Here is a 144,179-nt window from a genome sequence, read left to right as displayed (position 1 = left end):
GTCTGTTTTTACAGTGGAGATACAGGTGGTCAAGCCTATGAAGTATCTGAGATTTTACACCACTTGCAAGCTAACAGGTAGCTTAGCATAGATTCATGGATGCTGCAGAAGACAGGAGACTCTTGGATAAGAGACAAAAGACTTTATTACTCACAGTACTCTGGTAGCCAGAGTGTAAGCATTTGTTCCCTGAGCCCCAGTTCCTACAGGGCAATGTGACAAAGGCTAAATGTCAACTATTGATTGCCTTATAGGAGAGGAGTCCTGAGCTCAGGAAGCCTTTATTATTTATAATGGGTAGTAAATATGTGTCTCTTGTTCCAGAGGGAGACAATAGATCTTCCAAAGGCTGTTCACTCTATGAAGAGATATGCAGAAAGGTGAGAAACCTATGGCAAATCGTCCCCATCAGAGATCAAACTGAGAGGACTATTATAATTAAGTCAATAAGCTGTGTAGTGGCACAGCTTGAATGAGTTTGAACCCTATTAGTAGAATTTTATTACTTATATGACCTAGGGCAAGTTATATAATTGATCTGTGCCACAATTTCACTATCTTAAATGGGATAAGTACTGCCTTGTAGATATTTGTGAGGGTTAAATTAGTTAATATTTGCAAAGTGCTTTGAACAGTACCTAGAATGGAGAAAATACTGTGTTTGTAGAGTAGAATAAGAAATAGAGATTAGTCACTGTATTCCCTGGTGGCCTGTGGCTAGGACCCATGTCCTTTGTGACATTCTCATCAAACTGACTGAAGCCTTTCAGCTAGGAAATGAAGTATGTGAGTCACACAAACTTGGGTAATTTGAATGCATTTCCACTGGATATCATGTGTAATGGGCATCACCAACATGGGAGATTCAATTTTTAAAAATAATTATGTGTCTTGAGACTTCCTCCAACCATAAAAATAAACTACCATAGGATCCAGCAATTCCACTTCTGGGTATTTATCTGAAGGAACCCAAAACATTGACTCAAAAAGGTATCTGTTTCCATGTGTTTGTTGTAGAATTGTTTACAGTAGACAATAAAAACAACCTAAATGTCCAATGATAGGTGAAAGAAGCTATGGTGTATATAATGGCACATTTTTCGGCCATAAAAAAGAAGGAAATCCTGCCATTTGCCCCAACGTGGATGGACCTTGAGGGTATTATGCTAAGTAAAGTAAGTCTGACAGAGGAAGACAAACACTGTATGATCTCACTTATATGTAGACTCTGAAAACGAAAAACAAACTGAACTCCTAGATACAGAGAAGAGATTGGTGGTTGCCTGGGGTGGGGGTAGAGGAAATGCGCGAAAGGGAGTAAAAAAGTATGAACTGCCAGTTACAAGACAAACAAGTGCAAGGGATAGAAAATAGAGCATGCTGACTATAAATATTATATAATATATTTGAAAGTTGCTGTGAGAGTAAATCTTGAAAGATCTTATCACAAGAAAAAGAAATCTGTCACTGTGTGGTGATGGATGTTAACAAGACTTTTTGTAGCGATCATTCTGCATATGAATATCAAATTATTATGTTGTATACCTGAAACTGATATAATATTATAGTTATATGTCAATATACGGTTATATTTCAATTAAAAAGTGATTCTATGTCATGAAAGTTGTCCTCTGTCTATACAGAGGTCACAAAGGAATGGAGCTATCTTATCAGATTAAGTGTGACTTTTTGCCTCAAAATCTTCCTGGCACTCACTCTGAACTTTTCCTATATCCTTTAGGGTGGTGTGTGTGTAGGGGTGTGTGTGTGTGTGTGTATGTGTGTGTGTGTGTGTGTGTGATTACTCCCAGGAGACTCTAGAAGCTTCTGAAGGAGGAGGGCTCCTCTCCTGCTCAGACTGATTTTGTGACATGACAGGTACTAACACTGTGCCTGGCACAGAGTTAGAACAAGGGCTCAGCCACTGTTGACTCCAACTGGAGAAGAGTCAGCCAATCTTCATAGGGTTTTCTTGCCTGGCCCGGGGGCTGCAATTTTCTGGAAGCCAAAGTTATGACATTCAACTCATGGAGGCCCTTAGTATGGGTGTGCCCAAGGGACAGAATGGGAGACTTTTCAAAGACAAGTTGAGTAGGCTGATAGAACCTGGCTAGTTTATTTGTATCCTTTTTCCTTGCTGTGTAATATATGTGGCAAGTCAGGTGACTGAGGGGGACAGAATCAGTCTCTATTACCTCATACCTCAAATCAGAAATAGAGCAAATGGCTCTTGCAGTGCTATCTGGTGAGCAGAGGGTTCTGTTCCTGACAAAGCCAAGTTTGGGGTCAGCATTGAGGGCCATGATCAGAACACAAAACTCAAAATGGATAAAAGACCTCAATGTGAGACAGGAATCCATCAGAATCTTGGAGGAGAACATAGGCAGTAACCTCTTCGATATCAGCCACAGCAACCTCTTTCAAGATATGTCTCCAAAGGCAAAGGAAACAAAAGCGAAAATGAACTTATGGGAATTCATCAAGATCAAAAGCTTCTGCACAGCAAAGGAAACAGTCAACAAAACAAAGAGGCAACCCACGGAATGGGAGAAGATATTTGCAAATGACAGTACAGATAAAAGGTTGATATCCAGGATCTATAAAGAACTTCTCAAACTCAACACACACAAAACAGATAATCATGTCAAAAAATGGGCAGAAGACATGAACAGACACTTCTCCAATGAAGACATACAAATGGCTATCAGACACATGAAAAAAATGTTCATCATCACTAGCCATCAGGGAGATTCAAATTAAAACCACACTGAGATATCACCTTACACCAGTTAGAATGGCCAAAATTAGCAAGACAGGAAACAACGTGTGTTGAAGAGGATGTGGAGAAAGGGGAACCCTCTTACACTGTTGGTGGGAATGCAAGTTGGTGCAGAACACAAAATACAAAGGAGATTTCTACAGCTTGCTGCTGTCTACCCATAACATGTATTTAAGGCAGGACCGAATGAAGATATTTCCTATTAAGCAAAGAAATGCATTACTTGGGGCTCCCTGGGCAGTTTCAAGCACAGTGGTAGCTGGCAGTTAAGTGGCCCAGATCCAGACGGGCCCTGAGTCAGCCAGGAAAGTGGTGAGCAAAGCAGGGAGCTCTCTAATCCCAGGCCTTCCAATGGCCTATGAATTAGGAAGTGTGGGAGTGAAATCCAGGTGGCCACCGACTGTGTGGTCTTGGACAGGTTTCTCCAGTCCAGTTTTTTGGGTCCCCATTTGGAAGTGGAGACAATATCGCTGGGATGCCATAAACCATGATGGCGGCTGGCTCTGAAAGAGCTGGGGGAGGCTTCTATAGAAAGCAAGGCCAGGGGTGAGGGCAGAGGAAGCCGGAGGCCAATGAGGGAGGGGGCGCTGTGGACCTGTGGGGAGAGGAAGTGGCCACTATGGTGACAAAGAGCTGTGGAGGCAATAGATTTTCCAGGAAAGAGCTACTCACAGAGAGGGGGCAGGGGAGAGAGTGAAGAGACACTTCGGTGGGAAAGATGGACAGTACAACAAAGGATGGGGGAAGGGAGGCACAAGGGTTATTTTTGATGCTGAGTGAACATTCTCTTAAGACTCTGCAGAAATGTCTAGATTCTTAGAGATTTTATGTGCAATCTCTTCTTTATGGGGAGTTCAGCAGGAAAATAAAGTTCTCTGATAGAAACTGGATAATCACATAGCTTTCACAAAGTTGGAGGAGGTGTGTAAGGGCTGTAGCAGCTGATAATGGAGGCAGTTAGCTCTATGGTGAGTGAAAGAATCAAGAGAAAGAAGGACAGAAGGCCTGAGTCCTTAGGGTCAGGGCTGCCAACAGGCTCAGGATGGGGGTGGGATGAGGGGATAGAAATAAGAAGATAGAAGCTCCTGAAAATTTGGGGGGTGTCTACTTGGGCCCTGCTAGCGAGCCGAGGCCCGTGCTTCTGTCCTGGCATTGTTAGTGGTACAAAATGAGGCCAGGAGAGCAGGGAAACAATCTAGTTAAAGGAAGACATAGGAAGATAAGTTCCTTCAGGAAGTCAGAGAACATTAGGGCAGACTAAGATGGCAGCAGGGGCAAGTAGAACGTGATCAGGATTGGTCAGATTTGCAATGTGCCTTGGAAGTAGAGAGAGGGGGATTTGTTGATGGATCCCACACAGGGTGTGAGAGAAATACCAGAGTCAACGGTGACAGTGCGGCTTTTGGTCCGCAAGTCTGGGACTGAAATGGTTTGGGGAAGAACCCAGAATATGGTTTAAGACGGGCACCAGGTATACTGGTGGACACATCATGTAGGCATTTGGATAAGAGGGTCTGGAGTTTAGAGGAAAGGCCAGGGCTGGAACTCAGATTTGAGGTTCATTAGTGTATAACTGGTATATAAAATCCAAGAACTAGATGATATCACTTGGTGTAGGGAGAGAGGAAAAGAGCTTGAGGAAAGAGCCCCAGGGCCCTCCACCATTTAAAGACCCAGAAGATGAGGAGATCCAGGAAGAGAGCAGTTCTCTATGTTTTCTTAAGTAGAAATACAGCAGAAGCCCCCTTTTTACTGCTGGTGTTTGTAATTGGGGCTGGTGCCTATTGAGTAGATAAAACCAACTTCAGCTTCTTAGAGTCTGAGAATTTGAAGAAGACCCTGATCACCACAGAGTGGTGATTTTCCACAAGCCAGGTCACTGGTGGTCTGGAAATCAGTTTACTGTGTCCTGACCAGCATTATTTAAAAGATGAACTAGAGGGGCGCCTGGGTGGCTCAGTGGGTTAAAGCCTCTGCCTTCGGCTCAGGTCATGGTTTCACGGTCCTGGGATCGAGCCCCACATCTGGCTCTCTGCTCAGTGGGGAGTCTGTCTATCAAATAAATGAAATCTTAAAAAAAAAAAAGATGAACTAGAATAGAAGACTTCAGAGTATTGAATGTAGGAAGGGTAATTATTGCTATTTCTGAAGCTATTGTTTTGGAGGGAGGTGTGTGTGTGTGTGTGTGTACTAAGTCATCATGCAATCTTTTTTTCCTATTTTTGGTAGTCAAGTGCACCAAACTGGACTAATTCTAATCCTTGGTTTGGGACTCCATATATTGACACATGAATAGTTCTTCTGTATTTTATCTATCATTTTGTATTTATTTTTTAAGATTTTATTTATTTATTTATTTGACAGAGAGAGACCACAAGTAGGCAGAGAGGCAGGCAGAGAGAGAGGAGGAATCCGGCTCCCCGCTGAGCAGAGAGCCTGATTCGGGACTCGATCCCAGGACCCTGAGATCATGACTTGAGCCGAAGGCAGGGTCTTAACCCACTGAGCCACCCAGGCGCCCCTCTATCATTTTGTATTTTAATTTAAAAAATAACATGCAGTCATTCATAACCAAGAACATTTCCAATAATTTCAACTATCTTCTGTCTCCCCTTCCCAAGGCAACTACATTCTTAATTTTGTGTTTATTTTTCCCTTTTCCTTTTTCCCCTTTTTGTATTTTTGGTTCTGTCTTCCTATTTTTCTTTCTATGCATAAGCAATATATTATTTAGATATGCATTTTTTAACCTTTTATTGTGGAAAATGTCAAATATGTAAAAAAAAAAAACAAAGGAAATAGTACAATGAGCCCCATGTATCCATCTCTCATCTTCAATAATGATCCAGTCACAGCCAATCTCATCTCATTTCTACCCCAGTTACCCCATTTTGAAGCAAATTCCAGATAATGTATCATTTTATCTATAAATATTTAAATGTAAGATTTAAAAAAATCTTTATCACATCTAAAAAATTTAATAATAGTTTTAAAATATAAATAAATATTCCTTCATTTCTAGACTCTGAATTGTCGAGGATAATCATATTTATGAAAAATTTAACCTTTGAATACTGACTTGATGATTAAGGATATTAAGAACTGATTATTTTGTCTTAGATGTAAGAAGATGTTATGGTTGGGTTTTGGGTTATTTTTTAAAGTATTGTATATACATATTATATTCATACACATATGCATGTATTCAGTGTGCATGATATGTCTATACTGAAATACTTATGGATAAAGTGTTATGTCTAGGATGTGCTTTGAAATAATACAGGAGTGTCAGTGAGTGGGAGGGATGAGGTGAGATAAGATTGGCCATGAATTGATTATTATTGAAGCTGAGTAATTGGCATGTGGGGATTTATTAAACTTCTCTGTTGGGTGCCTGGATGGCTCAGTCAGTTAAGTGTCTACCTTTACCTCAGGTCATATCTCAGGGTCCTGGGATTGAGCCCCAGATTGGGCTCTCTGCTTGGTAGGTGTTTGCTTCTCCCTCTGCCCCTCCCCCACTATTCTCTCTCTCTCTCTCTCAAATAAATAAATTAAATCTTAAAAAAATAAACCTCTCTGTTACCTTTTGTGTATGTTAGAAATTTCCTATTGAAAAAAATGAGTGGAAAGGATAGAATACTGAAATAAAAATTGGGTGCATAACTCCTTACGCACATATGTGAGTTTCTTCAGGATCAAAACTTAGAAGGGCAGCTTCAGCTCTACTGGCTAGTCCAGAATGAATGGCAGCGTTTCATAGCATCCAGGTAAAGAACTCATATGGCCTCACTTTGAGAACATCTCTGTGTTGGGCCTTCTTTGTCCCTTTGAGGTCTGACTCTGTCCGGGGTGGGGAATAGGAATGGGTTGATCCATTTCCTCCTACTGAAGACAATGAAAGTGTGATAATATGCAGCTGGCTCAGATAAGCTTTTTCTGGAACACGGATGCTTGCCTAAACATGCCTGCTGTTTGTTTTCATGCCTTTGAACCCTTACTTTGGGAATAAGACTCTCCCAGTTTATGAAAACCTATATACATCTGCTGTTTTCATTTTGTTACAAAAAGGATATGTGTTTATTTTAGGAAATTAAGATATTACGAATAAATAAAAGGGAGAAAATAAAATCAGCCTAGCCTAGCATAGCTGTCAGTATTTGGTCTTTACTCATCCAGTTGTTTTTCTTTGCCAATACTCTACATTTATATGTAGAATAAATGTCTGTTTAAGACATTTTTCATATTATTAAGCATTCTTTACCAAAGTAGTTTTGGATGGTGGCTTGGTATTTTGTTGTCTGGAAATGACATGATTCAATTAAATAATTTCCAATTTTGAACTCTTGGACTGTTTCCAATATTTCCCTATTTTTTCAGTTTTCCCCTTATGCTCATTTTGAAGAAGACTCAGCACTTTGACTTGTCTCCAAAAGAACGAGTCCCACTGCAAAGGATCAGACATGAATGTTTCCCGGGGAGACACCCAACACCCAACACACAGTGGGAATACAGGACCATTAGCCATTTGATATTCATGTTTTCTACCCTCCATTCTTTTTTCCAGACAGTAGCCTCTTCCCTCTTCTTTTTCTTCCCCAGACATAGTTTCCAAATGGCCCCTATGATGTCCAGAGTTCAGAGTTATTCATCTCTGCACACTCCCTCAGCAAAGCACAAAGTTCTGCCGTCAGCGGAACTAACCGTCTTGAGAGAGCAATTCGTAGACCATCCATTTTCGCTGAAATATGTCCCTTGAAAGTTTCTCCAAATGATTTATCAAAGTATTAAACAATCCATAACTAAGTCCTTGAGATAAATTCTTAGGGGTGGAATGGCTCTATCAGAGAACATAAAAAATGTGAAGACTTTTGATGACTCTCAGGAATCAGGTGCGTTGATTTGCTCTTCGCCAGTGCTCCGGGGTGCACATTGGCTTGACTGCAGTAATTAAGAAGCACAGATCTGGAGTCCGTTTCTGGGGCTCATCTGTCACTCCGTTCCCCAACTGCTTTCTCAGCAGGTGCACATCAGTTGGAGTGCAGGCAGAACGGAACCACTGTGAGTGGCACAGAAAAAGGGATTTGTGACCAGGATCAGACTTTATGAAATCGTGGAAGAGCTAAGGAAGTCAGGTTCCAGAAGGAGACAGTTTGGAGGACCAGAGAAAAGTCACCAGGCAGGGACTGTGCTGGGGAGCTGTCTACAGGTTGGCCCAAAGTTGCAGTAGGTCAGTAGGGCAGCCAATTGGGAAGAAAAACTAGTTGTGAAGCAGAGAAAAATGGACCAGTGGAACGTATAAGGGCACACTGTATTTGTCTTTTACTGTGTCTCACTCCGTTGATGCTGGGGACCGGTGGAACCAGCTGGTGCTGGTTCGCTCTGGGAGCTGTACACAGGCCTGCCCCAAGACTAGGAGAAGCCAAAGGAGCTGAAAGGAACTGCATACCCTCCCGCTGCCCCAGGCTGAGGAGAAGAGCCCCAGCTCATCAGCCAACGACACCGACCTGCACTCATCTCCCAAGCATAAAGGCTGCCGTTTAACTTGTGGCTTCGAAATCTCATGAATTTCTCTTGTGTGCAATCTTAGCTTGGAACGGCATGGGGAAAGGACTTTTGGGAAGCATAGTTCCAGCTCTGCTAAGTGGACACGGAGTCAAACGACCACAAGTGGTATCTGGAAGTACTCAGTTGGTGCCAGGATAGAAAAGTGAACCTAGGGGAATCTGGTAAACATTGGCTGTCATTGCCACGGAAGCTGAGAGATAAGCTGGGGTAAGGGGTAGCAAAGTAGCATCCATTTTGCGGATGGGTTTTCCTGTAAGATTAAAAAAAAATTTCAAGTTTTCAAAAACAGTATCTGAACAGAGGACAAAATCCTGCAGAGAAATTTTATACTTCTGAGTCCAAAAAGGAATTAGTGAACCAAATAGTCTCAGGTCTGTTGCCAGAGGTATCGAAGAGCCACGCATACGTAGAGAGACCACGTGTTTGTGTCATTACCTTGAAACAAACTTAGTAAGTTCCCCGAACTAATCTATGTGTGGAAATCTGTATCAAAGATATGAAAATATCTCCTACCAATAATTAGAAGTCATTGATGGTACCAAGCTGTTGTATCATGAAGAATTTATACAGTTACAAGAGTTTAACTTGTCTGTAATAGCAGTTACCTACACCCCGTCCCAGAGAACCTGCTGTATTTATTGGCGACATAAGATATTTGTCATTTGCTCCAAACATAAGCAACACAAAGTCAGTTTTATAATATTAAAGAATTCAAAATTATAGTCAACTAAATATTCCTGCCTTAGAAGAGACTCCCAGTGGTAAACAAATATTTTCAGAATTGTCCTGTTCTATGACACTTTTTCCCCCAGTTTTTGCATTGTGTTTTTTTTTTTTTTTTTTTGACAGTGGTATTTGAGGCAACACTTGCCAACAAACATACTCTATTTTCCCCACAAGCTACAACCCTGGTCGACCTTTTAACTAAACTCCACAAAGCAGGAAGAAAGTGAACCTCTGGTCCATCTGGATCTGTCTTTTCTTTAGCCCAGAACCTTTTAGACAATTGAATCTTCTCTCCCTCAGGCAGAGAATAATGACTGAATATTGTCTGACACAGACTGACAGGGAGTAAAACTGCATGACTCGTCTCTAGAGCCAGATCTGTGGTTAGCAGAGCCTGAGGCTCATATAATTTGGGGACTTTCTTGAAGAAAAATAGGACAAAATTACAAATAAAAATTAGTTATCAAAGGGAATACTTAGCATGGGAAATCACAACAACCTACAACTTTTAAAAAGCAGACAAACATCAGAAACTTCACCAAGGGCAGAAAATAGCATAACAGGCTGCTAATTGTGTGCCTGACAAATCTGTAGAATGCTTTCCCCCCAGTGTTTATGGCTAAATAGAAAAGGACATATAAAGGACACATAGCAAAGTCACCAAATTCATTAAACCGAAGCAGCTGTGAGTCTGGGGCTTGCTCATTGTCTGTGCAAACTGCATTTTCCTTTACAATGCCGTCCATCTCCTTCCCTTTCTTTCCTGTATGACTGTGTCCTACTTCTCTAATCACCTTTATCTTTTTTTATTTTAATTTCATCTACATTTTATTGGCTATTGTGATTCCTTTTCCCCCCTACCTTCCCAGTTGTGACCATCAGAAGTTGTCGTTTCCATTATCTTATAATAGCAAGAGAGTTTCTGACGCTTTGAAGTTCTGCTCATTTTCACTTTTTGCTTTACACTGGTGGCTTCTATGAGGATCTTGCCTTCCTACTGTATTTATTTTGGTATAATCAGAAATTCTGAAGCCAAGGCATGAAATCAATCTGAAGATAAGGTCCATATGAGCAATCTGGGTGCAATTTCAGATTGTCACCAAGTTGAATTGTGGTATATAGTCCGGTGATCCAATTAGACTTAAATTACATCCGCATTGACCTACTGAGGAATACGTGGAGGGATTTTTGTCACAGGAGTACTGGCTGCTGTTTCTTCCAGGTTATTTCTGAGCATTGGTGGCCATATTCCTGGCTCTCTCCTTAGGAACCACGAGACTTTGTCAGGATAGGATGGATTTGATATGCAAAGAGGCAGTCTGATACCTTGGCCTATATAAAACATGGGAACTCACAGAGCAACTGTTTATACTGCTATTTTTACCCTATGCACACAGGAAGTTTGATAAGTTCCATTTTGCATAATTTCCAACAACATGAAAAAAATGCTATGGTAGATTTATCATTGGATCTCCTGTGCTGAGTATTCCTAATAAGAGGCATTTTGACCAGGAGTCCTTTGCTTACAGTTTTACACTTTTTTTTTTAACCCCCTGAACCCCACCCCCAAACCCCCGTCACCAATTTTACACTTCTAAGGACTGGAAGAATTTCCCACAGACCGGTTCTGGGGGAATGCATTTCAGTCCCTGTTTTTTCTCTATTATCCTATCTTTATCGTCCCAAGTGCTGTGGGGCCCTTCCATTTCCTGATACAGCCTCTGGTCTGTGGGGTTCATCCTGGAAGCCAACCCTGTGTAGAACAAGTAAGCCATACACAGAGGTGGCCATGAAATATGTAACTATGTCCTGAGCTAAACGCAAGCTATGGGTATTACCAACTCTCCTTTTTTAGTATCCCCAAATACCTGCGACCACTACAAAACTACCCTACTGAAGGGAGGCCTAAAGGAGGAAAAGTCCAAGTGGAAAGAGACTGTGGAATTGACCAATTGAGGTTTAAAATCTTATTTTTGCGATCTTTACAAAACACATGACCTTGTGAACGCATTGTTAGATCTCTTGCCAGGCCTTAGAAGGTTCTGGGCAGTGAGGCCACCAAAGCCCAAGCTTCGTTAGCTTCTTGGTGTCACCCCACTGCTGGTCTCTGTTTTTAGTGTTCTGAGATTTCAATCCTGTTGGAGTTGAAAGAATGAAGGTTCAGGTACAGCTTATCTGAGAACTGAAGTATTTGCAAGTTTGTCAGACCCTGAAATAGGGGGTTAACACTTTCTGGGGTTCATTATTCCCACTGATGAATGTAATCCTTCTTTCTACCTTCAGAGCTCAGTCCTTTTATTGTTGATCTGGCCTCATTTCCAACACAAAAGGAAAGAGTATCAAGTCTATAAAGGGTCTGAGACTAACCTCCTTCCTACCTAATAAGTTAGCCCACCACAGTATCATGGATAGTGGCAGAAGACACAAGCCTCCTGGATCAGAGACAAAGGACATTATTACTCACATCCCAGAAAACAGCATGAGCTGCATCAGTGCCCCTTGCTCCCAAGTCCCATGGGGGTGGCACAGATGATCCCAGATAGATGGCTGCACATGCAGTGTTTGGATTGCAGGAGAGGAGAGGAACCCTGAGCGGAGGGAACACAGATGTTTTCTAAGGGGAAGTAAGCATGCCTGCCCTTTGCTCCAGAGGGAGGTGCTGTCTCTGTCTTCCAAGGCTGTTCACTAGACAGTCATCCCTGAAAAGACAGTCCAGAACAAAAGTGATCAATGCCTTGATCATAAGATGTGCAGAATCATTAAATCATTATCCATGGATAGCCATCTACCAAAGCAGTTAGAAGCCCTTTGTTGGAGAGAGGCAAAACCCAAGATGGTTCTAAATAAAGACAATTATTTTCCTGTTGGCTGAAATCAGTCAACTTATTGTCTAAGAAAAATGTACAATGGAGGCATGACAGATCTCTCTTTAATATCAATGTAGTTTTTGTAATATGATCTCCAGATATTTTAGTGTCCTTTCAATCCTATTTGACCCTACTGTCTCCAGAATGATTTGTTCTTTAATTTTTTTTAAACTTAGGATCAGCTTGAATGACCTTTGTGCTGGTGGAGTCTATAAGTTGTTTCTTGGTTCATGAAGCGGAACTACTTTTTTACATGTTTTCATGAAGAGTGCTGGGTTCAAGTCTTAGTTCTGCCACTGATTCAAAGTTCATTGGCATGAACTGGGATTTCGAAGCTTTTCATTGGCTGAGTTATTGCCTAGAGGGAAAAGGAAAGCATCTCGTTCCCCAGCTGGAATAGTAGAGTAGGATCCACATGCAAGGTTAAGTATAAGGCCAACTCTGTCTCTCCCTTTGAGCCTGCAATTGACTATGAGTGGTAAAGACATAAGAAATCCCCCTGCCCAAACCTCTTGACTCCGTTTTAGTGAGGTTTCCAGTTACTGATTTTCACATCTCCCTGCCCTGGCCTGCCCCTTTTGATAAAGATCTTTCCTTGAAAGCATCACCGATCAATAGGTTCTTTTTATTTAGTGGTTTTTGTCTCTCAGGACCAGGAAGAACCTTTCCTGGTTGCCATGTCTCACGTCTGAAGGAAAGTGCAGAGCATCTGGAAACCAGTCATGCCACATTTGAGTAACAGGGAGGGCTAGAAAGGAGAACTCTTGGGTACTTCCCATGTGAAGTCTACATCTTCTCCAGACTGTGAGCATTGAGCCAACATCACCTTATTGGGTGCATCCTTTCTGCAAAAGAGTGATAGACAACAAGTACATAGTCAAAAGCAATGTGACAATTCCAAACTGTATATATTGGTTCTAAACTAGGACTCTAGCTCTGAAAATACTTACTGGCACTTATTTGGACTAAGGGAAGAAAGGTGTCTCCCTTGGAAGGCAAACCCAGAGTCATGTATGCCTTCTAGAAGTCTCCTTTTAATGTGGTGAAGTACTGTGAGAGGTCACTGCATGAAATAACCGAGTGCATTTGGGAAGATACAGTCCAAGTCTAAACATGAAGCAAGAGTTAATGAGGTTTTTTCCAAGAATAGCAAAACTTCAAAGATGCACTAGAGAAAAAAATATTGTTATCTCAAAAGAACAAATGTTATCAAATAATACAGTCTGTCAAGTTACAAATTCAGAAACCCCGAATTTGCATAAGAATCCAGAGTCAGTTAATAGTTCAGATAAAATAAAGACTTTTGTGAATTCCAAAACTTCTAACCCTTCAGAAATGCTCACGGGATCATGAGGCTGATTCTGAAAAGTTCGTGATCAAAGGAGGTCTCCCCCTTTTGCAAGATCTGGGAAAATGCAGAAAAGGGCATTTTTCTTTCTAGAAAGATATAGAAGTAAAAGTGAGAAAAGGTATATAGGCCTGGGCCGGATGTCTTGGAGCACTATCTCCCCAGATGTTGTCTGTTTTGATTCTGGGAAATCTTCACTCTCAGGATACCAGATGGTATGCAGGTCTAGTCAAGGCTTGGGGCTTTCTTTAGATGCACCATGTGAATCCAAAAGTCTGTTTCCTAGAGTTTGGTGGCACAAGAGTTCATTAGCAGTGCCTTATAAGGGCCTTTCCAGCAAGGTTAAAGAGAGTTTTTCTAGCGGTGCCATTTCCAATAGACAGTATCTCCAGTTTGAGAGGTGTGATGCTTAAGGTCATTGTCTTCTGGGAGCACACTGTGGAAAGATAGCTCTATCAAAGCATGGTTATTGTTGTTATTATTATTATTATTTTAGAGAGAAAGAATGTGTGAATGGGGACGAGCAGGGGCAGAGGGAGAGGAAGAGAGAGAATCCCAAGCAGGTTCCATGCTTAGCACAGAGCCTAAAGTGGGGCTTGATCTTGTGACCCTGAGATCATGATCTGAGCCGAAATCAAGAGTCAGAACCCAACCGACTGAACAATTCAGATCCCCAAAGCATGGTTATTATTATTTTTAAAGACTTTTTGTATTTATTTGAAAGAGAGACAATGAGTTGGGGGATGGGCAGGTGATGAGCGGAAAGCACCCTGAGCATAATTATTTTTAATAGAAGAAACTGGGCCCTTATAATATTGAAGTGTATCCCCTCTTATCAATGTGGGTCAAAAGAGGCAGGGACCAGGCCTACCTGGGTGGCTCAGTCAACTAAGTGTCTTCCCTCAACTCAGGTCATTATCCCAGGGTCCTGTGCTCTAGCCCCTGTCAGGATCCCTGCTCAGTGGGAAGTCTGCTTATCATTCTCCTTCTGTCCCTCCTTCCCTCCCCACACTCCCACTCCTGCTCTCTCTTGCTCAGCCTTGCTCTTGGTTGCTCTCTCTCTTGCTTGCTGTCTCTCAAATCAATAAATAAAATCTTAAAAACAAAAACAAAACCAAAAAGAGGCAGGGACCAAAAGCACTGGATGTCCTCTGACTATCTCCAAGGGTGTCTATGAGTTCTTAAGGGGCTGGATCTGAGATTTATGAGACCGACGCGCTACCTACTGCGCTAACGAGGCACCTTGGATCTGAGATTTAGAGGGATGAATAGCAATGCCTTTAGTCAAGGTACTTGGAGAATCCCTGTGAATTTTGCCAGGTGAGTCTTAAGAGTGCCGGGAGTGCCTGAAGATTGAGGATGGTACACATAATGAAAGTGTTGTCAAACTGGCCAAACAACACAGATTCGTGAAGCACCTGACCAGTAAAATGGGTCCCCTCATCACTTTGTAGTTCAAGAGGGGTTCCCAAGATAGGGATCATCTTTTCTTCTTTTCTAGCAGAAGTTTAGCTATAGAAGTATTGGCCTGTCTACAAGGGAATGCTTTGGTCCAGTGAGAAAACATACAAACTACGATTAAAATGTACTTATATCCGTGAGATGGAAGGGGTGGGGGAGCTGCATGAAATCCATTTGCCAAACTTCAAAAGGTCCATTGGACAATTTACTTATTTATTTATTAGAAGATTTTATTTATTTATTTATTTGTTTAAAGATTTATTTACTTTATTTATTACTTATTACTATATTTATTTATTCATTTATTTAGGAGAGAGTGCTTGAGTATGTATGAGCAGGGAGAGGGGCAGAGGGAGAAGGAGAAACAGATACCCTACTGAGCAGGGAGCCCAATTTGGGGCTCCATCCCAGGACCCTGAGACAATGCTCTGAGCTAAAGGCAGACACTTAACCAACTGAGCCTCCCAGGAGCCCCCAACTGGACAATTTAAAATGCCCAGAGGCAGTATGGACAGGCTTCCCAGGATTATTTTTTGGACAAATGGGACAAGCAAGGTAGGCATTTTTGGCAGCCTTCTTGATAGTTCCCCACCAATATTGGTTCATGAATGCTACTATTTGTCAGTAGACCAATGGTATAATGCATAGACATATGTCAGTGGTGGGAATTTTAGAATTTCTGGTAGAGCCAGATTGTTATTTGGTCCAAACCAGAGTTTTCTCTTCTTACCTATCCAATAACCATTAGATTTTCAATATTTTTTTATCCTTTTCTGGGGCCAATTGTTGGGCATCTCTGGTCAATTTTTCCAAAATTGTTATTTGGGAGGACATCTCTTTGGAATAGGACAGGGGTGTGGCTATCAGTCTCTTGAAAGCTGCATTTTTGGCAGAAAGATGAGCGACGTGGTTTCCCTTGGCTTCCAGGGAGTTGAGTTTGGAATGCCCAGGAACCGTGGTAATGGCTCAAGCCACCAGCAAAAAATATGGCATCTAATAGGTTTTGGACATAGAAGCCATTTTTAATCCCTTTGGAAGTAAGGAAACCTTGTTTCCATAACATTCCAAAGTCATGAGCTACCCCAAAGGCATACTGGCTGTCATTATAAATATTTGTGGTTTTGCCCTTGGCTAAAATACAAGCCTGTGTAAGGCTGTATAATTCAGCTTGCTGGGCTGAAGTGGCCAAAGGTAAAGGTGCTGCCCTAATGACTTCAAAGGGGGTTGTGATAGCTTGATATTTACTATGTTTATCCTTTAAATGAGAAGCATTGGTAAGCCATGAAAAGTTGGCATTGGTTAGAGGAGTTTCTTATAAATTGTCATAGAGGGTCAAAAGGGGCTCTGTCAATTAAGCAGGGAGAAGTGGGTCAGGGTTAAAGCTTTGCAACAAGGAAGAGTTCTATGAGCAGTTAGCAGGAGAGTTTCATTGGAGGTGAGGAGACTGTTTTAGAAGTGTTGAGTGTGATAAAAAGTTAGGAGGGCTTCTACTGCATGGGGGTGCAAGGGTGGTTAAGGGGACCCCATGACTATATCTTCAGGGGGCTTCACTAAGCGGGTCATGGCAGGAATGGCTGAGGCTGAGGGATACACCAGAACTGTAGAGTCTAGGCGTTGGCTATGATACCCTATGAGAAATTTGGAATCCAATTTTGACAATAGCTAGCCAGGTTCAGAAAACTACTTAATCTTAATTAAAAGATTTTAGTTTTAGGTTTTAGAAAATTCAAGATGCCTCAAAGATCCAAATCTAGTCCTTGTTCTGGGATCAGGTGCCTTAAATATTGAAAACCGTGTTTGAGCAAACTGCAGTTTTTCTTTGGAGACTTTATGTCCCTTTAAAGCCAAAAGTTTTGGGGTGCCTGGGTGGCTCAGTTGGTTAGGCGACTGCCTTCGACTCAGGTCATGATCCTGGAGTCTCAGGATCGAGTCCCGAATCAGGCTCCCTGCTCTTCAGGGAGTTTGCTTCTCCTCTGTCTCTCTCATTATCTCTCTCAAATGATAAATAAATAAAATCTTTAAAAAAATCAGAAGTTTTAACAGGAGAATGCCGTCTTAAGTTAATCATCTATGCACTGCAACAAAGTAGAGGCTGCAGGAAACTTTGTGTCATCCAAATCAGCCTTTAGGGTTTGTGAGCAATACTGTGAGCATTACTGTTCAGGTGAATCGCTGTTCTTCCCAAGTAAAGGCAAGAAGATATCGGCTACCCTTAGCAACTGGAATACTAAAAAAATGTACCATGTAAGTCATTTATACTGAAAACTTTGCTTTCACTGGGAATGGATGTCAGTAGTAGATGAGGGTTGGAAATGACAGTGTGCTGAGAGGTAACAATGTTATTCATTACTTGGAGATCCTGGACAAACTTCCAACCTAGGCTGTTGGCTACCCCAACCTCCCCTACCCACAGGTAAAATAGGGATGTTACAGGGATTAATGCAGGGGAGAATGAGGCCTTGAGCCTTATAGTCCTCTATTATGAGGTTGATGCCTGAAAGACTACTTGGTCTATAGCATATTGATTAATTCTAGGGACAGGTTTTGAGGGATCTATTTGAATCCTGAAGGGAGGTGCTCTGTGGGTTCTGCAAACAGCAGTTGAAGATTTTGCCCAGAAAGATGATGGTAGCTGATCCAATAGGAATAAATAATGACTACCCCCAGACACAGCTGTAGTGCCATTGGGGCAGAGCATAGAAAAGATGGCAAAGGGTCATTTATTTCCCCTTGTTCGCTATTTTGGTTGCTACTGTCAAATTCTAGAATTATTTTCTCCATTTGGGAGAAAGAAATTCCAGCATAATATTTTTCTGAGAAACCTCAGCCCAATAAATGAATGGGCCAGAGGAACTAAGGAGAAGAGGGCGAGTATCTCTCAAAGAGCCTAGACAAAAGAGAATAGGTTCAGAGACAGGGACCTGTTGAGGTTCATTAGAGACCTGCACTGGTGGAACTCAGTACTGGGAGGCAGGGGCTGTACTGTAGCAGTGGAGTTAAGCCCTGAGAATGTAGCTCCACGTCAAAAAGGACAGGAAGAGCTTCATTCCCAATCTGGAGGAGTGTAGTTTCTCCAAGCTGATAAAGAGGGAGGAATTGGGAAGAGCCCCTGTAGTTCCTTGGAGCCTTGTCATTGGGAATTGGGAGGACATGGGAAAGTTGGCTAGAGGGCTGGAGGTGCCTGAAAGGCTTACATTTGTAACCATCTTCTTCCCAGTGTCTTGGTTCCTTGTAATAATAGCAGAAATTAGGCTTCCAGTTTTGTTTAGGGGCTTTCATGTAATGGAGTTGAACACTGAAAATTTTAGTGGTCTTCTCTAGGTGACTCATCTAAGTTCTGAGCAAGCTGGTTTGCCAGGATAGTTAAATCTGGCATAGACATAGTTTTCCATCCCATCCTGGTCCTTTTAACTAAAAGGGAAAGATCCTGGATCAGCCCATGAGTAAACATAGAGTTAAATGCTACCCAGGTGGATTAAGTATCTAAAGGAAGACCAGAATTTTCTTTAAGGACAATTTAGAGTCAGTTGTAATAATCATGAACAGATTCATCAGGCTCTTGTGTACAAGCCCGAATTTTGTTCACATCAGCAGGCCATTATAGATCAGAAAAGCCATTATAATTGCTCCATGGAAGTTTCCAACTTCCGTGTTATTTTTAGCGTCTTGCCAAAATCTAAGGGTCTGTTCCTCTAAATCCTGTTTGGGATTTTACCACTGGGCTAGTTTCATCCAGTGTTTGGCCTGGCCCTCAGCAACAAGCATGTGGACCAATTGATATAAATCTGAGAAACCAGGTTGGTACGTTCGAATAACCATGTTAAATTCTTCAGCAAAATAATGGGGGGGAGGTCCCCTTCCTTATGTCAAGAAACTCTTTAACTATGGCTCCCAATTCAGCCATAGTCCAGGGAACATAAGAAACCTGGGTTCTGTTTCAATCCTCAGAAGATTTAACTTTAAAAGGGCAGGTTTTAACAGGTTCAGGAGAGGAAGGGGTGGAGGGAGCTTCAGAGGGGAAGAAGGATTCTGCAAAAGGACTGGAATGAGGGGGCAGAGGAGATGAGGAAGTGCAGAGAGGACAGAGGAAGATGGCACCCAAGGCAAAGCCAGAGCACAAGATGGCTGTCAAGTGTCAGCAGACAGAGAAGGTGGGGGAGGGGCAGAAGAGGCCTCAGAAGCTACTGCCCCTTTTTAAAAAGATTTTATTTATTTATTTATTTGTTTATTTAATGGAGAGAGAGATCATAAATAGGCAGAGAGGCAGGCAGGAGAGAGGAGGAAGCAGGCTGAGCAGAGAACCTGATGCGGGGCTCAATCCCAGGACCCTGAGATCATGACCTGAGTGGAAGGCAGAGGCTTAATCCACTGAGCCACCCAGGCGCCCCCTCCCCCTTTTTAAAATTATTTGTTTGCCTCATTTAGTTTACAAACTGTGATGGAGACAGCCAATTTTAGATTTCTGATGGTATTTGGAAGCTTCCAAATACCAGTTAAAATAGGACTCCCATTCAGTTTTGTCAATTTTAGGACCATGGTTGTCTAATTCAGCTTTGAACAGAAAATTAAATTTGGGGAGATTGAAAGTTCACCATAATAGCCACTGAAATTTTAAATTACTTTTGATTAAGTCAGTCCATTTATTTATAAATGCACATGTGGACAGACTGTAGTTTTTAAACATAAAAATGGCCAGAGTTCCGGTAAGGGAAGGCACACTCAAAGCATTCTGATGATTGGGATCCTATTTCTTAGAGGTTTTTCAGGAACAGTCTGGTTCCAGAAAGAATCAGATCAAAGGTCAGTAGAGTTCCAGGAGGAACTGTCCAGTCCCAAATAGAGCTTGGACTGAAGGCTAGCAAAGTTCTAATAGGAATGGTCTGATTATTTTTTTTTTAAAGATTTTATTTAGTTATTTGACATAGAGAGACACAGTGAGAGAGGGAACAGAAGCAGAGGGCATGGGAGAGGGGGAAACAGGCCTCCCACTGAGTAGGGAGCCCAATTTGGGGCTCTGTCCCAGGGCCCTGGGATCATGACCTGAGCCAAAGGCAGACACTTAATGACTGAGCCACCCAGGCACCTCCCCCCTTTAAAAAAATTTTATTTATTTGAGAGAGAACTTGAGAGACAGAGAGAGAGCACGAGGAGGGGGGTGAGGGGAGGGCAAAGGGGGAGAGAGAAGGAGATGCCGCATTGAACAGGGATCCTACACGGGGCTCGATCCCAGGACCCCAGGATCATGACCTGAGCAGAAGGCAGACACATAACTGATTGAGCCATCCAGGAGGCACCTCAGGAGCATTCTGATTCTGAAAAGGAATTGGACTGAAGGTCAAATAAATATTCTCAAAGATAAGAAAAACTAAGGCCTTACAATAGATCCCCAGTAAGGCCTAGAGAGCTCAGAAACGAAGTGTAGAGGGTGAAATCCAGTAGAAATCTTACTCTTGCATTAGGGTTGGCAAGAAAGCAGTGAGCGCATACAGCTCTGTGGTACTGTGCCTGTTTGCTCCCCAGCCCTGGAGCCGTCAGCCGTCCTCTGGACCCCAACCTGCCACAAGTAATGTTAACCTTAAAAATAAAAACTTCCAGGGTGCCTGGGTTGCCCAGTGGGTTAAGCCTCTGCCTTCAGCTCAAGTCATGATCTCAGAGTCCTGGGATCGAGCCCCATGTCATGCTCTCTGCTCAGCGGGGAGCCTGCTACCCCCCCCCCAACACCGCCTCTCTGCTTGCCTACTGCTGATCTCTATCTGTCAAATAAATAAATAAAATCTTTAAAAAAAAATAAAAACTGCCAGTTATTTTACCCACCAGAGCTGGGTTTATTGTAGAATAAAAGAGAATTGTATCTGGGAAAAACAAACTGGCAAAGCCACAGGCAAGTCCGGGATCAGAGAAGAAGTAAGCTTTTTTAAGGAGAAAAGATGTAAGTTGGGAAGGCTGTTATAAACTAAAAGTTAATTGGGGTGACCTAAGAGTTTGAAGTATGGTGGCTTCTCACTGCTTGAGCTGTTGCCCGTGGGATAAGAAAAATGACCCTTCCTCTGGCTGGAATGGGAGAGTGCTATCCCATGCTAGGCCAAGACCATGTAAGAAGTCTGTCTCTTCCCTTTGTCTGCAACTGACTCTGAATGGTAGGCTGTGAGAACTCCCCCTGCTGAAACCTCTTCACTCCATTTTAGTGAGGTTTCCTTTTACTAATTTTCACAGACCAAAGCTGCATCCTGAGTACTCTGTGGTAGTGAATAAGCGCACACAGCTGCATCCTGAGTACTCTGTGGTAGTGAATAAGCGCACACTTAGAGTTCTCTTTCTAGAACAGTTTTCATACAAATGCAGGAAAGTGAACATTTATCCAAGGACTTATGTGTGTCAGGATTTTTGTGCCCGGGAGCAGGTTCAGCTAAAGAAAGAATACTACCTCTGAAGTCAGAGAGCCCTGGGCTGGGCATCCAGCTCCATCACCACTCGCTGGGTGACCTGAGCAAGTTATTGACCTCATTGGATCCCAGTTTGTCCAACTATAAAATGTATAGGATTATAATAATATTAGCAGATAACAAGGTAGCACTTGTGATGTGCAGATCCTGCTGGAAGCGCTTCCAGTTTATTTATTTAATCATTTAATAATATGTATCATTCACGGTTGTCAGGTGGATTAGCCCTAAGCTGAGTACTTATTGTTCCTGGTTTATTGCATGTTAAAAGAAAATTTTCCACTTCCAGCAGTGCTTGCCCAGGAGATATCAAAATGGAAGGCCATGTGTTATCATAGCTTGTTCTTACAACAGAAGCTGATATATGACCATGAGCCTTCAGTGGCCCGAGGGACCCCAGACACTTCCAGACCTAACTAAAGGCTTTCCTGATGAATAAACAATGAGGCTGCTTAACCAACCAGTGCACAGACCTATGGACTAATGCAGTTCTCCCAAGAGTTCTCAATCCTTTGTTAGCGTAACCACCAGCAAACCTCATTTATGACACTTAAAAATCCCTGACTTTTCCAGTTCTGTGAGTTCCTCAGTTAATTTACTCACTAGTGGGTGATGTCTTCTGCAGCATTTTTTCCCTAGCACTGGCAGTCTTTGTTCTATTCTTTGACATGTAGGGAGTCATTAAGTTGTTTGTTTGTTTGTTTGTTTTTACTGTAAGTGTTATTTATGTATGGGTTTCCCTCCTGGGTGAGTAAGGTGAGGAATGATGTCTGCCAGAGCAGATGACCCCTTCTTTGTGCTTCAGTGCCCTGTAACCACTTCCTCTTGCCGAACAAACAGAACCATGGGACCAGCCACCAGAGGGACAACCAGGTTGCTTGGAACATACATTGTTTTGGGGACTATTAAAAGAAAAGAATTTCTGGGACGCGTCTGCCTTTGGCTCAGGTCATGATCCCAGGGTCTTGGAATCAAGTGCGGCACTGGGCTCCTTGCTCAGTGCGGTGTCTACTTCTCCCTCTGCCGGCGGCTCTGTCTGCCTGCTTGTGCTTTCTCTCTATTTCTGACAAATGAATAAAAATCTTAAAAAAAAAAAAAGAATTTAAAAAATTTTAACAAATTTTTGTTCGCAAACACATATTTAAAGCAAGAAAACAGAACCCAACAAACGAGACGTTTAAAACAGGTGAGAAGGAGCCTGGGTGGGTTAGTCAGTTAAGCATCTGCCTTTGGCTCAGGTCTGGGTCAAGTTCTGTATCCAGCTTCCTTGCTCAGCGGGGAGCCTGGTTCTCCCTCTGCCTGCCGCTCCCCCTGCATGTGTGTGCGTGCCCTTTCTCTCTCTCTGACAAATAAATAAAATCTTAAAAAAAAAAAGTGAGAAATTATAGGCTCCTAATTGGAATGCATATAAAGGATCGCCTTTTTTCACATCATAAGCCTCCAAAGGAGCTTGGGCAAGTGGAGGGCCTGAAGCTTGAGCTTGATTAGCTTCACAATAAATCCCTCTGATGACAACACTCCTGACCTTCCAACCTCGGCTCCCCGCAGCTCAAGGCTTCTGGCTTTCTCTGGGCTTCCAGGAACAAAACATAACTTTGTGAATTGGGGGTGGGGAGTTGCTTATGTATGCAGATGAGTCATTGGTTAGATACCTGGTCCTTTTCCCCGCCCCCGTGGATTAGTACCCTCCTTGGAAATTAACTAACTGCTCTGAGCTTTGCTCTCTTTCTTTGTAAAATGCAATTAGAGGACTTGCTGTCTTGCCACCTGTAATGCTGTAAGAGGGATCAAGTGATGCGAGGGAAGGAGTTTTATATTTCATAGCCACAAGTCCATGAAAACTCATGTGATTGTTGGTTTGCTCGGGCTCTATCCTAGGGAAATCTAATCAACGATACTCTGTAAAAAGTAAAGTAACTAACAGGTAATTTTAGATATGGAAATTTATGCTATGTGCCTACAGACAAGTAATAATAAATGGCTTTAAGTGATAATAAACAGCCTTTCTTCATGGAGGATGGGAGTGGTCTCTGATGGCTGTTCTCCAGATGCTTCCAGACACCTACCTTGAGGGAAAGTTCTGCAATCTCCCATTGTCTAGCATTTTAATGGGCCCATAGCAGGCTCTATAAATATTTGATGAATAAACCTATGTATTACAAAAGAATCCCATTTTATAGAACGGCTATCTAAAAAATCACTCTTCCAGTGCATCTAAACTGATCCTATTCTCTCTTCTCTTTCCTGCCTTTCTTAAATATAAACAAACTTTTTCCAATTCTTGGGTCTGGGAATCTGCCCCCTGGGATAAACAAATCCCTTCTCACTGCCAATTAAGCCCCTTTATTAAAGACAAGCAAGCGAATAAAGGCTTTGTATTTCCAGGATCCAGAAAACAGGCTGGCCCCAGGGTGGGATTGGATTTCAGGACCTGGAGAGGAGAAAGCTCAGGAGTGAGTGGCCAGTCCTGCAGAGCCCTGAGCCCAGGTCCCAAGACGCAGCACCTGGGGCTCCTGGGAGTGTTTTGGAGTGGGCTGGCTGAGCTGGGAACCAGCAGACAGTTTTGCAGGCCTGCTCCGGAAAACCTGTTCCTGGCGAACAATGAGGGTGGCCAAATGGCAGACCACTTGCTTTCTGCAAGGAGCAAGGGCAGGCAGGAAACCAGATGCCCGGAGATTCCTCACCACGTCTGGATTCTGTAAGCCCATGTTGACTAGGGGGAAGGAAGTGCAATTAGAAAAGAGACAGACAGATTTGGACCTCCTACCAGGTCAGGAGAGTGGGCACCTGAAAGGGATTGCACTTGAGTTATGCAATCAAAGGCATGTGACACCATTCACAGCCCTCCTGCACAGAGCCCCAGGGACAGGGGACAGAGTGGATAGGTGGGCACTTCCTAATCAGGGGAGGCTGGTTGGAAGCTGCTGTGTAGTTGGGCAAATGGGAGCTTGGAAAGCAATCTCAGCGGTGGTGGAGGAGGCTGGTTAATGGAGAGTTGAGTCACCAGGCTGAAGCCTCGGGCACCCCCTGGCAGGTAAGAAGGACCAGGGGATGGAGGCAGAGTGAATGCAGGCAGGACTTGGGGAAAGGTTCTGATCAGTGCCTGTCAGAATGTGGGCACTAAGGAAGACAAGTTCAGGGGCTGGGTGCGGCCTTCAGGAAGCACCAGGTTATTCTGGAGTCTGTTATTATACCTAATGCCATAAAACATTTGGGCTCTTCTGGTGCCTTTGGGGGCTCCTCAGAACCTACCTTCATCGGGGGATTCTGCAGGTTGGTTATCATTAAGAACATCTGGGGATAACTCGCCTGAAAGCGTTAGAGAATCTGCTTCAGGCTCAGTCCAGCCACTTCTCAGACCTTTATCCCAAGGTACTCTATGATCAGTGCTCTTGAGTTTTGGGCAGACTTTCTAGAGACACTGGAAGCCATACGCCTCTACTCCAGGCAGTCTCATGGCCTTGGAAGGCACCTCGGATTTCAGGGCCATTCTAAGAGTTTTCCCCAAACTTGGACCAAGTGGTTATGTGGCAATCTGGGGAGCACGCCAAGAGGACCCAGAAATCTGCATTCTGTTTTTGAACAGGAATCTGTGTGCCCCTCGAGGCCCCTCCTGGGGGCTGGGACTTCTGTAGTAGACACACGTGCCTTCTCTTTGTTTTGAGAGCGGAAGATTTCTCTCCTGGAGTGTGCGATGGGGTGTCAGGCAGTCAGGGAGCTTTGTCCTAGTGCTCTGCAGCTGTGATTCATGTAACATTTCATTTTGAGAAATGGCATTTCTTGTAGACCCTGAGTAAATTGAGATGAAATGATAATGTGTTTTTAAAGTACTTAAAGAGAGGCAGGGACTCAAGTGAGGTCATGCGTGTTAAATGTTACGTGGAGCTGTTGACAGGCAGAGTTAAGGTTTTTGGCATTTAAGTAAATTACCAGTGAGGGAAGAGGGTTCCATCAAGCCACCTTCTGACATGAAACTCTGCACAGTCCTCTGTGTTAACAGCCGGGTCTCCAGCCTAGAAACGGAGCCCGGTGCATTTAAGGGGCCTCTTGGTTTTTTTCCTTAGATTCATTGTCTGGGCATGGGGAACTGTTTCAGAGAAAAGACCATTACTTTACTATCTTCTCTCTCCCTTCTTTCTTGGAATTATACATTGAGTAAAAGACAGCCCAGAGTTCATCTCCATTTTCTGTTCTAGCATTTACCATCACATTGAGCAGTCTCTAGGTGACAAAGGATTTCCAGTCCTCAGCCTGTGGCCATTCATTTGGAGTAACATTTGATGAGAGTCCCATTACAACAAAACATGTGAAATAAATTCTTTTTTTTTTTTAAGAGTTTATTTATTTGACAGACAGAGATCACAAATAGGCAGAGAGGCAGGCAGAGAGTGAGAGGGAAGCAGACTCCCTGCTCAGCAGAGAGCCCTATGCGGGGCTTGATCTCAAGACCCTGAGATCATGACCTGAGCTGAAGGCAGAGGCTATAACCCCCTGAGCCACCCAGGCGCCCCGTGAAATAAATTCTTGTGGAATGTGTCATGTTAGGTTTTTGGGTCACTAAGAAAAATCAAATTATCATATGATACAGGGACATTTTGCTTTTCCAATCCTCTTCTTTTATTAATTAATTTTCCTCTCGTAAGTTCTTTCTTTTCTTTTTTTTTTGTTATTATTTTTTTTCCCAATTTATTTATTTTCAGAAAAATAGTATTCATTATTTTTTCACCACACCCAGTGCTCTATGCAAGCTGTGCCCTCTATAATACCCACCACCTGGTACCCCAACCTCCCACCCCCCCGCCACTTCAAACCCCTCAGACTGTTTTTCAGAGTCCATAGTCTCTCATGGTTCACCTCCCCTTCCAATTTACCCAAATTCCCTACTCCTCTCTAACGCCCCTTGTCCTCCATGCTATTAGTTATGCTCCACAAATGAGTGAAACCATATGATAATTGACTCTCTCTGCTTGACTTATTTCACTCAGCATAATCTCTTCCAGTCCCGTCCATGTTGCTACAAAAGTTGGATATTCGTCCTTTCTGATGGAGGCATAATACTCCATAGTGTATATGGACCACATCTTCCTTATCCATTCATCCGTTGAAGGGCATCTTGGTTCTTTCCATAGTTTGGCGACTGTGGCCATTGCTGCTATAAACATTGGGGTACAGATGGCCCTTCTTTTCACGACATCTGTGTCTTTGGGGTAAATACCCAGGAGTGCAATTGCAGTTCTTTCTTTTCTAATTAAATTTCCAGTTTTATCAAAGCAGTATCTGAATCTGGTTTTAAAACCCAAATATATTGCCAAAGTTCTTAAAAAAAAAACTCCCTTACACTTTTTTCTGATTAGAAATCAGTGAATTTTAATTGAAGAAAATTATCAAAATTCAAAAAAGTTTAAAGGAAAAAACCTACACCTAACATGACTCTCATAATATCCAAATGATAAATTCATCTCTAATTTTAAACTCAAGAAGAAGCAAAAAAGCCACAGGCTGTAAGTATATGGATTTGCATGATGTATTTATATGAAATAAAAGGTTTTAAATGATTATATATGTTTTAAACTTCTTAAATGTCTTGTATTTAATATCCCATACTCCATATTATACCGTCTTTGCAAAAAATCATTAATATATCTGAATTCTCTCCCAGGTCAGACCCCATACATTTAGGTTAACATCTTTTTCCATACTTCTTGTTAGTCATCTCTTTCTTTGTATATAATTTAAATGTAATAATAAAATTTGATTACTGATTCATATTTTGAAAGATGAATTTAGAAAATTAGGTAGTATTAAAATTTTCCACCCTTTCTCACCTTGTGTCCCACTTCCCAAAGGCAAAAATACTTTTAACCATTTATTCCCATATTTGCTGCTGGTTAACTGAAGAATATACTTATACCATTTCTTGATTGATTGATTTTAGACATTTTTCTCTCATTTCCCTGTTTGGCTAACAAAGATTTAGATTTCTTACACCGTGTCCCACTCTCCTGCCTCTTACCACACATACTTTATTCCTTTTTCCATTTTATTTTAATACCAAAACATATTTTTTACAAAATCAAGTCAGTGTTCACATCACTATGTCCTAGCTGTAGAGACAAGTAGCGTGAATATATCCCACCACATCTGTCAAACACTGATCAATGTCATTTTCCAGATAGTCAAAATATCAGATCATTTATCAACTCATTCCTCCCCTCGCAGAATTCCCTGCCAGAGTTCTCCACCCCATTCTTGAGCTCCACACTAGACCAGCTGTGCTCCATACCAGTTCACCAGTGGGCATGTTGGGGCTGCCATTTGTACAATCCTGAGTTTCTCTGTGCCATTGTCTTGATTGATCCCTTTTTTCTGGGTCCCTTGCCTTCTTTCTCAGTTCATTCTTTCTCCACGATTGATGAGCTCTGAGGTTTTAAGCAAATCACCTAACTTCTCTGTGTGTAGTTTCCTTTTGGGAAAATGGAATATGGTAAGGAGTAAACTAATTAATATATGTAAAGAACTTCCAATAGTGCCTGGTGCAGAAAGTGCTTTATACTTATACAGCTATTATTTTGTTAGAATATATCCTTCGCAAGCTTCCTTAAAAAGGGTTCAGGGGAAGTACGTTTTGAGAACCTTTCTAAAAATATAATTTCCTCCATTTTCCTTGATTGATCATTTGACTGGGTAGAGTGGTAGGTGGAAGATAATTTTCATTTAGAATTTAGAAGGCATCATTCTATCTTCCATCTAAAAGTTGACGTTATTCTCATGGTCAGTTCTTTGTACAAGAGTCATTCGTTTTCTCTTAAGATTAGCTTTTGAAATTTCCTTTTCATGAGTCCTTTTTCATTCACCAGGCTGAGAATTTTCAATCTGAAATGTATTACTTGTATTGTCCTGATTATTTATAATTTCATTTTCTCCACTTTGTCCATTCTTTTACTAGAACTTCTCTTCATTGGATCTTGGACCTCTTGGGTCAGACTTCCGTTGAATACTTATCTCCCTCCTCTTATAGTACTCTTTTTTTTTGGGGGGGGGGTCTTTCTTTCTGGTTCTCTCTGGATAATTTTCTCTCTTTTTTTTATTATTATTTGATTTGGTATTTAATAACAATTATAAGTACAATGGCAAACATTGAAAGAGAACCCTTAGTAGAAAAGAAAAAAAGACAGTTTAAAATCAGGTTTTGTTAAAGGGTGTTATAAGTGCAACTTTATCCATAAGCATTCCTTTTAAGGCATTTTCATTGTCCAAATATCTCAACATGTACATCAAGGTTTATATCACAAAATGGGCTCCTTTTGTATTACTCATTCAAGGCTTAAAGGATAATTTTCTTTACTCCAAATTGTAAGATATCTGATAAGTTTTATGTTTTGGTCTTGCCAGCAGCCAAGTCCTGTGGCAGGCACGCCCTGAGTGCCCTGGGGCCTCACTTCTCCCTTAGACTGCTTATGGCTTGCTCGTTTACTATGACGGGGATAATCTGTGCAAGATTTGCTTGGTTTCTTTTTCTCTACTACTCTTTAGATTTTTTTCTTTTTGTTTTTAGGTTGCAATTACATAAGTATTAAGAATCCTCTGTGTGTTTTATTTAACAACTGAAGTCATTATATATAATTAATTTAAGTGCTAAGACCTAGGGGAATATTGTCACAAAATACGTTAGAATCTGTGTAGGAGGGTACAACTGTGAGACCAACTGTACAATAAACAGCTCTGGCATTCCACAGTCACTTCTTCACAGAGGTAGCTCGAGGCAGTGGAAAGAAGACCTTACCTTCCGATTTGCTTACACACCCACATACAGGCATGCATATGGCCCACCAGGAGCAGTGCTGGAACAGAGGATAGAGGGTGTGAGGAGGTGGGTCTGGAATCCCCTCCTCTACCTCAAACATCTTCAAAGACTGGGACTTTGAACTAACTGATCACCGATAATTACACTTCTGAGTTTCACTGAGTGTTACCTAGAGAGAAAGGTGAAACTGGAGGAGATATCACCATTATGGAACGATTGAGTTTAACTGGTTGAACTGCATTCCATCTTCCTTATGCGGAATGGTGGGGGGAGGGAGCCCCATCAAACAATAGTAAAGCCAGCTTCTCCCTTGTTCTTCACGGAACCGAGACTATTCAACCAATCCTGTTGCCCAGAGAACCCCTGAAGAGGTATTTATCAAAGAGTTAATAGTGCTTAGCTAGGGGGACAAGTCTGAGCGAATTGTAGGAGACACACATTTTCCCCATATGGATTACTATAATGATTTCTATGTATAACGTGTGCGATTTTTATAATTTATAAAATTTTATAATTTATAAGGACAACAACAAAAACAATTTATAAAATTTTATAATTTATAAGGACAACAACAAAGTATAATTTAAAAATCCAGAAGTTGGTTAGCTTACAGATGATCAATTTTCAGTGGCCGGTGGAGGTGGACAGGCCAGTCAGCTGTGCTTGCTGCTCGAAGCCAAATCGTAAGGAGGACTGAGAAAGAAAGGCCAGGGGGCGGGGTGCACAGATGAATTCAAACCTATTACTATCACTAGCACCTGGATGGGAGGTTCCCCTTGCCTAATGATGAGTGAGCGGCACCATTTTTCACAACAATGTATTAATAGGACACACATTTAATGTATCGTTCATACCAGGATATTTTGAGAATGAGTGGGAATTCTAGGAATAATTCTGCGGGAGCATTAGTGTAAACCAGGACTGCCCTGTAAACAGGGGCATATGGCCACCCTAAGCGCAGGACATTCATAGAACCTTAAGTCTATGCCATGTGGCTGTGTTCTAGGAGTAGAGGTCACCTCAGAGCTTTACCCCATGCCCTGGAGAGGATCTCAGCCCCTGAGACTGGTCTGTAGAGTGAACATCAGTGATTTGAAGGCCCTAGAGCAGCACTGTCCTATAAAAATGCCATGAGATCCACATACATGATTTAAAATTTTTCCAGCGGACACATTAAAAAGATGAAAAGAAACTGACAAAATTGATTTTAAGAATAGATTGTGTTTAATCTAACATATCCATGTGGTAGGCAGAATAATGGCACCAAAGCTGTCCATGCCCTCATTTTTGCAACCTGGGTTATGTTACCTTACATGACAAAAGGGTCTTTGCAGGTATGATTAAATTAAGAGATGGAGAGATAGTTCTGGATTATTCTGGATTATCAGGGCCTGATCTAATTACACGGATCCTTAAAAGCTAAAAGCCTATCCTGGCTGTGGTCAGAGGGAGACGTTACTACATGAGAAGGTCAGACAGGTGGAACATTGCCTATCGGTGTGAAGATGGAGAAAGGGGGCTGTGAGCTGACTAATGTGGGTGGTCAAGTCAAGGAAACAAGGTTTTCCCCTAGAGTCTCCAGAAGGGAGACTGCCCTGCACACTTTGATTTTAGTTTCTGAGACCCATTTTGGACTTTGACCTCCCAGACCGTAAGATAATAAATTTGTGTTGTTTTAACCCACTACATTTAGTAGCAATTTGTCACACTAACAATAAGAAACTAATACAATTCAACACGTTCTTGTGTCAACATTTGATCATGCAAAGATTATTCACGACATATTCTACATTCGTTGTTTTCCATGCTAAGTCCTCTAAGTTTTAAAAGCCCAGCTCAGATCTCAGTTCAGATCTCGTGCCATGTCAAGTGCCCTGCTCACGTAACTAGTGGCTATCACACTGAAGAGCAGAGTTCTAGACCCTTTGCCCCAGGACTCGGAAATCTGAGGGCTCCGGGATGGAGGCCTGTGCCGAGCATCCCTCGGTGGAGACCTCTTTCCAGCCCTTCCAGCCAGTGGCAGTTTGCATATGTGTGAGTGTGTGTGTGTGTATGTCTGCCCCCATGTGTGTGTATTTGTAGGTTACTTTTGTGAGGGTTTATGCTACCTGAAGGAGGGGGTCATGGCCAGCAGCCTTGGCAGATATCCCAGGTACCCCAGAGGAAAAAAGGGACTGGTTTTTGCAGGTCTTGCAGGTCTCTCCAGCAAGAATCAGCTTGCAAATTGATCTCCTGCTAAAGATTCCCTATCCCCTGCCTCAGTCCTGCCAATCTTGGCCAGAAGCTAATTCTGTGTCTCCACAGAGGCCAGCATTAACTTGTGGAGGGTGCACATTTCATTTTATAAAAAAACATTTTGTATTCGTATCAGATAATGGATTTTTAAAAAGATTTTGTTTAATTTATTTGACAGAGAGAGATACAGCAAGAGAGGGAACACAAGCAGGGGGAGTGGGAGAGGGAGAAGCAGGCTTCCTGCTGAGCAAGGAGCCTGGCTCGATCCCATTATGACCTGAGCTAAAGTCAGACGCTTAATGACTGAGCCATCCAGGTGCCCCGATAATGGATTTTTAAAAAAGATTTTATTTATTTATTTGAGAGATGGTGGAGCACAAGCAGGGGGAGCAGCAGAGGGAGAGGGAGATGCAGGGTCCTCACTGAGCAGGGAGCCCGATGCGGGGCTTGTTCCCAGGACCCCGGGATCATGACCTGAGCTGTAGGCAGAGGCTTAAAAAACTGAGGCACCAGGTACCCCATATTCCATTTTTTAATTAAAAATTTTTATTCCAGTTTTATTGAGATATAATCAACATAAAACATTGTATAAGTTTAAGGGGTACAATGATCTCCCGCATGTGTATATTGTGAATGTTTATCACAGTAAGGTTAGTTGACACATCCTTTGCTTCACATGATTACCATTTTGGTGCCGTTGCCATTATGGTGAGAACATGGAAGCTTTGCTCTCAGAGCCGTTTCGAGTATCTAAGACAATACTGTGAACTGTAACCCCACATTCCGCTTTCGTCCACCTGCACTTGCACCTGCGATGGCCCGGCCCCAGGACGGCCGCACCACGATGGTGACAACACAAGAATGGGAATGGAAGAGGTATGACAAACGGCTCTGTTTCCCAGAGGCAGAGCAGGGAGTATCTTTCCCCTATCTTCATTGGGTCGGGTTGATGCTGAAGAGTTGTTTTCTGCCTGTTCTTCATGAGGTTGTGGGGAAACATCACAGTGTAGCGAAACTCTGGCAGAAAGATAAGGTTGCTGGAAAGCTTGATTGAAGGCTATGTCAGGGCACGTTCATATAGAGGGGACGCGAGCATTCAGATCATTCCTCCAGACTTCTCCGAAAGCATGACCCACAATTATCCCATTACAGGAGGTGTGGAGCCACAGGGCAGCAGGATGAGGCAGCTAATACATCTCTTTAATTTGTTGGCATATCCCCCCCCATCGGGAGGAAAACTGGTGGAGGGTAGGGTGGGAGGCGCTGTATTCTTATCTCCTTGTGTAACAGTTCTTCATAATTTTAGACGTGGGAAGATGTCATGGGAGACAAATTGCAACTTGCTAACGGTTGTGTTGCTGTCACAGAGCAAACAGGAAAAAAACAAAAAAACAAAAAAACAAAAAACAAAACCAACCCTCCTTCCCTCCCCCTTCCCTGGAAAAGTATTTGTTATTCTCGCCTCTGATTAGATTTCCAGGAGAAATGACCCATTACCTGGGCCAGTAATCCTAACGTCCATCTGCTTCTTCTGGGTCCCTGCTTCTGATTGTAATTCATTTTTCTCGTGCACATGTTGTTTTGTATTTCTGATTAGGAATACGGAAGGTGAAAAATAGGGTGGCAGCTGAATATATTGATATAATTTGCTCATGTAATTTATGCTGTTGATGGTTCTGAAGTGCATTCAGAGGCATTAGCCTTCTAATTATGGATTTTCACAGAATCTTTTGATATGCAGATGGATGGTCGGCCCCTGAGTGGGGGACTTCTATCTGAGGTGGGGAATGGTGTGTGGGAGGTAGAACTATTTGGATGGCAGAATGCATCATACAATTAATAGGTATGGTCCAGCTTTTCCCTGGGCAGATATCAGAGAATGGGCCACCCGCCATGCACAGCTACAAAGTCTTAAATATATAAATAAAATGAATTCATCAAACCAGATATAGGAAATATAGTCAGGGAAAGTCTGGTCTCAATACCACTGTGTTTTTATTTTTAGCTTGCCAGCAGAGAATAGCTCAGGCTCCCCTAAGTTCTGACTCTGTGTGTGTGTGTGTGTGTGTGTGTGTGTTGTGTGTTGCAGCATACCTGGAAAGGTAGCAGTGTTCTCAAGAGGATAAAAGTGAGAGAGCATGGCATACTCTCACTTGACACTTTTTCTCATCCTTCCATCTCGAGGTGCATTTACAGGCTCTGTGGTGGTAAAATCCACTGATTAAAGCTCTAGCCCTTTTGGAAATTTAATAGGTTAGAGGAAGGCAATGTGGGAGCTTAAACTGGACATCTTATTCTGAGGAATAATGGATGAGGGTCCTGGCTGGACGGCAGGGTTGAGGGATCCTTAAAGAGAAGAGCTCAGTACACTTTCTTTCTCCCCTCACCGAGCGAATGCCCAGGGCCGCCATGTTGCTCCTAGCCCGGGGCAGCTTGAGGTTTACTCACATTTCTTCTCATAGCCCACTCCTTTGCCAGGTATATCCCAAGTTATTATTTAAATTCTAGGTAGTCAGCATATATGGTAAAATTGGTTTCAGGTATAGAATTGATTCATCACTTACATGTAACTCCCAGTGTAGGCATCTGTGTTTTAAATAAGATCCCTGAGGGGCACCTGGGTGTCTCAGTCAGTTAAGCATCTGCCTGTGGCTCAGGTCATCATCTCAGGGTCCTGGGATCGAGTCCCATATGGGTTTCTGCATCGGGGAGTCTGCTTCTCCTTTTGTCCCTCACCCTGCTTGTGCTCTCTCTCTCTCAAATAAATAAATAAATAAATCTTAAAAAAAAAAAAAAAAAAAGTTCCCTGAGATGTCTGATTTTTGAGAGCTTCTAGGGATTTACAGGATGTGTTCAGCCAGGTTGGGTTTTGGTCCCTTTAGGATAAGGGATCTGGAGAGTGATATCAGGGGACTGGCGCAATTCTCTTCCACTGATGTGCCCTGAGAGGCCTTTCCTCTCAGCTTTAAACCCGGGAAAGGCAAGCTGAGGTGAACTTTGGTTATGATTTGTAGGGAGCCCATCCTCGAATGCAGAGATTTCTTCTAAGTCAGGGAGAAAAATACACCCCGGGGCAGACAGCTTATAGTGTGCGTGCCTGCCAACCGAAGCGTTGTCAAGGATTGGCTCCAGTTCAGGAGGAGAACCCTGTCAGAAAATGCAAAGGTCACCGGTTTAATGCACAGAATTGGGTATTTACTTATTAGTAAAAAAAGATTTTATTTTGAGTAAAGCCACTGAGGACAATCAGTCAGGCTTTAGTCCTCAGGGTAGAAAAGCAGCTCAGTTGAGATGCAAAAGAAAAACACACAGCATCCAAGTGAATATTTTAAACATTTATAAAATTTTCACAAGAAATGGAAAATGGATTTCTGTGGACTTTAGTTACAGTGGCTAATGGGTAACTAAGGAAATACTCTATTCTTCCCTATTGATTTTTCCAGGTGATTTTAACCAAGTATAAAAGCCATCAAGAAGAAAAATAGCATCCCTGGCTACATAGGGAGAAAGCAAATAAAAAGAAAGGCACTTCACCTTTTACATAAAATGTTTTTTCCCAAAGAAAAGTAATGTGGTGGTTGGGGGTGTCCAAAAAGGCAAAGAGGGACAGGTACTTTAAATTGATGGCCTAACCGGGCTGCTGTGAATATTTAGAATTGAGCTGCAGAGAAACTGGCTCAAGGTTCTATTTCCAGCTTTTCCACAGGTCAGAGGCAGCTGACGAGGGCTGCTGGCAGGGCAGTGGGTGTGTGCACAGCGGAACTGCTTGCTCGAGCTTGGACTAAAAGCAGACACGAGGGGAGTCTTCCCAGAGTTGAAGCAGCAGGTGCCGCAGCCTAAAGGGCCCATTTTTTTCTAAGTGCTGTGCTCTTCTTCTTCCTTATAATTTTCACCTTGATGTCCATTAGGAGGACATTTACCTGGTTGGATCTTTTATTTATTATTTATCATTTTTTTTATTTTTTAAAGATTCCATTTGTTTATTTGACAGGCAGAGATCACAAGTAGGCAGAGAGGCAGGCAGAGAGAGAGGAGGAAGCAGGCTCTCTGCCAAGCAGAGAGCCCGATGCGGGGCTCTATCCTAGGACCCCGGGATCATGACCTGAGCCGAAGGCAGAGGCTTTAACCCACTGAGCCACCCAGGCGCCCCATGGTTGGATCTTTTAGACAGAACTTACTGAGTTTTTGGAGCAAAGACAGTATCCACTAGCCCTCCGGAGAGCTCCCTGTTAACTCAGAGCCCTCAGAAGGCCATGCAGGCTAATGCTCTCCAGGTAGCTCCAGGAGACCTAGCAAGCCTTCTTTCTAGGTAGTAGGGAAGACAGGGACACTTCCTGGAGATGCCCAAAGAGTTTCAGTTGAACTAGACTGTCTAAATCTATTATAGTGGCTTGAGGCCAAATTCTGGCCCTGTGTGTGTGTGTGTGTGTGTGTGTGTGTGTGTGTGTCTGCGTGTGCATGCCCCTGTACTTGGCCTCTGGGACAGGTGGTATTTATTTTCTCCCCCTCTCTCATCCTGGGCCCCTTTCCAGTTTAATTGCACATCTGTGTTATCATTCTGGAAATTAGGCCATCCTGGCCGACTCAGTTGGAGCTACCTCAGTTCTGAGCTCTTGTGTGAATATTTTGTTCAGGGCCACGGAGGCAAACGTCTTCAGAGACATCTTCCTTCTGAGGGTTCTCCTGCTGTCTTAAATATTTTACTTAATTTAAAAATATTTTACCTTAAAAAAATATTTTACTTAAATATTTACTTAAATATTTTACCACTTTCATCTGGAAAAAGCAAGCAGTGCCATCTGCACTGTGTGTGGCACACAAGACCACCGGATGACCTTTGCCCTTGCTCCCTGGTGGTGGTGGGTACCGATGGTCTGGGTACCTGGGAGAGGGCCCTATTTGAGTCTGGAACACTCTAGAAGTCACTTCCTGGTTGGATGGATTAAGCCCCTCATCCAGTGGGCAATCCTCGGATCCCTGATGGTAGAAAACCAAGTGTTACGTGTCTCCTGGTGCAGCCCGATAGGAAGTGCACTACTTCTCTGACAGATCTAGCCAGGAAATGCTTTAATCTAATCCTTTGGATCTAATTTCCAGTTTACAGGGGATATGGGGATGGGAGGACAGGGTTAATGACAGATAGCCTAAGGAAGCAACAAATTAAATAAATCCAGAGGAATCCAGAGGCTAGGACTTTGCCTTGGCAACTGGCTTGCTCTCTTCAATAACTCAGTGATGTGCAGTAAGAGATGAGTGTTCTAGATGAACACAACAATCTCCTGTAACACACGGTCCCGGATTGGATGCTGGTGCAGCTAATCTTGCAATAACACCCATTTGGAGGACAATGCCAGAGGCAGGGATTTGAAAGTTATTAGATTAGAGGAATGTTTATAAACATGGGAAGACAGATGACTCCTTGTCAGTGTGCATACAGATGATAGATAGATGATACGTGTAATTGTGCACGAGGAAAGCTGGAAGGATACACACACAGGTGTTAACTCTGATAATCTTGGGGAATAAGAACATAATATTTTAGTTTTTTTTTTTTAATATTGACACTTTCTAATCCCCCCTCCGCTTTACTGAGGTATAACTGAGATATAACATCGTGCACGTTTAAGGTATACAACGTGATGATTTCATATACATAGGTTTTGCAAAGTAATATAATTTTTTAATATTGAAAAGATACTGCTTTTGTAATCACAAAAGATCGTGAAGAAGAAACACAAGCAAGAAACAACAAGGGAAAGGGCCGCAGCAGCCAGGTCAGCTCTGTCGCTTGTGGGCTGACACCAAGGATGGTGAATCCTCCCGGCCTGCCTGGGATTTAGCAGGGAGATCCCAGCAGAGATCATAATTCTGCGGCCACGTAGCCCACTGTTTTCATTTGGAGGCACAGGTGGACAATTTAAAATCTGTCACAATGTAACTGAATGTGCAGAGTGAGGTCCTACCGATGGTTTTGGAGGAGTAGGGACCACTGGGTGGGAATCACAGGCCATGCTCACCGGTGTCGGGGCTGGGAGGCCGGCCTGCACCTGCTCAGGGCCTGTTTAGCACCTGCTAGGTTCTAGAGGGCAAGCACCTCTTTACATAGGATCTTGATAGCTTTGTCGATCACTCTGTAAATTGCTCGGGGCCAGGTTTTATCGGTGACATTTTTCCTTAATCAAAGCTTTTCCTGAGAGGAGTATTCTAATTTTACTTGTTTGTTTATTTATTTTTAAGATTTTATTTTTATTTATTTGTCAGAGAGAGAGAGAGAGAGAGAGAGAGCGCGCACAAGCAGGAGGAGCGGTAGGCAGAGGGAGAAGAAGCAGGCTCTCTTGCTGACCAGGGAGCCCAATGCAGGACTCGATCCCAGAACCTGGGATCATGACCTGAGCCACCCGGGTGCCCCCTGCGAGGAGTATTCTCCGAGAGGCAGCGGGATGGCACACAGTTTGCCATCACCCGAACGTGAAGTGACAATTTATACTGAAGTAATACCCAGAATGCTCTGTGCTATAACCAATTAGTCCTTTGTCTCCAGCGGGAGAGAGGTACTGGCTGGTCCCTCCTGCGCACGCGAATGAGTGAAGAACAGAGAGGCTTCTCTAATCATATCCTGATGGTAAATATAGGCTAAGGAGAAAGCAAGCCAGAAATGAAGCCTGGAAGAACCAGAGGGGAAAGATGGCTTGTAGCACAGTGACTTCAAACATGATTCGCAGGGTCACATCTGCCCTGCGGGAGGGAGGTGGGAAGGCCAAAGGTACACTCTGTCCTTTAGTGAAATTGATTATGTTCAAATCAGATCATCCGGCCGGTGTCGCTGAGTCCTACCTAGGACATGGAGGTACCAAGTCGACAAACCTGCCTTCGACAACGGCTGGGATATATAGATTATGACTTAGGATAAGACTGATGTTTCTCTCAGAACAGCTCTGTTTGGGAAAGGCTGTTTGTTGCTGTCATTGGCCGACTTTTTCACCCTTCAGATGTGCTGTTTAAATTCGTTCATTAAAAAAACCCCTAAAAAGGGGCGCCTGGGTGGCTCAGTGAGTTAAAGCCTCTGCCTTCGGCTCGGGTCATGATCCCAGGGTCCTGGGATCGAGCCCCACATTGGGCTCTCTGCTCAGCAGGGAGTCTGCTTCCTCCTCTCTTTCTGCCTGCCTCTCTGCCTCCTTGTGATTTCTGTCTGTCAAATAAATAAATAAATCTTTAAAAAAAAAACCAACCCTAAATGCATGAAAAGTAGAACTACCAAGGGGGGGGGTCTGGGTGGGTCAGCTGACTAAGTTTCAGGTCCTGATCTCAGGGTCCTGGGATGGAGCCCCATGTGGGACTCCCTGCTCAGCAGGGAGACTGCTTCTCCCTCTTCTTCTCCCTCCCACCACTTGTGATCTCTCTTTCTCTAGTAAATAAATAAAATCTTAAAAAAAAAAACTACTAAGGGAGAAAACGGATGTTTACCTCTTGCAAGGTTGGTTAGTGTCACACGCTCATACCTTCCCTGACAATTCCCTGACAATAAACGTTTGGCATCGTTTTTTTTTTTTTTCCAATTTATTTATTTTCAGAAAAATAGTATTCATTATTTTTTCACCACACCCAGTGCTCCATGCAAGCCGTGCCCTCTATAATACCCACCACCTGGTACCCCAACCTCTCACCCCCCCGCCACTTCAAACCCCTCAGACTGTTTTTCAGAGTCCATGGTCTCTCATGGTTCACCTCCCCTTCCAATTTACCCAAATTCCCTACTCCTTTCTAACGCCCCTTGTCCTCCATGCTATTTGTTATGCTCCACAAATAAGTGAAACCATATGATAATTGACTCTCTCTGCTTGACTTATTTCACTCAGCATAATCTCTTCCAGTCCCGTCCATGTTGCTACAAAAGTTGGATATTCGTCCTTTCTGATGGAGGCATAATACTCCATAGTGTATATGGACCACATCTTCCTTATCCATTCATACGTTGAAGGGCATCTTGGTTCTTTCCATAGTTTGGCGACTGTGGCCATTGCTGCTATAAACATTGGGGTACAGATGGCCCTTCTTTTCACGACATCTGTATCTTTGGGGTAAATACCCAGGAGTGCAATTGCAGGGTCATAGGGAAGCTCTATTTTTAATTTCTTGAGGCATCTCCACACTGTTCTCCAAAGAGGCTGCACCAACTTGCATTCCCACCAACAGTGTAAGAGAGTTCCCCTTTCTCCACATCCTCTCCAACACATGTTGTTTCCTGTTTTGTTAATTTTGGCCATTCTAACTGGTGTAAGGTGATATCTCAATGTGGTTTTAATTTGAATCTCCCTGAGGGCTAATGATGATGAGCATTTTTTCATGTGTCTGATAGCCATTTGTATTTCTTGATTGGAGAAGTGTCTGTTCATATCTTCTGCCCATTTTTTGATGTGTTTGTCTGTTTCGTGTGGGTTGAGTTTGAGGAGTTTATTATAGATCCTGGATATCAACCTTTTGTCTGTACTGTCATTTGCAAATATCTTCTCCCATTCCGTGGGTTGCCTCTTTGTTTTGTTGACTGTTTCCTTTGCTGTGCAGAAGCTTTTGATTTTGATGAAGTCCCAGAAGTTTATTTTCGCTTTTGTTTCCTTTGCCTTTGGAGACGTATCTTGAAAGAAGTTGCTGTGGCTGATATCAAAGAGATTACTGCCTATGTTCTCCTCTAAGATTCTGATGGATTCCTGTCTTTTATCCATTTTGAGTTGATCTTTGTGTACGGTGTAAGAGAATGGCTGAGTTTCATTCTTCTACATATAGTTGTCCAGTTTTCCCAGCACCATTTATTGAAGAGACTATCTTTTTTCCACTGTATATTTTTTCCTGTTTTGTCAAAGATTAATTGACCATAGAGTTGAGGGTCCATATCAGGGCTCTCTACTCTGTTCCACTGGTCTATGTGTCTGTTTTTATGCATCGTGTATCTTGGCACGGTAATAGTAATTAACACTGTTGAATTCCGCTAGCCACTGTGCTGAAATATTAAGAGGTCAAAGGTTAGCTTGAACCATATAATTTTTGTAGGTCGAATACGGTCACATGGCAGCCATTTCGTAGGATTCAATCTACTAAGTGGTCTTTCCCTTAGAGGAACTTAAACACGAGTTGGGAGGCAGAAGACTAACTTATCAACGGAGGCAAAATGATTAAGAAGCCTTTGTTTTGAAATCGGTAAGACACATATTGTCTGTAAAGACTTCAGGTTTTTTTCTGGCTGGCTCCATGCAGGTGACTCTTTTCCACTAGATGAACCACAGTGGAAAGCAACCCAGTGACTATGTGCAACTCAGTTTTATCCCGAATGTTCTTTTGCTGCCTTGACTATCCACCTTTTTTCTTGGTTGACTCTGGAAATTTCCACCCTCCACCCTCACACCACCAAGATTCATGCCACGGTAGATATTTTGCAGAGCATGCCGACTCTCTGAAGGCAAGTCCCCAAGAAGAGTTAATACGGTTGCTGCCGCGGCCCTGGTCCAAATACGTAGCTTCCCAAAATGACTGCTTGAGGGGCCGCAGGGCTCACTTAGAAAGCTCTGGTTGTGTTTATTTTAAAATCACACACATTACTTTAGAGTCACACCTTGTAAGACAGGGCTCAGGGTCTCCAGAGTCCAGAGAGTGGCATTTCGTCCCTCCTGTCTTCAATTGATTTAATTTCATATTGCACTTGAGTGGCCGTGATCTCGCAGGTTCTTTCTCAAGTTCTAGAGAGACTTAACCCTGGGTCACCTGTTAGGGCTTTTTGAGGGGTTAGGGGCGTTACTAGTGTAGTAATTACAATGCTCTTCAGATAGTTTTTGTCCTAACTACCGTTGATATTTTTTTTTAAGATTTTTTTTTTTTTTTTTTTACAGAGAGAGATAGAGTGAGAGAGGGAACACAAGCAGGGGGAGTGGGAGAGGGAGAAGCAGGCTTCCCGCTGAGCATGGCTCCATCTCAGGATCAGGGGATCATGACCTGAGCTGAAGGCAGATGCTTAACCACTGAGCCACTCAGGCACCTCCCCTCCAACCTAGAATCACACAGATTCTCTCCTTGTTGCTTTGCTTGAGAGTGGTTTTCTATTCTATGGGGTAGAGAAAAATCATGACTTCCTTGACACTGTTAAGTAAAAGATCAAAATTAGTCCAAATGATGCTGAAAGTCAGGGAACAAAAGTTCCGGTCTCAGTCCTGAATGGACTTTCTGTGTTGCCTTAGACAAATGTATTAACTTCTGGCAATACTAATTTCTTCCTTGGGAAAATGAGGGCTTTATTAAAATGGATAATCTCCCAGACTGAGTCATCTGCCTAAAACAACATGAGTCTCTGTAAAACTTTACCTATTGTTAGGCTGTTATTTAAATTATTGTATAATCTGCAAACATTCACTTTTGTAAGGAGTAAAAGAGAAGATAACTCAGAAATAGGTTGGTAGGAAAATCCAGGTATTAAAATGTGTTTGGTAATTGGGTTATGTGGAAATCATTTAGATTTGACTCTTCTTTCTGACATATTTTCATCTTCATAAGAAAATACTGTAACCAGAGGGTTCTCGAGATCCTGTCACCCAAACTTTCTCAGTTCCTTTATACATTTGAAAATTGGGATTCATGGAAACAAAAGTAGTGATTTGTACTGGAAAGTTTATGGTGACCTTGAGGTTCTTTTTGTGGATGGAAATTGCTGAGATGCCCCTTTTCCTGTCTTGATTCTGAGCTGAGCATTTAGACTCATGAATGGCATTTGCAGAAGTTGGGGCACTGATTTATGTTCAGGGATAATGTGAGTTAGAGTTGTCCAGTGTGTCATCTTGGGCACGAGACGTCTGTGGGTGTCCTGGCCTGACTTGCTCCAGTGTGGGTCTGGACTTGAGCAAAGATTTGTTCCCCAGGGAGCAGTGGGCTCGATAATCCTTGCTGGGGACATGCTGCCACCTTGTGGTCAGCTGTGGACCTCAGCACTGGGCATTGTCCCCTAAGCCCAAGTTCTTCTAAGCTGAGCCCAGGGTGGAGAAGCAATTTTTTTTTTTTTTAAGATTTTATTTATTTATTTGAGAGAGAGAGACAGTGAGAGAGAGCACGAGCGAGGAGAAGGTCAGAGAGCGAAGCCGACTCCCCATGGAGCTGGGAGCTGGATGTGGGACTCGATCCCGGGACTCCAGGATCACGCCCTGAGCCGGAGGCAGTCGTCCAACCAACTGAGCCACCCAGGCGTCCCTGGAGAAGCAATTTATGGCAGGCATTTCCAGGCTTCAGGACCACCAACATAATTCTGTGAGTTCCGTATGTTATTTATAGACTCTTTTCTTGGTCATCAAATATTTTCATTGCATCCCAGCCCCCAAAGAGAGCCAGTATTCATTTCATTCTTTAAAGTGCTCATGTAGCTGATGGGATGGCAGAAATGGAGAAAAGTTTGTGTTGGAAATGTCTTGGTTCTGGACCTAAATCGATTTGGGCATCAGGCAAGTCCCAGATCTGGAGTTGAGTGGCCAGGTTCTTCCTGGTTCTGCAGATCAAACTGTTTACCTCTGGGCAGACCACCCCCCCAACTCCTCTGTCCTTAACTAAGAGCTACAGCATTTTACTGGGGCTTGCCACTTGTTTGTTAGTGTCTGTTACCGCATATCACAACAGCTGTCTGGGGTAGATACTATTTTTATCCTCCTTTTATAAGCTTTATGGAAATTCAGAGACACTAAGTAACTTGTCCAAGGTCATTCAGGTGACACAAGGTAGAACTGAACCCCAAACATAAGTAACACATGTCCCCACTATGAACCCCTCCTTAGTGTCTGTGAAACGAATTAAAACACCTCCTTTCCTGCACACAAAGCAGATGTGAGATCAATGGAGATGATGATGCAAATGAATGCATTTTTGCAATGAAAAAAGATCTCTCCAGATGTTGGTTGACATTCTAAAAAGTTATCGTTATTACTCTTATGATGCATGCTGTTGAGATTATTGCTAACTGCAGGCAAAGACTGTCTATTTCGAAAATGGAAGAGAAGAGTGACTTCTTGGGGAGAAATAGGCACATGGATTAAGGAGTTCCTTGCAGTAGCTATTAATACTGTTCCCTAATCCTCTCGTTTTCTCATTTGCTTCATGGTTTCAGATGAAGCTGATCTGAATTAGAGATTCTATTTGTGGGAAATGAATTTATTTGTAAATTCAATATATAAATGAAAAGGCTGGCTTTGCACCATTGGGGAAGCTAGATCTATGTGATCAAGTTTCGAGGTTTTGGCCTGTTGCTAGGTGAATTGGACAGTTAATTTAAAATAAAGGAAGGAAAAGGGACAGTTATTCTCGCTAAAGGATACAGAGGACTTCATTTTGTGTTCTGGTTGGTGGACTTGAGTTCCTTGGAATGACTGGGTATCCTGCCCATAGACCCTTCTCAGTCTGCTTTCCCAATGGAAATGCAGTATGTGTAGCATGAGAATAAGTAATGCTCTGAGTAAAACGCCACCAAACAAAAAGCAACACACCCTTTTCCCCTCAAAGCCAATGTTGGGCTGTCGGGAGCACATACGAGCAAAACCTAGCCGTAAAGTATAAAGGGACCCCATGCATGCGAAGTCCTTAACCATCTGGTTTAGCACCTACTTACCACTCATCGTCCACACACTGCTCTCACAAATCATTCCTCCTACAGGATAAATCCAGGCTGCCTGTCTCGCTGCCCCTGGCAAAGGGATGGCATGCTGGGAACCACTTGAGTTTGCTCTAGGAGATAGAAATTGCTGACATTTACCACTTTTGTGTTCACAGTTGGGGCACATGACCCACAAGTTAAATATCTACATTTTTGGTCCCTGTGTTTTATGGGTAGATGAGTACCCTATATAGCTGATTTTACTATCTACGTGCATTGTATATTCAGAGATCTACAGGGACTAGAAGTAGAAAAAACACAGGTTGAATTCCTCCCCCAGTACACACACACACACACACACACACACACACACAGAGTTTTTAATAGGTTTTACATAACCTGTAAAATTTTAATTTATATAACTTTAAGGATGTGTTGAAGGAGAAAATAACCCCAAAATAAAGGCTGAATGGGGTATGTGAAAAGGAGGACATATCAGTTCCACCCATTTCTCACTGGTGCTGGTGCTGGTGGTAGTCAGCTTGGATCTGGGTGAAGTGTATAAGAACTTGGCCTTTTAAAGCCCCTTCTTATCATACCACATGTTACTTCTTTAAGTCCTACCTAGCTAGTGTTTGTGGGCAATGGGAAAGGGAGCATTCAATCTAGTGATCTATAAGCCTGTACACAGGGTGATTTCAAATTATCTACACTTTGATTTTCCCAGCCTGTATTGAAGAACAACATGAAACACATTGTTTCTCCCATAAGGAAGTTGTTACAGTGTTGTTAATTATATTACAGGATGAATGTCCTCTTTATGAAGATCTTAGGATGAATTAATTTGTTCACAACATCAGGAACAGTTGTGTTTCTCCTGGACAATTAAAAAAAAGAAACCTTATGACACTGAGAATTGTGTCCTTAAAAATCTTACTGTCACTTTAACCACTATAAGCCTGAAGCTAAATTTGCAACTCATTCATAGCAAATATAAAGACTCTACGGTACATATTTTTTGATTAAGTTTATTTCTGACTCTTAGTATGTTTCTATCCTCCACCTCTACCTTCATTTATATTAGAAGTAAAAATTAGGTTTGGTTCTGAGGAATGGAAAACCCAAAATACCAGTGACATAACCAAGATAGAAGCTTCATTTTCTCTTTGGTAAAACTCTGAGTTGGTGGTCCAGTTTTGGAATGGCAGTTCTATGATCAGGAACCCAGACTTCTAATGTGTTTCTCTGTCATCCTCAACACACAGCTTCCATCTTACGGCACAAAATGGCTGCCCCAGCACTCACCATCATGTCTGCATCCAGGCAGCAGGAAGAAGAAAAAGGACACAACCAATCCTCCCTTTTAAGGATACTTCCTGGAAGTTACACACACACAACTTCCATTTAGGTCCCATTGACCAGACCCTAGCACAAGACTTCACCGAGCCGTAAGGACAGCTGGGAAATGTCATCAGCCATGTCTTGTAGCTAAAAATGAGGAAGGGGCGATGAGCCATTTGGGAAACAAGTAGTAGGCCACGGAGGGTGGATCTATTTGCAATTTAGATTACTCACTGGATCTTTGTGAATCACTTTAAATTGTCTCCATTCTGGGGGAGGGGCAATTATAAGTAAATGAAGGAATAAATAAGCTTACCTTCCTTAGAAGGCAGGTCGATCTTATTATTGTTTCTGTTTGACATGTCTCAGAATCTCAGAATGGGCTCCTAGATGCAATGGAGTTCCTTAACCGTTTCTGTGGATCCCACTTTGAGACGCTCAGATGACTAAGTGTCTGCAGGGGTAGCACTGGCGAGCTCAGGGTATTCTTTTTATCTCTGAAAGCCTAACGAGCAGTAGACATTCACCTGCACTGAGGCTATAAAAGAAGATCAGTTTTCTTTGATATGAAGTGAATTTTTAGTTTTTTAAATTTATTTATGAATTTTTAATTTTTTTAATAAACATATAATGTATTTTTTCCCCCAGGGGTACAGGTCTGTGAATCGCAAGGTTCACACACTTCACAGCACTCACCAGAGCACATACCCTCCCATACCCCACCTCCCATAATCCCACCTCCCTCCCCCTACCCCAGCAACCCTCAGTTTGTTTTGTGAGATTAAGAGTCTCTTCTGGTTTGTCTCCCTCCCGATCCCATCTTGTTTCATTTATTCTTTTCCTACCCTCCAAACCCCTCATGTTGCATCTCCACTTCCTCATATCAGGGAGATCATATGATAGTTGTCTTTCTCCGACTGAGTTATTTTGCTAAGCATAATACCCTCTAGTTGAATTTTTAATTTTTATCAACGCAATAGCTTCATGTGCTTCTCTCTGCCCATCAGGTTGGGGGTTTTATACATCTTTGGTCAAAGAGGGGAGCATCATGACATGCAGTTACAAGCAAGTCCTTTGGCAGACAAATATCTTTCAAACAGCGCGGCTCTTGGGGTGCAGTAGGGATGCAGTAGTGATGAAGGGATTCCGAATAGAGAAAAGATCTTGGGTGCTGCTCTCTGCACTTGTCATCTTGCTGGGCGACGTTGAGGTTACAGAGCTCCGTGACAGCAGCATCTTTCAGACTTGAGCGTGCACAGGACTTGAGGGGCATTGTTAAAACTGCAGATATCAGGGACCCACCCCCAGAGATTCTGAGCCGGTAGCTTGTAGCTCAGGGACAGTGTTTGGCCAAATACTGGGCTAGAGGATGCTGAGTGTCTGAAGTTCAATTTTTCTAAATGGAGTCGATTCAACTTTCCTTTGAAAAAGAACAAGTCATTAAAGAAATGCAGAGTTTGCTTTACATACTTAATTTTCTAGATTTCTAAAGGGACCAGCCCTTCTCCTCCCCTCCCCCTCCCTCCTTCCCCCATCTCTTTTGTGAAGCTGGACCCTCAGACCCATGGAACACAACAGAATTCCTGCCTAAAATGTTAATGATTTGATGAGGAGCCTTTAGTACTTGTTTGTAGCTCTTGGGCACCTAATGGGCCAGGCTCCAATGGGCTTGGAGAAAGCACCCTTAAGTCGCTCCTCACCATGGCAACCAGTACACAGTGACCCGTGTCCATCAGTTTCTGGGCTTGCGACTCCAGAGGGTCACTTCTGTCACAGCACCAGGAGGAAGCTGCAGTTGATTTTGGCATTCCAGGTGCCCTGGAAACAGGGTGTTGGTCCCAGGCCCTGACATCTCCCTCTCTGCAGTTTCCTGGGTGCAAAGCTGTTTGGATTCTGGGAGTTGGGGACCTGAGAGAAATAGGGTGTGTGTCGAGGGGGAGGAGGGACTTGGGGGCATGAGCTCTTGGTGGCAGATGTGTGTAAATTGGAGCTGTCAGTTGGGCCAGCAAGGAAATAAGAAGTATGAATCTTAGGGGTAAGGAACAAAAGCACAGTCATAAAGACAGCTTGAAATTTAGGCCAGGAGGGGAATTACAAGTTCTTCACTTTATGTGAAATATCCGGACACAAGGAGAATTGATCACCTTTGCCTTTGAGTGTTTGTGGAGGTTATGGTAAAATTCAGATTAGGAGAGAGGGATGGCAGCTTTGGGTTTTTCCCAACATTTTAGTATGAAATTTTTTTCAAACATACAGCAAACTTTCCCTCAGTCAACACATCTTATTTTTTTTTAACTTTGATTTTAATATCATGATTATTATTTCTCCTTTATTTTATTCCAGTTCTGGTGTTATTCCACTCCTTTCATTTGTCCTGATTCACCCATAGCCATCATCTTTAATGATTATAACAAGAACATGACGGTAACAACAGAAAGAACTACCGTTTATTGAACATAATGACAAGCACAGTGCTAGCCACTTTTCTTATACGACTATCTCATTATTTGTCAGAATGAGAAGGAGGTAAAATTATCCCTCTTTTAATGATAGGGAAATGAAGTCTCAGAGATAAGTGGCTGAACTAATCCGGTCTTACCTGCCATTGTGCCTTGGCAGGCCAGTTTCAGCAGGGGAGTAACTGCCCTTGAGATTCCCTTTAAACTGGGTTAGTGAAAAATTCACTAAGATCATCTCAAACCTACCATCAAGGTCATTGATAATACCATTTTCCAGTGTAAAGGAGTCTATAGTTCAAAGTATAATGGAAAAGCTAATCTTTGAACTACTGTAATAAGCAAACTCTCTGGGTATCTACTTTTCTTTGCACAAGAGTGAAGGAGGCAATATTTTTCTTCCCTTCATCATCATTACTGAAATTCATTGAGTTTTGGTATGGGCCAAACATTCTACATTCATTTAAATCTTAAGGCTAATGCTCTGGCCGTAGGTAATATAATCTCCACTTTTGAGATTGTAGGGGAGGGAAACATCTTTTCCTTTACCCTCTTAGGTTCTGTAGCTGGAGCCCATGAATTAAACTTAGATTAACAAGAGAAACAGTTTATTCTTTCTGCTGCTAGGGGACTCAGAAGAAAGACATGAAAATCCAAAGAAATGGTTTGACCTGGGGTGGTATCATTTTAACAAAGAGTCACCAATTGTGCTGTAAATAGACAAAGGAAAGGAGTACACTTTGGGAAGGAAATTGGCAGTAAATTGTGCTTCTGGGGGCAGTAAGTTGTGGAAAGTAAATATATGGGGGAACTAACGGAGGGAAAGAATTCTTCAGGAAGATTTGATACACGGACTCAACTTGTTGCCTTCCCCACTGATGAAAACCATCTTCAGTGATTGAGTTGTGCTTGTCTTATGCATTAGGACAAAGAGATACCTTTACAAATGGTAGTTAATGCCCTGCTTTAGAAAGCAAGGGGGAGGATGGAGAGCTAATTGCTTTCAGCTCAAAATAGTCCTTATACTAAAGTGACATCTTATGGGGTAGCATACTTTGATCCCCCCCCAATTCAAACAGTTGATGCCCACTGGAGTAGATAGACCAATGGAACTGAACAGAAAGTTCACATATACCTCAAAAAATGGAGCTTTGTTATGTGATTGAAGTGGCAACTCAGATATACGGGGAAAATATAAATGGCCAGCATTCAATAAGAAATGTTGGGACATGGTTTTGCTTGGCAAAAAGTATCAAAAAAGTAAAAATACAAATGACAGTATTGGGGAGATATCACAGACAGACAAGGGGTTATGCTTCCTAATAGATAAAGAACACCTACAAATGTCTGAGGAGAAGAAGACTTACCAAATAGAGAAATGGATGAAGGACAGGAAGAGACTATTTATAGAAGAAATGCAAATGGCTCTTAAACCCTTAGAAAGGTACTCAGCCTTCTGTTAAAACAGAAGCAATGTAAATTGAACCAGTACCGAGATGCCAGTTTCTTTGCATTGTGCAAAAATCCAAAAGTTTAATAAAATACTGCATTGTGTTTGACTGGTGAGAATATCAATCAGTCTAATCTCCATGGAGGGCATTCTATCAGTATCTTTCAAAATTTTAAATGTATATGCCCTAAGTTTCAGCAATGCCATTCCTAGAGATTTCTCCTGCAATTATACTCACAGATGTGTAAAGTGACCCATGTAGATGCTACTTACTGCAGCTTTCTTTTTTCTTGTAAAATATGGGATACAACATAAATAGAAGACTACTAAATAGTAATAAATCCATAGAATATCCATAGGATATATATAAAAGAAAAAAATCTGTAGGGAGTGATTTAGAAAGAGCTCTAGGATACATTTTTAAGTGAAAATGAGCCAGGTACAGAACGGTATGCATAATATTCTACCATTTGTAAATCATGAGTACATGATTCTGACACCTTCCCCTCTCCCAGCAAAGGAGGATCCATGGCTGGTCTCCTGGACAGCTGGGGGAGATAGAACACACAATTCTGGATGCTGTTTTTCTGGGGAAATTGTTGGTCCTCCCCTAACCAGGTGACCAGATCTACAGGGCTCACCCCTCACCATCAGCATGCCCGTATCCAGTTGTACTGGTGGGAACCATATGTTTTGATTCTTTGTAGGCTAGGACTTCTTCCTCCTGGGGTGGGGGCAGTGTGCGGGCTAAGGATTGTTGGGAGGTAGCATTCGTGCTCACTTTCAGTTAATTCATATCCCGTTAGTCCGTGTTGGCATTATAAAAGCTCACTGAAGAAATAAAGAAATGGTTCAGTTCCAAATTTGGGACTAGAAAATTTATCTGTAATTAGATAAAGATATGGGGCACCTGGGCAGCTCAGCCATTAAGCGTCTGCCTTCAGCCCAGGTCATGATCTTGGAATCCCAGGGTCAAGCCCCACATTGGGCTCCCTGCTCAGCGGGGAGTCTCTTTTCCCTCTGCCCCTCATCTTGCTCATGTGTTCTTTCTCTCAAATAAATAAATAAAATCTAAAAAAAAAAAGATAACGTTTTATGTCACTTACCAAGGGCTTTCACAAAGTGGTTACCAGTGATTAGTGTATGACATCTTGACAAGCCCAGGCTTGCTTTCATGTTTCAACTACCTTCTCGATGGCTAGCAGAACCTGGGATTTTGATTACATGTAGTCTAGCTTTGTACTGGAAATATATAGTCCATTCAAAGATTGATCATTTGGCTTTGCCTTGAGGCTTAGCATAAGGCAGAAAGCTTTCTGTTGGGACATAAATCTCTACGTGTCTGTAGCATTTTTGAATGTCTTACAAAGCAGTCATTGTGAATTTGTGCCAAGATTTGACTACAAGAATGTTTATTGCAAATGTGTTACTAATGAAAAATGGGGAACATCCACTGTGGCCAACTATAGGAGACAAATTAAATTACGGTACGGTCATATAATGGATGCTCTGCAGCTACTTAAAAATGATGAGATAGAAGAATATTTAACAACATGCAAAAGTGTTCACCATATATTAAGGGGGGAAAATATGGCCTCAAAATAAATCACAATAGTGATCTCATTTTAAAAGTATTATACACATAGACACTGAATGGTTATAACCACAGATTATTAGCATTTGTGATTTTTTATGATATGAGTGAAGGTTTTATTTTTTCTTAAGATGATGACTATTTTTCTAAAACAAATACAATTGACTACTTTTGCAATAAAGCCTCTGATGAAAGCTATTATGAGAAGGGGTAGAGGCAGAAATGCCTGTAAGTGCCTTTTCCAATTAGCTTCAGTGGCTGATAGAGGAACCTGCCTCTGGAGCCGGAATCTCTGCTTTGTCCTTCCCGGCCCATGTGTGAGCTGTCTGGATCTCTGCCCTGTTCCTTGCTATTGCTGGCTGGACCGTATCTGGGCTATGCCCCTGAGCAGAGACCCTTGTAAAAACTTCTAACCTGATTGAAACTCCCTCCAAGCATATTCCTGGTATTCCTACTCAGAATGAAGAGAAAACGTTTAAGAAATTAATTTTCAGGTCATCTAGAAGACCAGTTCCCTGCCAATTTCAGGTGGAATTTGATTGAATTCTTTCTGAATAGTTCAGTAGCTTTTGAGAAAGACCTTTCCTGAGTGTCCAGCTGCAGCTTCCCGGGAGCACGTGGGGCTTGTTTGAGAGCGCTGGAGTCCGTTGCTATGGAAACAGCAGTCAAGTCGGATTGCCACAAGAGGACCTCTCCTGAGTCCTCAAGAACATACTGTTTCCTTCTGCTTGGTTTAAGGAGACACAGAAACCCTCGCTTTCTGAATAACCTGTTTCCATGGCCAGACTGATGAACGGATGGTCAAAGGGAGCAAATAATTCTTAATCATTGGTGATGTCCTTCTCAGAGAGGTCAGGTTGGATTCTGATGGGTGAATTGTAATAATTAGAGTCTTTGTTTTGCACAAGTGCTTTTAAGAACTGGCTGTCCTTTCCCATCAGTGGAATTAAATTTATTATAGCTCCCAAGTAACAAAAATTTCAGCTAATGGTTGCTTCTGTACCTTGCAAGCTGTTGGAGCCAAAAATCTGTTATGGTATGATCAGAGTTCACCTTGCATGTTCATTGGCTCTCCTACAGTGCTTTCAAACTTTAAAGTGTTTTTTTTTTTAACATTTCTTAAATATTTTATTTATTTTTTTAAGATTTATTTATTTTAGAGAGAGCGTGTACGTGAGTAGTGGGGTGCAGAAGGAGAGGGAGAGAGATAATCTCAAGCAGACTCCCCACTGAGCGTAGAGCCTGACGTCGGGCTCAATCTCACAACCCTGAGATCATGACCTGAGCTGAAATCAAGAGTCAGTTGCTTAACCGACTGAGTCATCGAGGTGCCCCAAGGAAGGTGTTAAGTGCTTTACATGATCAAACTCATTTAATTCTTAAAAAAATATGGGGGAGGAGATAGGTTTATTTGCATTTTACAGATGGGGAAAATGAGGCATAGAGAGTTATATAAATTTCTAAGGTAATGGAAGTAGAGTCTAGGGCCAGGGTTTGAACCCTGGCAGCTCATCTCCAGGGCTGGACTTGTAGCTGCTGAAACATACTTCCATCCTCGTCAGAAGGAGCAACTGGGTGGTTGTTTTTCATTTTCTCTAAGAGCTTTTCCAGAATAGCAGAACAATTGCTCAGTTAAGCAGAAAGAATCTGGTTACTTAAAATACATCTATTTATGTTGGGCATGAGGATGCTTTTAGTGGTTCCATTTAGCTTCAACACAGAACACACTACTAAGTTGCAGCTTAGCCTTGCAGAATATCCAGAAGGCCAGTCTCCTGAACTTGGTTTCCTATCATTGTACAACACAGTGTTACAAGACAGGCAAAATCATGTACCCTATGTTGTCAAGAAATGGAATGTGAAAGTGATTCAGGCATCCAGCTTGAAAGAAAACGCGCTCAATTTGGTTTGTTATAACTCACTGTAGTTTATTATATAAAAAGAAAACACCAAAGTGCACACTGTGGCTGACTATGGGCATAGAGAGAGATGGGAGGAAGATTTCCAATATCTCAGTTATATACTGGGATATCACTTGCAATTTTTATTAGGAGCATGCATTTTTGATGAGACTGTAAAATGTTGATCCAATTAACTGTTATTGATTATGTGAAGGTGAGCCATTTTGCAATGCTCATTTATTCATGGAATGAACAACTATTTCCTGAATGCATACTAGATTTCAGGTGCTCGGTACTAGAAATACATAGGAATTAGTAGTCTAGTGGTCAGACAGACGTAAGGGCAGACAGTCATGGAATGAGGTAGATACTTTGCAGTTGAAGGGATTCTAGACTAGACCAGGTAACACTATTCTCAACTCTACTTGTAGCCATGGTAATCTAGGGGTTTGGTGGCTCTAAGTGACCGGGGTGGGGGATGGCTGGAGGAGACAGAAGCATTTCTGAACGACCTAGGATTCTACAATTCTCTCATTTTGTGGAAATGACTGGACGCATGCCCAGCACGTGGAAAATGGAGGGTTGATTCTGCATGTTAACACAGGGTCCAAGACATCAATTTTTCCCTAATCCCAGTGTCTCATGGCAAACTGGTTGGTTGTCATTTGCCGTAGGACTACATTTCAAGGTTGTCATTTAAGTGCTTTTCTCTCTTACATGTTTCCAGGCTATTTCCCTGCCTCTCAGAAACGTGGCCTTCCACTTTGTAAAAGACTTAATGGGTAAGAGGGGCTGGCTTGATGCAGATTTATTGTTTACTTCCTAGAGTTCCTTGAAATGAAAATGCCAAGTAATCCACAAAGGACCCGGGTTGAAATGACTCACTCTACATCTAGAGGTCAATCGCGTGGCCTTTGTGATAGACAAGAAAACGAAATTGCACTAAGCTTATGCTGCCTTTAGATCCAGAAAAAGAATGGGTACCTGTATACTTTCCTTCCTGCTTGAGCTTAAAGCAATTTTTTAAAATTAAGTAACAGGTTGTAAAAAGTAGCTTTTCTCAGGACCATATGGTTCATTAGCGCCGTATGGTGCACCTGGACCAGACATTTCTTTCTTAAGTCCTGTGTTCCTGCCTGTTTAAAATGTGAATGATTGCCTCCCCCGTCCCTGCCTCCAGTACATGGAGGGTAGTTTAATCCTTCCTGGCACACAGTGTCCTTCAATACCTTCTTTACAAGCGTGCCTGGTTTGGGAATTGTTCTGTAATTGGAAGTCAGCTTCACTGGGCAAATGCACACCTTAAGCTCCTCACAGTGGCCTACCGGCCTAATTAAGCTACAGAAATATTAAAGCAATTATTTGGGAGCACTTGCAAAATGAATGCATGTTGGTAATCTGTGTAGTTATAGAGATCCCACTCAGATCTAACTGCTTGGCTGTGCCGATTTTACCAATGAAATAATAATAAAAAAAATCGAAATAAATTCTCCATACCCCAGGACTGCATTCTATTCTTTGCTCAGACTTTAAGGCCTCTGCAGGGTCAGAGAATTTGATTATAACCATAGCTTCTGGATTGGCAACAGAAATGCCATTTCTGGCCCCCTCTCCTTTTACAAGCCAGCAGAAAACAACAGAGAGGATAAGAAGCAGCAAAGTAAACTTTCATCTTGATTAAAAATAGGAAATATTCATATCTGGACCCATAATACTGTGTTTAAAAAAGGTCTTTCAGACTAGTGGAAACTGTACTGGTGTGAAGACAAACATTTCAGATTTCTTGGGCAGAATAGGCAGAGTGCAGAATTCTTCAAAAGCGATGTCACAGCCTTGACTTGAAACAAGTTCAGGGTGCAGGGGTCCCTAGCAACATGCTGTCAGCACCGAGTGACCTCAGACCACGATTAAACAAACGTATAGAAAGCACACAGACACCCCATCTTTGCCACCTCAGAAAGTCATGGGTAGGTGGGTGTAGGATAAACTGAGGGGAACAAACAGCCCTCTAGGTTTTATGTTTGCTGAAAAAGAAGAGAGACGTCACCATGTGCCCCAATCTCCATTGAGTGGTTTCACTGGGAGGAAGGAACCTTTCAGCCAGCCTGGAGCCATTCATCATTCACAGGGGCTTGGTAAGGTTTCTGGACACAAGAGGCCCAAAGTGATCACCTCATTTGTCCGGTCCGTACCCTTACTATTCTTTCTCATATAGTTCAAGAATAACATGTCCTCCTCAGCTCAAGGATAGAAAATATTAAAAAAGAAATCAGCATGGGATTTATGTGAACATGTTGCATTTGAAAAGAAATACCACATATACACACAGAAGTAGAGGAATAAAACACATTAGAAAGATTATATCACAAAACAGGTAAAAATTAAGACAAGGTATTTCTCCAAGACACAATCTAGCAACATATATTAATACCAAATATACACACACTCACTTCAGTTCACCTAGGAAACCACCTTATAGAATTGCACTGTCTGAATTGATAGCTACTAATAATTGAATTATGGAACTATTTCCTATGTGCAACTGAGGAACTAAAATTTTAATTTAAAAACTGATACTCATTTCAGTTATTGGAAAGCTTTTTAGTCTGTTTGGAACAATTTGGGCACATGAATTTACTTTGCAACTGTAACTTTTATGAAATCTAAATACAGATCAAGTATTGCCAATGAAAATGTGTCTTAAGATATGCTCTAAGTATAAAATATGTACTAGATTTTAAAGGCTTAGTTCAGTTAAAAAGAATATAAGATAATTTATCGAAATGATAATATCATGGTTATAATGGGTGAAATAATATTATTAAAATTAATTTTATGAGTTTCTTTTTAAGTTTTTAAAGTGGCAACTAGAAATTTTTAAATCACATGTGACTTGCATTATATTTCTATCAGATAGCACTGCTATAGAATAAAGCCACCAGGGTGTGAAATAAGTGGGCAGGTATTATTCGAAGTAGCCAAAACCAAAGCAAAACCCCAAAAAGTGGATGCTTGTCCTTAGAGGAATGGATAATACATGCACATAATATGTCATGGACTATTGTGAAGCCTTTGAAAAACACAGCTTTGCCAGTGGACTTGAATATCATGAAGAATTGTTATAGAAGAAAAACAGACTACAGAGAAATGTGAGTCATCCCAGAATATCCCAGTTTGATAAAACAACCATACCAATCCTCAGTAGCATATGTTATAAAACATGACCTGAGCATGAAAAAAAAGTACAGAAAGCTATATGTCAGATTATTTAACCTGGGTTACGTGTATGTGGTGGGCCAGGGAAGGGAGAGAAGCGAGTAGAATTTACAATATTTAACTCCCTCCCTCTCCCAGCATATATAGTATCTCATTTATGTGCAATTGTACCCCCCTTCCCTCCACACACATACTAGTGGAAAGTGAAGGACAGAGTTAGAACTATATCTAATGACTAGGTAGAAATGTTCAAGGTATGTTGCCAAGTGAAAAGAAGTTGTACGTGACATTTAAGTCAATTCATTCTAGTTCTGTAGAAGCAACAAATCCTCCATGCTCTTATATATGTTTGAAGAAAGGTGTGTGTATGTGTGTGTGTGTGCACTTTTTACTAGAAATGGATATTCCTTTCTGCAGTTGAAAAAAGAAGGAAACTTAAAAAACAGGACAGTAATTATTAAGTTTTCCTTGAAATAAAAGAGCTCAGAGCAGAGTTACAAACTTCCAAAGAACAGTAATTGCAACAGACAGAATTTGAATATGAGTTGGTTACAGAAGCACATTAGAAATAGCACAGAAATCCTCTTAGAGAGTCTCAGGTATAGAATAAAATAGATGTAAAGAATTAAAAAGAGAAAAATTAGTTAGAAAGAGAATAGCCCTAGCAGACCAACGAGAACCAACATATGAATAATCAGCACCCTGGCATGCTATTTTCACAGGCTTTTCTGAAGGTTGACACAAAGAACATAGAGAAAAGACATGTAAATATACTTTCCTAAAATAAAATCTAAATGCTGAAAGGGCACATAAATTCCAAGAAAATTTGATACAAATGATCAATAGAAATAACCTAGTATATTGTACTTCAGAGAAAAAGCGTCCTTTGGGCATTTAATTTCATCCTTCTCCTCTGCTGACACACACACACACACACACACACACACACACCAGCTATTTACATATACATTTCAAAAAACTGTGCATGAACAAGAAAGAAAACATAACTAAAATAAATTACCTAAGGTATTCCAAAACCTTTTTCACATTTTTTTTTCTTTCTTGTGAATCACCTTTTGACTCAGTCATTGGTGTTTGTGTTTTCTCACACAATGTGGTCTTTGGGCTATTAAGAGAATTGGTGATGAGCATTTCATTAAAGAGCAACTAGGCATTGTCTCCTGAATTTTCTTTTGACACACATTATATCTCAGAACCCATTAAGGAAGGTTCTTCTCTGATTCCTACTAAGCAGCTTTGATGCTGATGCTTTCCTGGTCAATGAAAGTATCGGTGGAAGGTTTTGGATCTCAACTAGGACTTATTTTTCCTCTTCAAACGGTCTTTAAGTGACTTTTTGGCCAAAAGGTAGTACCATTTTCCAGTCCTGTCAGCAGGAAGAGAAACAAATCCTGCATGAGTAGGCTTTCTGTGATAGAACAGGTTGATTCCTTGAAGGGAGAAATGAATATCATGTATCCATGTACTTTATCATGTTGTTTCTTCAAAATACTCACTATCCTTCCCTCAGACATGATAATTCATCCATAGCCATTGATATCATGCTTATTATATGATTAGCTTTGGGTAATAGAATATAGTAGAAGTGAAAGGTCTTTCCTAACAGAAGTTAGGAAACTAACTCCCCCCACCCCCCACCCCGCCATAGTGGCTGCTGCTTTAGCCTGGGTCCTGGAAGTAAAGACAACATGAAATACAGTCAGAATTGACCCTCAGTAAGCATAAGCTGCAAGGAGAAAATAAACTTGTAAGTCACCAAGTATTTTGGCTTATTTCTTATTGCAACAATATTTAGGGTCAGCTGACTGGTATAACTCTCTAAGCATACAGGATTTCAAACTTGGTTTTAGAATGATCTAAATGCTCTCCTAAAAGACTCCTGATTTCTTTAGGACTTCCTCAGGGCAGTCCATGAATGGGTAATAAATGACTGATCCTTCTCCTTGTGAGATTCTTGGCTACTTCAGGTCAGCCAGGGTGAATGCACTGACCTCTTCTGAGATGTTCTGGAAGTGAGAGTGTGGCAGAGCCATAGCCCCACTGTTGTGAGCCAACATTTATACCTGCATTCTGGTAACATGTCTTAAAATTGTAGGGTCAGAAAACATCTTTGGGACTGGAGGCAATAGCCCATCTTGAGATATCACAGTAGTTCTCAGTGGGGATGTGTTTGAGGAAGGGAGGGAAAGAGAGGCGGACGATGCTGGAGATCTGAAGGGTTCACTCCCATTTTTCTCTTTCCAGTTAAAGCGGACTCCATGATGGAAATATCCATCTGTGAGGAATAGTGTTTTTTTTTTCCCCCACCCCAAAGCAGGAAATTCAGCATCTGTACCTAGAGTTCCATTGGAGGAGTAGGCGAACTCAAAGTGCATCAGGGATCCAGGTGCAGTTCAGCATTGGTGGAGCCAACAATGTGCAGCAGCCCCTTAAAGAAGACAAGCTGTGGTTTCCTCCTGGGATGACGTCACCAGGGCCGTTGACAATAGTGCTGGTGGAAAGTAGGATAAAACAGTTAGTTGAGCCTCAGAAGACAGAAACGGTAGATGGGCAGAAGACACATTAAAAATAGCATAGAGTGGGAAGCTGATTTCCTCCCCGCTTTCAGGTTAGGGTGGGTTAAGGACAGAGGCTCCAGAGAATTAGTTTTGATTCTCAAATTCTGTCTGGCCTCAAGGACTCCCCCCGTTTCTTTCAGAATAAGCCAAGAATCAATCCTCATAAAGCACTAGCACATTAAGAAGGGCGGATGGGGTAGGGGGATTGGTTTTGCAGATAGAAAGCGTACAGGATGGGAGGCACCAGTATGGGTCATGGGCCCCTGGTGGCCCCTCATGTTGGGACGGCTTGGTGCATGGCTCAGTGCCTTGAAAGGGAGGCAGTACCAACTAATTAATTATTGGGCATAAGTTAAGGGCACGGACTTTGGACAGAAAGACGTACATTTTCTATCTTGATTGTGCTTGCATTCATTCTGCGTGGGAAAGTGGGATAACCTTCTCAAGGCCTGATTTTATTGAACACCAAAAAGAGCAATAGTTTTTAACTTCTATGGAGCTTTTGGGTTTAAATGAGCTAATTCACACCAACGGCCTATCACAAAGCTGGGGGCATAAGAAATGCTTGTGTAGCACTTGCTAGTTAGTATCATACTTCCTAGTCTCAGCTGAGAGAGGTCAAGACGAAAGGTGGTTTAGAACCATTGCACAAGTTCTTCTTTTTCTCTTTTAAAAAGATTTATGTTTTTATTTGAGAGAGGGAGAGTGTGTGAATGTGAGTGTGGGGAGGGCAGAGGCAGAGGGACAAGGAGACTCCCCGCAGAACAGGGAGCCTGATGCAGGGACTCAATCTCATGACCCTGAGATTATTACCTGAGCCAAAGTCAAGAGCCAGAGGCCCAACAGACTGAGCCACCCAGGCACCCCATAAGCTCTTATTATTGAACACAGAGTTATAAAGTTATAAAAATAAGCAGATGGGGTCTGTACACCTAATTTGTTTTATTAATAATGGCTACGAAGAAGTCAGACTCAAGAGTGCAATACCTGTTCAGTAGAGTTTGGCAACAAGTTACCACATCGGATGTGTTTGCAGGTGGACTGGAGCTGAAGGCATTCTCTAAAAGGTGATAGCAGTCGAGGTCTACGGGGGTGCTGGAGAGTATCCCTGGAAGTGAAATAGAGTGCCCTCCGCTTTAATAACGAACAACATCACCAAGCCCTCCTCCTGTTCTTAGCTTCTTCAACGAGAAGAAGAAGAACATTTCACTTTACAATATACACAGCAGCTCTGCCTCTCGGCTCCCCGCAGTGGCTGATGCTGCCTCTGCAGGGTGGGGGGCACAGACCCCTGAAAGCTGCCGCTCTGTGGGCTCCGGGACACAGGACACAAGGGACAGCCTGCAGTACCTGCAATGCAGGCTGTCATGAAGCAGGCGACGGTCCCCGCGATCAGCGCTCTCACTGCCCCTGCAGCGATATCGTGCTTTCTGGAAGGAGCCATGGATGCTAGGAGACATGGAAATAGGAGATTAATGTTGAGGTCATTGATTGGGAATTCCAAATTCCCCACCTCTGAGAACTGTTCTGGGGCTGGGCGTCTCAGGTGAGAGACTTTTCTTTTTTTTTTTCCAAATTCACTGGGAAAGTCAAGATTCAGGGGCTTCGTGATGAGCTCCACATCCACAGTTCTCTGGCAGGGGGGAGAAGGGAGGAAATATGCCCACACCAGAAGGTCCAGAAGCTTCCCTTTTCTGCAGAAGAAGCAAGTTCTCCATTTTATTCTAAGTTTCACCACAGCGTCTGTAGGCCATGGCAACGCAAATGGATCTCACGGTGGGATGCAAACATCTCCAGCTCATCATCACCAGCTACTTTCGTGCCTATGGCTGATATCACTAACTAATCACAGCATTTCCCTGCTTGCCCTTGGCCTCAGAATCTTTCTCCAGGTGGCCTTTTTAAGTCCACTGGAACTGGCATGCACAGCGAAGTCTATGCATCGTCCCTGGGTAGAGAAGCACTGGTATATTTGAACAAATTCTTCCTGACATTAGCTGGGGTTACATAAGAAAACTATATTGTATAACAGGAATTAAAAAAAAAAAAGACCTCAAAGCATTTACTACTGTCACAGGATCTTCTTTCCCCCCAGACACCAATAATGTTACAGAGAAAGATGGAGATCGAAAGTATGTTTATGTCACATACATTGTTGAAGAATATTCTTTTCACTTACTGAGTCCACCGATCACTATGCCTAGGGAACCAAAATTAGCGAAGCCACAGAGAGCATAGGTGGCAATTGTCTCTGAACGAATCTGTAAATAAGCACAAACACACAGAAGTATACATGGTGCGACTCAGCTTAGTAAGTCTGACATCCTAACCAGACATCCTAACCAGACTTCCTTTTCTGACTGTGGAATTGATATGGACAAGTGAATGTGCAGTGCATGGTGTCAAACACCTATTGTTTCCTAGACTACCTCCCCCTCTCTTTTTCCATCTTCCCTTGAATTTGGAGAGAGGGAAAGGGGCTGTGCGGATTTGGAAACTCTACAAAGGAGTTGGGACCACGAGCCTTAGTCTCTACAGATGCTACTTTCTGCCCAATGATAACTCCTAACATTCATGGCCACTTGCTATCATGTGCCAGGCACAGTGCTAGCCCACTGAGGATATCAGATTGGTCCCAGAAGCTACTCACATTACATTTGTTGGATGAAGGACTTATCTAGGATGTATAAAGAGCTGTTATAATTTGATAATAAGACAAATATCCATAAAAAATGGCTAAAGAGATTTCAGAAAAGACATTTAAATGGCCACAAGCACATGAGAAGATGTTTGACATCATTTGTTCACCAGGGAAATACAAATCAGAACAATAACGTACCACTACACATCCATGAAAATGGCTAAAAATTGGACAATGCCAAGTGTTGACAAGGATGTGGAACAACGGGAATTCTTGTATGTTGTTGGTGGGAATATAAAGGGACACAGTCTGTTTATAAAGTACAAACATATTTGGCAGTTTCTTATCAAGTTAATAGACACAGTCAGTCTCACCCAGCAATAACACTCCTTTGGAATTTTCCCAGGAGAAATAAAAGCATATGTCCATAACAAGACTGTACTTGAGTATTTATGGCAGCTATACTCATAATACCTTCAAGCTCGAAACAACCCAAATGTCTTGAGACACACAAATGGATAAATAAATTATGGCTATCCATAAAATAGAATACTACTCTGCAGTTAGAAGGAAAATGCATGAAACAAAATGAATGCTGAGTGAGTCCATTTGCCTGAAATTTTACAAGCAAAAGTAATGTATAGTGAACGAAAGACCAGGCTGCCTGGGAATGATGGGGAGGGTAGGGATATTGTTGACTGCAACCGGCCATGAGAGAAATTTCCGAGGTTTTCTATGTAATCACGGAGGATGAGGTTACACAGACGGTACATTTGTCACAACTTGTATATACAACCAAAAAGGGGTTTTTTTTTTGTACGTAAATTATACTTCAGTGAAAAGGAATTATATTAGTAAAAATGAAACTCTTAGGTATCAAAGAGTTCCTTTCATTCTGGTTGTGGTGTTCTTGCCTTTCTTTTGGTCTTCAGATCTATCCCTTAGAAGTATTAGGTGGGAGAATGGTCATGGGCAGTAGGGAGATGGGAGATGAATTTGTAGAAGGAAGAGCATGGTCCTCCAGCTCTACTCTGATGGCCAAGAGGTGTTGCTTGGCCCAGATAATTCTTTCTCAGGTTGAGGGACTGACTACAGGACACTCAAAAGTTTCAGTGGACTTTGTTGTTCACCAGAAACTCACCCAATCTGGCAAAGGCACCCACACAATTGAGGCAATAATTTTCTTTTCTAAAACCCTGAAAAATCTCTGATTTGGTTTAAAGAACCAGGAAAATATGACATTCAAAATTAGTAATGCCTTTTTATCCCCCAACTAACTAGATTTTTTTAAAAGCTCACATTCGAGACTCAAGTGGCCACATAAATTTTTTTTTGTTGATTATAAGGCCTCTCTTCTCTTTCATGGTTTTCTCAGAACGCCTTTGTTGATATTTTCAATCAGCGTGCATATAGCAGGCAGGAAAAAAATAATGTATTTGAGCAATCTGCTGTTTCTGGAAAAGCTCATCCTCATTCCCTGTGCTCTCTAGTGCTTTTCATTTAGTTCAATTGGCTTTAAAAACAGGCAGGCTTATTAAGAGACCGTGGGGAGGGAGATGGCACAGAGCACTTGAGATTCCTCTTTCCTGTTTCTGGGGATCTGTGGGAAGGGGATACACAGATGTGGCCATATAGGGTTTTATAATAAGAGGAAAAGGAGATGAAATGATGCTACTTTGCCTTTTCCCATACATGTGCAAGATTACATGATGAGAACAGCTCCACCACACTGGGAAATGAATAATATATCATACAGCTCTCCTAGCTCCTGAGCAAAGATGCTGTGTATTCAAGGACAGTCTTCGCAGCACTGCTTCCAATGGCAGGAAGTTGGTAACAGTGTCCATCCACAAGAGACTGGTTAAAATACACAATGGTGTGTTCATACTAGAGAATACGCTTTCACAGATACCAAGGAAGAAAGGCATCCAAGATATGTTATTACGTGCATAGAGCAAAGTTAAGAGCATACTCTGGTACAGGGAGAAGAGCTGAGTGGCAGAGAAATAAGGAGGAAGGCTTACTTTTCCCTCTTGCCTTTTTGTACCTTTTGAATTCTGAACCATGATATGTATACATCCAATGTAAACAAACAAACATGAAAAGTATTCTTTTTATGCTAAGAAAGAAAAGATGACGGAGTAGCAAAGAGCTCATTCTGTGGACAATGTGCTCCATATACAGTCTGACCCGGACAACACTGGGTTTTGTTTCATAGACCCAGATCTTATGCTTCGGTCATGTGGTCCCTTTTCTGGGAGATGCTAGGACACTCCCACCACTTGTTGGTGGCTAAACAAAAATTGCAGGGACTCATCCCCATTTTGTTGACTGGAAATAAGAAATTAGGAAAAACAAAATGCTTTTGCCATTATGACTCAACAGTAGCAGAAGCCCTTGGGCTCCTGTCTCCAAATGTCCTCTGTGGGTCTGCCTCTCGCTGGGCTCACCCAACCCAAGTCGGCCCTCCTGTTCTGTCTCTGTTCTAATAATGACTGTTCACAAACCTGGTTGGCACCCCCAGGATTTTGAGCTTGCTTTGCTCAGTAAAAAACTACTTTCTGGGGTGCCTGGGTGGCTCAGTGGGTTAAGCCTCTGCCTGCGGCTCAGGTCATGATTTCAGGGTCCTGGGATCAGGCCCCATATAGGGTCCTCTGATCAGCAGGGAGCCTGCTTCCCCACCTCCCTCTCTGCCTGCCTCTCTGCCTACTTGTGATCTCTGTCAAATAAATAAAATCTTTAAAACAAAACAAAACAAAACAAGACTACTTTCTCCTGGCAACTGGAACTTGGAGATGGAAAGCAATTCACTTAATTTAGCCCATTGTTTACTTTTGGCAGAGAAGCAGACTGATTTGTGGTGGCAGCCAAACAATGAAGACATTCGGCCAAGCTCCACTGTATGGCCAGTTGAAGAATAAACATTTGAGAAACAGGAGACCTACAGAACCACTGTTATCAGATGTATGGGTCCAATGCCTCTGGCCATAAAACACGAATCAGAACTCTCTTGGAGTCTGCTGTTGTATTTGTAGAATACATAGGAGTAAATTCGCATGTTTGGTCTTTAGGGTACTGGGAGAGATGATCGTGGTGTTCAGTGGTAGGCAATCCCAGAACGTTGGGCAGTGTGATTTTCCTCCCCTTTCCTTTTAAAGCCAAATACATGCCCAGAACATTCATTACAATTGGCTTGTTTCAATGAGTAGTGGTGGTGGTCCGAAATATTCCCCATTTCCCTACGAGTTTCCATGTGTGTGACCATTCTGTTTTTCAGGAAGGGAAAAGCTGGAGACTTGGCTGTTAAATATGACCTAAGTCATGGCTTCACCTGAGCTCCCTTATCCCATTCAAGGCCAAGCAGGCATGGGCATCTCTGTGGAGCCCATTGACCCGAAGTGCTAGCTAGTTATAGGGTGCTTGTCCAGAAAGTTCAGGCCATAAGCCAACCTCTTCTCTTTCCTCACCCACTTGGAGAGGAGCAGTTGTGTCTCCCTATTTCTTTAGGATGTCCAGGCACTATCTTGCCTTTGGGCAGTTTCTCCGAGTCCACAGAATTTCTAAAACTGGAAGGATAAGAACTCCAAGATTATTAGACAATGAGCCCATGAGGGCAGAGTCCTTATCTCTTGTTCAATGTTGTGACCCCCGTGCACATGCGCATTGTACATAGAAGGCATGTAGCAAATATTTGTTGACTGATTGATTCCAGCCCCAGCTCCTACGACTCCAGGTTTGGATCTATGGCTCTCAAGAGTCAATGATCAGAGTAGGAAGGATTAGCTGTGTTGACACTCACACAGACACAGGCATGTGGATTAATTCAACATAATGGAAAATTAGGAGGTGCTATGTTCATTCACTGTGGTTCCCTGAGCTCAGGGATTTTTGTTCTGTTTTGTTCTCTGACGCATCCCCAAATGCCTAGCCTACTACACAGAAGCACCTGTGACTATTTGACAAATGTATATATGTGATAAAGAAGTGTGTTCTGAAATCAATGTATTTACTCACCGACATATATTGCTGCACGCCATCTACAAATTTGGGTCCGGCCTCCTTTCTTAAACGGATCAATTCTGAGAGGTGCTCATAAGCCACAAATTCATTGAAAAATGTCTTATAGCCTATGAGTTTGGCAACCATAAAGCTGTCTTGCCAGTCTATTCCCATCATGAAGGAAAAGGGCATGAAGATGTAGGAGCATATTATCTACAAAACCCAAAAATAGATACTTTATTAGAGTGGTGATTTGCTTCTGGTTCTTCTGCCTTACTGTTGTGACAAGATTTTTCCCAACCCCTCCGTGTCTCCTTGAAGCATGGAACTCCCTTCATATCACCTTTCCCATCTCCACCCATTAGGAGTCAAGCTGGCAACAAGTCATTTGAGAGAACCTGGATTCCTGGCATGAGGCCAGTCATTCTCTCCTGAAGGGTGATAGGACATGGAGTGGGGAAGGGCAGTGGTGGGAAGACGGGAGATAGATGAGAAGTGTGTGCATTGTGTGAGAGTATACTACAGGTGGTTAGGGAAGGCAATTCACAAACCTCCTTTTTTTTTTTTTTTAACAAAGATAGGCAGAAGCAAAATGGAGGAGAGACATGATAGCATTATACCTCAAAACTCAGCTGTGGGTAGTCAAACATGTTTCCAAACCAGGACAGGGCCGCATTCACAAAAGACAACAGGGACAGGAAGGCAATCAGGTTCACAGCGATGTTTGCCACCAGGGAGATGGATGAGGATGCTCCCTGTGTTGCAGCTTCTAGGAGGTTCCTTGAATCGCTTTATCAAAAAACAGCAATTTCAGAATTATCAAGGTGTTGTCAGTGAATGGACATCTCAGGTGTGTAGAATCATCATAATCAGGGTTCATTTGGTTAGAAACAAATTGTCAGCCTCCTGCCTTGGTCAAAATACCATCAAATCATGATGCCATTTATAATTGCTGAGTGTAGGTGATGGCAAATGGGTGTCTAACCATTCTACTACTCTGTTAATTAGGGGGGATTTGTAATGAAAAATTTGGGGAATGATACAAATATTATAGGTTTTGGGGCAGCTGGTTGGCTCAGTGGGTTAAGCCTCTGCCTTTGGCTCAGGTCGTGATCTCAGGGTCGTGGGATCGAGACCCGCATGGGGCTCTCTGCTCAGCAGGGAGTCTGCTTCCCCTTCTCTCTCTCTGCCTGCCTCTCTGCCTGCTTGTGATCTCTATCTGTCAAATAAATAAATAAAATATTTTAAAAAATATTATAGGTTTTAAAAATTATATTAAGGTAGCCACCAGAAAATATTTATAAAATATTCATGGTATAAGCACTAATAATTCAAAGAAGTCCTGAATATCTGTCACCTCATTGAAGAAGTGGAATGTCACCATCACCTTTGAGCACTTCCCCTTCCCTAATCTTATTCTCTTCTCTTCAATCTCAGAGGTATCTGTCTCCTTAGAAGTTGCTTATCATTCCCTTTCTTTTCATTTTTCCTACATGAGGGTGTGCCTAACTAATATGTTGTGTAGGTTTGCACATTTGCTTAACTTTGTAAGTGGAAGCACACATATCCCATATGTGTATTCTTCCACAACTTGCTCTTCACTGACTGCAGCTACATACAAACAAGGGATAAAGCTCAGCAACATGCCCGTTGATGGATTCTGTTACTGAACTAGATTATTTTGACTGTCCTAAACCCATTGAACTGCTCAGGAAATGCACTGACATTCAAGTATTTAGGAAGATTTTCAAGTATTAAAAAGGGATTTTTTTTGGAAGTCTAGTGAAGTCTAAAAGTCACTGAGAAATTAAATTCACCTTAATACCATGATTCACTCTGCTCTCCAATGATCAACGTTTTGCTGTGCTTTGAATCTGGACCCCCCACCCCGCCTCAGCCGACTCCCCAGCTGGTATGAATTCGATGTCCCACTTACCCACTTTCCATTTTCATGGCGTTCTTGAGGGTTATTTTAGGTGTTTCTGTCTCAGGCCAAAAGAGTTTAGCCACAGCCAATGAAGCAGGTGCAGACATGACTGAGGCAGTTAACAGGTGGGAGGGGGAAACCTGTGATTTCAGGAGAAAGAAGGTCAACTGAGGTTTAGCTTTTCTGTCGAGTTCAGGATGAACATCCCAAAGCCCTACAGGGGAAGAGAAGGGTAGAATTGAACCCTATGCCAGGAAAATGTTTCTTTGGAGGCTTGGAAGCACTCAGTGAGCCAAGTCGGCATCACCTTGAGAGTCAGAGGGAGGAGGGAGGAATTGGTGTCAATTGACCACATCTTTTGGGGAGAAGCTGAAAACCAAAATCTAATCATTTCAGAAGAGAATTAATCCTGTGTAAGAACTTCAAGATTCCTCTACCTCTCTGCAGACCTTCTGAATGTTTAAATAGTCCCTAAAGCCCATATTTCATCACATCATCAGTGTAGACAGGGGGAGTATCTGGGGATGCAGGCACAGTCACACCCCTCCCTGTCTTCCTTTCGCTCTCCTGAAATCTGTGGTGCCTTTATATAATATTCATTTATCCAGAGTTCCTGTAATCTGTAAGGGATTTCTGTTTCCCTCACTGTGGACCTGCTTAAACTCTCTTCCCTTTCCTCCCCACATCCTTATTTTGTTTCGGGATTCCCTTCCCTGTATTTGCAGAATGGCAGTATCTGGATTTCCTCCCCCACTCCCTTGCAGCCAGCACATTTCTGCCGGCAGAATTCCTACAGTGGTGGTGGAGTGGGCCATCTGTGGATCCAGACAAGCTGCTCTTCCTGAGATCTCTGTCACCTTTTTACTCTTCTCTCTTCCTCGTGGTTGGCTCTCAGAGGCCCGGATGAGGCGGAGGGATGAAACTCACCTATCTTGTAAGAACTGCTAGTCACCTGGGCCCACAGCTGTGTGTTCTTCCATTTCTCCACTGGGGGTTGCCTCTACGTGGAGCTTAGAAGCTCTGTGCTTAGAGCACGAGCATCAGTTAATGATGGTCTGCTGTGCTGGGCCACAGCCGACCAGCTCTCCAACTGGGTTGTATGTTAGAATATACAGGAAGAGTTTTTAAAGAAACAGTGCTGCTTAGGTGTCACCCCAAGAGATTCTGGCTTAATTACTCTGCAGTATGGGTCTGGGCATTAGGGTTTTTAAAAGTTCCCAGATGATTCTAATGTGCAGTAAGTTTTGGGAACCACTGCTCCAAAGCACAGGTCAAAAAACTTTTTCTGTGAAGGGGCAGAGAGTAAACATTTTGGACTTTTTCAGGCCACAACTACCCAACCCTGTAGCATGAAGGCTGCCATACAGAAATGAATAGAAGGAGCTGGTTTTCAGTGAAACTTTAGTTACCAAAAGGGGAAGCAATTTAGTTTGACCCGTGAGCCATACTTTGCTGAACCCTGGTCTTGACTGCTTTTACTAGTGACAGTCATAGTGGTTTTTGTTGTTGTTGTTTTACATATTTAAGTGTTCAACCTCAGTAACCTCATAATACGATTTCATTCTGCCACAGTTGGATCTAATTCACATTTGGGTGGCAGGGATGTGAAAGTGAAGTCACAAAGCCCCTCAGGGTTACTCCACTCAAATGCCAAAGGAAGGGTGAAGGACACGTTTTGCCTCCTTTTCTGGCAGTAGTGGTAAAGAAAAGACAGAGATAAAGCGGTAAACAAGAGGTAGAATTTTCCATAAATTTATCTTCAAATATCCTTACCCCAAAGGAAATGTATGCACCTAAGACACTTCCGGCAATGGTAGAGAAGCCAGCGGTCATGATTGCGTGGAGTTCAGACTTGGTGACGTGTGGTAAGTATGGTCGGACCAGCAGTGGAGACTCTGTCTGGAAGCAAAGGAAGACCAGATTGAACGTTCCTTTTTAAACCTTAGGAGGATTTGCCAATCTACTCAAGATTCTTTTATTCTTTCTTTCTTTCTTTTTTTTTTTTTTTTGTTAAAGTGGAGCCCGATGTGGGGCTCAAACTCGAACCCTGAGATAAAGATCTGAGCTGAGACCAAGAGTTGGACACCCAACTGACTGAGCCACCCAGGTGCCCCAAGATTCCATTTTCTACAGCAGTATGTCTTTCTTTCTTTTTAAAGATTTACTTCTTTATTCCAGAGAGAGGGAGAGAGAGAGAGAGAGAAAGAGAGAGGACACAAGCAAGAGGGGCAGAGGGAGAGGGAGAGAGAATCTTAAACAGACTCATGACAAGTGCAGAGCCTGATGCAGGGCTCAATCCCACCACCCTGAGATCACCACCTGAGTTAAAACCAAGAGTTGGACTTAAAGTAGTATTTCTAAGTGTGAACCACAGACAGCTCTATCAGCATCACCTGGGAACTTGGTAGACGTGCAAATTCTCAGACTTACAGATTCAGAAACTCTGGGAATGGGACCAGCAATCGTGTTTGAACAAGCCTTCCAGGTGGTTCTGATGCATGTTCATTTGAGAACCCACACCATCAATGTCTGGGTCACTGAACTCCACGTCAGTGTGCAGATAGAGTCATGTGTCAAGTCTGCAGAGTCTGTAAGGCCAGTTCATATAAGGTCCCCACCAGTCTAGGATTATTGTCTTGTGGCCAGATACTCTTTTCTAAGATTGGAATACTATTGCCTGAGTAACTGCCCTGGCCTTCTGAACTGGAGATTTCCCATCTTCCAGGTTCTTCTTGACAGACCATATACCTCTTTGCTTACACCACATGGACATAGAGACGCAAGTATAAAAAAATACCAGCAATAACAAGGACAGGTGCCTGCAGGCACTTTCCTAATTGGCAATCAGACACCCCACTCTTCCCCTTGGGTGGAAAGGAATTAGAGTGCAGTTGTAAGGGCTTGAGTCCCATTAAGGAGGACAGGCGGCCTGCGACGTGGAGCTCTCCATAAATAATAGCTGTACTTTTAGCATATTAAGTATCAAATTGAGCATCACAGAAGCATGTGTGCAATTTTACAATTTTCGCCTCATTATTTGTAATTGTTCTATAAGATTGAATGTGTTGAGCTTCACTTCATGGACTAAATAGAAACTCCGTACATAAGCCCTCTTACCCCGCAGGTAGGAGTAATCAAGTCAAGAAGGTGTTCTAATTAGTCCTGAGAGATTTTATGGCTATAATTATAATGATTTCAACTCCTAGGGAAGGAAGTATGGGCCCCGCCCTAAAGACTATCCTCCAGGCTTGCAAGTTGGGCTTACCAATAAGGCTCAGCCTGCCTGGAGCAGCTGTAAGCCTCAGATTTGGAGTTGGAGTTGGAACTATGCATTTCTCTGGGTGACTTGAATTTTGCTTCAAATCCAATTTCCTTGAGTAGTGGTACTGGCAAGCATTCACACGTTTCCTGGGTGTGATTCCATTTTGCCTGAAGCTACCTATTCTGAGTGGTGAGGATGATTACGATCTCTTCCTTATCCACCCCTTAGGAAGGCTGCTGTTTTGAAGGACACCCCTTGGCTTCATATTTCCTTGCTTAAGTAGGCTTCAGGCAAAGCACTTATCCGTGTGATGGATCAGGAAGATGAAAATGCTTTTGCTCATCAGCATCTTTCTTTAGGCCCAGCTAAGACAGACCGTTGGCCCATTCAGACAAGTTGAGAATAATCTCCAGTATTTATACAGCTGCAGGGTCATTGGTGGAAAGCCTTTTTTGGCCTCTTTCATTTCCACAAGCATTATACCACAGAAAAGGAGGCTGCCTTTACATTCTGCAGCTTCTGGGTAAGTGGTGAACTCCATTTGAGTGGGTGACTCTCTAGCCTCTGGACGGTGGGTTGGAGATGTCAGCAATTCAATCAGCTCACAAAAGACTGGTTGAGAATCTACACAGGAGAAGCCCAGTGCTTTGATAAAAGGATTCCACCTTTTCTCCTCTCCATAAACTTTCAAGAACCCAAATTTGACACTAGTGCGCTGGGACACTCGGAAGGGAGCTCTCTCATACACTCTCTCTCTCTCTGGAATCTGGACATTGTCAGTGCTGGTGGTTTCCTATTTTGACACCCTGCCCCTGACACTAAAAAACAATAATATCGTTATGTTACTTATTCTGCTTTCTAGGAAAAGTATACATTTCAACAGGTGTTTTGTTTTTGTTTTTTTGAGATTACAACTTACCTGTCCGACGAATATATTGCCAGCAGCAACTACAGATTCAATAGGAGATGATCCCATAGTAACTAGCATTACCCATCCAACCTAAAGAGGTAAAGGGACAAAGTCAGGGAAGAGCTCTTTGTATACATAATACTTCAAAATAGGGATGAAAGTCTTGGGGGGGAAAACGCCTTCCACCCTTGTTGGCAGGCCTGTGATGGTGCCAAGAGTGAGTGTAGGTTATCTAGTCTACAGAGCGGATGCATCCAGTCCTCCTATGTGAATGGTAAGGCAGAATCATTGTATATATTTTGAATTCATACATTCCGTAGGCAAACAATTGTCTACTGAAACGTTGTATAAGAGTAATAAATCATAGTAATCGCTAATAGTCATGATAAGATTCACTGCATTCCAAGCACTGTTTTATGTTCTTGATCCAGGGAACACATTTAATTATCATAATAGCCCTTTGAAGGAGGTCCCGTAATCATGGCCATCTTATAGAATAGGAATCCAAGGCACAGAACAGCTTAGTTATTTTGTCTAAGATCACCCAGCTAAGAAGCAGTGGGATGTAGTTGAGGTTTGGCTTTTTCTACTGAACTCTCAAATGAACATGGTTGATGGTCCCCTTTCTGTACTGGCCCTTCCAACTAGAGACTGTGGTGTCCGCTTCAGGATGGGGACCTTCTGTTGCATTCTCTCCTTCTTTTATGCTTAGATCTGAGCACAGAAATGAATGCTGAATGTTGAAGTCAACAATCAGAAAATTATGGGCCCTGGCACATTCTTGCTGAAATTTTGAATTTTGATGGTGTTCTGGTTTCTCTCTTTCTCTCGCTCTCCCTGTCTTGCTCCATCCCTCCTTCCCTCTATTTTATGTATTTACAAGGATCAAAGGAGGGCTATGGCTGTGTCCAAACTCTGTATGCACTGCCTGGCTCATGTGTGCAATCAAACTAACTCACACATTTCCTCATGTTCTGATTTAACACGAATGTACTAGGACTGATAGTTGCTGGGGTGACAGGAATGAGGTGAACTTTTCAGGCTTTTTATTTATTTATTTTTTTAATTTGTGTGTGCTTATCAAACTCCCTCAGAAACACAAAGCAGCTTCCTCTTCTTACTTGGATCCTCTGGCAACTCCTAGACCAAGAGCCTCCACTTTTGCAATGTCCCGAGGAGAAGGAGGGACTCTGTGTAAGGCTCAGGGAACACAGCCAGGTTGAAGGAAGGATGCTGTTCTTCCCACGGGCATGTGCTCTGCTGGAGTCAATTCTTTGGTTCAAGATATAATTACTAAAGTTTTAGGAAGATAGCCAGTAACCACTGACAGCGAGTTAAAGCCCTGTTAGAAGTTCCTAAGGTGAAATCGCCTTAGGGCCCCATGTAGGATTTTTTTGATTCGGGTCTAATAACTTGGGATGGAAGAGGAGGTGGTGGTAAATCTTGGTACAAACAGTAAGGCTGTTCGAGAAAACCTGGATAAAAGGCATTTAAGACTTTGTCCCTAAAATCACTGCTGTACACTTGTCACCCAACCTCTGCAAGTCCCAGTACCTTTCTAATGATCCACTGCATCAGGCCAAGGTAGTAGAGCATGGACATCACGGTGCTGAAGAAAATTACAATTGGCAGGACCTGGGGGGCAAGGTGAGGGCATGAAAGCAATCATCACTTGATGTTGGCCTCAGTTGGATCAGTAGGGTTCAGATCAGGTCACTTTTCTGCCTCCTTACCCCCACCGAAACATCCTCCAAAATCATCATCATTGATGTCATTTTGAACTAAATGACATTTTAATCAGCCAGCGCACCCCATCTGCCATTTTCTTCTTTGAATTTCCTCTGGATACACTTGAGTATATTTCATAGGAAATGTGACATTTTTTGTTTCTCTGCAATAATGAGCTTTTCTTACTGTAGTTTCTCAGAGAAGTAATACAGTTTCGGGGGAATTTGTAATAACTAGATCAGGAAGCTGAAGGCCATGGGCAGATGTTCTTGATATTCTGATGTTAAACAGCCTTATTAGCGGAGGATGCTGGTCAAAACAGTGTGAGGAGCTTCTCAGATCCTTCCTTACAGAGGCTGTACAGATCAGATAGAGCACGGTAGGTGCTTCCATACACTGCATCATAAAGGAAGTGCCCATTTGTTTATTTTGTACTTAATTTTATTTTTAAGATTTTATTTATTTATTTCACAGAGACAGAGACAGCGAGACAGGGAACACAAGCAGGGGGAATGGGAAAGGGAGAAGCAGGCTTCCCGATGAGCAGAGAGCCTGTGGCTGGGCTTGATCCCAGGACTCTGGGATCATGACCTGAGCTGAAGGCAGAGGCTTAACCCACTGAGCCACCCAGGCGCCCCCCATTTAGCTTTTAAGATAATTATTATTTTACTTATAGATTTTTTTAATCACTAAAAAAAGTAAACTTGGGAAACTTAGTTTGTTTCTGTGATACCACAATTGTCTTTTTCTGGATCTTGTTTCCCTGATGCTATTTGTGTGCCTTTGATGCAGTGTGTGTTTCCACAGTGAACAGTTTCTACCCCGCAGAGAACACGGAGCTGTGGGCTGGCTCCCTCCACACCCCTACCCGTCTGTACCCCTTTCCCTCTGTTCCCCAGTTAAATGACCAGGGACAAGCTGCCACCAGAGGCATAGAATGACCGAGGACAATTTGTACAGGATCTAATTTAGAAAAATCTATTAATAATATATATTAAAAGACATTTGTGCCATTATTCAGAGCTCACTCACTTATGTGCTTTTATTGGCTTTAATGGGCAAGCAGAGCCTGCCTGAAAGCTTCAGGGAATTAAAGGGGCTTATCTCTTGAATGTTCCCACGGGTATTCTGCTTTGGCAGAAAGGATAGAGGCCACTGCTCTGGGGAAGAGGGTGGTGGGTGGGTAGGAAGTATCCAAAGACACTGGCACAATCTGGGCAGCAAGTTATACCTCCCTTGTGACTTTGTTTTTCCCAATTCTGGGCTCAGCAATTAAAAAAAAAAAAAAAAGATTCAGCATAAATGTTGACCCAACTGAAGCCTGGGTAGATTGGAGGTAAACTCAGAGTCCCTAAGTGAGAAAATAAGTTAGAAGCGTAGGAATAACAATACCACAAAAAAAGAATGCTGATGGAAAAGCTGAATTCATCTTTCTGTCTCATCAACGAGTATTTGTAGGGTCTTTACAGGGGAAAGTGAGCTTCCTGGGGGTTGTGGGAGTGCACGGAGGCCAGCTTCCCTTTCCCCTGGAGCATAATGTGCCTCCTTAGGTTGGGAGAAGGCCCAGCCTCCAGGCCTGCTATGCTGAAGGAAAGACAGGAAGGGTTTAGGATGAAGATGGCTCTGGAGGAAGAGAGGTTAATGGGGTGAGCAGCTGTCTCCTTTTGGGAGATGGAGAAGGTTCCTGAGCAGAGAGCTGTCACTGATCCCAGGCCTGGAAGCCATCAGTGGCCATATGCCTCATCACTGCCTGCTACCGGATGTTCCTTCCCCAGATGCCTTTAGATACTATTGTCCCATACGATTTTTCAGAAGTATCTCAGGAAAAGCCAGGAGCCGCCTCAAAATTATTTGTATATGTCTGATTTATAGCTGTTTCCCTCCATGCTATGGTAACCAAGAAAAATGTTTGCAATCTACTGACTTCAGAAAAAATCTGATAAATGAGAAAAGGCAGTGATGTGATATCCACCCAGGACATGCCTGGCAGGTGTATATCTGGTTTCTGGTCAGTTTCTACCAGAATATCTAATAGATAGTAGTATTAATATCAATTAGTATTAATATCTAATTAGTATTAATTAATTAGGTATTAGATATTAATATCTAGTAGATAGTCTAATCAGAATATCTGGGACAAAGACCCAGAAGGTACTGAAAAAGAAGTAACTACTTCAAAAAGGGATTTGGTTTTACCTTAAATGCAAAGAAGTGCTCTGTGTATGTCTCGCCGAAGACAAATTCAGCACCAGCGTTACTGTATTCCAAGAAGGTCTGAGTTAAAGAAAGGAAAAGCAGACGATCATCACAACCACGGAATTGTGTCTACAGGACCTCCCAGGCTCTGCAGATGGGGAGCCCAGCAAACTTGCTGGTTAGACATGGAAGGTAGATTTTTGTAGTTTTCCTTGCTCCAATGGATGGCATGGAAGAATACTTTTGAACTATACCCACATACAGATTTCCTGTCATTAGTGACATTCAGTCTGACTCTAGGAGGCTCAAGAAGGAGCCAGGTGTGTCAGTTTGTTCCAGCAAACCATACATGGCACGCAGATGGCACTAGTTAGTACTTGGTATGAAGAAAGGCTGTTTTTCTGTTTGTGTCCATCTTAGAAGTATGACACCTCTGGGGCAGGGTGAAAGGAACATTTGGGATAGGGGAGTGGTGCAATGGATGATATGGGGGAGGGGCAAATGTAATATTAATAAACTAGACAGATTAATGTATTCTACACAAACAAAAATGTGGGTCAACTCATGCAGATGAAGAAACCCATTTCTGACATGTCTTGAGGATTATAGCCAAATGTCAAAAGCACTTATAAGCAAGATGTTCATCTGAACCCAACTTACCTGAACTTGTTGGCCCAACCAATCAAAAGCCATAAATCCAGGGTCAGTCCTTAGGATTAAGAGCCCGAGAAGAAACTGTAACCCAATTCCCCAAAAGACAGGCCTCCAGTAAACCTAGGCAGAAAGATGGAGAGATAGATCTTACTAGAAAATGAATGCTAACCTCAGTATACATGCCCAGAGGGTCACGATTTCCTTGGAAACTTCTCACATGTGGCCAGTGATCCACAGTTTGGGAGCCCAAAGCAGTTGTGAGCAGAGAATCTCTTGACAGAATCATGCCCCTAGATCTCAGGGTTGCATTCCCCCTTTCAAACCCTGAGTTTGAAGGCTTCGGTCCCTGGAGAGTATGTACCCATTATATCATGATAAAATAACTTAGACATAAAGAATAGTCTTAGAGGGGCCATTAATGGAGGAGGGATTGGGTCCTCTTCGCCGTGCTGTAATGTCAGAGACATATAATTACTTCCCCTGTCTGGAAAATGGAAAGGCAGAACATGGCTTCTCTCTGTGTGCCCAAGGTTTGTTAATCTGACAATTTGCAAGTGAATTAAGTGAAATTCCACCCTGGTGAGGGCTCCCATTTCACTGTAAAAGGAACAAATTAACTCTAGTGCAGAGCCAGGGAGTGCAGCAGGAATGGACAATCATCTGCTTTCATTTTCGGTGCTGAGATGAGTGGGCTGCAAAGAACTGTGGTATCGGAGGCATAGATACCAGTGGAAATGCTGACCCGAGGTGGGCAGGCACTTTGAATCCTACTAGGTGACTTGTTTTTCTTGGGTCAACCTTTCAGAAAGCCAATAAAATCTTCTGGAGTTTGCCATTCTGAATTGTGAGTGAAAGCTTCGATATCTCTGAATTCTTGCCCATTTAATTGGTTACAGGCTGATAAAATGAGAATGAGAATTGAATTCAGTGGGAACAAAACTGGTTAAGAACAGATTTTTACAGTAAAATAACCTAACTTGCAAATAGAAATTTGATAAATGGCAGAATCCAGTGGTAGAATATTAGATTATTTACTGGCCTGGGGAAACCGGGATCAAAATAGATAAATTTTCTTTGGGTGTTTGATGGAAGGAGGTGGGGTACATGAGTAGAAATTGGACTTGGCAGGAGAGAACACCTCACTGGTGGTGTAACTGGAAAATTACTGAGAATGAAAAATGAGAGAGTACTAGCTCTAAGAAAGCTTGGGAAGAAAGGAACTCTAGCCACTTAATGTAGCAATAGCAAGGTAAGACAAACACTGAATAACAGTGAAATTCTCTCACACTCATTATTTTGAGCAATTTAGACATGAGGGGGGAGAAAAGAGGGAACAAGCTGAAAAAGATAGATTTCACACTTACTTTGGTTGGATACTTGGAAAATAAAAATATCAGGATAATATACATTATGAGCCCACCAAAGGACACCAGCTGCTGTTGGCCCAATTTGGCGGTGTCAAAGATCAGCCAGAAAATAACTCCCAGGATCAGTAAGGTCCAAATCACCCTAAAAGAATCAGAAAGGAGGCATTGACATCATTTGTTATGTTAACCTGAAAATCTGGAGCAGACTTCAACTAACAAATAAAAAAATGTATTAAGAGCAGCATACCCTGGCACCAGGGAGTTATGCTTCTAGATATTGTGCAATCCCTCTTTTGTTGTGGCTATAAAGGCAAATAGCCAAAAGATAAAAAAATTAAAAAAAAATTAAGCACTGTCTTAAGCACATTCTACAACTCTTGGGCTCTTCACTAGTTCAAGGACATACAAAGGGGTGAGAGATGAGAAAGGACACTTAGAGAGGGAAGTCTGGTGATATCTTTGAGAGATCTGCTGTGAGTTCTCACTTTCATTTTGGGAGATGAGAGAGATTTTACCTTTCTTCCCTTTAGGGGAGAACTTGAGATGTGTTCTCTGGAGATGGGGGACTTCAAATGAACCTCAGAGAGCTAAGTTGGACTTCAGAATGTGTTCTGACTCCTTGGAGGATCCAGTGGGTATGACAAGTTTGACTCACAGCTTAGAGGGCAGAGCCAGAAAGCTTGTTGAGATTGCACAATCCTGTGTTATTAGGCCAAGGATTTGTGAACTTTCCTGGTACATCCCTTGTGAGCCACTCTGGGGAGAACCTGTCCTGTGTCCAATCCATTAGAGCCACCTGGAGGAAGAGGAGGTTCCACAGAAATAGGTAGAGGGAAAAGCCCTGAGCACTCACTCATAGGACATGGGGTCCTATAGGAAAGAGTCAGCTTTAATAATTCACAGCGTCTTCCTCTCAAAGAGGCCCCGAGCAGAAAGCTGCCTCCCCAAGTCAGAACTGTCCCATTGCTTGCACAACAATTTATCATTTGGTGGCACTTGAAATTAAAGCATTTTGTAGGGACATTTGAACATATCTTGAGTGAGTCATTGCCCTATTTAGATGTTGATTTCCCGTTTGTAAAATGAAGGCATTATAATTTGGTTATGTTATTTCTAGTTTCAATAGCCCATAAACGAGGGAGCAATTTCAGAATGCATTTTTATAACACTGTTGGAAAAGACTAACTTCCCTCTCAAATGCAACAAGAGGACTGGGTACATTTACCACTTCATCCAGAACCACTGGTTTTGTAGGAGCCTTTTGCCAGGAGACAGGCACTCATCGATTCGATGCTCGTATTTGGCCATAAAATAATCCCAGACCACAAAGAAGATGGCGGCCACGGTGATCACGAAAAGGGGAAGGGCTCTCTGAAAGTTCAGCACACAAGCTGCAATCACCATTGCCAGGTAACCTGTTGAGAAAGTGAGTGCAGACAGGGTACATCACCCACACCAAGCTGTTGACCAGCCTCTAGCACTGACGCCAAGGGGAGGTTCAACCAAGAAGACACTGAATGCAGAGTTGTTTGGTCTTCGCTGCATGGCCTGAAAAGCCTAGAATACTAGGTGGCCCAGTATAGTGGAAGGTTTTAACGCTGCTGTTCCTTATTTCAGCTATCTGACCACCAACCAAGCTACTGACCTTGGAGGTGCAGTGATCTTAAATTAATGCCAATGGACTTGGGTGCATGGGTTCTCATTTTATAGACAGGAGTGTTCTTCAAAATGGGCTGTGGAAACCTTTGCTTTGGAGGGAGTCAAAATAGGGGACCTGCTCATCTGGAAAGATAGGCAAGAGGAACAGCCTACATGACCCTAGGCTCCTGCTCACATTGTATTTGCATGAAGTATGAATTTCACTTAGATTGCCCTCTGCAATTAGACTCCCACCTGGTGAGTATCACCATGTCTTCTAGTTACCTGGATTTGCATTAACCAACCCTTAAATCCGTCACAACAATGAAGGCCTTAAGAGTAGGGGACCTGAATAATTAGCTGCTAGCTGCATACACCAAAAAGGGAAACAATCTGCATAGGCAACCACAGGTGAGACCCATCACTCAGGGTGTCTTGATTAACATTTCTTCTTCTCTGGATTCACTGAAGTCCAGGGAAACAGAAAGATTAGAAAGATGTATTTTATTTCTACAGAAAACTAGTAATTGTGGAATTCTCATGAAAAGACACTTGCATCCATCTTACTTTCATTATTTACCTAGAATTAAGATGCCCCAGATGATGTACCAAAGGGTGGTTTTGTGTTTCTTATAAAAATCACAAACTGTATCATATTTCCTTTCCAGATATCTGTAACAACACAAAAACAAAAAGGCAGGCAGAGTAAATATCAAAAGCATGAAATAAACCGACATACTGAGCTAGATGAGCCTTTGTAAATCAAGCGAGCAAATGAACAAATTGGTGAAGTGTATGTCCTGCAAAATAGAAATGGGATACTCATCTCATTTAAGACTATAATCAGCCATGGCTTGGATCAGCGTTTGCTGTGTGGATGTGCCAAGCCCTGAGGGCTTATAGAAATGCAGAAAACATGCTTCTGGAAACAGAGCAGGGGAGACGGTAACTAACCAAAAGCCAAAAATAAATCACAAGATGAGAGTGTTTCTCACTGGACTATGAGGGCCTTTGATAGCTTTTAAGCCACGGTTATGAAATGTTCATTTTAGAAACTCTCACCCCTTCTGGTCTCATACAGTTTGAGTAAGTTAGTTGTTCCCTGTCCTGGCTTACCACATTTTTTAGTGGGAGACTACAGAATTCACTGGGTGCTTGAAATATAAAGAAGAATCTTGTGGATTTCAGAGCTACCAACTAGCAGGTTGTAAGATAGCTTTCCAGAAAGTTCTGGCATTGTTGGCATGCCTTTGTTTCTGTCCAGAGCTTTGTTAGGGGCTGGTAGGTAGTGAGTGAGCAATATGTGCATTGACTACTTCTGCTGGGGAGGACAGTATCCATCAGCCAGTGAGTTTGGAGAGGCCCAAGACCATACACATGGTACTGTCTTCTACTTCTCCTGGGGTGCTCCTGGTTCCCTCCATTCCTGCCCTGAAATCAGGCTTCCCTGCACTCGTCTCTTTCCTCAGTGTGCCTTCTAATAGAGACCTCTTCTTTTCCTACTGGAGGAAGGAATTTATTCATACATTTAATCATTGCCACTTCTAGGCCACCTCTAGTCCCTAGAGGAGATTCCTCATCTTCAGGATCTCAAAGAACTCAGGCCTGAGCTGGGACCTCCCCTCCACTTCTCCGTCTTGCAGCAGCTATGCCTGCGTGTCCAAGTCTTGGCACCCCCTGCACCTTTCAGTGTACAGCAAAAGCCCCTCACTCCTACAACACCTTCTCGCATCTCCTCGGACAGAGGCATCCTTCTGTGCTTTACTCCTACTGTCTTCTTTGGTCATATTTTGTGATAAAACCTTGACAAGCAAATTTCTTGGAGAATATACATGAGCCTAGTAGCATCATTAGGACCCTTGGGAATGAGGCTATTGATGGGCATTTGTTGAATTACTGGATAAATGAGATGTTAGTGTGTGTTGCTTATCTGGAACAGTATTGCACCAGTGTGGGTTGGGACCCATCCATGGATTAAGAAGAGCACAGTGCGGGACATCCATCTTTAATAAGAAAAAATAAGATGTATGAGAGCATATCAGACATAGTAATGATGAGTTTTATATCACGAGAACTTTGGTGTTATATATATGAGTGAATTAGAAACACTGATCCAGAAGATTTGGAGGAAATAAAAGTTCAGTAAAGACCGAGTTTTCGTGGCTGAACTTGGGAAAGGCTGATGTACGATCATCTTCGATTTCTGGTAGTGTTTCAAAGTGACAGAGGTGGAAGGCAACATTGAATTGGGGGCGCATGCATGTACTTCAGGTTGGGTTAATCAGATTCTTTAATTGCATGGAGTGTGTGTGGTCCAAGACAGCAGCCTTATACTGTGTAAAGTAGCTCAAAATAGAGGCTTCAGCCATTTGGTAATCTTGACTAGATCATTTCTGTCCTCCTGGAGATTACTTCTATCCCTTTATCATTAGAGGAAACCTGAGTTATCTCTACCCACCCAAGACTTTCTCAGCCCCTGGGGGTCAGAGATCCATAGAGTAAAATGAAAGATGGATCTAAGCTCAGGTTTCTGAGGTAGTAAATATGTGGATGGTGACAAGAGCTTTTAATCTTAATTCTCACCAAATCCAGAGAGACCTTCTGATGCATAAAAACAAAGTTCCTCAGAGACATAGAAATTTAAATAAAGTTTTTATAAATTTTAAATAAAATTTAAATGGACAGTCAGAAATTTGACAATACTTGAAATATATGAAATATATTTCATACTTGAAAGTTATGACGAACCAGACAATCTTGGACTAGGAATCAGAAGCTGAAATTGTTAAGTTAGATTTGTTCCTCTCTAGTTGACTAACCTTGAGTAAGTCACTTCTCTGAGCTTCATTTTCCTGGTCCAAAAAATAAAGAAAATAATTTGCCTCTCTTACTTCATGGAGTAAGGACTTGGAATACCTTTAAGATACTATAGTGTAAGAGCAAGTTTGTGGGGACTTAATGTGGATCGGGTTTTGAGAAATCAATTGCTTATTGATTGACATTGAGAAGATGAATTAACTACTTTTGCATGGACTGGAGCAATTAGTTGGTAATTTATGGCTTTAATTAGAAGACTGTCCTGGATATTGGGTTCCCAGAGGACATCAGCAGTTTGAATTTACCACAGTGATTATCATAGAGCGTTAATTTTTCTGAAAATGCTGTTGGGTGGGTCGTAGTGGTGGTAATAGATAATGAATAATAATAAATGATTGAAATTAGATGAGGATAAAACAAAGTGACAAAACCAAATAGGAGGTCAGTAAGGTTACTCCTCTAATTTAAACCTGTACCCTTTTTGATGTGTCTCTGGGTCATCCGCCTCATCTTCTTTGTTTCTTAAAGAATCCTGCTCAATGGTGACTTGCTCTTCGTCCTGGAAATCAAACATTGCAGCAGAGATGGAATAGTGAGATGCCGGGGCATAATGGACCCTCATCTTTTTTGCTCAAAATTTCGGCAAAGGACTGACAAAAGCTCTTTTAAAATTATTATGCAAGAAAATAGCTCCTATTATCTTCTTGTGCAGACATTTCCCCCTTTATCACAAAAAATCCAGGATCACACTTCTCTCTCCTTTTTCTTCCAGAGGAGCTGTTGGTATTTCCTTCTTTTCTTTAGGGGATAGGTTCATATCTCTACTTTTTCTTCCTGTCTCTACTGCAGTCATTCAACCGCTGCTCTGTTTTCAAGCAGGAGTTAAATGAACTCAATTTCAGAGGCTGCATAAATCTCCTTTTATACTCTGCCAATCCTGGTTTCCATAGGACGAAGACAAAGGCTAGTTTATTTTTCCTGGCAGTCCAACACTTGGTCTGCAGATGGGAACACAAGCCCAGGATCTCCAAGGGCTGATAAACTTTCTCTTGGGAACTAGGGTCCTTCTATCAGTGGGCTAAAGTTTGGAAGTATTTCCCTTTCTCATCAAACCCTTGCTCTGATTAATGGAGTGAAGTATATACCTGGGCTATCTTTCTATGTACCATTCAAACTTTTAAATATCCATGACCGATTCTGTTCTCAGGATAGCATAGAGGATTTTCTGCCTCCCTTCATTTTGCAATAATGTCTCAAACAAGCAGTTCCATCTATTGTAAGCATGGCAAGGGAAGGTGGCAAGGAAGTATGCAGACATGGAAGAGTTTTGAACATACTGTAGGAGGGATAATGTCAAATCTCAGCTTTTACTTTCTGTCATATCCCAGGTAGACGTTGATTCTCTGGACTGTGTGAGAACTTAGAAATAAGTTGTAAGTGGGGCATCTGGGTAGCTCAGTTGGTTAAGTGTCTGTCTCTTGATTTTGGCTCAGGTCATGATCTCAGGGTCGTGAAACTGAGCCCTGCATCAGGCTCTGCACTGGGCATGGAGCCTGCTTAAGAGTCTTTCTCTTTAGCCACACCCCTCTCAAAATAAAATAAAATAAGATAAAATAAAATAAAATAAATATAAAATGAAGTCATAAGCATGTCTCTGAGCTGAAAGGATTCTCAAAGATCATATAGTCATTTGATGCCAAACTCCATTATACACTTCATTTAGACTACCTTCATTTTCTGGGCTGGACCCCAGGAATTAGGAAGGTGAAGGATAATAGAAAGAGACCATTGGAGTCCAAGCTGCAGCTGCTGAGGACAGGGGTGGACAGGACCCTTATTCATTTCATTCCCATCCAATGCCTAGCTTAGCCAATAGTTAAAGTTTGACAAATATTTGATTTAAATAGTCATGATTATTATTTTCTTACAGTGAAATTTCAAGTTACCTATTCTCTATAGAATGTCTGACATTAACTCTTCTATGTTCTCCCCAAACATTTCCCATTTTATTTATTTGTTTGTTTATTTTTACTTATCAGATTGGTATAGACATTTTTCTTTTTAAAAAATTTTAATTTAGGGACACCTGGGTGGCTCAGTGGGTTAAAGCTTCTGCCTTCGGTCCGGGTTATGGTCCCAGGGTCCTGGGATTGAGCCCCCCGTTGGGCTCTCTGCTCAGCAGGGAGCCTGCTTCCCCCCCCCACCCCTGCCTGCCTCTCTGCCTACTTGTGATCTCTGTCAAATAAACAAATAAATAAAAAAATAAACAAATAAATAAAACTTTAATGTTAATATAATTAACATACATTTTTATTTTAATTTCATGTGTACAATATAGTCTTCAACAATTCTCTACATATGACATCTACTTATTTACATCATGATGAATATACTCTTAATCCCCTTCCCCTATTTCACCCATTCCCCCACCCACCGCCCCTCTGGTAACCATCTCTTTATAGCTAAGTCTGATTTTTGGTATATCTCTTTTCTTCTTTGTTCATTTGTTTTGTTTCTTAAATTACACATATGAGTGAGATCATATAGTATTTGTCTTTCTTCAACTGTATTTCAGTTGGCATTATACTCTCTAGATCCATCCATGTGGTTGCAAATGGCAGCATTCCACTCTTTTTTTATAGCCCAATAATAATGCTATATATTACGTATAGATAGGATATATATATCACCTCTTCTTTATCCATTCATCTATCGATGGACACTTGGGCTGCTTCCATAGTCTGGCTATTGTAAATAATGCTGCAATAAACATAAGGGTGCATGTATCTCTTTGTATTCTTTGGATAAATACCCAGCAGTGCAATTACTGGATCCCAGGGTAGTTTTCTTTTTAAAGTTTTGAGGAACCTCTATACTCTTTTCTGCAGTGGCTGCACTGGTTTGCATTTATACTGACAGTGCTTGAGGGTTTCTTTTTCTCCTCATCTTTCTTTTTAAAAATTTTATTATTTATTTATTTATTTATTTGTTTGTTTGTTTATTTCAGTTAGCCAGCATATAGTATATCATTAGGTTTTGATGTAGTGTTCAGTGATTCATTATTTCTCCCCGTCCTTGCCAACACTTGTCGTTCCTTGTGTTTTTGATTTTAGCCATTCTGACAGGTGTGCAGTAATATTTCATTGTGGTATTGACTTGGATTTCCTTGATGATGAGTGATGTTGAGCATCTTTTCATGAGTCTGTTGGCCATCTGGATGTCTTCTTTGAAGAAAGGTCTATTCATGTCTTCTGCCCGTTTTTTAATCAACTTATGGTTTTTTGGTATTAATAATATGGAATGCTTCACAAATGGGCATGTCATCCTTGTGCAGGGGCTATGCTAATCTTCTTTCTGTCTTTCCAATTTTAGTATATGTGCTGCCATAGTAAGAACCTGTCTCCATCTTTAAAACAAACCACGGATTGCATGGAGCATTGGGTGTTATATGCACACAATGAATCATGGGACACTACACCAAAAACTAATGATGTACAGTGTGGTGACTAACATTACGTAAAAAGAAAAAGAAGTATGGCAATTGAGCTAAACTTATGAATTCTGCGAAACAATTGCACCCTGAGTTTATACTGAAATGGCTTTATACAATTTGACGTTCTTATTTTTTATCTGCTATAAAATGAGCCAAAGAATATCATCTCCTAAGAAGCTAGTGCAAAAATTAAATAAAATGTTAAATACAGGGGTGCCTGGGTGGCTCAGTGGGTTAAAGCCTCTGTCTTTGGCTCAGGTCACGATCCTGGGGTCCTAGGATTGAGCCCTGCATCGGGCTCTCTGCTCAGCAGGGAGTCTGCTTCCCTTCCTCTCTCTCCTCTGTCTGCTTGTCTGCCTACTTGTGATCTGTGTCTGTCAAATAAATAAAATCTTTTAAAAAATGTTAAAAATAGCACTTGAAAAAATTATTTATAAACTTTAAAGTGAAATAAAGATTTAGCATTGAAAATTAAAAAAAAAAACAACTAACAACAACAACAACAACAACCAAAAATGATAATAACAACAAAATCTTCTTGACCCCATGGTCATGGGGTCAACATCTGCCTTCCCTCCTTTCCTTCAAAGACAAACCACTTGAAAGAATTGCCTTTATTTTTAGTGATCCTCACATCCTACTCACTCAGACTTCTATTGAGATGGCTGCTGCCAAGATCACCTAAGGACCATTGTTGCAAACCCAGTGACTCCTTCTTGCTCTTTATATTCTTGTCTATAAAAATTAAAAAAATCTAATTTTTTGTTTTTGATTGTTTTGTGAAACAATTTAAAAAGAGACTTCATTTTTTAAATTTCTTTTCAGCATAACAATTCATTGTTTTTGCACCACACCCAGTGCTCCATGCAATATGTACCCACCACCTGGCTCCCCCAACCTCCCACTCCCCGCCCCTTCAAAACCCTCAGATTGTTTTTCAGAGTCCACAAGACTTCATTTTTTAAAGAGCAGTTTCAGTTCTCAGCAAAATTGAGGAGAAAGTAGAAATTTCCCTGACCCTACTCATGCATAGCTTCTCCCATTAGCACGTTTCCTACTAGAGTGGTAAATTTGTTGCAATTGATGAAACTACATGGACATATTAGCCCCCAAATTCTATAGTTTACATTAGGGTTCCCTCTTGGTGTTATACATTTTGTGGGTCTGGATGAATGCATAAGGACATGTATCCATCATAATAGTATCCCACAGAGTAGTTTCACTGCCCCCAAATCCTCTGTACTCTGCCCACATGTCCCTCCCCACCTCTTGGTAACCTCTGGTCTTTTTACTGTCTTCACTGTTTTTGCCTTTTCCTTTGTCATATACTTGGAATCATACAGTATGTAACCATTTCAGACTGCTTCTTTTAATTAGCAATACACATTTAATATTCCCCCATGTCTTATCTTTTTAAAAAATTAACATATAATGAATTACTTGCTTCAGGGGTACAGGTTTGTGAATCATCAGTCTTATACAATTCACAGTACTCACCATAGCACATACCCTCTCCAATGTCCATAACCCAGTCACCTTATCTCTCTCCCCCACAACCCCCTAGCAGCCCATTTGTTTCATGAGTCTCTTACTGTTTGTCTCCCTCCATGGTCCCATCTTGTTTCATTTTTTCTCCTCTCTTCCCCCCAAGAACCCCTGCCCTGCCTCCCAAATTCCTCATATCAGAGTGATCTTATGATAATTGTCTTTCTCTGACTGACTTATTTCGTTTAGCATAATACCCTCTAGTTCCATCCACGTTATTGCAAATGACAAGATTTCATTTTTTGATGGCTGCATAGTACTCTATTATATATATATATATATATATATATATATATATATATATATATATATATCTCACATCTTCTTTATCCATTCATCTGCTGATGGATGTCTAGGTTCTTTCCATGGTTTGGCTATTGTGGACATTGCTGCTATAAACATTGGGGTGCACATGCCCCTTCAGATCACTACATTTGTATCTTTAGTGTAAATATGCAGTAGTGTGATTGCTGGGTCATAGGGTAGCTCTATTTTCAACTTTTTGAGGAACCTCCATACTGTTTTCCAGAGTGGCTTCACCAGCTTGCATTCCCACCAACAGTGTAGGAGGGTTTCTCTTTCTCCACATCCTTGCCAATATCTGTCATTTCCTGACTTGTTAATTTTAGCCATTCTGACTTGTGTGAGGTGGTATCTCATTGTGGTTTTGATTTGTATATCCCTGATGCCGAGTGATGTTGAGCACTTTTTCATGTATCTGTTGGCCATTTGGATGTCTTTGCAGAAATGTCTGTTCATGACTTTTGCCCATTTCTTGATTGGATTATTTGTTCTTTGGGTTTTGAGTTGGATAAGTTCTTTATAGATTTTGGATACTAGCCCTTTATCTGATATGTCATTTGCAAACATCTTCTCCCATTCTGTCAGTTGTCTTTTGGTTTTGTTGACTGTTTCCTTTGCTGTGCAAAAGCTTTTGATCTTGATGAGTCCCAATAGTTTATTTTATCCTTTGGTTCCCTTGCCTTTGACGATATTTCTAGAAAAAAGTTGCTGAGGCTGAGGTCAAAAAGGTTGATGCCTGTGTTCTCCTCAAGGATTTTGATGGATTCCTTTCTCACATTGAGGCCTTTCATTTTGAGTCTATTTTTGTGTGTGCTGTAAGCAAATGGTCCAGTTTAATTCTTCTGCATGTGGCTGTCCAATTTTCCCTACACGATTTGTTGAAGAGACTGTCTTTTTTCCATTGGATATTCTTTCCCACTTTGTTGAAGATTAATTGACCATAGAGCTGATTAATTGACCATAGATTAATTGACCATGCAGGGTCCATAGAGGGTCCATTTCTGGGCTCTCTATTCTGTTCCACTGATCTATGTGTCTGTTTTTGTGCCAGTACCATACTGTCTTGATGATGACAGCTTTGTAATAGAGCTTGAAGCCTGGAATTGTGATGCCACCAGCTTTGGTTTTCTTTTTCAACATTCCTCTGGCTATTTGGGGTCTGTTTCTGGTTCCATATAAATTTTAGGATTATTTGTTCCATTTCTTTGAAAAAATTGATGGTATTTTGATAGGGGTTGCATCAAATGTGTAGATTGCTTTAGGTAGCATAGACATTTTCACAACATTTGTTCTTCCAATCCATAAGCATGGAACATATTTCCATTTCTTTGTGTCTTCCTCAATTTCTTTCATGAGGACTGTATAGTTTTTGGAGTACAGATTCTTTGCCTCTTTGGTTAGGTTTATTCCTAGGTATCTTATGGTTTGGGGTGCAATTGTAAATGGGATTGACTCCTTAATTTCTCTTTCTTTTGTCTTGTTGTTGGTGCATAGAAGTGCAACTGATTTCTATGGATTGACTTTGTATACTGACACTTTACTGAATTCCTGTATGAGTTCTAGCAGTTTTGGAGTGGAGTCTTTTGGGTTTTCCACATAAAGTGTTATATCATCTGCTAAGAGTGAGAGTTTGACTTCTTCTTTGCTGATTTGGATGCCTTTTATTTCTTTTTGTTGTCTGATTGACGAAGCTAGGACTTCTAGTACTATGTTGAATAGCAGAGGTGAGAGTAGACAACCCTGCCATGTTCCTGACCTTAGGGGAAAAGCTATCAGTTTTTCCCCATTGAGAATGATATTTGCTGTGGGTTTTCATAAATGGCTTCAGTGATATTGAGGTATCCTCTATTCCTATACAGTAAAGAGTTTTGAACAAGAGAGGATGCTGTACTTTGTCAAATGCTTTTTCAGCATCTATTGAGAGTGTCATATGGTTCTTGTTCTTTCTTTTATTAATGTATTGTATCACATTGATTGATTTGCAGATGTTGAATCAGACTTGCAGCCCAGGAATAAATCCCACTTGGTTGTGGTGAATAATCATTTTAATATACTCTTGGATCCTATTGGCTACTATTTTGGTGAGGATTTTTACATCCATGTTCATCAAGGATATTGGTCTGTAATTCTTCTTTTTGATGGGGTCTTTGTCTGGTTTTGGGATCAAGATGATGCTGGCCTCATAAAATGAGTTTGGAAGTTTTCCTTCCATTACTATTTTTTTGCAACAGTTTCAGGAGAGTTGGTATTAATTCTTCTTTCAATGTTTGTTGGAATTCCCCTGAGAAGCCGTCTGGCCCTGGGCTCTTGTTTGTTGGGAAATTTTTGATCACTGCTTCAATCTCCCTACTGTGGAGTTAGGGTCTGTTCAGATTTTCTATTTCTTTCTGGTTCAGTTTTGGTAGTTTATACGTCTCTGGGAATGCATCCATTTCCTCCAGATTGTCAAATTTGCTGGTGTATAGTTGCTCATGGTATGTTCTTATAATAGTTTTTATTTCTTCGGTGTTCAATGTGATCTCTCCTCTTTCATTCATGATTTTATTAATTTGGGTCCTTTCTCTTTTCTTTTTGGTAAGTCAGGCCAGAGGTTTATCAATTTTATTAATTCTTTCAAAGAACCAGCTCCTAGTTTTATTGACTTGCTCTGCTATTCTTTTGGTTTCTATTTCATTGATTTCTGCTCTGATCCTATGATTTCCCTTCTCCTGCTGGGTTTAGGCTTTGTTTGCTGTTTTTTCCTCCAGTGCATTTAGGTGTAGGGTTAGGTTATGTACTTGAGACCTTTCTTGCTTCTTGAGAAAGGCTTGTATTGCTATATACTTTCCTCTCAGGATTGCCTTTGCTGTGTCCCAAAGATTTTTTGAATACTTGTGTTTTCATTTTCACTTGTTTCCATGAATTTTTAAAATTCTTCTTTAATTTCCTGGTTGACCCATTCATTTTTTTTCAATTTATTTATTTTCAGAAAAATAGTATTCATTATTTTTTCACCACACCCAGTGCTCTAGGCAATCCGTGCCCTCTATAATACCCACCACCTGGTACCCCAACCTCCCACCCCCCCGCCACTTCAAACCCCTCAGATTGTTTTTCAGAGTCCATAGTCTCTCATGGTTCACCTCCCCTTCCAATTTACCCAAATTCCCTTCTCCTCTCTAATGCCCCTTGTCCTCCATGCTATTTGTTATGCTCCACAAATAAGTGAAACCATATGATAATTGACTCTCTCTGCTTGACTTATTTCACTCAGCATAATCTCTTCCAGTCCTCTCCATGTTGCTACAAAAGTTGGGTATTCATCCTTTCTGATGGAGGCATAATACTCCATAGTGTATATGGACCACATCTTCCTTATCCATTCATCCGTTGAAGGGCATCTTGGTTCTTTCCATAGTTTGGTGACTGTGGCCATTGCTGCTATAAACATTGGGGTACAGATGGCCCTTCTTTTCACGACATCTGTGTCTTTGGGATAAATACCCAGGAGTGCAATTGCAGTGACCCATTCATTCTTTAGTAGAATTCTCTTTAGCCTCCATGTATTTGAGTTCTTTCCAACTTTCCTCTTGCAGTTGAGTTCTAGTTTCAAAGCTCTGTGGTCTGAAAATATGTAGGGAATGATCCCAATCTTTTGGTACCAGCTGAGACCTGATTTGTGACCCAGGATGTGATCTATTCTGGAGAATGTTGCATGTGCACTAGAGAAGAATGTGTATTCTATTGCTTTGGGATGGAATGTTCTGAATATATCTGTGATGTTCATCTGTTCCAGTGTGTCATGTAAAACACTTATTTCCTTGTCGATCTTTTGTTTAGATGATCTGTCCATTTCAGTGAGGGGGTGTTAACATCCCCTACTATTATTGTATTATTGTTGATGTGCTTCTTTGATTTAGTTATTAATTGGTTTCTATAATTGGCTGCTCCCACGTTAGGGGCATAGATATTTAAAACTGTTAGATCTTCTTGTTGGACAGACCCTTTAAGTACGATGTAGAGTCCTCCCTCATCTCTTATTATAGTCTTTGGCTAAAAATCTAATTTATCTGATATAAGGATTGCCACCCCAGCTTTGCTTTCTTTTTATATCATTAGCATAGTAAATTTTTTCCATCCCCTCACTTTAAATCTGGAGGTGTCTTTCGGTCTAAAATGAGTTTCTTGTACACAGCATATCAATGGGTCTTGTTTTTTTTAATCCATTCTGATACCCTATGTCTTTTTTTTTTAAGATTTTATTTATTTATTTGACAGAGAGAGAAATCACAAGTAAGCAGAGAGGCAGGCAGAGAGAGAGGGAGAAGCAGGCTGCCCGCTGAACAGAGAGCCCGATGCGGGGCTTGATCCCAGGACCCTGAGATCATGACCTGAACCAAAGGCAGAGGCTTAACCCACTGAGCCACCCAGGCACCCCGCCCATGTCTTTTGATTGGGGCATTTAGCCCATTTACATTCAGGGTAACTATAGAAAGATAAGAATTTAGTGCCATTGTATTTCCTGTAAGGTGCCTGTTACTGTGTATTGCCTCTGTTCCTTTCTGGCCTATTTCTTTCAGGCTCTCTCTTTGCTTAGAGGACTCCTTTCAATATTTCCTGTAGGGCTGATTTAGTGTTTGCAAATTATTTTAGTTTTTGTTTGTCCTGGAAGCTTTTTGTTAAAAATTTAATTTTATTTTTTCAGTGTTCCAAGATTCATTGTTTATGCACCACACCCAGTGCTCTATGCAATATGTGCCCTCCTTAATACCCACCCACCCCCCTACCTCACAGCCTTCCAAAACCCTCAGTTTGTTTCTCGGAGTCCATAGTCTCTCATGGTTCATCTTCCCCTCTGATTTCCCCCAATTCACGTTTTCCTTCCTTCTCCTAATGTCCTCCATGTTATTCCTTATACTCCACAAAGAAGTGAAACCAAATGATAACTGACTTTCTCTGCTTGACTTATTTCATTCAGCATCATTTCCTCCAGTCTTGTCCATGTTGATACAAAAGTTGGGTATTCATCGTTTCTGATGTAGGTGTAGTATTCCATTGTATATATTCACCATATCTTCTTTACCCATTCATCTGTTGAAGGGCATCTTGGCTCTTTTCACAGTTTGGCAATTGTGCCAACTGCTGCTATGAACATTAGGGTACATATGGCTCTTTTTTTCACTACATTTGTATCTTTGGAGTAAATACTGACCTGGAAGCTTTTTATCTCTCCTATTTTCAATGACAGCCTAGATGAATATAGTATTCTTGGGTGCATATTTCTCTTGTTTAGTTCTCTGAATATATCATGCCAGTCCTTTCTGGCCTACCAAGTCTCTGTGGATAGGTCTGCTGCCAATCTTTCTACTGTTGTATGTAAAGACCTCTTGTCCTGGGCTGCTTTCAGGATTTTCTCTTTGTCTCTGAGACTTTAAGTTTTACTATTAGATGATGGGGTGGTGACCTATCTTTATTGATTTTGAGGGGGATTCTCTGTGTACTCCTGGATTTTGATGCCTGTTTCTTTCCCCAAATTAGGGAAATTCCCTTCTATAATTTGTTCCAATATACCTTCTGCCCCCCCCCTTTCTTCTTCTTCTGGGACCCCAATTATCCTAATATTGTTTTGTCTTATGGTATCACTTATCTCTAGAATTCTCCCCTTGTGATCCTGTAGTTGTTTATCTTTTTCTCAGTTTCTTTATTCTCCATCATTTGGTCTTCTATATCACTATTCTTTCTTCTGCCTCATTTATCCTAGTAGTAGGAGCCTCCATTTTTGTTTGCACCAAATTAATAGCTTTTTTGATTTCAACTTGGTTAGATTTTAGTTCTCTTATTTCACCAGAAGGGGATTTTGTTTCTCCAGAAAGGGATTCTCTAGCATGTTCCATGATTTTTTCAAGCCCAGCTAGCACCCTGATAATCATCATTCTGAACTCTAGTTCTGGCATCTCACTAATGTCTGTATTGATTAGGTCTCTAGCCATCAATACTGCCTCTTGTTCTTTTTTCTGAAGTGAGTTTTCCTGCCTTGTTATTTTATCCAGATAAGAATAGATGAATGAGAGAACAAAATACAAAAAGGGTAGCAACAACCCCAGAAAAATATACACTAACCAAATTGGAAGAGACCTGAAATTGGGGGGAGAAGAAAGGAGGAAAAAAAATCTATCTATCTATCTATATATTAGACTGATGAATAGAACAGAGCCACATACTTGATTTTGGGTGTATTTTGGTCTGTTAGAAGAAACTGCCTCCCAAAGTTTTAAGGAAAAAACCCCCGCGTGTGTATATATATATATATATGCGGGTTTTTCCCCCATATATATATATATATATATATATATACACATATATATACACACATATATATATATATATATACGCATATATATATATATATACGCACACACACATACATATATATGTATATATACATACACACACACAAATAAGGGTAAACACAATGAAGGGATGGAATATGAATGTAAAGATGAAAATTTAAAAATATTTTAAAAAAGGAATTGATAAGATAAGTTGCTTGAAAAAAGAAAAAAAGAGGAAAGAATGTGATCAGGCTGAGACTAGAACAAAGCCATGCACTAGATTTAGGGTATATTTTGATCCGTTAGAAGAAACTGTATCCTGAAATTTTAAAGAAAGAGAAACCTATATGTATATAAAAAATAAGGTTAGGGGCACGTGGGTGGCTCAGTGGGTTAAAGCCTCTGCCTTTGGCTCAGATCATGATCCCAGGGTCCTGGGATCGAGCCCCACATCGGGCTCTCTGCTTGGTGGGTAGCCTGCTTCCTCCTCTCTCTCTCTGCCTGCCTCTCCGCCTACTTGTGATCTCTGTCAAATAAATAAATAAAATCTTAAAATTTTTTTTAATTAAAAAATAAGGTCAAATACAATAAAGGGATAGAAACAATGAAAAATTAAAAAGATTATTTTTTTAAAAAGGTATTGGTAAGATAAAATAGTTTAAAAAATTAAAATAAGAAAGGGGAAAAATTTTAAAAATAGAATAAGAAAAAATTTAACTTTGAAAGACTAAAGAATCATGGGAAAAAAGCCATGAATTTTAGGTGTTGCTTTCCCCAGCTCTGGAGTTCTGCAGTGCTCATTGATTGGTGAACTTGGTCTTGGCTGGATGTTCTTGTTGATCTTCTGGGAGAGGGGCCTGTTGTAGTGATGCTCAAATGTCTTTACCTGAGGTAGAATTGCACCACCCTTGCCAGGGGCCAGGCTAAGTAATCTGGGTTTGCTCTCAGGAGCTTTGTTCCCTGAATGCTTTCCGTACTGGTTTGGAGGACGGGAATGAAAATGGTGGCCTCCCAATCTCCTGCCCTGGAGGGGCCGAGAGCTCAGGGCCCCACTCCTCATTGTGCCCTCAGAGAAAAGCAGTCAGTCCCTCCCATCTCGCTGGTCTCCAGCAGCACTCGGAGCTCACCCGACCTGTGACCGAGTGTTTCTATATCTGGCCCAGCCATGTTTGGAGTCTCCAAACCCAGCTGTTTCCTGCAGCGCACTCCACACCACTCTAAGAGCAGTGGCTCAGCTGTGCCTTGGATCATGTTTAAGGTAACCCGAGCTTAGAGCCCACCCTTTGGCTCCATCTCTGTAGCCAGCTTCCCCACTCCGATACCTGGGAGCTCTGCTGCACTCAGACACCCCTGGCCTTTCTGTGACCCCATGGGTCCTGAGACCACACTGTCCCCTCAAGGGCTCCACCCCCCACTTAGCCTCTGGAGCAATGTCTATCCATGGAGTGGACTTCTTGAAGTTCTGATTTTGTGCTTCGCTGCTCTACCCCTTGCTGGGAGCCGGTCCCTACCCCCACCACAGTCTATCTTCCCAAATGTTGCCTTGAATTCACTTCTCTGCACATCCTACTTTCCAGAAAGTGGTCACTTTTCTGTTCCAAGAATTGATGCTCTTCTTCTCTTCGGATCTCCTGTTGAGTTTGTAGGTGTTCAGGTTTGATAACTATCTAGCTGAATTCCTGGGACCCAACCATATTTAGGTTTCCTACTCCACTGCCATCTTGCTCTTAGTCTCTTCTCTCCCCCCAACCCCCGTCTTTACTTGGCTTAAAGGTTCATGTCTTTTTGGTGCTGAAGAATATTCCATTGTCTGAATGAGCCACTCTTCATTTGTCTATTCATCTGCTAAAGGAGATCTTGGCTGCTTCCACATTTTGGCTGTCATGAACAAAGGTACTATAAACTATGTGCAGGTTTCATATCACAGAAATGTTGTTTTCTTGAATAATGAGTGAAATGGATACTTTTTACAATATACTAAGTAAAATGGACAGTAGTGATACGGATAGCATGACATATGCACGTGGGTGTATATTTGTCTTAAAAGGTCATATTTTAAGATGTTAGGCATCTATTTTTTTCTGGATTTATATAGGTAATTTTTTTTATGTTCCAAATTTTGTTACAATAATAAATAAATGGCTTGATAGTCAGCACCCAGGTGTTACCAAAAAAAAAAAAAAATGATCTACATGGTAATCTTCTTAGTTTTTAGGAGCAGAAGGCTTTCTTCCGAGGAACTCCTGCCCGGAATTCAATATATAAAAAAAGAAAAGTGGCCTTGTGACAGAATGCCTCAGTGTGCTGTAAACTTTGGCGTCTCTGGGAGCCCTAGGGCATGAGGGACAGTTTTAGAACCACATCCTACCTCATCTGCCTCACCTGCTTTAAAATTGAGACACTTAGGTTTAAGCCAGTGCCTTTTGCTTTAGGATGGAGCTTGGAATCTGTGCCAGTGACATGTCCAGAGAGAGCCTACATACTCTCCCCAGCAGAAAACTCTGAGGACAGGTGTATCAGTGCAAAATCTCTTTGTTTGAGTGTGTGTATTGTCTTCACGACTCTGCCTCACACATCCTAATTACCATTTAATTCATTCCTCTGAGCGCCAGCTGAGCACCAGCTTTCTGTCCCCACAGCTCTCAGTCCCCGCTGCACAGCAGTTACCATGGTAATAGAGTCATTCAACCATCACCCGAGTACCTGCGTCGCGGTTTTGTGTTCTCCGTTTTGCGTAACTCTACACCTTAGCGAGTTATTTCCTGATGTTTTCTGGCTCTCACCAAAGTCGTCTTCATTCTAAGAAAAAAGCATTAATTGCAAAAATACAATTTCAGAACCCCAAAACCCCAATGTTCTCTCAAGAAACAGGACCTAGAAGACTTTTGAAGGATGGGGTGGCAGAGATGTGCTCAGATGCGTCAGCTGAATAAAGAAAGAACCAGTGAATCTTGGGCTCATAAAGAAAGAGATGATTTCTGTTTTGCTCTGCTCTGCTAGAAGGAATGGTGTGGTCCAACTTGAAAACAAGAGAGAGGAGGACCAGGTGCCTGCATCTAAGTCATGCGACTTTATAATAAGAGTTGAGACAAAAGTGTGTCACATAACATAGGCCTCCAACGTATAAAATAAAGCAAAATGCAGGACAGATAATTTTCTTCTTAGACGCTGGAATTTTGAGATGCTAAAATGTGCTTTGTTTAGTTTAAAGCAATCTCTGGTAGTAATGAGAATAAGAAAGAGAATAAGAAAAATGCCTTCTTTTGTCAAGCTGTCATGATTTTACCTTAAGGAAGTGAGTAAGCTGTGTTCTTGGAGGCATGTCCTCACCCCTGAGCTGCTGCTTTGAGATCTGATGGACACTTGGCTCACTTCTCCTTTACGTTTTCCGAGGGGGAGTCCAAACTTTCTCCCATCTCATCCCGATTTGCCTTCCTCAGGCACTTCATCCCAAGTAAGGCAACAAGATAGATAAACCATGTCAGGTAGGTCCCTTTAGCTTTTTAGGAAATGTCCTCTGCTAGGCCTGTGACCTTGCCTTTGAAAGAACACGTGTATGACTTTGATTTTACCTTTGGCTCTCTGGCTGGTTCCAAGAAGCTATAAAAGAATGAAAGTCCTGAGTTGGGTTGCATTTTCCATCTATTGAAACCCAAGAGTGTATAAAGCATGAATAAAATCTAACTTCCAGCACACACATGATTTATGCGTGGAAGGGTTGCTGCCACACTGCCCGTTGTGTTATGGCTGTATATCTTACTTTAGCACAGTCTCCACACATAGGAGACGCTAACAAGTCTTTTTGGTTGAATGAACTGCAGTGACTTTAGTGTTGCAGTAATGGGTGCGGCCATGTGTACATCCGAGTATTTGGTAACAAATACAGTAGGGGGCGCTGTATACCGCGGGGAAGGATGACAAAGGGTTGCACATTACAGAAGCCGGCTGGTGGGCACTTAGGGACTCATTCTATGATTCTCACTTTCACAGACGCTGAAAATTTCCTTAACAAAAAGTTAAAAATAAAACAGCATGAGTTGGTGGAAATACAAGACACAGGTAGAGGAGGGTGCTGGTCTTCCGGGTCCCTAATTACATGTGTGATGCTAGGTCGGTCACATCTACTCAGCCTCAGTCTACCCGTCTATACCCCAGTTTCCACTGGGTGTTCTTATGATCTCTTCCAGAATCCTGACGTTTTTCTGGCTGCCGGAGGAGCAGCCCGACCTTCGTGGTAATTCCCGCTAATTCTTGATTACGCCCGCCACCTGGTGGCAGAATCTGAAACGTACGGCACACAAGGAAGGGGCCCGCCTTTTTCAAGTTCACGCAAGAAGGGATGTGTGCGTGCGTGTGTGTGTGTGTGTGTGTGTGTGTGTGTGTGTGTGTTTGGGGTTGGGGTAGAGTAGGCCTAACTGGTGACAAGGGCACCTCTGGACGTATTTTGTAACATGTAATGGGATTGTTTTACCCCCTAGTGTAGTGTACGCCTTGGCTTTTTAACATGTCCATTGGAGGATTTCCAACGGGAATAATGGGGGCGCTGTGTGTGTAGACTGGTGCTGGAAAAATAACCCTTGAGACATTGCTTGGCTTTGTTTTATTGCTTCTTTTCAGATTGGAGTCCGAGGGCCTGAAGGGGTGGTCCATAATGACTCCTTAGCTCCTTGTTTCTTTACATCTACTTAGCAATTCAGATTAAGTAGATACATTCATACAAAAGACTGCCTATCTTAGGACACTGCGCTACAAACAATATTGTGTTCTGGAGCTTGTCACTCCACTGAGCGGGTGACAGTGTTGCGGTGTTGTGTATGAGTATTTCCAAGCAGCTGACAGCATGGTACTTAATTTCTCTAGTTAGTGTTATTTGCTGAGTGTACTCAATTCTGGCCTGAGACTCTCTGAAGGGCAGATCCTTGAGCCTGGAGTCCTTTGTGCCTGGGTTTCGATGCCACATTTTCCATACGTCCCCAGTGAGTGTTGCAGGGAGTACAGATGGACAGAGGTTTTCTTTTCTTTTTAAAATTATTAATTTACTCCTTTCACCCAGTTTCTAAACACAACTTCTAAAACCTGAGAAATTACTGAAACCACCCCAAATCTATTTATGGTATTTCCCTTCTACAGAATTGTAGTTGAACAGACAGCCACCTTGAAAAGAGGCTACATTTCCACTTACAGCTAAATTCTGGCCAATCAAAATATAAATAGATGTGGTACCCTGAGTAGGGCAGCTCGGGAATAATCTTTAAGGGATGGCTGGCAGATGCTCCTTTCCCCTTTCATTTTTCCCTACGTTCTGCTGCCTTGTGTGTGGACGGTTCCAGCCGGGCCATGAATGCCAGGGCCCCATCCTGGGGACGCCAGAGTGGGAAGCTGCAGGGTACTCGGGGCTCTGCAAACCTTGAGCAATGCTTCCACTCCAGTTCTGTACTCCCCACATCCTACTTTTATCTGCGGGAAATAAGCTTCTCCCTTGTTACTTTTGGCTTTTGCTTTTCTTTGCACCTGCATCGATATAATATGTAGTAGGTACAGGACACATAAACTCTTTAAAGTCCTGTGATCTCCATTTTGACAGATGAAGAATCTAAAGCAGAGATAAATGGATGGTGTGACTCAGGTTATACAACCGGAATATCCAAAATGGGATCTGGACTCACTGTCCAACCCAAACTGTAACAAGCCTGTAGAGTTTGAACCTTGGGCCAGGACACTTTGGCTTCAGGAATATCTAAAAGGATAGAGGTTCACCTACAGATTAAATTCCCCTCCATCAAGACCTGATTTGAACTCTAGATATTAAAAGACCAGTCAGAATAGCTAGAATGAAAAAGGCAGGACATAAGAAGTGTTGGCGAGGATGTGGAGAAGAAGGAACCCTTGTGCATTGTTGGTGGAAATGCAAATTGGTGCAGCCACTCTGGAACAGAGTGTATAAGTTCCTCAAAAAATTAAAAACAGAACTACCAGAAGATCCATCAATTCCACTTCTGGATATTTATCTGAAGAAAACAAAAACTCAAAAAGATATATGCACCCCTATGTTTACTACGGCATTATTCACAATAGCCAAGACATGGACACAGCCTAAGTGTCCATCAATAAATAAATGGATAAAGAAGATGGGGTCTGTATTGATAGTGAGTGGAATATCTCACAATATATCGCTATAAAAAAGGATGAGATCGTGCCGTTTGGGACAACATGGATGGACATAGAGGGTATTATGCTAGTGAAATAAGTCAGGGGGAGAAAGACAAATACTGTATGATTTCACTTATACATGGAATCAAAAACCCCTACAAATAAATAAACAAAAAGCAGAATGAGACCCATAAATACAGAAAACAAACTGCTGGTTGCCAGAGTGGGGGGCAGTTGGATGAAATGGGTGAAGAGGAGGGGGAGACAGGCTTCCAGTTATGGAATGAATAAGTCACGGGCATAAAAAGTACAGCATAGGGTCAATGTATTATAATAGCATTGTATGGAGACAAATGGTAGCTATGCTTGCAAGTATAGTATGATATAGAAACTTGCAGAATCCCTATGTTTGTACACCTGAAACTAGTGTAACATTGTGTATCATTATGTAACATTGTATACACTAAAAAAAAAAAAAAAAAAGACTAGATAGAAATGGCAGAGGTGCTGAAAGATACCTGTGGCTACTTTTCAACTATACCTAGGCTTTGGTGGTCATTTTTTCCAACAGGGTAGTCGGCCTCCCAGGGGTGGCCCTGATTGCACCATGTGGCTTCCATTTCTCAGTTTTTGTGGTTAGGGTGAGTCTCCTGCCGGGGAGCCTTTCTCTGACTTTTTTTTTTGCAGACACTGCTCGGCCTGGTGCACTCTGACTTCTTGCTGAGGGGGCTGTGATGGGCTTGAGCCTGGGGTACCTTCAGGCAAATATGTTCATAAGGACTCTGAGGAGTTGGTATGGTACCTTGTTCTAGAGCTTGACACTTCACAGCAAGTTTTGTGAAGTGTTTGCTAATCTACCTTGGCCGGAAGGATTTATACCACCAAAACAGATTTAGACTGATGATGAGAGTTGCTAATTTTATTATGTGTGTATATGTCTATCTGTCTGTCTATATATATCTGTATGTATGCATCGATCTATCTAGCTATATCTATCATCTATCCTTCTACCTATCTATCTCCACATTTCTGTACATCTTTGAGGCAATCTTCCTAGAAGCAGTCAGTGGGATACATTCTGAGGAGTGATGCCTGAGAAATTGCTATAGATGTTCAAATCCCAAGACCAGTGGCAAAAATGGGAATATGATACCATTTGGAAAACTTGGAACTGTGTAAATCTGTATTATACCCCTAGACTCTAAGCTGAGAAACCGGATTCTCTGTCCCCTGTTCTCTGCTGGATACCATTAGTATAACACAATGGCAGGCATGGAAGTGTTTGGTAACTGTTTTGCAACAGAAGGATATTTCTGGGGGCTGTTTGAGCTCATTATAGTGCAGCTAAAATCATGTCCCTCCAACTGAGGAGAGACAAAATGGTACAGGACTGCTTTCTCTATTTCTCCAAGAGGGTTACTATATGTTCTAATATTCTAAACCATAGATGCCGAAATGAAGGTGTCAGAAATACACCTCCATTTTTTTTTAAGCTTCAAGTGATTGACTTAACCTTTCTGTGTCCATTTCTAAGAACATGAAATGGGACTAGATTGGAGCAGCTGTTTGAAATAGTGACTTAAAATTCCAAAATGCAACATAAAGAGATCAAAGGAAATGGCTCACCATGAATGTTAGGATGACCGTTTTCAGGAACATTGACAAATTATCTATATTAATTGGTGTTACATTATGATGAAAGGCTGGGTCCATTGTCATTTCTGGGTTCACATCCAGGCTTAATTTTTTGAGGGCGTATTCACCACTGTGTAGGAGAGTAGTATTCATCACCTACCCAGTGCCACATATAGAAATTGACTTCTGTCGGTTGACTTTTATATTAATTTTATAGTTGAGTTTGCTACTTATTTGCTGGCTTTCAGGCATTTGTAACCACTTTTCTTCTATGGTTGAAATTTGGCATGGAAAAGTCAACATCTGTTTGGTGAATCTGATCTCTTCACATTGTTTGGGAATGTAGCTCCCCCTTTATTTATTTACTTTCTACATTTAAAAACCTACAAATGTTGGGCGCCTGGGTGGCTCAGTTTGTTAAGCCTCTGCCTTCAGCTCAGGTCATGATCCCAGAGTCCTGGGATCGAGCCCCATATCGGACTCCCTGCTCAACAGGGAGCTGCTTCTCCCTCTACCTGCTGCTCCGCCTGCTTGTGCTCTCTCCTCTCTCTCTCTGACAAATAAATTAATAAAATCTTAAAAAAAAATGAAAACCTACAAATGTCAACTATTTTAAGGCTATTTTCTCTATAACGTTTCCTCTAAATTACATGGGGTTTGTCTTGGAACGAATGCATTTTCAAAGGCCATATCCCAGAAGCCTTTGCTCTTTGCCTGTTACACATGACCCTCTTGGCTCAGGTGGCCTTCTGACTCAAGTCTCAGGTTTGTGGAATCCTTAATGTAGTTCATGAGCTCTAGCTAGACCGTTCCTCCCTGAGACGGTCCTGTTTTTCTTGTAGGCCTGTGTGGGGTTATGGACTGGATTAAGGAGACCGCTTGTGGTTTGTCACACTTCTCTGGCACAATTCTCTGTCACCTTTGAATGCTCTGAAGGGAGCTTTGAATTGGGTGTGTGGAGGCAGGGCCACAGAGCACAGATGACATTCTCCCCTCGTGATCTTTGTGAGCCAGGGGCAAATGGAACCCCTAAGTATAAGAAGGTAAGGAAAGGCACAGTTCTAGATCCAGTAAGAAAAATCAGAGGAAGGTTTGTAATGATAAGATTTATAAAAATAAATTGAAGCCTGAATGTACTCAAAGAACATGGTTTCCATGATTTTCTCAGAGAAAAGACTAGAGGAACAGCCAAACAAAAGATTAATGAGAAATTATGGCAAAAGGAATGATAGTATGTTTTGAATCTATTTAATAAATTAAAACCTAAATCCAGGGATTAAGATTCCAGAACAAATTTTAATATTTTAACCCCTGACAATGTAGAAAAATACTCAGAAAACTTACTTGAAGGAGAAGGGAAAGAAAAAGTAGAAGTTAGGGTGAGTATGCCAATTTTCTTATCTTTTAATTTCTGGGAAATGAAAGAGATGATAAGCAGAAGTGTTTAAGGGAGAAAGGTAAATGCTTAAATATATATTCAACTAAAATCAAGTGATGAAAGAGAAGGAAAGAAAATAAAAGAAGTTAGAAAATATATTACTTTCATGATTACTTATAATCTTAAGCTTGTTATAAAAGGAATCATTAAAAGAAAACAAAAGTCTTCAGAAGAAACCAAACAAAAATAAAAAAAACACAAACAGTGAAAAGATTTTTACAAAGCATAATATCAATTATGCTGAGAGGAACTAAGAACAAATAAACCCATCTGGCAGATCAATAGGTTTGATTGAATTAGAGCGAATAACAAATAAACACAGCCATATCCCGTGATATCTTTCAAATTTATGATGTTGTGAAAGTATTATGCACTTAGCATAAACTGTACTTTGAATTTTGAATTTTGACCTCTTCTTGGGCTAGTGATATGGAGTATGATCCTTGCCTGTGATGCTGGGTCTTGCCTGGTCGGCCATGAGATCGCTAGGGTCAACAACTGATATGCTTAAAACTGTTCCGTACCCATGCAACCACTGTTTTTCACTTTACAGTATTCAGTATGTTACATGAGATATTCGACACTTTGTTGTACAATAGGATTTGTGTTAGAAGATTTTGCTCAACTGTAAGCTAATGTAGGTGATCTGAGCACCTTTAAGGTAGGCTAGGCTAAGCTATAATGTTTGGTAGATTAGGTATATGAAATACATTCTTGACATACAATACTTTCAACTCATGATTGGTTTATTGAGGCATAACCCCATTGTAAATTGAGGAGGATCTGTACTGGAAGTGACTCAGTGACTCAGAAAGATATAACATGCAATGTCTATGATCTTAACTGACCAAGTCTGAATATAGGATTAAAAAAAGCAATTAACATGTTCCAAGAGAAACAATGATCAGAGTATAATCTCACACTCTGAGAAGCATGACTCTCTGTGTACAAATGGCATAGATTAATGTAGAGGAAACTGAGGGAGAAATACCTAGAAACACATCTAGAAAGAGGTTGATAGAACTCTTTCAGTCTATGACAGATCAAATGGGCAAAAGTAAGGATACGGAAGACCCAAACAATAAATAATATGATACGATTAACATCCGTTGAATTCTATAACCTCAGTAGGAAATATTACCAAGACTGCTAGTTGTCCCTAATACCCGTTCTTCTCTACTTCCTTTCTCCCCCCCTTCTTTTTAAAGAGAGAGAGAGAGAGAGAGAGCGAGCAGGGGGGAGGCAGCAGGAGAGAAAGAGAAAATTCCAAGCAGACTCCACACTCAGCAGGCAGCCAGACATAGGGCTTGATATCATGACCTTGAGATCATGACCTGAACCAAAATCAAGAGTAGGACAGCCAATCGAGACATCCAGGTGCCCCTTCTCTATTTCCTTTAAATATAGGGCTCTGAATTTTAGTGGGGCCCAAGATTTCCCAGAATAAAGTTGCATTTCTAACCTTCCTGTGGCTATAATTAAATTCTGCCACTGTGATTGAAGCTATGTGCAACTTCAGGGAAGTGTCCCAAACCAGGACAGTGGCTGAAGCCTATGGGCTCCTTCAGAATGTTTTAAATTACAGCTAAGCAGGGTCGAACCTGGTTAGTACTTGGATGGGAGAATGTTTTAAAATACATAAAATTGCATATGTAATACTAAATGGGAGCCAATGGTATTGAAATCCAGTTATTAAAATATTAAAATTAATTTGTGATAGTTTATATGCATCTTTATCAACACTTTAAAGAATATGAAAAAAAAAAAACCCCAAAAACCTAACAGGGTCCAGTTGCAAGTTCTAATAACTATCTTCATTTCGATGCCATGGATGTAAATCGCATTTAGAGGTATTTGCAACAGATACCAAGTTTTTCCTGTACTTGTATATATTAACTCAGTGTAGTGAGGGTTCTTTTGCATCTTTCATATCCATTTCAAGAAGCAGTTCCACCTGCTCTTGGTTGGTTGACTAGAAGGTGCTCTGTCTGTCTCAGGTCTGGGGAGAAGGTTTCGGTGCCCATCTTCCTCCTGATGCATCTCTTACTTTGTATTTGATAATGTGTGATTTCAGCTTGGACAAGCTATTCTTAGAGCAATAATATGACAATACCTGGACTCCTTACTTACTGAGCCAGATACAATGCTCTGTACTTTTCCTCACACTACTCTACTTAACACTTCCTTCCCCTGCTTCTCTGATATTTGCAACCGTATCAGTTTTTCATTGCTGTGAAACCAAGAATTCATAGAGAAACATCCTTTCTCCTCCTTTTAAAAACCAGTCTTCTGTCTGAACTTACAGGTTGCTATGGTCAGTATTTGTGTGCCCCTATAATTAATTCATCATGTTGAAATTCTAACCCCCAGAGATGAGGGTGTTAGGAGATGGGGCCTTTGGGAGGTGCTTAAGTCATGAGGGTGGAGCCCGCAGGAATGGGAGTAGTGCCCTTACAAGGGAGGTCCGGCAGAGACTGTAGCCCCTTCCACTCTATGAGGACCATAGGAAGAAGACGTTGGCTATGAACCAGGAAGAGGGCCCTCACGAGAAAATAACCATGCCGGTGTCTCAATCTTGGACTTCTAGCCTTCAGAGCTGTGAGAAATAAGTGTCTGTTGTTTATAAGCTGCCCAGACTGTGGTGTTTTGTTGTAGAAGCCCCAATGGACTAAGGTTCTATTTTCTTGCCTCATTTGGTCTTTGACCCATTCCAGTATGGCTTTCACTGCTACTACTCTATGGAAATCACCCCTGCCAAAGTCACCGATGGTTTTCATGTCCTTAAATCCAGTTTTCGTCATACACAATGGGCCACTTCCTCCTTAAAATAGTCTTGTTCTTGGCTTCTGTGATATTACACATGGTTAGTTTCCTCCTCCCACCCATACTTCTCCCTTTCCTGGACCCTATCAGCCTTTCTACTCAACCCTTAATGTTACATACAGTTCCTCAGGGTTCTGTCTTAGGCATTCTCGTTTAGTCCTCTAACAAATAATTTCTTATGCATCTACTATGGGCTAGAGAATGTTGTTGCCGAGCGCTGCATATATGGCCCCTTTTCTTTTTCTTTTTTTTTTTTTTGTGGTTTTATTTTTTATTTTTTTTTATTTTTATTTTTATTTTTTTCCCAATTTATTTATTTTCAGAAAAACAGTATTCATTATTTTTTCACCACACCCAGTGCTCCATGCAAGCTGTGCACTCTATAATACCCACCACCTGGTACCCCAACCTCCCACCCCCCCGCCACTTCAAACCCCTCAGACTGTTTTTCAGAGTCCATAGTCTCTCATGGTTCACCTCCCCTTCCAATTTACCCAAATTCCCTACTACTCTCTAACGCCCCTTGTCCTCCATGCTATTGGTTATGCTCCACAAATGAGTGAAACCATATGATAATTGACTCTCTCTGCTTGACTGATTTCACTCAGCATAATCTCTTCCAGTCCCGTCCATGTTGCTACAAAAGTTGGATATTCGTCCTTTCTGATGGAGGCATAATACTCCATAGTGTATATGGACCACATCTTCCTTATCCATTCATCCGTTGAAGGGCATCTTGGTTCTTTCCATAGTTTGGCGACTGTGGCCATTGCTGCTATAAACATTGGGGTACAGATGGCCCTTCTTTTCACGACATCTGTATCTTTGGGGTAAATACCCAGGAGTGCAATTGCAGGGTCGTAGGGAAGCTCTATTTTTAATTTCTTGAGGAATCTCCACACTGCCCCTTTTCTTATGGAATTTAGAAGAGAAGCGGTCAACCATAAAGTTACACATATAGTAATTATTTTACTATAGTCATGATAAAGACTTAAAAAGTTCAGCTCCTACACATTGTAGTGCTTTTACAAATTAATTAGAATGAACTTAGCAGTGTCTAAAATTGCAAAGATGCAACCCTTTTAGTCAAGGGAGAAATAGAAATGTTCTTAACAGCTAAATGTCTTCTTACAGTTGAGAAAAAAAATAAAGAAACAAGGATATAATTCCTTTGACTCTATCAATTGAAACTAAAATTCTTCTTATTCTCATTTCCTGCTTTGATTTGTTTTTAGTAGGCAAATCTCTAGTCTTGTCTAAAGGGATCAAGGGTGATACTAGAGCTCTTTTTTTATGAAAATGCATTTGATGCCAAAGTCTGAATCACCTCCAGGATGAAGCCTTGGTTTCTCAGGTCTGCCTTACTCTTGTGCTATTTTGGGAAATCATGGTCACTTCCTAAGTATTAATCTTACCTTGAACCAGACTATTTCATGCCAGAACGGTTGGTAGTTAGGCATTAAAGAGAAAAATCACTGTGCCGTACACATTTGAATTTGCTTACATTTGGAAAAACGTTGCTTTTTGACGATTCTTAAAATCGAGAACATCTTTCCAAAGAGCACTGACTAAATGAATATAAATTAATTAGAAACACATGGAATAAATTTGGAGTCTGTAAAATATTTTTTAGAGATGCAGTTGACTAAATTAGAAATGGATCAGAATGAACCAAAGTATTTGAACAGTAACTTTAAAAAGGCCTATTGAAGAGACACAGATGCTGGGAGGCAAGGTCTCTCAGTCTGGCAGGGACCCAAGGGGCTTGACGTTCACATTTGGTTGACATTAAAACAATTGAAAGTTGCCTGTTGGTGTCTTCAGTAGTTTCCCATCAGTTGATTCCAGTATCTGCTATATGAAGAGGCAGACTTCACACGTGGATTTCAAAGCTTGGTTTGGCCCCTGCACCAAAATAGCACCTAAATGATTTGGTTAATGGTCCCTGATACTTGAGCATTTGGGAGGTGCTAGTGCTTTCTACCAATCTCCCCATAGTCCTGTGGGTGTAGGGTATCAGAGCCTATTTTTGGATGGGGAAATAGATATGGAAGTTAGGTAACTTGCCTAAATGGCAGTCCCGGTAGTGTGGCGTGGAAACCTCAACTCTTGACCCAGACAACCTATGTTTCTCCCTTCTCATAATGATTCAATATGTGACTTTTAACCTTAGTATCTGTGTTTAACCCCACACCCCACCCCAGTGTGGTTTTTCTCGAAAGCTCATCCCTTTCTTCCTTCTCCACTTCCTCCTTAAGAAGGGGCCCCTTGTTATCTCCAGCCAAGTTCAAAGTCACACGCAGTACAGTCAGTTCTTGGACTATTACAGACCACTTCTTATTACACCTGTGCCTTTTAAATTCCTCCCCTCCTACTTCTTTCTTCCTTCTTCTCTGACCTCAAGACCTCACGCTCTGAGGAGGAACGAGGAAATAGCCATGTGGGTCAACAGGAAGCCTAATTTTGCTGACTCCTGGAAATGTCTCTTGTTGATTTTGTGTGTGTCTTTGTCTCTCTCTCCCTTCCTCGCTGGATCCAACATACCATGGACCAAGACCTTTGCTCCCACCTGCTCTTTCTGAATGGGTCTGGCCCTCAATTACATAATTTCTATTTCAAACCTTCCTGATGGTGCAAGTTAGACCAGCAGCCTCTAACCAACTTCCTCCTTGCAAATATTTCTCAACTAATGGATTCAGATGGAGGAGAAACTAGGATGCAGCATTTTGAAGTAGAAAAATAAAAAGTTAGAAAAGTTGTCAAAGGTAATATAATTCAAAGGGAGGGACGCTGACAGGGAAGTAGGACCCATGGGGTCGGGGGCTGGATAGCTGCACAACTTTGTAGATTGTGCTGTCTGGAACTATGCTATGCTCCCGAAGTTGAGCAGGTGGAGGGAGTAAAGCAGCTAGATAGTCCAGAGGGGAGCAGATATGCCTGTCTTGTCCCCTTTTAAGCTATGGCTGACACTGTCTCATGGTGCAAAAAGCATTGCCTCACCTTTATGGGCTGTTTTCTGACCATGTTTCACGGAGGAGTTTATACCATTCCTTATAATCTGGCTGGATAGTTTATTCTAGAATGTTCCTGAGTCTGCAGAGTATAAAAACTCAGTTTAAAACCTAAACTTATCATTGGTCTTAGATTCTTGGGACCAAGATTTTGAAATCAGCAAAGAGCCTTGAGGTGAATCAGAACTGGCCTCTCGTCCATCTGGCTCTCTCTTTACAACATTTTCTGTTCCCTGCACATGCATCTCATACCTTCCCACTCAGGGCTTTAGTTTCTTCGCGTAGTGTGAGATGGGAACCAATAATTTTTGACATGGTAGCTTAGGGAATTATTTGTGCCATACTTGGTATTTCCTTCTGCCTAGCACCCATGCAGTAGGTGCTCAATATATGTATTTGTTGGGGGCCACCTGGGTGGCTCAGTCAGTTAAGCGTCTGACTCTTGATTTTGATTCAAGCCATGAGCTCAGAGTTGTGAGATTGAGCCTGGTGTAGGGCTCCACACTCAAGGGGTCTGTTTGAGATTCTCTCTCTCTGTGTCTCTCCCTCTGCCCCTCCCTGCCTCCAGAGCTCTCTCTCTTAAATAAATAAATCTATCTTAAAAAAACATTATATATATATATACACATATATGTATATATATATACACACACACATATACACACACATGTGTGTGTGTGTGTTTGTTGAATGAATGAATGAATGCAAGCATTTGGGAAATATTCCCCACCTCCCAGTCTAGGTGAGACCACTTTTTCATGTCATGAATAGCGCTTTTTACAGACTATGTTGTGCCGATTTGCCATTGTTGACTAATTTTAACCAAATGGTTGCTGTTCCCAGCTTTTTGCATGATGCCTGGTACAGTGTTGATACATTTTTGTTGAATCAATAAATGTCATGCTTTATGTCAAAGAGTTTTGACTCTTGGAAGGGTAACAAACAAAGCTTTGAATTTACAGAATCAGGAGACTGCAAGGAACACTGAGAAGTCTTCAGGTAACATTTTCCTGCTTCACAGTGGCACCGTTCCTGCGCATCATCTACTTTGTTCCTGAACACCGACAGGAGGGTCTTTAACCATGTGACTCACAGCATTTTCCGAAGAAACCTCTGTCTTTATTTTACTTCCAGAAGCTGTAAGACACGCATACCATCTTTTTCTTTTTTTCCCCTTTCTTTTCTTTTTTTTCTCTCTCTCTTTTTAAATTCCCTTCCAGGAAAAAGAAAGAACAATTAGGCATGCCAAGGCTATAAGCGACTTCTGGGTCAAATACCTTAGGCCATGTGTGGAATAGAATTAGGTGTCTCCAAATCCAGATCTCTGGTTTGAGTGAAAATCATACTGTACAATGTCTAAATCTGCAGTCTGAAGACAGAATCCCAAACTTCTGTAGCCTGATGGAGACTTGGGGCACCTGCTCACAATAATCTGTTCTATGTAAAATTCCAAATATTCTCACCTTTGTTTTTTTTCATTTTGACCAATGACAGCTCAGCTAGCATCCAGGGCTTCTCATCAACATCAACAATGTCTGGATGAAATGGGTCAGTAGGTGCTACCACCTTCATTTTAAATTAAGAGACTGAAAATATGTAAAAAAAAAAAAAAAAAACCTGAATCCCTAAATCCATCCCCTCTGAGGTGTCATGGAAGAGCCTTGGGTTCTAGCCATCTAGGCTGTTAGAAATAAGTCTAGGTATGATCTGATTTGAGGAAAAGAGATAATTTTTTTTAACTTCCTTCACAAAGGCAATTATTGCCATGTGTTTGCTCTGTTGCGTTAGTGGAAACCTATTCAACCACCTGGTGTGATTCATGTGGCCATCATCCAGGGGGTTAGAGGGAAACAGTGCTCTTCCTCTTTACATAATTACTTCCAACCTCAGAACTTCTCTATTCAAATGGTCTGTGCCAAATAATTCTTGCACTTAGATGACCTCTAGACTAGAGGACTAGAGTCCTCAATGTAGAAGGCAGCAACGAGTTTTTGGGAAATATGGGAGAGTATTTTTATGATCTTTCAAGGCAGAAAAAGATGGATATATAAACAGGATATATAAAACAGAAACACTTGATAAATGGGACCACACTATAACTACCTTTTGTGTACCCAACTATTACAGAGTGAAAGACAGCTTAAGGGTGGTAGAAAGTATTTGGAAAGCATGTAACTGAAAAAGGGTTTGTATTCAGAACATTTAATGAACTCTTTCCAAATCAGTAAAGAAAAGACAAAATCCAGTAGAGAAAACAGGTGAGAAACTTGAACAAGTATTTCATAAAGTTGGCATCTAGTGGCCAGTAACAAAGGAAAATGAAAACGAAACCTCCCTGTTAAACAGCACTTACTATACATTTATCAGAATCACTGAAATTAAAAAGCCAGATAAATATGGTGAGGCTCTGGAGTAAAAGGAACTCACACTCTGTGGATGGAAGTGTAAATTGGTAAAACCACTTGGGAAACCAGTTTGGCATTATTGCTAAAGTTGAAAATATATGTGCATTCCCAATGACCTAGCAATTCTACTCCTAAACATAACACCAAATATATTGGTTACATGCGCAACAGGAGACATGTCAAAGAGTATTTATAGCTGCCTTTGTAGAAGCTCCTAAAAGCTCCAAGCTTAATGACATAAATGTCCACCAACAATAAAATAGATAAATTGTGCAATGTTTATGGAGAATACTGTATATCAATGAAATTGGATGAACTCCTGTTACATGCAACAGCATGGCTGAGTCTCAGAAACAAAAAACTGAGCACAAGAAGTCAGATACAGAATGATTCCTCTTGCCCAATTCCATATAAATGTTTTAAAATAAGCAAAGAAATCTCTTGTAATTTTCTATTTACAAAAAGTTTAAAAATGGACAAAAACAATGCTTGGGGATTCATAATTATAAGTTAAGATATTAAACAAAGCAGAGAAATGATTACTATAAAGTTGGGATCATTGTCACCCCCAGGGGCGAGTGGCAGCTATGGCAGATGTGTGGGGTTGGGGCGTCTGAGCTGAGGGATGGTGATGCCTTGTTTCTTGACATGGATGGCACTTTATAATAAGTTGTCTATTTGATTTTGTGTGTTTTTCTGCATGCTATATTTCACAATGAGATTTCTTTTCCCCTGTTTACAGCCCCAAACTTGCCTCCCTTGAGTCTGTCTCTCTCTTCACCACTCTGCTCTCCATCAGGAGAAGGAACATCCTCCCTTCCCTTATTTTCCCCTTTTCTCAGCTCCGACTCATAACACAAACTGCCCCTATCCACACCCCCGGTCACCAGTGACCTCTTGGTTGGCAAATCGAATGAACTTGTCTTTGCTGCTCATGTTGTGGTTCTCTTTTCCCTTGGCTTCCCCAGACGCTTCTCTCTCCTGATGTTCCTTCTCCTTCTCTCCCCATGGCCTCTCTGCTTCATTCTCTTTGACACTGGGGCTCTTTTCCACTATATATTTTTTCCTGTTTTGTTGAAGATTATTTGACCATAGAGTTGAGGGCCCATATCTGGGCTCTCTACTCTGTTCCACTGGTCTATGTGTCTGTTTTTATGCCAGTACCATGCTGTCTTGGTGATCACAGCTTTGTAGTAAAGCTTGAAATCAGGTAACATTATGCCCCAGTTTTATTTTTGCTTTTCAACATTTCCTTAGTGATTTGGGGTCTCTTCTGATTCCATACAAGTTTTTGGATTATATGCTCCAGCTCTTTGAAGAATACCGGTGGAATTTTGATCGGAATGGCATTAAAAGTATAGATTGCTCTAGGCAGAGTAAACATTTGACAGTCTCTTCAATTAATTGTGCTGGGAAAACTGGACAGCTATATGTAGAAGAATGAAACTCGACCATTCTCTTACACTGTACACAAAGATAAACTCAAAATGGATAAAAGATCTCAATGTGAGACAGGAATCCATCAGAATCCTAGAGGAGAATATAGGCAGTAACCTCTTCGATATCAGCCACAGCAACTTCTTTCAAGATATGTCTCCAAAGGCAAAGGAAACAAAAGCGAAAATGAACTTTTGGGACTTCATCAAGATCAAAAGCTTCTGCACAGCAAAGGAAACAGTCAACAAAACAAAGAGGCAACCCACAGAACGGAAGAAGATATTTGCAAATGATAGTGTAGACAAAAGGTTGATATCCAGGATCTATAAAGAACTCCTCAAACTCAACACATACAAAACAGACAATCATATCAAAAAATGGGCAGAAGATATGAACAGACACTTCTCCAATAAAGACATACAAATGGCTATCAGACACATGAAAAAATGTTCATCATCACTAGCTATCAGGGAGATTCAAATTAAAACCACATTGAGATACCACCTTACACCAGTTAGAATGGCCAAAATTAACAAGACAGGAAACAACATGCGTTGGAGGGGATGTGGAGAAAGGAGAACCCTTTTACACTGTTGGTGGGAATGCAAGTTGGTGCAGCCACTTTGGAGAACAGTGGAGATTCCTCAAGAAATTAAAAATAGAGCTTCCTTATGACCCTGCAATTGCACTACTGGGTATTTACCCCAAAGAAACAGATGTAGTGAAAAGAAGGGCCTTCTGTACCCCAATATTTATATCAGTAATGGCCACAGTCGCCAAACTGTGGAAAGAACCAAGATGCCCTTTAACAGACGAATGGATAAGGAAGATGTGGTCCATATACACGATGGAGTATTATGCCTCCATCAGAAAGGATGAATACCCAACTTTTGTAGCAACATGGACGGGACTGGAAGAGATTATGCTGAAATAAGTCAAGTAGAGAGAGTCAATTATCATATGGTATCACTTATTTGTGGAGCATAACAAATAGCATGGAGGACAAGGGGAGTTAGAGAGGAGAAGGGAGTTGAGGGAAATTGGAAGGGGAGGTGAACCATGAAAGATTATGGACTCTGAAAAACAATCTGAGGGTTTTGAAGGAGCGGGGGATGGGAGGTTGGGGGAACCAGGTGGTGGGTATTGGAGAGGGCATGGATTGCATGGAGCCCTGGGTGTGGTGCAAAAACAATGAATACTGTTACGCTGAAAATAAATTTAAAAAATTAAAACAAAACAAAACAAAACAAACAAACAAAAAAAACACTGGGGCTCCCTAGGTTTCCCTCTTGCTGATTTCATTCATGCCACTGGCTCATCGCTGTGCTAATGGCCCCTGAGCGCATCATGTTCCCTTCCAGACCCAGGTGCACGCATGCCTAGAGCTTCCTGCCTCCTCTCCATCTTCATCTAGGGGTAGGGAGTCACCCTAATTTCATCCACCAGGCTTCAAAATGAACTCATGGTCTTCCTTGTTCCAACCCTATTTCTGGATTTCCCGTCTACATGAAGGGAACCTCTAAGTTGAGCTCTCAAGCTAGAAATGTTGACTTGGTCACTCTTCAACCTGCCCCAACACCAAGAGCTACTGTTACTATGTTCACACTGTGTGCTAAGCACTTGCTATGGTCTGAGTGTTTCCCCACCAACCCCCCAAAATTTCCTCTTTGGAAAATCTAATGCCCAATGTGACAGTATTAAGAGGTGGAGCCTTTGAGGTGATCAGTGTCCTTATAAAAGAGACTCCAGAGAGCTCCCTTGTGCATTCTGCTTTGTGAGGACACACCAAGAAGATGACTGTCCATGAGGAAGTGGCATTCACCAGATACTGAATCTTCTGCGGCCACCATCTTGGACTTCCAGGATTCAGAACTATGAGAAATAACTTTCTGTGTATATGCCACCTAGTCTGTGGTATTTTGTTACAATGACCTGAACAAACTAGGACAGAACAGTTTTTTAAAATAAATATTACATGCTTTTTTTTCCTAACATATATTACCTCATTTGATTCTTTCAGCCTCAAGATATGATATTGTTACTCTACCGTACAGAGAAGAAAATGGAGATATTAATAACCAGAGAAGCCCTTACGTCACCCTGACTCAATGCTAATTCCATGGCCGAGGGGGCTTCCTATCAGTATCGGTACTTCTGCCTAGAGCTGGTTTCCACCATGATTATCATCCTAACCTCCTAAATGCTGTCCCAACCACACACAAATCTCTTTCTATTTTGTCCACTCTCAGCAGGACTAGTAGAGTATTTTAATAACTTGGCAGTGTATATCCTGGTGGATTCTTTCCCGATGCCTTTTCACACATGGAGGCTGTGTGATCTGGGGCCACCCTGGCCCTGTCCCTACTCTCCAGTCCCAGCTTATCTTCTCTATCCTGAGCACACATGTTCTTTCAGGCTCCTGGGCCTACTATGCAGACAGTTTTCTTTGCTTGTAGTGTTCTGCTGACACCCCTCCCAGTTCAACTGGGGAATCCCTGCCCATCCTTGAAGCCCTAACTGAGAGACTCCCAGGTCAGCCCAACTCCACTTGCTTATGTATTTACAATGCACTTGGTGCTGACTTCTAGCATTATATTTTGTTTTTACATCATATACAGTAACATCATATTTTACATCATATTACGATTCTGCCTGCTTTGCTCCTGGAGGGCAAGAATAGTGTATTATCCCTTCTTGAATTGGTATCCCTTTCCAGTAGTGACCTATCTGGGAGGAGTTAATGGTTTTGCTGAGTAAATATGTGCCTCTGGAAATTCTTGTCAAACAGCAAGAGTTAGAACAAATAACCTGGTCACTGCTTGTTGGTGTTGGTGTGTGGTATTCTGCTGGGTTTGAGACCTGGAGATGCTGGGTTTGAGCTCTGGAGATGTTTTGTTTTGATAGAAGAGAATGAGGGATAGAAGTCAGGGCTACCTTTGGTGGATGTGTGTCCCAATGACTAGGCTGTCAGTTGCGGGTGACGTGGATCTCCCTCCTCTGCAGACATCTTTGTCTTGCTGTCATACTCACTTTGACTCTATCCCTTCCATTCTATCCCTTCCATTCTCTTGAACCATAAAGGCCCTCGGAGTTGGGCTTTTTTCTCATTTAACTCTTATGAAGGGAATCAAGATATGCCATCCCGAAATATACCACTTTGGTTTGAGAGTTATTCTGAGCTGAAAGCAATTGAGAAAAAGCAGACACCAAAAGATCACGTCGGTCTTTGTCTCTCTGTCTACAAGCAGGACATGACTTTCTTTTATCTCCCGTAACAGAACTGGACAAAGAGATGGTCCTGGGATAAGATTGCATAACCTCATATCAAACCTTATATTCCATAAGTTTCTCTAATGTATTTCCTACTCACTTCTCCACAGACTATTGGCCCTAAAAGCCTAAGTTCTCTCTCTCTCTCTCTTTTTTGTCTAATCACTTTTCCACAATTTTTTGTCCTTTGTTAAAAGGGTATATAAACCCCTGGGTCTTGAAATTTTCTTTGGATTTTTCACTTCTTTTCTGTGAAGTTGCATGAACACAACATTAAAAATACTAATAAAATTTGTCCGTCTTTCTCTGATTAATCTGCCATTTCTCAGTTTAATCACAGACCTCAGGTGCTGAATATAAGAGGAGAGGATATGACTTCTCTTCCCTTACACTTGTAACCAATGAGATGAAGATCACTGTGACTACGTATAGACAACTGAATGAAGCTCAGAGAAGTTACAGTAATTTGTGGGTGGAAGACTTAGAACTTGTGCCAAAGACATTTACTTTCCTTGTTTGTTTCTTTGCTAGTGTCTAAGGTGAGGAGTCTGAGGTGACCCTGTCTGAGGTGACCCTGAATCCCAAGAGGTTTCTGACACCTGTTGGTGGCTCTTGTGTCAGCTTAAGGAAGGAAACACAGCTAGGGACATCCCTGAAAAATCCCCATCCAGAGCCAGTCAGAAGAGCCCAGTAATTCCCTGGGACAGAACACCTTCTAGATCTCTGCAGCACCCCGTCCAGAGGTCAGAGACATTAATCACTCAATGAGTTTTGGTTGATGACATGAAACTGGTTTGCCTAACCTGGCTGCACTGGGGCGGCCGCCATGGGACAGGGACTTTGGGACTTGCTGTAAGAGGAAGAACTCCTCAGGTGTTCCCTACATCCAACATCTGGATTCTCGCCATTCTTTCCTTTTTTTCCAGCTCTTTGGGAATTACTGTCAGGGCCCGTGAGCCCAGAACAAAAGCCAGAGAGGACAGACTTGTTTCTAAGTGACAGGGCAAGTCAGGGATCAAAACAAGTTCTATTAAAAGAGACTTTTCAGGTTTGTCTGCCCAAGAAGAACCCAAGAAGGAAAAAAACAATAGGTTTAAAGTGTTTCCTGAGAAAATCTTCCTGCATTTCCATAAGCCTGCTGCTTTCTTTCAGAAACTTGCCAAGGTGGTTAGAAAGAGCATTATTTGCAATGACTTTGTCATAAACAAGAGGAACCGTCGGCTCACCTGGAAGCCCATGTTGCTGTAGCCCTCTGTTGGGGGGGCTGTCGTACTCTTCAGCTCCAGGACATCGTGGCTGCTCTTGGAATTGGCTGGGGTCTGCATTCTTTTCAGACGTCTGCTCTAGAGGTTCCTTGTTAGCTCTGAAGAGGATCCCAGGCTCTGCTGATGTCAGAATGCCACCTGCTGTTTGTGGGAACCTGGGCAGGGCTTACTGGCTTACTTTTGTAAACCAGAGTCTGTGGGGCGGAGCAGGAGCCAGAGAGGGAAGGCGTGGAGGCTTTCGGATCCTCCCGTCTCATTATCTTCCTGATTAGCCCTGGAACTGCAGGCCCATTTTTACTCAGGAAAACTCTTACAGAGCACAGAACAGAAAAGGATGCTTTCCCGATGGTCAGGAGGGAGATAATCTCTTTCCTGCGGGTGGGTGGTGGGGACTAGGAATCCTGGGAGGGCAGGGCAAGGAATGTAAGGGCTCCTTGCTACCAATGGACCACTATTCTGTGTTAGGTTCATGCATATGTATTATTGTATATTGTGGTTATGGTTTATCTTCCATATAAGCAAAAACGGAGGTGTGGCAAAGTTAATGGTTTGCTCAGGGTCATTTCGTTAGTAAAGGGATGGTGAGAAGTCAAATTCATGTCTAGATGATTTTGAGGCCTTCTTACTACATCCCTGACTGCAGACTGGATGGCTTTTAAAGAATCCAACTCCCAGAAATGCAAATAAGCCTCAGATAAATGGAATGTGACCAATGGCTCACTTAATAAAAGGATTCTTTAGGAAATCATTAGCTATAGGATTCTTTCAAAATAGCACTTTCCCTTAGTACATTTCAAATGAGCTACAACTGTGGGCCTCTGCGGGAATGTGAAATATGCTTATGATAAGTGAAAAAGCTAGAATTAATAAGTGGAATACTGCATCACATAGTAGATGAAAGAATGGAAGAAGGTATCAAATATTACTAATGGTTAGTTCTGGGTTGTGGTTTTATGGGTGGGTTTTATTTTTTCTCTCAGACTTTGCTGAGTTTTCTATAAAGAGCATGATTTACTATTATTATCATGATCTAGAGGATATAGTGATTAAGAGCTCACTGGAAACACATGGCGTGGATTCAAATTCTGACTCCACCGCCTACTGCAGCTAACTACAGCTCAAGAGCTAAACCCAGCCAGCTGTTTAGCTTTTTAAATTTATTTATTTTAGAGAGAAACAGAGAGAGAATGCGCAGGCACGGCAGCGGGTTGTGGGGGCAGGTGCGGAGGGAGAGGGAGAATCTCAACAGCGTCCCCAATGAGCACGGTACCCGATGCGGGGCTTGACTGCATGACCCTGAGATCAAGACCTGAATCGAAAACAAGTGTCACCAAGAGTCTGTAGCTTAACCCACTGTGCCACCCAGGCTCCCCAAGCTGCTTATTTTTATACCTACAACATAAGAGCTAAGAATGATTTTTAGATTTTAAATGGTTGGGAAAAATCAAAGGATCATATATTTCATGACACATGCAAACTATATGAAGTTCAAATTTCAGTATCCATAAATAAAATTTTGTTGGAATACGAACATGTCTATCCATTTATGTATCATTTATGGCTGCTGGTGGTGCACAGGGCAGGGTTGGGTAATTGTTACAGGGACTGGTGGCTGGAAGTAAAAAATATTCACTACCTGCCTCTTTATGGAAAGTGTGTGCTGATTCCTGACTCACTAGCCATGTGAATCTGGGCAAGGTACTGTGTTCTCTGTGCCTCAATACTTCATCTAAAAAATGGAGATAATATTTCCCATTTTAGCTATATGATTGAGATGACAAAGTGTGTTAGTACACTTAAAAACACATGGAAGGGTCCTAGACAAAAAGTAAATTTGTTGTGATAAGATTATACTTAAAATGTTAAAAAAAAAAAAAAGCATGATGATCTCTAAATAGTAGTTTGCATGTGTTTTAGGGACAGTCTTTCTCCCTGAGGCAGGTAAACCTATGGCTGAACAGGTACTATGTGAAGGCACGGTGCCCTCGCTGGCCTGGCAGTCAGGCTGGTCTCTCCCCAAAGCCCCACCATATTGGTGGTGGGAAAAGTGAACTCTCACTGCGTGCTCCTGGACCCCTGTTCCAAATCCTCACCATTTATTAATATCATCAGGGCGTTCTTTATGCTTTTGCTCTTTTTCGATTGTCACTGATAAGTGGGAGACTTGGGAATTTTTTTTATCAGCTCTTCCCCATAATTGTGATATGTTGTAGTAAGTTGCCGCCATGTTATCAAAGGCAAAAAGTCCAACTGGAATTTCTCAAGAAAGGTGCAGATAAACAGAAAACAGATAATATGAGGAGCTTTCTTTGTAAAAATGTGTTGTTGGAAGAAGCCGGTTGCTGCAACCAGATATCAAAACCATCATGAACTCAAGACTCAGTCTAGTTAAAGATTATGGAGGATTCTTATTTTCTGGAAAGGGGGGGGGGGACAAAAAATACAAAAAAAAAAAACCCCAAAGAACAAAACCCCTTTATTCTGCCATTTGTGTCTATAAGTGCAGGAAGCTTGACTCACATACCTGACATTCCTGCAAATACTCTTATATGAGCCTTTTACAAGGCACAACCCAGTGTTTTCTCAGCCCCTAGGCTGTTTTTAAACTTAGGTTTGAAGAGTACAAGCATTTTTGAGAACATATCACTGTGCAAGCAAGAACACTCTATAGTGTTGATTAAAAGACACAGTGACTGGCTGCTTCCATCCTCCACCTACACCAGTGAGAAGGAAAATGGAATCCTAAATAGAATAAATTATATGTACAACAATGAAGCTAAAAATGCAAAAGTAATGGTCAGTTGCAAATAAGTTTTTTGTTTTATTTTATTTTATTTTGTGTATTTATTTTTTAAGTTGCAGAGAAGTTTTAACTTAAAATGCTATCTATCTGAAACCTGTAGTTAAGAGCTTTAAGAAGTAATGAAAATGCAGACTTTCTTTGCAGCATAAGAATTCATTTGATTTATGGGACTATCACTTAAAATGATGAGTACCTTGGTAGAAGCTGTGCCTCATTTTGCCCAATTTGGAAATAGAAATTATGATCAGAAAATGAGATGAAAGACCCATTCAACTTGATAGGGCTACATTTTAAATCCTTCCCTCTTCTTGCAGAATCATTATTTGTAAGGAATAGCTTGTACCAAGACCAAAGGAATGGCCCCTTATCTCTTCTGAGTCTGAGCTATTTTCATGGCAATTTTCCTCAAACTCAATTTTAAACTTTGCAGCCATTGTATAGCAACTAATTGCTGGAATTTTAATCAAATAGTTTCTATATTCCATTCCCCGAGAATTGGCTTATGAAGACTGAAAACTCATGGACTATGTGTATAAGCTCATTAAAGAAAAATAAATGAAAAAAAAAAACCCAAGTCCCTCCAAATTTATTTAAACTATGAAAGTAAAAACAATTTCAATACATGACAACAGATCTTGCCTTGTGCATGTAATTCTACAGTAAGGTCACTCTTTTGCTTTTGGTGACGTTGTTACCAAAACGAGTAAAGTGAATTTAAAAAAAAAATTACGTTTAACATCTGTCCCATGTTAACAACAATGTATTATACGTAAGAACATGAGTTTTTTCTGCTCCCTGCTGTTCCCCCCCGCAAGGAACACTTCGTGTATTACAGATGAACATTTGTTTATACATCTTGTAGTTTAATAAACCAAAAATATAATCCTGGGATGCTTACAAAGCTTAAACTAATTAACCAACTCTATTCAGATCATTCAAGAGAAAAAAAAAATAGCACAATAACATGTATTTGAAATAAATACTATGGGAGGTTTTCCAAACAAAACAAAACAAAACAAAACCCTGCTTTTCAGTACTCCCACTGTACTAGGAAAGGCCAGCCAGAGCACTTCCCATAGTCAAAGATGGGTCAGAGGATCTGTGGCCTGAGTAATACCTCACTGTGATTTAAGATGGCTTGGCAGTAGGTATCACTTTATTGTTTTTATTTTTATTTATTTATTTTTAAAAAGATTTTATTTATTTGTTTGTTTATTTATTTATTTATTTATTTGATTGAGAGAGAGAATGAGCAGGAAGAGGAGCAGAAGGAGAGGAACAAGCAGACTCTGTGCTGAGCAGGGAGCCAATGTGGGACTCGATCCCAGGACCCTGAGATCAAGACCTGAGCGGGAACCAAGAGACAGACACTTAACAGACTGAGTCACTCAGGTGCCCTGTTTTATCTCTATGCTCAGCCTGGGGGCTTGAATTCATGACCCAGGGGTCAAGAGTCACATGTTCGGGGCGCCTGGGTGGCTCAGTGGGTTAAGCCGATGCCTTCGGCTCAGGTCATGATCTCAGGGTCCTGGGATCGAGTCCCGCATCAGGCTCTCTGCTAAGCAGGGAGCCTGCTTCCCTCTCTCTCTCTCTCTCTGCCTGCCTCTCCATCTACTGTCAAATAAATAAATAAATAAAATCTTTAAAAAAAAAAAAAAAAGAGTCACATGTTCTACTGACTGAGCCAGCCAGGTGCCCCCGTTTGCACCGATTTAGCTAGAATTCTGGGAAGGATGATCTTGGCCCAAGAGCGGGTGCCTAAAGAAGGGGAGAGAACTAGTCTGTGGCGCACTGCCATGTGCCTTTTAAGTACTTAATGTTGTTTCCATTTTATTGTCACAACAAACTCTGCAAATGCTGTATTAACATCCCCATTTCACAGACAAAACCCCCGAGGCTCAGGGAGACAAATTGACTTTTCCAAGAACGTAACTAGTATGTGGCGAAGTCTCATTTGAGCCCATGGCTCTGAAACCTCATCCTAATAAGAGCTCTGAGTTCTGGAAAGAAATGCAGCCCAGGGGAAGCACTACTGAGTTAATATCTGGAAGGACTCATTCTGTCAGTGGGGAAAGCAAACCACTACCAAGCTAAAGGCAAAAAGGTCAATAAAATGGAAAAATGATGGGCCTGGCAAGACAGCAGTGTTTCATCTATCTGTGTACTTTGAAATCCTCAAAAAATGTGCCAGTGCTTAGTTGAGGGGATTTGTAAGAAGGCCCAAGTATTGGCTTGATGTACTGATTCCATGGGAAATGAATGTTTGGGCTCCAAGATCCAGGAGGGGCTGTACCCATCTTTGTCTCTGCTCTCTCTTGAGGACTCTCAAACAGTGTCGCCTTGAGGCTGAATAGCTTGTCCATTGATCAAAGGAAGAAAACTGAAGTCCCTGCATTCCCAGGAGCCTGGAGATTTGTGTGAGTTGCACAGTGAGTGGTTAGGGAGATCAGTTCACACTGACCAGCCCTTCCTGAGAACCAGGGCTGGTCTGAGGGTGCAGATTTTCAGGGGCCACATATCTCGGTGCTGTGCAAATGCGAGAACCTCCCCTGGCAGTGAGGGCCTTCTTAAACTTGGCCCCTTAGGCACCTGGCTCTGCTCACCCTACCCCGGGCCCTGCCAAGAACAGTCTCTGGGTTTATTTTGGACCAGTGTAATGTAGGCGTGACAAGTATGGGCTCTGGACTCGGTTCATCTTCCAATCCAGGCTTTGCCTCTGATGAACACTAACTGGCTGGGACCTTAGGCAAGTCACTTCAGCAGTCACCTCTCTATACATCCGTTCCCAGCAAAAAAAGTTTTATAGTGGCACCGATCTTACAGCAGGCTGGCTGTGGGGGTTAAACGAAGTACTGGGTGGAAAGTGGAGGGTACTGGGTAGTAAGAGTGTGCACACTTGAGAGTCCAAGGGAAACCTGCCAGCTGCTGCCCAGGAGGCAAGCCAGAGTGGACTTCTAGGGCTCTGGAAGTGTCTTGTAGGCCAAGCAGGTTACTGTCACACCTAGTTAAGAAGGTTAACAAAGGGAATGAAGAAAAAGCATGGGTTTGGTCTGGGTTATGGTAATGGCAACAGAATCCTCATGGAGGAACAAAGGCTTTCTAGGAAGACCATTTGGAGGCTGAGAAAATGAGATTCCCAGAGATAAAAACCTTCCCCTTTATTTTGTATGTTCAGAAAAGAAAACTGCTGTGTGAGTGATCTACAGAAAAGCTTCATACTGGGCTGGGACTGGGTACAAACTCTCCCCAGTTCTTACCCCAAGAGTGCTTAGCAAGAGTGGCCGCTGTGTTCGGATGGGATCAGGTGGGATCTTATGTGATTTCAGGGTCCATGCACCCAGCCCAAGGTCTAAACACTGAGGCATCATTACCAAAGTACCACAGTGCTGGACAATCTGTTGTGGGAAATGCTCACTGTCCCGTTTCATGGATGAGAAAATAGGATACTGCTCATGGGGGAATGGTGGGTGGTTTTGGATGGTCAGCTAAAGAAGGCTGTCACTGGGGACGGAGAAGAGAAACATTGTTATTTCTGGGAAAGGGAACACCCATATATGTTTTCTTCATCATTTCATAACTATCGTGGCAAAAATCACGAATGGGTGCGAAACTTAGCCGGAAAATTTTGATAAGAAGAGCATTTATAATGTTGAAATTTTATAACTATGAAACCTGAAAGATGCATTCTTAACCAAATGGTCACTAAGAATGGGACAAAGCCACATCAGGTGTCTCCTGAAATGATACACAGAGGAGGACAGGTCACTTCTGCGGTGTTCCTGCCCCAAATGAGTAACTTGAATCTAATAATAAAATGAGTAACTTGAATCTAATAATAAAAACGTTAGAACCAATCAAAGGATATTTTACAAAATAACTGGCCTGTATTCTTTAAAAGTGTTAAGGTTGTGGGAGGTGATGAAGACAGAGAGACCATTTCAGATTATAGGACACCAAAGATACAGGATGAGTAAATGCAGCACGTCACCTGGGGATAAGTCCTAGACTAAGGGCAGTGTTTGTTATAAAGGACCACAGAGGGGGCAAGCGGACCAAATTTGGAATTTGGTCTCAGCAGTGCATCAATATTAAACTTCTTCATCTTCATAACTATACTGTGTTATACAAGAGAATGTCCTGGTAAACATTGGATAATTACGAATAGAGGGATATGATGTCTCTAATTTATTCCTGGATGGCTAAGGGGAAAAAAGCAATGATATATAAATGTATATGAGTATGAGAAAAAATTTTAAAAAGCCAATGAGGCGATGTGGTCCTGGTGAATCTGATTAAGTTATGGGAGTTTATGTTATTCTTGCAACTTTTTTTATAAGTTTAAGATGATATCAAAGTAAAAAGTCATAAAAAGAGGTGTTTTCTGAATGATTCACATATGTGAACATAAAAATTTTGCCTGTCAGTTATGTATGTGGACAATGGAATGGTTAATTTATAAATATATATTTCCTCTTGAACTATTTTCATTTTGCCCTATAGAAAACAAGAACCCATAACTGTGTTTTTCTTCCCATTCATACAGATTTTAGGAAAGCACTGCTTTTACCCTTGGAGAAATAATCTACAGACAAAAAAGCAGTACCACCTTGTGAAATGGGCAAGTGCCGAAGTCAGTAGCTTGAAGACGACCCCCGGGGCAGGGAAGCAAACACACTTGTTGCAAGAGATGGACCCTGAGCTGTGGAAACGGATCACTTCTCAACACCATGGACCCGGAGTACACAGTAAGGTGCCCTTTTTCTCTTGGCTCCCAGTGCCGCCTCCTCAAAGGGATGAGTTTTGGGCTATGGTCTGAAGAATGTTTTTTTCGAATGACACAGAGTGTGTTTGAGAAGTTGTGCGAGGAGAAATGTTCAAGTGTGAATAAGAATCATGCCGAAGCAGAAGGTCAAGGTCAGGGAAGAACCTACAGGGAAAAGGAGACTCAGAATGTCAATATCTTGCTACTTCAACCAACTGTCTCTGTTGGACTCGAGAGGGAACCTCAAAAATTTGAGTGGTCAAATCAGCATATATATGGTGTCCCTACAAAACCTGTAGGGTTATTTTCCTGCATGGTGATGAATGTGTGTCCTGAGGTAACAGAGACAGACATGGAGGCCACCAATGTTAAAAACTAAGATGGAAATGCTGCTTCCTTCAAAATGAATTGGGAGGCACCTGGGTGGCTCAGTGGGTTGAAGCCTCTGCCTTCGGCTCAGGTCGTGTTCCCGGGGTCCTGGGATGGAGCCCCACATCGGACTCTGCTCGGTGGGGAGCCTGCTTCCTCTGTCTCTCTCTGTCCTGCCTCTCTGCCTACTTGTGATCTCTCTCTCTGTGTCAAATAAATAAATAAAATCTTTAAAAAAACCAAAAATGAATTGCGTTTGTGCCTGTCTTCCCCCAGGCTAGCAGCTGCTGTCTTCTTGTTGATGCCCGTGTTTATTACTGAGGCTCCAAGTGAAAGGGGAGCTCTTAGGTGCAGGGACTGGGCAGCCCTGAGAAGGCGGGGGTCAGAAAGTACGGGAGTCGGTACTCACTGTGCTCTCATAATGGCCTGGCCTTCATTCGGCCCTGAGAACCTACCCCACAGGTTTGTCTGACGTTCGTCCGCAAGCCTGGTGACTGCTCACTCTCCTCCTGGGGTAGGGGAACAGAGTGAGGTCTTTAACATGGCACAGGTATGAAAAGTACATGAGCCAAAAAGAAAATCACATTTGCTCTTAGGGCTGGGCTGTTTGCCCCACCCCAGCTTTATTTTTTTTTTTCTTTAAGATCTTATTTATTTATTTGAGAGATAAAGACAGAGAGCAAGGGAGAAAGCAAGAACAGGAGGAGAGGGCAAAGCCGGCTTCCCGCTGAGTAGGGAGACCAACATGGGGCTCCATTCCGGGACCCTAGGATCGTGACCTGAGCCACAGTAGGACGCTTAACTGACTGAGCCACCCAGGGGCCCTGCCCCCACCCCAGCTTTAGCAGGATGTTCCTGTGCCCATGGACTCCCATCAGGTGGGTGGGGTACTGAAATAGCGTGTGTGCCATAGGAACTCTGCACATCAGGGCTCAGTGACTGCAAACCGTCTGTAAATGAAGAGCTTGCTTGCTGTGTCTCCTTGCCTGGAGGGAGTCTGGAGGCAGATGTGGAAGGCAGGATCCCAGATTGATCCCGCTGGACCTGGCCCATGAGGCCAAAGTTGGGTGAGATCATACTCCCCTGCTTGATGTCATATAAGGTCCCTTTCAGGCAACCTACTTGGTCTTCATGAGCTAAGCCATGCAGATGTTGGGTGAACAGGAGATCCTAACCTCGCAGTGGACCAGAACCTTGCCTCCCTATTCCCTGACACAGTCAATAAAGTTTATGCTTCTTGAAAGTGGGAGCTAACGTCAGCCACCTGCCTGTCTTCCTCAGGGACCCATTTGTCGTGTAGGTGGACCATGCTGGCCTCAGAGCTCTGTTGTGAGACATTCAGTGGGACCGTGTTATGTGGGACAGTGTGGACCTTGCTCTCGGATGCATGGAGGGCAGGTTGGTGTGGACCTTGCACTTGGATGCCTACTAAGCAGGTTGGAGTGGACCTTGCACTTGGATGCATGGTAGCTACTTCCTAGGTGGAGGAATGGAAGGCTTGCAATTCATCCAGTGTTGACTAATGGTTTCCCATACTGGCCAATGAGGGCTGTGTCGTTGCAGTCTTCTCTTGTGAAAGGGGTTCGGCAGCCACATAACACTGAGGATATTCTGACTCAAAGGTCTCATATCCCACTTGGAGGAAGTAGACCCAGCTGGCTGAGCTAAGTGCTTGCTGACATGTTCCGCTACTGGCCAGCCGCTCACCATCCCCAGAAAGCCCATATATATATGGACCCATGTATATGTATGTATGTGTGTGTGTGTGCGTGCACGCGTGTGTGTGTATTAAATCTTTGAATCTATAATTATCCCACACATTCCTCCTATGTGGTCAAGTGCCGATTCCATACACATTTTGTCATTTGAGGTCAGAGTTGGAATGGATTTATTAATAACAACATAAAAAATTCTGTTATTGATGGAAGTTACGACTTTTGGTATAGGGGTTTCCTCTTATACAACACACCCATAAAATGGTAAGATTTGCGATGACTTGGTCAAGCAGAGTAGCTCCTGATTACAGAAATGCCAACAGTTATATGAAAATTCCAATCAGTGACATTGAATTTAAAGAACTTAAGGATGTACCCCAAATGTTGTAAGTTGCTCTAACATTTGCTCTAAGTGTGAAAGGAAATGTTTGAATGACATCTTGAGCTCATTTTCATTTCAGCCTTACCAATCACTACCCTATTACTTCACATATTGGCAGAAGCTTAAGGTAGTGTTGGGGATCTTGAACCGAGTGTTAGAACATCTGGATGGTATTATTTGGGGACACTGGGAAATATCAGTATTTTGTTCTATTTGATCTACTTTGCTAGAAACAGTTTACAAGCAGAAAAGGACTAAATTCTACATGTGCACTGTAACAATCACAATCACAAATTGTCAAAACTAGGTAAAATTAGGCAAGAAAACTTTGGTTCCTGAGTTCTTCCGTTAATTTTAGTTTGTTACACATCCTTTGCTTTGTTAGCATTCATTGGCAGGTTTCAAAACTTATCAAAACTTATAAAAAATTTCAGTAACTTCTATTCATTCACTCTGTGCAAATTTTAATGACTAAAAGAAAAAAAAAGAAATCCTATGTTCAGCTTTCTCTTCTGAGAATTGCACACACTGGGATATTGTTCACCATTGTTCTCTGTTGGCAGAGGAACAGGGCAGAAACACCTTGGCCTCGACTCATCCTGTCCTGTTGTCTTCCTTGCCCACTAATCTTCCTGGCCCCTCAGACTGGCCTTGGAGAATTTTCACTTGAACTTGGACTGGTTCTTTCACATTGCTTGGAACTCAGCTCCCCACTGAGCTGTCTCAAACCTCTGAATCTTCTAAGAGCTAGCCCACCTCTTGTCAAGGACCTGACTGTCTTGTGCACCATAGAATCTCCTCTCCAGGACAGGACCCTTCCTGGGGGTTGCAGGGGGGAGCTATATAGAAGTTCTTAGGGCCCAGATCTTGGCTTCTATATGCTATCGTCCTGATAGGAAGCAGATAGGACACTTAAGAACTTGTAAACAAGTTCTGCAAACAAGGAAGCTTTTAAGCCTGAGTTTGTATCTGAAGGAGTGATCTGAAAAAGAAATCAAAAGGAGTCCAAGTCAAGGTGATTTGCATACCAAAAAGAACAATGTTCATAGTGGAAAGAAATCAAGTATATGAAAACTCACAAGTCCCTGAAGATTAAAAAAAAAAAAATTCTAGAAAATACCTCTCATCTTTGCGGTCACTTAAACAGGATTAATTCCTACTGTGAAAGTAGTTAAGGGGTAAAGTGAACATTTATATTGACTGGTAGGGATTGCATTTCAGGGTAATCAAATAGCCCAGTCTATGAGGAGCTACACTTTATGTAACAATGCTAGCATAAATAGAAGAGGAACGCTAAGATTCCAAAGGTGTGGTTTGGAGACCCCTAAGTAAGGTTGATTGGTTGGCATTAAATTATTTGGTGGATGGTTCGTGAGGAGCTGGACATTCCATGCAGTCAGAGTCTCTACACATAGAGGACATACCAGCACAGGGAGCCACAAAATAGCAGAATAAGGACATCAGGCTAATTTTAATGCAAATGCCACCTCCCCCACTTTTTTTATTTTTAATTTTTATTTTTTAAATTAGAGACAGTGCAAGTGGAGGGAGAAGGAGAGAATCTGAGGTAGGCTCCTGCTTAGCACATAGCCCCGTGCGGGGCTCAGTCTCACGATACCCGCCCTGCCCTCCCCCACCTCGGAGATCATGACCTAAATCAGGACTCAGTCGCTTAACCCACCGAACCACCGAGGTGCCTTCCTCCGTTTTTTTAAGTGGGTCTACCAGCCATTAGGAGCCTCTGATGCGAAGTAATATGAAGCATGTGTTACTGCTTCTCTTTTTGTGCACGTATGTTTTGGTTTCTCTTTTCCTCAAGAGCTCGGAAGCGAGACTGCACGGGTCTGTCCACTCCCGATCCCCCCACTTTTAGGTTGGGGTCTTGAGCAGTTCATGCAACATCTCAGAGCCTCGGTTTCCTAGACGTCTTAGGGTTTTATGAGGATCTAATTAGACTATTTATGAAAGGGTGGACCAGGGCTGGACCATACTATGCTCAGTAGATTAGTTTTATTTTATTACAAATAATTATTTCCTGAATAAAGGAATACTGTAGCCCGAGAGCTGTCTATACCTCTGGATCTCATCTCTCCCTTCACCCACCCCAGTCCAGCCCTTGAGAGTCTACACTTCTAGCCCGGGGATGATTCAAGAACACCTACACGTGTCAGAGCCTGGGCTCCCCATTCTCCCGTCATTAGCCCACGCGCAGGACCTGAGCGAGTCACTCAAGGGCTCTGATCCTCAGTTTCCTGATCATGAGCCTGGAAAGGAGGTGGGCGAAGAGGGTAGTGCATCAAATGGGCAGCATATGAGGGAGAAAGACGACACAGACCACGCAGGAAGGTGGTCTTCAGCATGACTATGTTCTAAACCCCAGGGCACTTTGTATATTCGATAAAATGGGATGGTTCTCCCACTCAGGGGACAGCACACTGACCCTGTTTTTCTTAATTTTTCCAAAATAAAACTGAGGGCTGTCCTGATTCTAGTCCTTCCAGAATTTAGTGAGCAAATATTGGTTTATTACATCCTTTCATTTTTAAAATGATCATTATTCTTATTCCAGAATAAAAATTCCTTGTCCTTCACCCCTTTTAAAACACTGCAACGTGCTATTGACTACACTGATTGCCTGCTTCCCCGGCTAGGCTGCAAGCTCCATGAAGACAGAGATTTTTGTTTTGCTCATTGATGCATCTGGAACACCTACAGCAGTACCTGACATACACTTAATATTTGGCACATATTTTCTTAATTGTTCAAAAATCTTAAGTTGGCAGCATGGAAATTGATTGCTTTTATAAAATACAGGGCTTATATCTAACAGCCTGTAAAATGGGTATATTCACTTGTCTCCATCCAAGACTGTTCTGAGCCAGGGAAACACCAGGGGTGTTGGGAGAGCACAGGTGAGGTCTGATGTAAGGATGTGTAATGTGTGTCCACAATACACAGAAGGTTGGGTTTTGCCCAGACTCAATCCAACCCAGCCTGTCTGCCTTATAGACTTGGGCTTCCCCCTCAATAGACAGGTGTTTCCTGTCTGCCTTTAGCACCTTCAGTTCCCTCACAAATAGGTACTGAGAGCTTACCAGGAGCTAGGCACTCTTCTAGACACCTGGAAGTCATCAGGGGACAAAACAAAGACCTCTGACCTGAACTGTGGGCCATGGAATTCAGGAAAAAGAGCTGAAGATCATGCCAAGAACTTGGCCTGAGCTCCTGGACGGAGTCACCGTAGCCTGAGAGGGAGTCGGTGGTGGGCAGTCCTGGGGGCAGAGATGGGAGTCCTGCTCTTAAAGCCCCCTGTAGAAGTGATCCTTGCTCCTCCCCTGTCCTGCCCGAATATTCTGCCACATAATCTGCCTGAACATTCAAACCTATTCTCCAGATGGAGCCCTATTAGTCACCGAACTTCAGTTTTATCTCAGTCTTTGGTTTGGTAATGGCATCTGAGCGCAGTAAACAAGGGTGGGATTTTTGGAGGTGGGGGCCACTGTCGTGCTCCTTAAACAGGAGACAGGCAGCAGTCAGGTGACAGTAAAGGGCACCGTTTTACCTGTTAGTGCCAGTGGCACCAACCAATCGGGTTGGAAGAAGATGAGTTATATTTGTGACAATAATTACAGTGAACGAGGAGGAAGGATGGGCCAGTGGCCCAGGGGTCCTTGACAAGAGTTGTCTGTAGGTACTATTTCGACTCTTCAAAAAACAAATGTCATAGTGTAAATTGGATTAAATGTTGGTAGTCAGTTCTGACTTGTGGGAACGTGGTTGTTTCTTATTTCACTCTTGCATTTTCTGTGCAGTAAGCATACAGATTAGAACGAGGTGGTGGTGCTTAGGAACAGGTACCTGGCTTCAATTCCAACTCTGTTACTTATTAGCTGTGTGGCCTTGGGCAGTGACTCAGCCAGTCTCTCTGTTCTCATGTTATAAAGATTGAGTGAGTTTATGTGGAAAGCACACCGACTCATTCTTAGCATGTAGCTAAGGGCTATTGAAGTGTTGACTGTTCTTGTTCTTAGAATTAAGAATAGAATGATAAGTAATTATAATTAATCAACAGAATATTCCTAGGATTTTATAACCGCAAAGAAATCCTGCGGTCTTGAGTAAGGAAGTTCTGCTGAGGCCCTAAGACTCCCTTGGTGTGGGCCTGTGTGTGGAGTGAACCATGAGACCATGAGCTGGCCCTGGAGGGAAGGCCCCTCCATGTAGGGGGCCTTGTAGATGCCCAGAGCATTTACCTGATACCCTCAGTGACATCGCAGGAAAAAAAAGACCCTTCCTTGTGTTTCCAGGAAGAATTAGTAATGTGTAAGCAGGAAGCATGAATTCCAAGAAGCAAAACACCAAGGCTGTTTTCACACCCTTCTAGATAACAAGGCTGGTGCTCTCTCTCTCTCTCTCTCTCTCTTATTCTTCAAAATTGTTTCCTTGCTGCCCTTATCATCGAAGTGATAAACTTGCTGTGTACGTGTGGGGTGAATTAGCCTCACTGCAGACGTGGATTATTTAAGTGCATGTCTATCTTGAAGCACAGTAAGTTTTTTTCTCCTTCAATTAGTTTGCAAACCAAATCCGAGAGGAAAGAGATCTTTGTATATTGCCTCTTAAGTGCGATGACACTCCCAGCATGTTTATTAATTCCTGACTGTGCATATAGAATAGGAGAGCAGATAACTCAGGCTTTAGTCCTTAGGGGTAACCTACTCATGCATGCACAGAGTGTCATATAATTCCCGAGTCAGTAATTCCCTCTGTGACTCACATCTCTCCGTAGCTTTTGTTTTCCTCCTCCGCTCACCGCTCCCTGTTTCCTTACTCTTTCTTCAAAGTATTCGCACCATCCCCGATGTTCAATTCCTAAGAGACGAGACCTGTTGAAAGACACAGTGATGACTGGTTACGGGGAGCAGGGGGCTTCGCGGCGATCTGTGAATGACGACCTCAGATCTCACCAGACCCGAGCTGGGAGAAAAGTCTGCACTCATTAAACCCACTTGATCTGCGGGGGCTCCTTGTGTCTCACTCATCACACTACAGAGTCTTCACCGATGCCAGCAGCGACTCCTCCTTGCAAGCCCGTAAACCCTTGGCAGTGCTGGTGGTGGTGATGCTGGATCCTGGCTCGCCCTGGTCGCAGTGGCCCCACACTTTGGCCCCCAGGGCCCCTCTTGCACCTCCTCTTTCAGCCACTTCCCCTTAGTTGCCTTTGCGGCTCCCCTTCTCCTACCCTTGGAGTGTCCCAAGGGCTTCCTTTCACTCTGCCATGGGTGTGTGACTCAGTTTTGCTAATAAGATCTGTGCATAGGCTCTCCTGAGAGCCTGTTTAGCATGCTTGCTGGGATACTGTGACTTAAATTAAAAATATGCTGTTGGGATATTGTTCCCTGTTCTTGGCACAGAGCTCCCCCAAACCTGTGTAAATCCCTAAGCGATAAGAGCACTGAGGTCATCTTTTGTTCTATTGAGGTCATCTTTTGTTCTTTTGTTCTATCCCGATGGGCTCCTGGATGGCTCCTGGATGGGGCCCCCTCTCCAGAAAGACTTGAACATGATTAGAAGCTTGGAATTTTCAGCTCCAACTCCCATTCTGCAGAGAGGGGACACAGGGCCGAAAACGGAGCTATTGACCAGTCATGCACACGATGCCTCATAAAGATCTCAGTAGTATGGGGTTCAGAAGTCTTCTGGGCTGGTGGAAACATGGACACGTGGGGACAGTAGTGTGTGTAGACGGGGCATGGGGGCTCTTCTCTCCTTCCCACCGACCTTTCTCTATGCCTTTCTTCTCTCTGGAGATTCCTCTTGTATCCATTATCCTCTCCCTCCCCATAAACTGGTAAATAGTAAGTAAACTGTTTTCCTGAGTGCTGTGAGCCTTCTAGCAAATTAATGGAAACTGGTGAGGGGTTTGTGGAAGCCTCTGATTTAGAGCCAATGGGTCAGAGGCACAGGTGACAATCTGGACTTGGGACTGGTGTCTGGAGTGTGTGTGTGTGGTGGGGGGGGCAGAGGTGGGGGTGGAAATGGAGGGTCTTGTGGGACTGAGCCCTTAATCTGTGGGATCTGCTGCTATCTCCAGACAGATGGTGTCAGAATGGAGTTAAATTGCGGGACACCCAACTGGTGTCACAGAATTGCCTGGTGTGGGGTAGAAGCCCGTGGCTTGGTAGTCGTGTGAGAGTAAAGGAGATGCCCAGGGAGGAAACAGGTGTCTCTTCAACACGTGTCCATATGTATTTTCCTGAAGAAAGGGTCTGGAGCTCTCATCATTCTTGAGAATCCACAACCCCATAAGAACCTGTGGGGAGAGGGTAGGAGGAAAGGAGGAAAGGACACGGATGAAGTCCAAGTTTGCAGGTGGCAGATGCTCCACACCCATATTTGGAAACTGCCCATTGGACATCTTCACCTGACGCTCCCACAGGTGCTTCCAGCCCAATGTGACTAAAACTGACATCAACCCCCCAAACAGGTTCCTGTTCCTGTTTTCCCATCACCTGTGCATGGCATTGCCCTTCCCCCTGCTTCCCAAGTCAGAACCTTGAGGGAGAGTTTAATCGGTTAAAACTTGCTCTCACGTCTCACACCCAGCCAATCACCAGTTTTCCCTCTCCATCCTTACTTTCTTTCCATCCTTCAGCATCTTCCCTGTTCAGATACTCACCTCAATCATAGCTATAGTTTCCTTGCCAAAGTCCTGCCTCTCATTCATTTGTCTAGTTCATCTTCACGTGACTGCCCAAGTATTTCACACACACACATTTAATCATGTCACTCTCATTCTCAGTATTCTTCAGTGGCTTCCCATTGCTCACCGAAAAAGACACCTGAACCCGGTAAGGAAGACCTTGGTCCTTGCCTGCCACTTTCCATCATCTTTTAATTCTCCAGTGTGATTTGGTTCAGCAATGCTGAACTCCCCATGGCCTCTAGAACATGCTAAGCTTTCTCACTCTGCTTTGCGAATTCAGCTTCTCTGTAGGGAACATCACGTTCCAGCTCCTCACCCCTGCCCCCTCATTCTCCCCATCCAATTCGCCAGGCAAATCTCCCCCTACCCTTCAAGCTTCTCCTTCAAGGGATGCCTCCTCTGTTATGCTTCCTGGCTTTCCTAGGTGACATAAGCCAGACTCCTGGGATCTGTGCACTTCCCGGGTTAGCCCATCTAGCTACACACCTCCAAATTTCACCCCCCCAACCACTGAATTTTCATTTTACACTGAAACAAAGCTCTACAAACTTAAATGATTTACACAGGGCAACACTCTTGCTCTGTATATAGAGAACCAAAGCAAGATTAATGGAAGGAACAAAAAGAAAGCCTGCATGCAGAGGTCTGGGCATCTAAATCTTTCCAAGCTAAAAGGGGGCGAAGGGAGAATTTTACAACTCACATGTGCTTGTTGCTCATTTAATTTCATTTGTGTCACCCATTCCTCTATGACAGGTTGAGGTTTTTTTGTGACTGTGAGGATTAAACAAGATAGCGAGGTGGTACCGCACCCAGAGCTCCGTGCCCTTTGCAGTGATTATGTACATACCTTATGTCCTCTGCCTTGAATGCAAAGACTGTGTTTTCAATTTTTTCCCCTCAGAGCCTAGAACTAACTAGGCAGAGAACTCTGGAAGTTCTCCACCAGTGAGAAAAGAATTCTTAATAACAGACAAAGGTAGTACTTTTTTAAGAAATCAGGACTTCTTTTTTTGGGGGGGGTACAACTGGAAGCATGTATCTCCCACTCCCCTTCCTGCATTTTGCCCCTCCCTCCATCTACTCCCCCTGGCCACTGCCAGCTTGTTCTCTGGCTGTATGGGTGGGTTTTTTTTTTTTTTTTTGATTCCACATATAAGTGAAATCATAGGGTCTTTGTCTTTCCTTGTCTGACTTATTTCACTTAGCCTAGTAAGAATTAAGTACATTTTCTGAATGAATGTGTAAAATAAGGAACTCAAAAGAAGACATTTTCAGATAATTCTTAGAGAATTAATTCATCATGCCTTTGAGGAAGCAGGGTGCCCATCAGGCACTAGCTCCTCTACTAACAGCTGGAGGGAGAATGCTGAAGGATGGCAAATGCTTTCGTGGTGTCCTGGGCCAGCCATGGCTCTCAACGCCTGCCTACTGGCTCCTCCCAGTAGTCTGTGGTGTTGTCCCTCATCCCGGTTCATCGCCGAGGCTGCTGACGTACAGGTGGATTAGACAGAGTGCAGGACTCTGTTAGACCAGGCAGACCCCATCCAGAGTCCGTGCTCTGTACCACACTGCCTTTCCATCCGGTCCCCGGTCCCGCTAGCCCCCTCCCAGCTTTCATTCATCTAAAAAGCATTTTCCTAAGCTCACCACATATATTACCTCATTTAATCCTCACAATAACCCCAAGGCAGGTTCTATTACTTTCCTCTCTTTTCAGACAAGGAAATGAAGGCTCAGAGGCATCAAATAACTGGGTCCACATTACTTGGCTAATAAGTGGTGAAGCTAAATGTTCGGTCCCTGTAGACACTCTTCACCTGCGCACTCAGACAACAGTAGCGTCATCAAAGAGAACAGCTCCTGAAATGACACAAGTGAGTGAACCCGTCAGGCTTCCAGGTGAGCCTCGCTTACCTGCTTGCTGGGATGGGTCCCTCCGCACTGCCGGCTGTGGGTGTGGCCTGGAGTGGGTGTGTCTGGTAGGCGTGGTCTGCGTGGGTGGCCAGGCTGGGCAGGAACCGAGCCCTACGTGGAAATGGTCAGGAGGTTCATGGTAATAAGCGCTTCCACCCTTCTTATGGGTGGGGACGACTAGCTAACTCGACACTTTTGGAGCTGGGATCTTCTGATCTAGTTCAGGAGACACAGTCAGCTCTCTGTGTCCAGGGAACACTGACTCAGGTGAGGTCTTAACCCCTCACCGCTGTGTGATGGTGGGTCCTTGACCTCTCTGTCTCAGAGGTGGTCTAGAGGGCTTTAGGGGCAAACAGCCAATAAATGGTACTAGTTTCTGCATTCCGAAACTCAGATACATCCTTGATAAGAATCCAGACCATCGCTATATTGTACACCTGAGACTAATTATTACACTGTATTTTAACTTACTGGTATTTAAGTAAAAACTAAAAAAAAAAAAAAGAAATAAACTGAGGGATAGAGAAAAAAAAGAATTTCAGAAACCACGCTACGGAAAACCTTCCTTGCCAAATGCAAGCAACTTTCCTCAGGTCTCATTCTCTTTAACTGACCTGACCCCTGGCTCTACTGATGGTGCTGCCTTCTGCTGGACTCTGCTGGGTTCTCTTCACTCCCGCTGGTGCTTCTCTGCCCTTCCCAACCTTGGAGGGTGCTGCTCCTCTAGAGGTAGTCTCAGAGGACTCACCCTCCCATCACCACCAGGAGGCTTTCAAATCACCCTCTCTTGCCCCTTCCTCCCATCCTAGCTCTGTTTTGGTCTCCAATTGCTGCCTGGGCATTTTGTTGTAAGTTTTCCTCTTCTGTTACAAAGCACAAGAGACCACATGCTCTCTAATACCTGGGTTCAGGACAGCTAGACAAAAGAGATGAACATTTAAAATGCTCATTTCATATATGCTCCAGCATTCCACTTGTAGGAAACTGACTTACAGAAACACTCAAGTTTTCAGGGACACATGTACAAAGATGTTCATTGTAGCATTAATAAAAGAAAAACGTTAGAACAGCTCATAGGGGAAACTGCGAATTATGGTACATTCATACCAGGAGAGAGTAAGCAACAGAAAGAATAAAGCACATATGTAAGAATCAATATAAAAGGATTCTGCAAGTTACATTTTAAAAGAGTAATTTGGTGCACAATAATTGTATCTCATTCTGTTTGTGGGTGCGTTTGAAAGCATGTGCATGAAGTATACATCAAGGTTTAAAATGGGGTGTCCAAATGAAAACGTCTTTGGACTTAACCTGAAAGCTACAGCTGGTATCAGAGCCTAAGAGCAAATGACAGGACCTTGCTGTAAAGTATCATATTGTAAAAAAATCTAAAGACTACTATTGTGTCTATATGGGTGTGGAGGAGGTTACGATCCTGACATGGGATGGAATCTGGAATCTGCAAGGCCTTTGTGGCTAGAGTGGCAGAAAATAAAGCCAAAGTCTGGGGCTTCCCCTTAAGACAACTTCATTCTGTTCTAAGAAACTATGAGAAGCCACTGGGATATTCTGAGTGAGGGAGAATGGATCTGTGAAGAGGCCAGACTGGAAGCTGGGATACCAGCTGGACGGAGTTGGAGAGTTAGGCTAGCATTTGGTGATTAGGGCGAAGGATAGTGGAAATGTGGAAAAAATATGGGGTCTTTAAAGGTAATCTGGCTATCATTTACTTAGAAAAGCCACCTTAGAGATGAGTAGTTTTGTGGGGGTGACGTGGGGAGGGCAAGGAGAGTCCTGGGGATGTTTGGGATTCTCATAAGGGATGTGAGCAGAGAAGTAGAGAGGGAAGTTTGAGTGAGTTTGGATGTGCCCTTAGAAGCCATGCTGAAGGTAGAAACACGAGTTGACAGCATGTAGACATGTAGGGTGAACATGAGCCAATGGTCCAGTATTAATCCCAAGAGATCTGACATTTCATCGAAGATTAAATGGTATCACACATTAAAAACCTCCAGCATTGTGCCTGGAATGGAACACACACTCAGTAAATGTTAGTTTCCCTCTTCTCACAAAATACTTGTTCAATGAGCTCATAGTCAACGATTAATCCCAAACCAGAGTGACCTTTAAGGCTAAACATACAAATAGGTCATGCGGCTAATTCAGAATATGAGCCCGTCACCCACTTGCTGAGTTACACAAAGAAAACCATTTCAGGAAAGGAAATTTGGTTCTCTGTGCAACCACTGGAGCCACAGATGATCTCTACACTCTCCTGTGCCTCCTTTCTGGTGGATCTGATGGGAGGGCCAGATGCCAGTTTCACTCCCCAGCTCACCTGTGCCTTATACCCTTTGAGAATGCCTTGTGAGTCTTACTGGCTGGGTGTGGATAAACCCATTTTAAAGGATCTGTTTGTTTTCATCCTCCACTCTGCCCCACCCACCCTTATTTGTCCTACCCCAGGGTAGACCTCACAAGGATGGACAATAAGAATTTTCAACTCTAGGGAGGGGGGTGGGGATAGAATTCATCCCTAGTAACTACTAAGGGAAGTTTCTGGTTTGGAAATTTTCTGAAAAGTCTCCTCCTAGCTATTCCAATCCTTTTGTGCTCCTTTCTTCAAAATAAGAATCAACTTGCAGGGCTCCTGGGTGGCTCAGTGGGTTAAAACCTCTGCCTTCAGCTCAGGTCATGATTCCAGGGTCCTGGATGGAGTCCGGAGTCAGGATCTCTGCTCAGCAGGGAGCCTGCTTCCCCCTCTCTCTCTGTCTGTCTCTCTGCCTACTTGTGATCTCTGTCTGTCAAATAAATATCAAATAAAATCTCTAAAGAAGAAGAAAAAAGAATCAACTTGCCTTTTCTGGGGGACACCTGGCTTGTTAATTTTTCCTGAAGCTCATTGACTAGAGAATTTCAGGGCTGTTCTGGAGGTGGTGGTCCTGGAGTTCCAGCGATTTGAAGGGGGGAGTGGAAGAGTAGCTAAGGTTGGAACCCCTGAGCTTATTTCTCTGTGTCTGATGTTGAGATGCCTTCTGGACACCCATGATAGAGGGGTCAAGGAGGCAACAGAATTCTTGAGGCTGCCATTAGAGCCAACTCAGAACTGAAGATAGAAATTTAGGACTTGTCACTTAGATTAAGAGTGATTCACTTTTCTTATGCCATGGACCCCTCTGGAATCTAGTGAAGCCACTAGACTTTTTCTTACAATGATGTTTTTACATGCATAACATAAAATGCATATGATTACACAGGAAAACACATTAAAATATAAACAAGTTTTTAAAAATTGTGATGAGTAGGGGGCACCTGGCTGGCTTAGTGGGTTGAGGCCTCTGCCTTCAGCTCGGGTAATGGTCTCAGGGTCCTGGGATCAAGCCCTGCGTCAGGCTCTCTGCTTAGCAGGGAGCCTGCTTCCTCCTCTCTCTCTGCCTGCCTCTCTACCTACTTGTGATCTCTGTCTGTCAAATGAATAAATAAAATCTTTTTGAAATCTAAGGATTTGAAATCTTTTTAAAAAAAGATTTTATTTATTTATTTATTTGAGAGAGAGAGAGAGAGAGAGATCACAAGGAGGCAGAGAGGTAGGCAGAGAGAGGAAGGGAAGCAGGCTCTCTGCCGAGCAGAGAGCCTGATGTGGGGCTCGATCCCAGGACCCTGGGATCATGACCTGAGCCAAAGGCAGAGGCTTTAACCCACTGAGCCACCCAGGCACCCCTCAATAAATAAAATCTTAAAAAAAATTGTGATGAGTAATATAACATGCTCCTGTATTAATACATTCAATAACAGGTCTAGTAGGAAGATGGGTTAAACTAACAACCCAAGCTCTGAGAAATTATGACCGTAATTTCAAAGTAATAAAAAAGTAAATGATATCTTCAGATACCTGGAACAACTCCAATGTAATGTGAAAACGTTTGTGATCTATTGGCGACAAACTGTCTCCTACCTCACTGCTGGCACCATCTCAATCTCTTCGAGATTGATCCCTTGTTCTTCTTTGTCGATGTACTCTAATCTCTTCGAGCTCCTCTTCCTCTGCACCCTGAGACGGTGCCAGAAGTGAGGTAAAACAGGAGCCAGGAGAGGGTGGAGTCAAGAAGCCAAGAGAAGAAAATGTCTGTGGGGAAGGATTTAAAGATCTGCATTGTTTATAATCCTGCATTCGTATATTGGGATTTACTATGTAGAGCATTTCAGATTCCTCTCTGTTGGACCATTCCCATTGTTTGTTCATTCATTCACTCTTTCATCCATCCATTCATCCATTCATCCATTTATCCATGCTATCCACCCATCTATCCATCCATTTATTAGTTTTTGTCAACTCCAACAATATGCCAAGCAAAGTTTCTGGGAATACAGTCTGGGAATACAGAAGCAATGGCCACTTACTCTGTAATAGGCGTTCAATATTCATGATTTTAATTCTTACAACAATTCTTTTATAAATACATCCACTCAGTATATGAAATCAGGGCAGGAAAGGTTAAATAAATTATCCAAAGATAGGGAGGTAGCCTGGATTTAGACCAGAATCCTGAACCCGACACCTTTATTTATTTATTTTTTTAAGGATTTGAAATTCAAGTTTGTTCATGATTCCCTTTAAATTATTTTACCTCTGCTTTATTGAGATATAATTGACATATAGCTTTCTGTAAGTTTACATGATGATTTGATACATACACATTGTGAAACTATTACCACAATAAAGTTAGTAACACATCCATCACCTCATATCATTAGAATTTTTTGTGTGTATGCTAAGAATATTTAAGATCTAATCTCTGCAAATTTCAAGTATATAATGTGGTATTACTAATTATAGTTACCATGAAATACATTCAACCTCTAAAACTTAGTCCTTTTATAACTGGAAGTTTATACACTTTGACCAACATCACTCCTTTCCCCCATTTCACCTTTCCTCAGCCTTGGTGATCACCAAACCCACCCTTTGCTTCTTCAAGTTCAACTTTTTTAGATTCCACACATAAGTTTTATCATACTGTATTTATCTTTCTCTGACCTACTTTCCTTAGCATAATGTCCTCAGGGTTCAGGTTGTCACAAATAGTGGGATTTTCTTATTTTATTTTTTTATGGATGAATAATATGCCATTCTATCCATATACCACATTTTATTTGACCATTCATCTGTTGAAGGACACATAGGGTGTTTCCAAGTCTCGGCTGTTGTGAACAATGGGACATTGAACATGGGGGTGCAATTGTATCTCTTCTAGGTATTGTTTTCATTTTCTTTGGACATATACCGAAAAGTAGGATTGCTGGTAGTTCTACTATTATTTGTTTATTTTTAAAATATTTTATTTATTTAAGAGAGAGAGTGAGAGAGGCAGAGAACACAAGCAGGAGGAGAGGCAGAGGGAGAGGGAGAAGCAGGCTCCCCGCTGCGTAGGGAGCCCAAGGTGGGACTCGACCCTAGGATCCTGGGATCATGATCTGAACCGAAGATAGACACTTAAGCAACTGAGCCAGCCAAGCGCCCCCATTTTTTTTTTTTTTTCAAAATCAACAAAGTACTCCTTTCATACTTAGGATGTTATGATAATTCCATTTCTAAAATGAGATTATTTCTGTGATTTCAGTACAGTTATCAGGGGTGTAGGAAAGTACACATTCTAAAAACCAATCATAAATTCTCTTGTTTCCATCTTATGTTTAAAAAATAGAAGCAGCAGCAACATTAGATATGGGGTCAGAAGACGCAAGATCAAGTCCATTTTACAGACGAGATTTTCCCGTTCTGGAGAGTCATTTAACGTTTTTGGACCTCAGTTTTGTCTCATTCACAATATGAGGATTGTCATAATCCCTACTAGACATGATTTGTGCTGTTGGCTTTCCTCCTTCCCCACCTTAGAATACTGTTGTTTCAAAGTTCTAGAATGACTGTTACACATATATCCAATCATCAGTTTCTGCTACTGGAGGAGTCAGAATCTTTATCCAGATACTATTTGATACCTATTTTCCTAGTATCATTTCACTGTAGAGAGCTGGCAATTAAAATCTCCAAAGGAGACTGGAGATTAACATACACTTTTTAAAGCCACTAATATGCCTATGTTTTTAATACTGTTCAATTCTTACTGCAATGTTGAATTAAATATTTACTTTTAAAATGAAAAAAAATTATTTGATATATTGAAAGATTATTTTGATAAAAGCTGAAAGGCTGGGTCATAGTTTTTATTACCTTGGATCAGAGACCTTTTGCAAGACTAGATAATAAAGAAAAGATAAAATGTGAACTGAAAAAATTATGAATGTGAGGGAAAAGAAAGACGAAGATTCATCTCTAAGTAATAGATCTAACAAATCTAACAAATCTCAAAAAAACCTATGGTCATTTCCTTTTGCTCCATTTTTCTTTGTGTAAGAAAAAATTCTCTGCAAAATATTATAGTGTAGGATATGGACCCATTTTTTAAAAATGGAAAGAAAATGGCCCTGGACAGATCTGGTTGGAGTGTTTTTTGTTTGTTTGTTTGTTCTTTCCTTTTTCTTCCTCTCAATCTATAAAACAAACATTTGGTAGCTAGCTGTCATAAACCCAGTCTCAATTCTCTTTGTAGACACTCTGGCCACCACCTTCCATGAAGGGTTGGCTCAAGGCAGATCTGGTATGTTCTAGAGCTGTGTTGTCCGGTGTGGTAGACTTTAGCCACACGTGGCTATTCAGATTTCAACTGGAATGAATTGAAACGAAATAAAACTAAAAACTCACTTATTTGGACACATTAAGCACATTTTAAAGTTAATAAGGCTTATGTGACAATGGCTTCTGTGTTGGACACATGCAGACGTAGAACATTTTCAACATCACAGAAAATTCTATTGAATAGCAGTACTTGAGAGCAATTTATCTCCCTCGAGAATATTTGGTAATATCTGGGGATGTTTTTCATTGTCAGAAGAGAGGGCTGGGTCCAGGGCTACTGCTCGAAATCCTACAGTGCTTAGGATAGTTGTCAACAAAAAAGAATTATCTGGGCAAAATAGCAACAGAGCCAAGTTTGAGAAACTGTGCTCTAAGGTAGGATTCTGTTAGACTGATGGTTACATCAGGTAATCAGCACACTGAGATCATGGTGGGACAATATAGGATTTAGCTTGGGGCATGGTCCCTAAGATCACAGGTGGCAGATATCCCTGGGTTCTTTTATTCTGTTTGGGTTATTGGTGATTGGGTAGAGTCTCTGAAATATTTGAACCAATCCACATATCATGAATACCATTAATTTCCCTAAATAAAAGCTCACTTTTGGGGTGCATGAGTGGCTGTCAGGCGATGAACTCTTGACTTTGGCTCAGGTCATGATCTCAGGGTCACAAGATGGGCCCTGTGTCAGGCTCCTCACTCAGTGGGGACTCTCAGATTCTCTCCCTCCCTTTGCCCTTTCCCCTGAGCTCATGCATGCACGCTCTCTCCCTCTCAAATAACTAAATAAAATCTTTGTTTTAAAAAAGCTCACTTTTAACAATCTTATGCTGATTACGAAGCCTATTAATTTCACCAATGAAAAACCTATCTGTGACGTTCATTATGTGAACCACAATGGCTCTCCTATAGCCAAGAAGCCTCTGGAATGAGGCCTTTCTGATAAAAAGCGGCCGACTACTTGTCCCTGATCACTGCCAAAATATCAACCTGGGCTGTCTAAGTAATAGTATTTATCGATGACTTCAATTTGATCTCCAGTTCTTAACTCTCATCGTGGATAAAACAAGCCAGAGCATCGCAAAGATCTGCCACCTTAAATTATATTATTTTTCAAAGGATTCAAACATCGGTGTACCACACACACCAAAAAACTAACTGCAGGGACATGTGGGAATCTTCAGCTTTCTGCTGCTTCTTTTCCTTCTTTGACCCCAAAGCTCAGGGCCCTCATTCCTCAAATACACAACAGTACACAGGCAGGTGATTCATTCCCTGTCCAGTGCTGCCTGCAATGAGTCATGTCTTACTTAACTGGGCCCAAGACCAATTATGTATGCATCACAGTCTGTTCACCTTGTCTGAGTGTCTCACATATCCTAGTGCCTTGACCTGACTTGGGTCCAACGGTTTCCCATAATGACACCTGACTACCCTTGATTTGGGGGCTTTGTTTCCTTTGTCTATGAAATGAAAGGGGTTGGTTTGCTAATCCTTTAGTTCCAGCTTCCTATAACTACACTGTCAACTTCAGTAGCAACCTGACACTTAACACTAAACTCAGAGAAGTTCAAGTGATTTTGCTGTCTCCTTAGAGCTCATTATCATGGATTTCAGTACAGCTGAAATAGTTAGAGAAGAAGTCTTGATGTTTAAAAATTCTCAGGGTATTACAAGAGACAGAAAAGCAAATGTAGCAAAATGTCAGGGAATCTAGATGAGGGATATATAGGTATGTATTGCAGTATTCTTTTATGAAGGGTGACTTTTTTTTTTCCAATGAAAAGTTTAAATAAAAACAAAATGAGGTGAGTTTATAACGCAGTGTGGTTGTCCAAGGGGGTTGGTTTGCTTCCTACTAAAGTCAAACTCAGAAATTTCCCAACTATCCTAAGAAACATACTCTTTCTTTCTTTCTTTTTTTTTTTTTTTTAAAGATTTTATTTATTTGACACACAGAGAGAGATCACAAGTAGGCAGAGAGGCAGGCAGAGAGAGAGGGGGAAGCAGGCTCCCTGCTGAGCAGAGAGCCCGACGCAGGGCTCCATCCCAGGACCCTGACATCATGACCTGAGCCGAAGGCAGAGGCCTCAACCCACTGAGCCACCCAGGCGCCCTGAAACATACTCTTTCTTTACAGAAGCTGTTGACACATGTGAATGAAAAGACCAGGCAAAATGCCCCCTCCCCACTAATAGCTTTGGAGAATGCCATGGTCCAATCCTTCAACT

General features: G+C 42.1%; 1 protein-coding gene, 1 non-coding gene and 1 pseudogene across 2 annotated transcripts; all 3 read right to left on the bottom strand.

Annotated features, from left to right (window-relative positions):
• Positions 1-58,178: 58,178 nt before the first annotated feature.
• On the bottom strand, positions 58,179-116,657 carry SLC28A3 (solute carrier family 28 member 3). Its single transcript, XM_044264339.1, has 18 exons — positions 116,559-116,657; positions 95,867-95,962; positions 81,988-82,070; positions 79,275-79,366; positions 78,282-78,471; positions 77,054-77,198; positions 75,696-75,809; positions 75,036-75,113; positions 72,666-72,746; positions 71,121-71,201; positions 68,713-68,838; positions 66,949-67,079; positions 65,633-65,801; positions 65,028-65,225; positions 60,552-60,633; positions 59,723-59,821; positions 59,360-59,480; positions 58,179-58,305 (listed from the first exon to the last, which is right to left on the bottom strand). Exons 1-18 carry the CDS (start codon positions 116,655-116,657, stop codon positions 58,179-58,181), a joined length of 2,112 nt encoding a protein of 703 aa, XP_044120274.1.
• On the bottom strand, positions 84,801-84,907 carry LOC122917864. The gene has a single exon (XR_006386491.1). It is a non-coding gene; the product is annotated as a U6 spliceosomal RNA (small nuclear RNA).
• An 8,290-nt stretch (positions 116,658-124,947) lies between the features above and the next one.
• Positions 124,948-126,272, bottom strand: LOC122916760 (annotated as a pseudogene).
• Positions 126,273-144,179: the final 17,907 nt, after the last annotated feature.

The sequence above is a fragment of the Neovison vison genome, chromosome 9, assembly GCF_020171115.1.
Source record: "Neovison vison isolate M4711 chromosome 9, ASM_NN_V1, whole genome shotgun sequence".
Classification (NCBI taxonomy): domain Eukaryota; kingdom Metazoa; phylum Chordata; class Mammalia; order Carnivora; family Mustelidae; genus Neogale; species Neogale vison.
The sequence above is the reverse complement of the archived record's forward strand: the minus strand, read 5'-3'. Positions and strand labels throughout refer to the sequence as shown.

Excerpts from the sequence above, each read along its gene's own strand:
- SLC28A3 (XM_044264339.1), bottom strand. The coding sequence starts at position 116,657 with ATGCAGACCCCAGCCAATTCCAAGAGCAGCCACGATGTCCTGGAGCTG. Across the intron at positions 75,114-75,695 it reads GGTTGGGCCAACAAGTTCAG|ACCTTCTTGGAATACAGTAA; the intron begins GTAAGTTGGGTT and ends TCTTTAACTCAG. Across the intron at positions 65,802-66,948 it reads GCCATGAAAATGGAAAGTGG|CGATTCAAGGAACCTCCTAG; the intron begins GTAAGTGGGACA and ends TTTTTGATAAAG.